This window comes from Bos indicus x Bos taurus, chromosome 14 (genome assembly GCF_003369695.1).
Source record: "Bos indicus x Bos taurus breed Angus x Brahman F1 hybrid chromosome 14, Bos_hybrid_MaternalHap_v2.0, whole genome shotgun sequence".
Classification (NCBI taxonomy): Eukaryota; Metazoa; Chordata; class Mammalia; order Artiodactyla; family Bovidae; genus Bos; species Bos indicus x Bos taurus.
The window spans coordinates 23602533-23746711 of NC_040089.1; the positions used below are offsets into that span (position 1 = coordinate 23602533).

Here is a 144179-nt window from a genome sequence, read left to right on the forward strand (position 1 = left end):
GGTTGCCATTGCCTTCTCCAGGGGATCTTCCTGACCCAGGGATGGAAGCCGCATCTCCTGCATTGACAAGCAGATTCTTTACCACTGAGCCACCAGGGAAATCCACGATAGCAGGAAATTCAGAAATAATTGTGGAAAGAAACATTCCGGGAGACAGTGAGTGATGGTCACGTGATCTACCCAGAGTAGACCAGTGTGACCCTTGTCATGACATTCACTTGAGAAATAGGGGAGAAAACAGGTTATTTTTTCTGTCTTTAAAAAAGATTCTTATTCTCCATCTTGCGTCAGAATTGGAATTTCTTAAGGACTTCACAATTACTCACTGTTTGACAAATATTTGGTCAGACGGACAGTACAGTGTGTTCTAATATGATTTACCGTTCCGAAAAGGGGCAAGGTCTACTTCCAGTTCTGAAGCCAGGGAGATTCTGTAACTCGACTCCTCTGTAAGACGACTGGCTTCTGGCATTGGCTGCCATTATTCTGTCAAGGCTTTTTTCTTTCTCCTTTCCCTTTAAATTTCTTCTGGCTGCACTCTATTATTCCATAGACCTTTAGGTTTTCCCTTTTTGTAATCTGATGCCCTATCCAGCAGTGTTCAGGAAGCTGTCTTGCTTTAGTTCAGTCCTTCTCAGCTGCTTCTGCTTTCCTTAGCTGAATGGGTGGCTTATGTTTTTCTTTTAGTCTTTTGGGGGAGACTGTACAGTTTTATTACTCTATTATAAAGAAAGTATGGATTACTCATAGTGAGTTGATACACATGTATCAGCATAATCAAAAAATATTTAGTTCAATCACTTTGATATTGTTTGTTTCTTAAAATTCTTTTTATAGAAAAACCACATTAAAATATGTCCCTATCATGCTTACCTGGCAGGAGAGATACCATGATCAGGAAGGTGGTTTTCCCAGAGCGAGGCTCATCCATTGCACTCCTGATGTGCTGACCTCTGTGACTTTCCCAAATGTGGGAATCTCGACCACATAATTTGTGGTAGTAGGGGACTGTGTTGGTGCTATCCCCTAAAAATATATATATATATATCCCTATTGTCCATCTTCTCCTAAGACCTAGCCACACACTCAATTTTTTTATTTTTCAATTTAGTCTTGATTTTCATCAGTTATACATGCACATCAAAGAGTCAAATAGTTGCACTAGAATTATTACCACCCCCCCCCCTCCGCCGAATCCCTCTAGGATGTCACACAAAGTCTTAGAGTCTCCCAGCCACTTTTAACTTTTTGCTATCAATTTTGTTGTCTAAGTCTGCACCTCTAAATAGTGTGCTTATGTAGATTCTTCTTGATTTGTTTAGTTTCAGTTATTGTTTAGTGACTTCTGTCTTTGGAAAATTAAGATCACTCCTGTTCCTGTTCTCTATAGTCATAATATATATATATATATATGTCTATATATATATATAGTCATAATTCTTTCTCTACTCCTTTCATCATTTTTATGTTATAGCTCTGATTAGATCAACATACTATATTACATCATTAGAACTCTACAAGGCTATTTTGAACTGAATCATTTCTTATGAAAATTGGCTTTTCTTGTGCTGCCCAGTATTTCATGACCCCTAAAGGCTAATAAACTTTCTGTTTTATTTGCTTTGTTTTCTCTGTACTCATCATTAAGTTAAATCCAGACTCTCTTCAAATTATGGAAGTATTCTTTCAGTCCATTCAAACACAGATATTCATTTACTTTATTGTCTTTGGATCTTCAGAGCTGCTCCAGTCTGCTTGTGATCTTTACTCCCCATCAGCTTTGCCCTTTGTCTCTGTATTGTACTGATTTCCTGGATCCTGTGTTTTCTTTTTCTTCTTCTTTGGTTTATATACTCGCTTTTGGTGGAGTAAACCCTCAAGTAGTTCCCTGAGAAAAGGTGCACAGAAGTAAAATTGTGAGACCTTGCATGTGTGGAGAGGTCTTTAGTCAGCTTGCTCATTCAGCTGATAGTTTGGCTGGGTATAGAATTCTATGTTGGAAATGATTTTCCCTCAGAATTTTGTAAGTAGTAGCCTCCATTATCTTTCAGGATTCTTATCTTTGGTAAGTGATCTGGATTTTTAATAAAATTCCAGAGGTTTTCAGGACTTTCTCATTGTCCCTACTGTTCCAAAATCTTATGGCGATATGCCTTCTGGTAGTGTGTTTTCATTCATTGTCTGGGAAATCATCTTTTCAATCTGGAAGATTTTGGTTTCTAAATTGTTGATACTTTTGTCCTATTTTCCATGTTTTTCTCTTCCTAGAACTTCTAAAATTTGGATATTAGTCTTCCCAGACTGAGCCTCCCATTGCCTTGTCTTGCTATTTTCAATGCATTTTGCTTTTCTCCTGGTTTCTGAGAAATTCATTTATCTTTATGTATCAATTTTCCTAATGAATTTTAATTTATATTATTACCATAGCTTTAACTTCAAAGCTCTCTATACTGTTTTCTAGATTAAAAAAAAATAAACCTTGTTTTTTTCAAGTAACCAATAGTGCCTTTTATATAGGTCTCTAAGGATAAATTTTTTTTATTTTCCTTTTTCATATTAAAGGATTTTTTATAAAAGAAATAAACTGAGCTGTCTGCTCCCATTTAATGCATGCATGCTCAGTTGCTAAGTTGTGTTCAACTCTTTGCAACCCCATGAACTGTAGCCCACCAGGCTCCTCTAACTGTAGAATTTTCCAGGCAAGAATACTGGAGTGGGTTGCCATTTCCTTCTCCAGGGTATCTTCCCAACTCAAGGAGTGAACCTGCATCTCCTGCACTGGCAGGTGGATTCTTCACCACTGAGCCACCAGGGAAGCCCCAAGTATACTCTATATCTATCGCCTTCTATCAGCATTGGGCACCATACTATTTTTGTCAGATACCTTTCTGTTTCCCTTTAAAAACCATCCCCAATGACACTATCCTAATGTTGTAGCAAGTAATGCCTCCAACAGCAATTTTCTTGGTTGACTTTTGTGAATTAGATAAAATACATTTAAACGTTTGAAATCATGAAGCTAAGAGTAGGGTATTCCCTGACATCACCACCATTCTGGGTGGTGAAGTAGAATGGTTAAGGACATGGGTTCTGGCCCAATCACTTAGCTGTGTGACCCTGGGAAAGTTTTTCATTTCTCTGTGTTTATCAGGGGGCTTCTGTGGCTGTCTTGTGTTTCCGGACCACATACCCAGTGACCCTCTCAGTTAACTGCTTTCCGAGCTCAGCAGTGGGTAGACCCTCCTCAACACTCTGTTCTCTTTTGCTCCCTCATAACTCTTGTAAGCTTAGCTCTGTATGATCTCAGCCCTGTTCTCAGGAGTTTCATCCTCAACTTGTGCCCTCTACTCGGCCACCTGCTCTTCAGAGCGTGTATTTTTGCAAAGTCTTTCTGGTATCTGCCATGACAAGGTCCTCCCCTGAGCCACCTGCCACGGCTCCCTGCTTTCTTTCCCGGCAAGCTCTTCCAGTCATTAGGCATCACTGCTGATATTTGGAGTCTGTACATTTTCTGTCTCTTAGTGTTCCTGACCGTGGGGTTTACAAGGTCCCTAGCCCCTTTTCTCTGTGTCACTCTATGCAGTTCCCAGGAGCAGGGAAGATGTTTGGATCTGAGCTGTGGCCATGTTCGTTTGGGGAACTGAATTCCAGAATTTATTTAAGAATGCTTTTAACAGGTATCTTTACATGGCTTGTCTGTCTGAAATAAGGTATCTCAGCATAGTTCAAATCTTGTTTTAACGCATCTGGTGTAACAAACTGATCCTCTGTAATTTCTTCAATCCATTTTATTTTAAACATGCCAACCATGAACTCCTGTTGCTACCATGCACAGAGGGAAGCTTTTGTTGGTATGGGTCTGTGGCTGGTTTGTCCCCAGCTTTGTAGACAGAGCCCAGAGCACTGGACCAATACCATGCAGTCATAGACAGCTCCCTTTTGCTTCCCTGGAGAATGGTTCTAACCCATCACCTCACACTGTGGACCCCCTACTCTCAATCTCTCTTAACAGAAGAAAGTGGAAATCCAAAGATGCGAACCTCCCCAGTCCCTCTTCCTCCTGCTTAAAGTCTCATCTGTGGTGGCAGTTGTCCTGCCCTCTGCCCACATCCAAAAAGAGACATTCTTCCTCTCCAAGGCCACAGTCTATTTCCTCTGGCATTCCTTTTCATTTCTTACACAAGTTCTTAAAACCTCACCGGTCATCACTGTCTCCTCTTGCTTCTTTCACAGATAAACTCACTTCTTTTATCCTAAAAGTAAAGTCAACCAAACCAGCAATCGCAAAACACTTCTGTGCATCTCACCCCCTCTTAAGGTTTCTGCTTCTCCCTTCTGCCTCAACAATCCAAGCATAGCTTCTGTATCAAGCTGTTGCTTAAAGTGGTGTTGTTAAAGGCAAGTCAACTTTGTCCTAATGACCTCATCCAGTCACTTCATTCTTTAAAGACCAAGCACAGCTCCTACATCATAGAGACATCACTTTGCCGACAAAGGTCCATATAGTTACAGCTATGGTTTTCCCATTAGTCATGTATGGGTGTAAGAGTTGGACCATAAAGAACACTAAGCGCCAAAGAATTGATGCTTTTGAACTGTGGTGTTGGAGAAGACTCTTGAGAGTCCTTTGGATTGCAAGGAGCTCAAACCAGGCAATCCTAAAGGAAATCAACTCTGAATATTCATTAGAAGGACTTATGCTGAAGCTCCAATACGTTGGCCATCTGATGCAAAGAGCCAACTCATTGGAAAAGACCCTGATGCTGGGAAAGACTGAGGGCAAGAGGAGAAGTGGGTGGCAAAGGATGAGATGGTTGGATAGCATCACTGACCCAATGGATATGAGTTTGAGTGAACTCTGGGAGACAGTGAAGGACAGGGAAGCCTGGCGTGCTGCAGTCCATGGGATCGCAAAGTGTTGAACCCAACTTAGCTACTGAACAGCAGTAGCTCCTACCTAAAGCCCTTGCTGAAAGTGTTGTTGCTGAACAGAAGTCAACTTTGCCCTAAAAACCGGGTTCAGTCACCTCATTGTTCTAAATCCATCTACCAGCAACCATGGCCTTGATTTCTAGGATGGGAATCTGGTTCTCCTTGTCTGCTTTCCTCCATCCCAATGTTAAATTTTACTATTTCTCAAGGTTATTATTTCTTCTCACATCGTGTAATCTTTCCTTGTTGTCTCATGCAGATAACTGGAAAAGGGACCCAGTTCAGAAGTATTTTAGCAAAATTATACAAGTTCAAAATATCACAAGAAATCATTTAACATATTATTCCTACAAAACTAAATTTATCTCAGTTTGAGAGTTGTATGTGTGAAGGTCATTAGAAACAAGTAAGTTTTTGGAGGAGGAAGGAAAATTAATCTTTTTAAAAAAAAATGTGTTCACTTATGTAGTATGGGAACAAAATTAACTATTAGTAGTTTAAATTTAGGTGGTGGGTATGGAGCATGTTATTTGAGTATCAAAAATTTTGGCATTTTCTAATTCAGTTCTGTTTTGGAAAACCTGGTTTTACAAATAACAAATCTGAAAAAGTGCAGTACCATGGAACTGTTACAGTAAGCACAGTAGCTGTGAAAGCAAAACATAACCCTGTAAAGAGATAAGGTAGGTCCTAGAACCACCAGGGGGCTTCTCTGGTGGCTCAGCCATAAAGAATCTGGCTGCCAATGCAGGAGACCCTGATTCCATCCCTGGGTCCAGAAGATTAGGAAGATCCCCTAGAGGAGGAAATGACTACCCACTCCAGTATTCTTGCCTAGGAAATCCCATGGATAGGGGAGCCTGGTGGCCTACAGTCCATGGGGTCAGCAAAGAGTCAGACACTACTTAGGGACTCAACAACAACAACAAATACAAAGAATAGCCATTTAAATGAAAACAAGAGTTATGAGCTGCTGTCCTCTTTGTTGGGGTTGCAGACAACTATTTTTCTTTCTTTTTTTTTTTTTTTACAATTTATTCAGGAATACCTGTTACTGCCTGGAGGAGGGCATGGCAACCCACTCCAGTATTCTTGCCTGGAGAAGCCCATGGACAGAGGAGCCTGGCCGGCTGTAGTCCATGAGGTAGCAAAAGAGTCGGACACGACTTCGCGACTAAATAACGACAAAGAGCACCACGACCACTCTACGGTTTGTCTTAGAAAAAGCATTCGAGATAAAGGGAGTTTTTTAGGGACTTTATTTTCTAAAAATCCATCCTACCTATATGATTTTTTCCCCCGCTAAATCTTCACTTCGTTAAAAACGATCAGAAACAAAGACAGACGCTTATCTGGATCCAGTCTCGAGTCCTCCCAGCTCCTCTTTCAAAGCGTGGAGGTCCCCCAAGAGAAGTTCTGCGCTCGGCCTCTCGGGAGCAAGGGCCGCCCAGCAGCGCTGGACAATGCCCGCCAGCGTCTTCCTGGGGACCGAGTCGGTGAAGATGGGTGCCCGGAGGGCGGGCCGGAGGTGGTAGGCCACCACGGCGTAGAGCACGTGCTGCCGCTCCCCCGAGAAGGGCGCCTCCCGCGTGCTCATCTGCCAGAGGGTGATGGCGAAGGAGTAGATGTCGGCCTTGGGTGTAACAGGCTCTCCTTTGAGGAGCTCCGGGGCTCGGTGAGTGTAGGTGCCACCCAGGTGGTGAGGCGTTCGCGGGCTCCGCAGGTCATCCAGCCTCGCGGAGCAGCCGAAGTCCCCGATCTTGCAGACGTCCTGCTCACTGATGAGGATGTTGGCCGGCTTGAGGTCCAAGTGCACAATGCTTTGCGCGTGGAGGAACAGCAGGCCGCTGACCACGTCTAGGGAGTACTTTAGACACCTCTCCAAGCCCAGCTGCATGCCTGAGTCCCCGGGGCAGCCGGTGGGGCCGTAGATGACCTGGTGCAAGGTGATATTGCCCCCGAACTCCATGATGACAGTCCCCAGGCTGTCAAAACCCGGGGGCGGGTGCGTGCTGGCCGCCAGCACGCGCACGATGTTAGCATGGCACAGCCGGGCCGCGTTGAGCTCGGCCCAGAAGCTGCGCCTTGACGCCCGCGGGTTCTTGGAGCACCGGCTCACCTGCTTGACGGCCACGCGCACGCCGTGGTAGGTGGCCTCGTACACCGAGCCAAAGCCACCCGCGCCCAGCCTCCGTAGCAGACACACCTGCTCCCAGTCGATGGAACACCAGGCCAGCCGGCGCCGGAGGCGCCGGGCCCGCGGCGGGATGCGACCCAAGAGTTCGCAGGGGCTGCTGCAGGGCCGCGAGTCCCCCGACGACGGCGAGAGGTCGCCGGGCAGGTGAGGGCGCCGCGGGAGGGGCGAGGGCATCTCTCCTGCAGCGCGGACCCCGCGGGGGCGCAGGTGAGCCGGCCTGGAACAGGGGACCCCGCCGGCCTGCAGGCATCACTGGAGGCTGCCCCTGCGCTCCACCCCGTTGTTTGTCTCCTCTGCCTTCATCTTCCCCAAAGGAGCCACATCTGTGCGATTCCTTAGCGAGGACTTTTATCAGCTGGGGAAACCATCTGAACGCAGGCAGCACCACAACCCCATTCAGATGAAGGCATTTCCCTTGGGCACTTACAGTGAATTCTTATAAAACAAGCCCTGGAAGAGGGTTCACCGGATAAACAGTTGGACTTGCCCCAGGAATCACCCCTCTTCTACAAGTTCTTTAATTATTATAAAGTAGGCTTCCCCCCACCCCTCCCCCTCCAAGTCTCATCCACTGGGCGTCATCGGTCCTCAGATCACAATAGTGCAATGAAATTTTTTTCACACTTTGCAGGCTATAATGATTGTCAGTTTATTCTCCAGCTGCATTAAATCACTTCCAGCAGTTATTGGCAGAAAGAGTTGAAACATGAACAGCTGACACTTGTTGAACCGATTACAGGGAAAATTAGGTGCAACGTTCACAGAGGGATGAAAAATGGTAAGCTGAAAGTGATCGATCCAAACAGAATCGCTGATACAGGTCACAGCACAAATACTCTGAGTTCACAAGGGAAAAGAAAATTCTCTGACACCCCATTCAGCTGATAGAGCAGATTAGCAAGACTGCTTAGCAACATACGGAGTCCTTAGCAGTCCTTGGGGTCCATGGCTGTCTGGCGCACCCAGTAAGCTCACTTGCAGAAGAGATTCTAGACTTCACAGCAAATAAGTTACAGAAGTTCTGAAGCAGAGTTAGAGGAGGAAAAAGAATGAAAATGATTCAGAGCCACAACCAGAGTGTCAAATAATAACAAATAGGAGAGAATCCTAGGAGAGGAAAAATCTGAAGAAATAAAGAGAGTCACAGTCATATACTGTTCCTCCATATATTGTGGAAAATCAGATGTTGAAATTAAATCCAGGGTCTTGCTGTTCAGCCGTGAGTTCTTCTGTTCTAATTTTTATTTTTAAAAAAAGACAGTTTTCATTTCATACCTTTGGGGAAAAAACCAACATTAACACCCTGTTCATGAAAAAACACAGGAAGATGTTAGGATCTACCTTTTGAAAAGTCAAATGGTAAAGTTCTATCTTGACTTTATTTCTGCACTTAGAGCACATAGGTGATGTGTAAACACATTTTTCTGATGATGGGTCTATGCTTCTGAAGTATATTTGTTCCAAGAAGATATGTTAATAAACAGTCCATTTACATAAGCTATTGGAAGTCTTCTGAACCCTAGAATAAGATTTCTATTCTATATTACCCCTGTGACTTACCATGTGATATCATGTGTAATATTTGACCTGTTTGAGCCTCAGTCTTTTTATTTAAGAAATCAGGATAATCATTAAAATAAACTTCTAAATTTTGGAACAAAATTTGGGGAGCCCTATCTGGAGTAATGGAGCTTCCCTGGTGGCTGAGACAATAAAGAATCTACCTACAATGCCAGAGACCTGGATTTGATCCCTGGGTAGGGAAGATCCCCTGCAGAAGGGAATGGCAACCCACTCCAGTATTCTTGCCTGGAGAATTTATGGACAGAGGAGCCTGGTGGGCTACAGTCTATGGGGTCACAAAGAGTCAGAAAAGACTGAGCAACTAACACTATCTGGAGTAATAACAACAAAAATCTAAAAACTGTAAACTATTAAATATTATAGTAAAAATGCAGATATGTCAAACCTGAAATATAAAGAGGATAACAGTGAATAGAGTAAGAAAGTACAATTATATTCTATAATAAGTATATATTGCAGAATCTATTTCATTGCTGTCACATAGTAGGAATTACACTCTAGGGCTCTGAAACTGTTATATGATATCAGAAATGCTGTGGAGATTGGCCAAATGAGAGCAGTAGAGTGCCTTAACTTGAGCATTACACATAATGCAAAATGATGTGACTTTCTATAATGTAATCTTTATTATTTTAAAGATAATAAATAGCATAAGCTACTTATTCTTCACAATTTGACTGTATTATTTACATAAAATATAAGGTAATAATAAAAATATGGTACTCTACCCATTCACAAACCCTGAGTTCATTAGATCCATCATCTGCCAATCTGCCCAAGAGTATTTAACTGGATATTCAGTCCCTCAGGCCAGATGGCCTGGATTTCTTGCCCCTAAGTTCCCTCATCTGCAAAGTGAAGAACATATGCCTATCTCAGGATCATATAGCTATCTCTTATGTGAAGATTAAGAGAGTTCCAATTACTTAGATCAGGGCCTGCTAATTATTATTTATGAAACTCATAAAATGTATTATGGGATTATACCAATAAGATCTATTACACAGTATTGGTCTGGGGGGGGTTTGTGTTTGTTTTTTAAAAAATGATACCACAGTGTGGATTTTATTTGATTGTTTTTTTTTTTTTTTTTTTAGTATTTATTTACTCGGGTGCTCATGATCTTTTGTTGTGGCACACAGACTCTCTACTTGCCCCACGTGGGCTTAGTTGCCCCACAGCATGTGGGATCTTAGTTCCCAAACTAGGGATCAAACCCATGCCCCCACCAATCCTCCAGTCTGGAGGAGGACCCCAATTATTAGAAGGTCTTTAGGGCTTGTTGAGATGGGGAAGCTGGGATACAGTCTCAATGGGCCATGTTTAGGCAGGAAATGGAGAAAGAACCTTCTGGAGGGCTTCCTCTCAATATTTCCCTCCCTGTGTTTACTGAGGTTTGGGCCACTTTCTCAGTAGCTTATATCAGAGCTTTCTCTCCCTTTTCCTAGCATCAGGATCTTTTCCAATGAGTCGGCTCTTCACATCAGGTGGCCAAAGTATTGTATCTTCAGCTTCAGTATTAGTCCTTCCAATGAATATTCAGGGTTGATTTCCCTTGGGACTGACTGGTTTGATCTCCTTGCAGTCCAAAGGACTCTCAAGAGTCTTCTCCAGCACCACAATTCGAAAATATCAATGGATATGTGGGTTTTTTTCAGTATGTACGTTCTACAATACTATACAAGTCACGGTTGAATCTGAGGATGTGAAACCTCAGTTATGGAGGGACAACTGTAAAGTTATATGTGGATTTTGAACTGCTTGGGGGTCAGTGTCCCTGACCCCATGTGGTCCAAGGGTTAAATGTCTATGTTGCCTTATTCACAGAAACATTTGATTTCAGGCTTTTGTATGTCTCAGATCACTATTGTATAATTTTTAAAAATTATTTATGTGTCTTTTTTATTTTTGGCTGCAGTGGGTCTTAGTTGCTATGAGTGGGCTTTCTCTAGTTGCTGTGCATGGGCTCATTGTGGTGGCTTCTCTTGTTTCAGTGCACAGGCTCCAGGGCAGACAGGCTTCAGTAGTTGCAGCACCAGGCTAGTGGAATAGTTGCTCCACAGTGGAACCTTCCCAAACCAGGGATTGAACCCATGTCCCCTGCATTGGCAGGTGGGTTCTAACTACTGTACCACCAGGGGAGTACAGTATTATATTATATAAACTGTGTCAGGGGACCAATCGACTGGAGGCTGATTTGGGATTTATATGTCCCAATTAATATCACCACGTTCCAAAGACCATTAATTTACAGATTACCAGAAAAGAATAGCACGGTCTCTTCCACTATTGAGTGTAATCCCATGTGACCTCGCTCTCGCCTGCAGGCGATAATGTCCAATTATATGACCAGATGTTATTAATAACTGGCCTTGGTATTGGTCCCCACATTCAGCCCAACCCAAGGAAGGAGGTGGCCACACAGTAATCTGCCCCAGATGACCCCATAGGAGATAGCAGGCATCCTGTACCTTGTGTCATTTTCCACAATGGTGTTGAGCTGGCACATTAGCAAGCTTGTTCGTCCAGATGAAGTGGAATCGTGGCTCCAACTTTGAACAACACAGCTAAAGTCAGAAGAAGCAGGGTCCAGGAAGCATGGTAGAAGATATGAAATTACTATAAACCTTCATTTTGAATGGCTTCAGGTTTGAGGTAGTCCTCTGTTCAGTTCTATGTTTCCAGTACTTTTAACTTATACTTTCTTATTATTTGGTTTGTTTCTTGCATAATTAACCTACACTCTGTTTTCCATGTATGTTCAACCCCATGGTGGTGCTAGTGGTAAAGAATCCTCCTGCCAATGCAGGAGATGGGGATTCAGTCCCTGAGTTGGGGACTATCCCCTGGAGAAGGAAATGGCAACCCACTCCAGTATTCTTGCCTGGGAAATCCCATGGACAGAGGAGCCTGGTGGGCTCCAGTCCATGGGGTCGCAAAAGAGTTGGACACCCCTGAGCACAGATGAGCACGTCAATATATTATCAATGTGATGGCTCATTATAATACTTGGATCTACTGTAGGACATAAGCTTAAATTCCATGGCACCATGTTATGACATAAACTAGGGAGTGAATACATCAGATTATCATTGCTTTCAGTGGTGCTCAGGGAGAGAAGTTGCATTAGCTGGATTCATAAAAGCTTATAAAAATTAGGGGGATTTAGGGTAATCTTTCAATACAGAAACAAAATGAGGCATAGCATTGACACAGCAGGGACAGCCTCATTCAATTTACTATAATCCATGGTTAACCACTGTATTAGTTAGGCTTCTTAGGTTCCCCCAAAGTAGTGGAAACCAACTTAAGCAAGGAGAAGTTTATTGGAGAGATTTTGCAGGATCACAGACTTGGGAACCTGAAGAAATACACTCAGAAGTGGGCAAGACCTGAGCAGGCATGCATGTTAAGTTACTTCAGTTATGTCCAACTCTTTGCGACCCCATGGACTGCAGCCCACCAGGCTCTTCTGTCCAGGGAATTTTCCAGGCAAGAATACTGGAGTGGAATGCCATTTCTTCCTCCAGGGGATCTCCCTGAGCCAGTGATCAAACCCATGTCACTTATGTCTCTTGCATTGGCAGGTGGATTCTTTACCACTAGTGCTACCTGAGAACTGAGACGTTTCTACAAAACCAGAAAACAGGAACCACTGAACCAATCCAGACAGAAAAGTATGGCCAGGACTGAGTGTCCCACGGTCATTATTTTTGTCTCAGGATGGAGTGACCCACAGGTCTATTTCGTCCACTGTTCTCCTTTCCTGGTGGCACAGCATGGGGAAAGGCAGTATGTGAAGCTTTGGTTCCCCTTGTGGAAAGTGGGCACCTGGATATACTATCTCAACCAGACCACGAAACATTGTAGGGAGAAATAATTTCTGAAAAGAAAACCAAGGCGTTGTTAGGAAGCGCTAGATATTATGCAGCCAGAGAGAGACTGTTGTCCTCTACACTCACCAGGGGACCAGCCTCTGACAAAGCCAGGGCAGTAAGGGGGACTTGGAATATAAACTTCCCTAATGTGTCTACATCCTGAGTCCAGCTGTGATGATGTCCTGTCCCCTGCACCCTCATGATGTTTCATTATCGTTTGGGCTGTGGGCTTGTGCTTGTCATGTGTGTTCAGTCATGTCCAACTCTTTGTGGCTCCATGAACTGTCGCCCGCCAGGGTCTTCTGTCTATGGGATTTCCCAGGCAAGAATACTGGAGTGGGTTGCCATTGCCTCCTCCAGGGATCTTCCTGACCCAGAGATCAAACCCACGTCTCCTGTATTGTCAGGTGGATTCTTTACTACTGAGCCACCAAGGAAGACTTTGGGTTGTGGAAGAGGATTCTGAAGACACTGCTCTGGATGTCCCGAAAACAGCCCTTCCCAATTGTGCTCTGCACTCATTCAGATGTTTCCACGGTACTTTCCTTCTTCTTCAGGACTGTGATGACTCAATTCTTGTGGCCCTCTTGGGAAGGGGAAAACCATCACAGGGTAATCACTGGCATGTCTGAGCCACTTGGGGTGTTAGCACAGTTTAATTATTTTGGACACTAACTTCTCCATAAGTTCCAGTGGTTAAGGGGATATTTTTACTGATTACGTTCTCCAGGTCTATCTAATCATCATATTTTCCTTCTCTTGGCCATAATGATTGGTTCAATAAGCCTCAGTTTAGGGAATTTTCTAGTTCAGTGAAGAAGCAGCACCTTTAGGAGACTGCTTACCTGAGAGAGAAGTTAGTGCAGAATAAAGCAGAGCAAAGATCTGGTAAAAGAGAGATGGGGAGCTGTTAACAATGTGTGGGGACTTCCCTGCTGGTCCAGTGGCTAAGACTCCGAGTTTTCACTGTAGGGGGCCTGGTTCAATCCCTGGTCAGGGAACTAGATCCCACATGCTCCAACTAAAGATCCCATCCAAGTGTAGCCAAATAAATAAAATAAACTTTTTTTTTTTTTTTTTTAAAGACCCCAGTGTTTGGACTCTTAGGACTAATTCTGCATGAAGTAAGAACTTCTCATGAACTTTGACTTCCCTGCTGGCTCAGACAACAAAGAATCTGCCCACAAAGAAGGAGACCCAGGTTCAATCCCTGGGTCAGAAATATCCCCTGGAGAAGGAAATGGCAACCCACTCCAGTATTCTTGCCTGGGAAATCCCATGGACAGAGGAGCCTGGTGGGCTACAGTCCACAGGGTTGCAAAGGATTCGGACATGACTGAGCATGCATGCCTGCATTCACAGTGGCTGCTGATGACTCAATGGAGGTAGTGGGGAAAACAGAGGAAATTTGAAACTCGGCGGTTACAGAGGGTGTTCTTAAGAGCCCAGCATTCATTTTGTAAGAAGCATCCCAGCATCTCTCATGATGGAGATTGGAAGTGTTGGGTCTCAGTGGCTTAAGTGCTGGATTATATATTTAGATTGGAATTTCCTGAAGGGATCATGCACACCACTGAGGAGCTGATGCCATAATTGCTCACCCAGCGGAAGAGACATCCCAACAGTGCTGGCACCCAGTGGAACAATTCTCAACTCTTGAAGATTGGTGACCCGGTAATGGGGCCAGTGGACAGTGCTAGAGGTCTGGCTGTCCAGCCTCTTCCTGTTCTGGAAGCAAATACCCATGGGGCCTTAGAGGCTGAGCAGGAGTCCAGAGTCAGGACTCTGACTTCAGAAAACCTCTGGTTCTGAGGAATGGAAGGAGACTGTAAAGGAAACGCTTTTATTTATTTATTGACTGCACTGGGTCTTCCTTGCTGCACGTGGGCTTTCTCTAGCTGTGGTTAGCAGGTGCTACACTCTAGTTGCAGTGTGTGAGCTTCTCACTGTGGTGGCTTCTCTTGTTGCTGAGCACAGGCTCTAGGGCTTGCAGTCTTCAGGAGCTGCAGCATGTGGGCTCAGTAGCTGTGGCTCCCGGCCTCTAGAGCACAGGCTCAGTGGTTGTAGCATGAGCTTAGTTTCTTCACAGCATGTGGGATCTTCCCAGAGCCTGAATTTGGCAATAAGGAATTCATGATCTGAGCCACAGTCAGCTCCCAGTCTTGTTTTCACTGACTGTATAGAGCTTCTCCATCTTTGGCTGCAAAGAATATAATCAATCTGATTTTGGTGTTGACCATCTGGTGATGTCCATGTGTAGAGTCATCTCTTGTGTTGTTGAAAGAGTGTGTTTGCTATGACCAGTGTGTTCTCTTGGCAAAAGTCTGTTAGCCTTTGCCCTGCTTCATTCTGTACTCCAAGGCCAAATTTGCCTGTTATTCCAGGTATCTCTTGATTTCCTACTTTTGCATTCCAATCCTCTATGATGAAAAGGACATCTTTTTTTGGTTTTAGTTCTAGAAGGTCTTGTAGGTCTTCATAGAACCGTTCAACTTCAGCTTCTTCAGTACTATAGTTGGGGCATAGACTTAGAATACTGTAATATTGAATGATTTGCCTTGGAAACAAACAGAGATCATTCTGTTTTTGAGACTGCACCCAAGTACTGCATTTCAGACTCTTTTGTTGACTATGAGTGTTACTCCATTTCTTCTAAGGGATTCTTGCCCACAGTAGTAGATATGATAGTCATCTGAATTAAAATCACCCATTCAAGTCCATTTTATTTCATTGATTCCTAAAATGTTGATGTTCACTCTTGCCATCTCCTGTTTGACCACTTACAATTTACCTTGATTCATGGACCTAACATTCCAGGTTCCTATGCAATATTGTTCTTTACAGCATTGAACTTTACTTTCATCACCAGTCATATCCACATTCTTTCTGGAGTTATTTCTCCACTCTTCTCCAGTAGCATATTGGGCACCTACCAAGGAATGATGCTAAAGCTGAAACTCCAGTACTTTGGCCACCTCATGTGAAGACTTGACTCATTGGAAAAGACCCTGATGCTGGGAGGGATTAGGGGCAGGAGGAGAAGGGGACAACAGAGGATGAGATGGCTGGATGGCATCACCGACTCGATGGACATGAGTCTGAGTGAACTCCGGGAGTTGGTGATGGACAAGGAGGCCTGGTGTGCTGTGATTCATGGGGTCACAAAGAGTCGAACACGACTGAGCAACTGAACTGACTGACTGACTGACCAACCTGGGGAGCTGGTCATCTTTCAGTGTCCTATCTTTTTGCCTTTTCATACTGTTCATGGGGTTCTCAAGGCAAGAATACTGAAGTGGTTTGCCATTCCCTTCTCCAGTGGACCATGTTTTGTTGAACTCTCCACCATGACCCGTCCATCTTGGGTGGCCCTATATGGCATGACTCATAGTTTCTTTGAGTTAAACAAGGCTGTGGTCTATGTGATCAGTTTGATTAGTTTTCTGTGATTGTGGTTTTCATTCTGTCTGCCATCTGACAGATAAGGATAAGAGGCTTATGGAAGCTTCCTGATGGGAGAGACTGACTGTGGGGGAAACTGGGTCTTGTTCTCATCTGACTAGTTCAATATAAATACTCTTTTCAATAGCCCTTTATCCCTGGATCCGAAAACAATGCAGTCAACTTCAAAATTTGGTCTTTTAAGTTATAATTTTAAAAAACAACACATTTTTAAAAACATTAAGTGAATGCAAATGAACCTTTAAATATCAATATATAAATCCATTTATCAAGTCTCCAGCACACACAGAGAGGTACTCGGTGGTCAAAAGTTCCTCTATGATCAATGCAAAGAAATACAGGAAAACAATAGAATGGGAAAGACTGGAGATCTCTTCAAGAAAATTAGAGATACCAAGGGGAAAATTCATGCAAAGATGGTACAATAAAGGACAAATGGTATGGACTAACAGAAGCATAAGATATTAAGAAGAGGTGGCAAGAATACACAGAAAATCTATACAGAAAAGATCTTCATGACCCAGATAGCCGCGATGGTGTGATCACTCACCTAGAGCTAGACATCCTGGAATGTGAAGTCAAATGGGCCTTAGGAAGCATCACTACAAACAAAGCTAGTTGAGGTGATGGAATTCCAGCTGACCTATTTAAAATACTAATAGATGATGCTGTGATAGTGCTGCACTCAATATGCCAGCAAATTTGGAAAACTCAGTAGTGGCCATAGTACTGGAAAAGGTCAGTTTTCATTCCAATCCCAAAGAAGGGCAATGCCAAAGAATGTTCAAACTACTGCATAATTGCACTCATTTCACACTCTAGCAAAGTAATGCTCAAGATTCTCCAAGCCAGGCTTCAACAGTACATGAACTTCCAGATGTTCAAGCTGGATTTAGAAAAGGCAGAGGAACCAGAGATCAAATTGCCAACATCCGTTGGATCATGGAAAAAGCAAGAGAATTCCAGAAAAACATCTACTTCTGCTTTACTGACTACGCCAAAGTCTTTGACTGTGTGGATCACAACAAACTGTGGAAAATTCTGAAAGAGATATGAATACTAGACCACCTTACCTGCCTCCTGAGAAATCTGTATGCAGATCAAGAAGCAAGAGTTAGAACTGGACATAGAACAACAGACTGGTTCCAAATTGGGAAAGGAGTATGTCAAGGCTGTATATTGTCACCCTGCTTATTTAACTTATATGCAGAGGACATCATGAGAAATGCTGGGCTGGATGAAGCACAAACTGGAATCAAGATTGCTGGGAGAAATATCAGTAACCTCAGATACACAGATGACTCCACCCTTATGGCAGAAAGTGAAGAAGAACTAAGGAGCCTCTTGATGAAAGTGAAAGAGGATAGTGAAAAACCTGGCTTAAAAATCAACATTCAGAAAACTAAGATCATGGCATCTGGTCCCATCACTTCATGGCAAATAGATGGGGAAACAATGGAAACAGTGACAGACTTTATTTTCTTGGGCTCCCAAATCACTGCAGATGGTGACTGCAGCCATTAAATTAAAAGATGCTTGTTTCTTGGAAGAAAAGCTATGACCAATCTAGACAGCATATTAAAAAGCAGAGACATTACTTTGCCAACAAAGACATTAATTTGCCTTCTAGTCAAAACTACGGCTTTTCCAGTAGTCATGTATGGATGTGAGAGTTGGACCATAAAGAAAATTGAGTGCCAAAGAATTGATGCTTTTGAACTGTGGTGTTGGAGAAGACTCTTGAGAGTCCCTTGGACTGCAAGGAGATCCAACCAGTCAATACTAAAGGAAATCAGTCCTGAATATTCACTGGAAAGACTGATGCTGAAGCTGAAGCTCCAGTACTTTGGCCACCTGATGCAAAGAGCTGACTCATTGGAAAAGACTCTGATGCTGGGAAAGATTGAAGGCAGGAGGCGAAGGGGATGACAGAGCATGCAATGGTTGAATGGCATCACTGACTTGATGGACATGAGTATGAGCAAGCTCCAGTAGTTGTTGATGGACAGGGAAGCCTGGTGTGCTGCAGTCATGGAGTCACAAACAGTCAGACAGAACTGAGCAACTGAACTGACTTAGGGAAGATGATTAAGTCTAGGACTCATGAGATCTCATTAGAGAGTGATCAGTTGATGCTAGGAAGTGTTAAACTTAGAGACTTTATCCATCCCCCTTGGCCTGCATAGTGGTGATGAGGAAGGATCAGAAAGTGACAAGTGAATAGGAGCCTAGTTAGTTAGTTAGTTCAGTCGCTCAGTCGTGTCCAACTCTTTGCGACCCTATGAACCGCAGCATGCCAGGCCTCCATGTCCATCACCAACTCCGAGAGTCCACCCAAACCCATGTCCATTGAATTGGTGATGACATCCAACCATCTTATCCTCTGTCGTCCCCTTCTCCTCCTGCCCTCAATCTTTCCCAGAATCAGGGTCTTTTCAAATGAGTCAGCTCTTCGAATCAGGTGGCCAAAGTATTGGAGCTTCATCTTCAGCATCAGTCCTTCCAATGAATATTCAGGACTGATTTCCCTTAGGATGAGTCAGCTCTTCGCATCAGGTGACCAAAGTATTGGAGCTTCAGCTTCAGCATCAGTCCTTCCAATGAATATTCAGGACTGATTTCCCTTAGGATGGAGTGGTTGGATCTCCTTGCAGTCCACGGGACTCTCAAGAGTCTTCTCCAACACCACAGTTCAAAAGCATCTATTCTTCGGCACTCAGCCTTCTTCACAGTCCAACTCTCACATCCATACATGACCACAGGAAAAACCATAGCCTTGACTAGACAGACCTTTGTTGGCAAAGTAATGTCTCTGCTTTTTAATATGCTGTCTAGGTTGGTCATAACTTTCCTTCCAAGGAGTACAATAGGTGAATCCATTGTACCTCGTTGTTAGTCCTCAGTATTAGACTTGATGACTAGGTAGTAACTAACACGTAAGGCTGAGGAGGGCAACACCAGGATGCCTTCGGTGTCCTCTGTGGTTTGGAAACATTTTTTTTAAGAAAAAAAGTTTATTTCTCATTTAGGGAAAGTCCAGGAGGCTCTCAAAGGTAGCTTTCCTCCTTCCAGGATGTTTCAATATTATGGCATTAAAAAAATTGAAGTATAGTTAATGTTTAATATTATAATCATTTCAAGCATACAGCAGTGTGATACAGTATTTTTATTGCACATACTCCATTAAAAGTTATTAAGGGACAATGACTATAATTCCCTGTGCTGTACCGTGTATCCTTGTTTCTTATCTATCTTATATGTAATAGTTTATATGTCTTAATCCTATGCCCTTAATGTGCCGCTCTCTGCTTCCCTCCCCCCTTTGGTAACCACTGGTTTGTGTTCTGTATCTGTGAGTCTGTTTCTATTTTGCATATATGTTTGTTTTCTTTTTTAGCTTCCATAAATAAGTGATATCATAGAGTATTTGTCTTTCTCTGTCTGCCATATCCCTAAGCATAATATTCTCTAGGTCCATCCATGTTGTTACCAATGCAGAATTTCACTGTTCCTTTTTTAATGCTAAGTAATATATAATATATATATATATTATATGGCTAATACTAGATACATACATATATATAGTTTATATTAATAGTAATACTCAATATGTACATGTTTATATTAGTATACATTACTAGTAATGCTAATATAAATATGTATGTATGTAGTATAAACTATATATATATGTATCTAATATTACTCATACTTGGTGTGTGTGTGTGTGTATATATATATATATATATATATATATATATAGTTTTAAATTTTGAATGAAGTCCCAAGGTATTTCTGGGGTATCTGCCAACATTTAGAAGTTAATGGAAAAGTAATTGGGGCTATCCATTATCTAGAGCTGCTGTTTTAGCACAAGAAGCACAAAGATTGAGGAGCTAGGTTCCTGAGGGTGGGTGCAGCAGGTATGAGGCTGTCCCTGGACAAACGCCGATTCTGTCACACACCAAGTGATGCATGAGGTGTGAGTGCTACTCTACTGACTAACCCTGAAAAAACGCCACCACCATCAACTGGTCCTTAGTCCTATTGATTACAGGAAATTAATAGGACTTAATAGCAATTATAAGTGGTTTAAAAAGGATTATTCCCCAACTTTTAAACCACTCAGAACTTCACTGAGCCAATGCAGGAAGGAGGTGACATTGCACACACAGCGGTGCACACCTCACCTCTGCTCTTGGACCTGCGGCCGGGGGGACAGTGGGGGCAGAATGTACAGGACATTCAGGGCCCTGTTCTGTTGCAAATCCTGAATTTAGCTTTCCTGACACTGTAAGTCCTTATCACCCCCACGGCCATCGCTTTGAGGGGTCTTAAGATGAGGAAGGAGAAGGAAGAGAAATGGAGTTCGAAAGAACTCCTGTCCTTTCCAGAGAGAGGAATAACGCGTGACAAAATAACTGGGAATCTCCGTAAAGGTTATATGTATCTTCACTGTACTTGGAAACTTTCTGTAGGTCTGTAATTTTTCAAAATAAAAGCTAAGAGAAATAAATTTAGATCTACCAAAAAACAAAAGAATTCCTGTCCTTTGGAGGATTGTGACCTCCCTGTTCCCAGATGTGTGAGGTCACGTATCAGTGTGGAATGGTTTCTATCACAGGTCACAGAATAGCTAATTAAGATCGGTTTAAGTGATGAAGGGTTATTCCATGTAACATGAAATATAGAAGGAAATGGTCGGAGCTGTCACAGGACTTAAGGTTGAGTTGGTGTGCCAGCTTCAGCATCACAGCTACATCCCAGGCAAGATGCTGGAAGAGCCAGCCATGTCTGTGCACTTCACTAGGGACAGAGGAGTTTTCCTAGAAGGAGCTCAGCCATTATCCTTGCACTCCTCTCAATATGCCCCAACAGTAGTGCCTGACTACCGTTACATGCAAGGAGACATCCGCCCCTCAAAAAAAATAAATAAGTAAACAACCCCCTCCCTCCTGCCACCATGGATCCATAGTTGTTGTTTTTTTTGCCTCTACTCCAGGAATAGAGCCTTTATTTGTTTCATAAAAAACCAAATCTTTTGCAAAGAAAAACAGTTTAGTGAGAAGAGTGAGACTGTTTAACATTTTTGCAAGTACTTTTAACTATAGGTTGGGGCTTAATGGAAAACAACCAGCTCCTCACACCTGTTTGAGTCTGCTGTGATATGTTGTTGTAGATGAAATATCTGAAGGAAACTAGTGTCGCAGAGATAGGCACAGCTGCATTTTTTTTTATTAGTGTTTTCAAATAATTGTGGCTATTCTACTTTGAAACTATAACCAAACTTGGCAAGTGGTAGTTTCTTAAATGTTAGTTGCCATGTAGAATTTGAAACTGTAACAATGTACTTTTTGTACTCCATAACATTAAAATCCAATGGTCTCTCTTGAACACTGAATGGGTCTTTTACAGAGGTATGAATTTGTAACATTGGTCATTTGAAGAAAAAATAATTCCCTGAGTTAAGCAAACCTTCCAGATGTTGACACATTTCATTACACAATACCAAAAAATTACATTCGTTGATATTACCACTCATCTCATCAGAAAGTAATGAGAAGTCACCACATCAAGGTGTGGATAAAAGTTTCCAAGATTTCACTTTTCTCTGGAAAGCAAGATTTTTATCAGAAGCAACAAACGCTGTCAGTGGTTTCTTTCTGGACGTGACAGGCTTGATTCATTCAGCTTTTGAGACCAATGTCTGCCCAACACGCAGGATCCCTCATAGGACAGACACAGTGCACGTTGTCACGCTCTCAGGCTCCTCTTGCCTAGGGCAGATCCTCAGACTGTCCTTATTTTTGATGACCTGGACGGTTCTGAGGAGTCCGGGTTAAGTATTTTATAAAGTGTCTTCCATTCGGGGTTTGTCTGATGTTTTTCTCCTACTTACCCGGGGACGATGGTTTTCTGGAAGGAAGACAGCAAGAGTTGACTGCTGTTCTCATCACATCATGTGGCGGGTGTGTAACATCAACACAGCTTACCCTCATTCATGCTGCACTTGCTCACCTGGTTAAGGCTGTGTTTGTCAGGTTTCTCTACTATAAAATCTCTATTTTTACCCCCTTTCCATACTGTCCTCATTAGAAAAGGGTCCTTATGTGCAGTCCTAACTTAAGGGGTAGGGAATTATGTGGTTGTATGGATACACAGATTATTTGGATTTTTCTGCCCAGGAGATATGTCTATTTCTCCTCCATTTATTTATATCAATATGTAGTCATGCATATTATACTTCGGGTTGTACTTTATCTTCTTGCTAAAATTATATCCAGCTTTGGCCATGGAAATTCATTCAATTGGCTGCTGTTTCCCTTTGACATACCTCAATGTTATGGGGCTTTTATTTCCATTTTAAACACTTCTGTACTTTCTGACACAAAAAGATGTTCTAGGCTCCTTTTATATATTTCCCGTTCCAGTCCTAGAATCGGCCATTTAGCCAGTGCAAAATTTTTTTAATCTTTTTAACTTTAAAATATTCAAAAAATAAATGTACAGTGGAGTAAATTATTATAAGGAACACACCCTTCCAGTGTTGCGCTGGTGCTGGCTCACACAGCCCCTAAGAGCTGTTTGTGTAATCTCTTCCCAGCTCCACAATGACATCATGTTGGTAGCCTGAAATTGGCCACTGTAGTAGTATTTACATGATGGAGATCAGGAACCTCTACAAGTCAGGGCTTTCTTTCCCCCTTGGAGAGTCAGCTGTTACACACCAGCCTACTGCTTCTTGTAACTGCCACCCAAGGGAAGAAAGAAAACCACAAGCTAATAAATAAAACCTTTCCAGCCACCTCGGTAACCCCTCCATATTTTCTACCCCAGTCCTCTCTCTCCAGAAGTCACTGCTACCCTGACTTGACAGTAATCACTTCCTTGTGTGTGTTTTAGTGTTTTTTATCACCCATGTGTCCATCCCTGGACACTATGGTTAATATCATACATTATTTATGCTGTTGTATATTTTAAGCCTTTATTCTACAGGCTGACTTTCCATCCCTTCTTTGTCTTTACAATTTATCTGTTGACACATGTGGACCATTTTGTCTGTAGACGTTCCCCCATCTGGATTTTTACTGATTGTATACTTACAGGAATCCTAAAGGAAATCAATCCTGAATATTCATTGGAAGGACTGATGCTAAAGCTGAAGCTCCAATACTTTGACCACCTGATGCAAAGAGCTGACTCATTGGAAAAGACCCTGATGCTGGGAAAGATTGAGAGCAGGAGGAGAAGAGGGCAACAGAGGATGAGATGGTTGGATGGCATCACTGACTCAATGGACATGAGTTTAAGCAAATTCCAGGAGACAGTGAAGGACAGGGAAGGCTGGTGTGCATCAGTCCATGGGCTTGCAAAGAGTCGGACACGACTGAGCAACTGAACAACAACAAATACTTACAGGTGTATTTCAGCATGTTTCCTTGTTCTCCATTATTTACCATATCAAATTGACATTGACAGAATATTCCACCTAACACATTCTCTTCAATTGTCCATGAAACGTTATCAAGACAACCTGCATAAATTTCGACCCCATGAAGTGTAGCCCACCAGGCTCCTCTGTTCATGAAATTCTCCAGGCAAGAATACTGGAGTGAGTAGCGATTCCCCTTTCCAGGGGATCTTCCCAACTCATGGATCGAAACTGGGTTTCCTATGTTGTAGGCAGATTCTTTACCATCTAAGCCACCAGGGAAGCCCCTCCATTAAAAAAACAAAAAACAAAAAACCAGCAAATGTAAAAGAATTGAAACCAAACAGAGTGTGTTCTCTGATCACAATGGGATTAAACTAGAAATGAATAACAGAAAGATAACAGGAAAAATCTCCAAATACTTGGAAGCTAAATTACACTTTTCAAAATATTCCATGTGTCAAATAGGAAATCTCAAAGGAAATTAAAAACAACAACATAGAACTGATATGCAAATAGCATATGAAAATTTGTGAGACACAGCTAGCGCAGTGCTAAGAAGGCAAATTTTAACCCCAAACTGTCATGTTAGGAAAAAAGAAAAGTCTCAGATCAATAGTCTATACCCTCACCTCAAGAACTTAGAAAAAGAAGGGCAAATAAATTCAAAAGAAGCTTAAGGAAGGAAATAATAGAGATAAAAAACAATGTGATTGTAAGCAAGGGAGAGTATCAATGGAACAAAATCTAGGTCTTTGAAAAGATCAACAACATTGACAAACCTCTAGCAACATTGTCATTTATCAAGAGAAAAGACAAGTTCACAATATTGAGACTGAAATGAGGAGTGTTACTACAGACTCTGCAAACATAAAAAAATATTACAAACAACTCTATTAATATATGTATAAATTTGGAAAACTAGATGAAATAGATCAATTCCTCAAAAAATATAAATGACCATAATTCACTCAATAAAAAGTACATAATTTGAATTGCTCTTTAAGTATTAAGAAAATTGAATTTAAATTTAAAAACTCTCCCAAAAGAAATCTTGAGGCCCAGATAGTTTCACTGGAGAATTCTCCCAAAGGCTTAAAGAAAAATTAGCACACACACACAAAACACAGATTCTACAAAATCTATTCCAGAAAATAGAAGAGGAGAGAACACCTTCCAGCTCATTTTATGAAGTTAGTATTACTTTGATATGAAAACCAAAGACACCACAAGAAAAGCAAACTATAAGACCAATATTCCTCACAAGAGTTAATGGAAAAAAATCCTTCACAAAATAGTAATAAATAGAATTCAGCTACATATCAAAAAACTGTACATTAAGACCAAAGTGATGTTGATTCAAGGCATGCAGATATAGTTCAGTATTTGAAAATCTAACAATGTAATCCACCATACTGGTCTGAATAGGAAGTCACATCAGCATATTTAAGGACATTTAAATTCTTTGTTGTTGTTTTAGTCCCTAAGTCCTGTCCAACTCTTCACGACCCCATGGACTGTAACCCACCAGGCTCCTCTGTCCAAGGGAATTCCCAGGCAAGAATACTGGAGTGGGTTGCCATTTCCTCCTCAGGGGATCTTCCCCACCCAGGGATTGAACCTGCGTCTCCTGCACTGGCAGGCGGGTTCTTTACCACTGAGCATCCTGGGAAGCCATAGAAGTCCTTACATGAGGGATAACTCTGCCTGCTGCCTGCTTCTGTAATACAGTTTAACTGCAGCACAACAATGCTGATTGGTTTACACTTTGTCTATGACTGCGTTTGAGTGGCAGTAGCCGCAATGAGTCGTTATGACAGCAATCAGTTGACCCACAAAACCTAAATTATTTCCTCTCTGACCTTTTTCAGAAAGTGTGTTGACAGAGCTCTAAAGCAATGTTCTATGTGCTTCTTTAAAACTGGGTCACTTCCCTGCCTTCATCCCAGCTGGTGGGAGGGGATAGGAAATGTGATGTCGGTCCCCTGCAGCATGTAACACTGTCACTTATGTTTTATTGGTGACAATGTAGTTCCACGGCCAATTGAGCTGCAAGGGGGTCTTTGGGGTGCAATGTAATTGGCCCCACTTCACTTTCCCTTTCCACTTTCATGCACTGGAGAAGGAAGTAGCAACCCACTCCAGTGTTCTTGCCTGGAGAATCCCAGGGACGGAGAAGCCTGGTGGGCTGCCGTCTATGGGGTCGCCCAGAGTCGGACACGACTGAAGCGATGCAGCAACAGCAGCAGCAGACATGCCATGAGCCCAGCTACTGTTCTTTCACAGTGGTAAAGGAGTGGATTTGGAGGCTAGCTACCAGTCTCCCCATAGCTAAAGAGAGCATTCTTTTATCTTCTGTCTTTCTCTTTCAATAATGAAGAATTTTCAAGTCCTAATATTTTCCCAGTATAACTTAAACATTGACTTCGGAGGTTTATTATGACACATTTTTCTTTTCATGGCCTTTTTTTCCATGTAATTTCAGTTTGGAATTTTTTTGTTCATCCAAGGAATATTTAGGATGATGTTTCTTAGTTTCCCAGTAGTTACCTATTTTTTAAAGTCATAGCCTTAAAAAAATAATATATATAAATATTTATATAAATAATATAAATTTATATAATATATACTTTATTATATTTATTATATATTATTATAATTTATATATTATATATATAATAATATATATATATTATATTTTTGGCTGTGCCAGGTAGGTCTTAGTTTCAGGATCTTAGTTGTGGCCCATGGGATCTAGTTCCCTGACCAGGGATCGAACCCACGCCTCTTGCAGTAGAAGCACAGTCTTAACCACTGGACCACCAGGGAAGTCCCTGGAGTTGGTGCTTCTGTAATATATATATGTATGTATTTTATTTGCTTACTTATTTGGCTGCACTAGGTTTTAGTTTCGGCATTCAAAGTCTTTAGTTGTGGCATGTAAGCTCTTAGTTGCAGCATGTGGGATCTACTTCCCTGACCAAGGATTGAACCCAGGTCCCCTGCACTGGGAGAGCAGAGTCTTAGCCACTGGACCACCAGGGAAGTTCCTGAAGTCATATAAGAATATGACTAAGTGATTTCTAATTTTATTAATAGGACATGGCCTTAACACTTACCCTTTTGAAAATGTGTTTACCTTATTTATGATCACACACATAAAAGATTTTGTAATACCTGGACATAAATATGAGTGTTGATATATTCCTTCAAATGACAAAGTTTTATTTACTACATGCATCAAGTTTGATTGTATTATTTAATTTTATGTCCTTTCTTATTTTTTTCCATCTCAATCTGAAAGGATTACCAATCTCTCTCATTTCCAGGTAGCCCAGTGGTAAAGAATCTGCCCGCCAATGCAGGAGACACAGGAGACACAGGTTCAGTTTCTGGGTCAGGAAGATCGCCTGGAGTAGGAAATGGCAATTCACTCTAGTATTCTTGCCTGGAGAATCCCATGGACATAGGAGCCTGGTGGGCTACAGTCCATGGGGTCGCAAAAAGTCAGACACAACTGAACACAAATTGACTCTGTGTGTAGAATAAGCAAACAAAAAGGCTCTCCTTCAGTGGTTTTTTACTCACTGGCCTAACTGCTGAGGGTAAATGCAAACTAAAATTTGAATAAGATCTAAGGAGATTTCCAAATGATAATTTCTGTTATGAGAACTTATCATAGTACTTGGTGAAATAACATCTTAAGAACCCTACCTACTTATCTCTAGATAGTCACTCAACTTCCAGAAAGTTTAAACAGAGCTAACAATTCCACAGAGCTTTTGAAGTACAGTTATAAGAATTGGAATCATCAAAGGTTCTTCCCTAATTTTGGTCCATTGCAGTGAACGTGTTTAGAGTGGTTTATTTCTGAAGAAAGGATACACTATTACAGAATTTGCTTATTTCAATGTAGGAGGGCAGAACAAAATGTGAGGTTTAAGTATGATCACACAGTCTTCAGTGTATCAAATAAGCCTTTCTATAGAACAAAGATAACCCGAGCATTACAACTGTCATATAAAATTTTTTCTAGGGTCAACTTTTAAAAGAGTACTTCTGTTAAGCTAGGGACTTAAAGGAATAAAAAAAAAAAACAGACACAGCCCTCAGAAGATCTAATAAAATTTCATAGGGAAAATAAGATACTTTTCAGTGGGTCAAAGCTGAAAAGGTATTGTGAATGGAAGAGTGATCATCAAGAAACAGCTAGAAGGAGGGCTTCCCTAGTGGCCCAGTGGTTAAGACTCTGTGCTTTCAGTGCAGGGGACGTGGGTTCGATCTCTGGTCGAGGAACTAAGATCCCATATGCTTCATGGTGCTGTCAAAAAAAAAAAAAAGAAGAAGAAAGGGCTCAGTTCAGTTGAGATGCTCAGTCATGTCCCACTTTTTGCGACTCCATGGACTGCAACACACCAGGCTTCCCTGTCCATCACCAACTCTCAGAGCTTGCTCAAACTCATGTCCATTGAGTCGGTGATGCCATCCAACCATATCATCCTCTGTCATCTCGTTCTCCTCCTTCCTTCAATCTTTCTGAGCATTAGAGTCTTTTCTAAGGAGTCAGTTCTTCGCAGCAGGTGGCCAAAGTATTGGAGCTTCAGCCTTAGCATCAGTCCTTCCAATGAATATTTCGGACTGATTTCCTTTAGGATGGACTGGTTGGATCTCCTTGCAGTCCAAAGGACTCTCAAGAGTCTTCTTCAACACCACGGTTCAAAAGCATCAGTTCTTTGGTGCTCAGTTTTCTTTATGGTCCAACTCTCACATCCATACATGACTACTGGAAAAACCATAGCTTTGACTTTGTTGGCAAAGTAATGTCTCTGCTTTTCAATATACTGTCTAGGTTTGTCATAGTTTTCTTGTCACAGCCAAGTCCTTTTCTTCCAAGGAGCAGGCATCTTTTAATTGCATGGCTGCAGTCCCCATCTGCAGAGGATGGTGAGATTTTGACATGTGGAATTCACAGGCATGCTCATGCTCAGTCGTGTCCCACTCTTTGTGACCCCATGGACTGTAGCCTGCCAGGCTCCTCTGTCTCTGACATTCCCTGGGCAAGAATACTGGAGTGAGTTGCCATTTCCTCCTCCAGGGGATCTTCCTGACCCGGGGAAGGAACCTGGATCTCCCGCATTGCAGGCAGATTCTTTACCAACTGCGCCACCTGGGAAGCCCTGGAATTCAGAGGCAGGAGCAGGGAAAGCAGGCATGCAAGGGAGGGATAAGCACAAGAACGGTGAGTGACTTCACATGAAAATGACAGAAAAAGTAAGAGGAGGAAACAGGAGGACCGCTGTCAAGAGTGGGGAAGAATTTCAGGGTCCCTTAAAGCACTGACTGGTAATAACCTGAAGCTCTTTTAGTAAATGTTGAGGTTAGGAATAACTACAGAAATAGCGTATGAAAGGATTCAGGACAGAAAATACAAAAGCAGGTGCACTTCACTCCTGTGAAAGTTAATGTAACTTAGGAAACTGGGAATAGTTGAACCGGTCTGTCTGCATTTTGTAAACAAAATGGTCTTGAAGATGTTTCTAAGGGTGTGTATTTATTACAGCCACTGATCACCACTATGTAATTCTGGGGTGGGAGAAGCTGACATAGCTTAAAATCTGAAATAGGGCATGGTTTAGGCTGTTAACCTACTTACATAACGCACATTCCTAGGACATGAAAATCTGGTTACAGGAGCGATCTTAGAAATGTCACCAGGTGTGTGTAGATACAAATAGCAGATCAATTATGTGTTTTTAGAAACAGCATGAACAACACATTGAAAGGGGCTCCAAGAAAAAGATGAGAGTTCACTAATTACAGACTAAACCAAAAGTTAAACCTTTGCAAAAATGCTGCTGCCTTCAAACAGGAAACTTCTGCAACTTATGTGAGGCACCATTACATTTCCAACTCTCATCTCTCCCAGAATCTCAAGACCTTGACTGAGGTATTACTAGAAATGGACCATGTTTTCAAAAGGATTCAATTTATGAACATTTCCATGTGTGCATTAGGATAAACATTGGTTTACATGTCAAGTATGTCTCTACAGGGTAAAGCAAGATTAGCCTGCTGACATGCTTTTTAAAAGAAAACTGGTTCATTAGGAGAAAACCATTTTCATCTGCAATAACTGCAGTTATTAATAATGCAGTCCTACTGTAGAGCACAGGGAGCTATACTCAGTACCCTGTGATAAGCCATAATGGAAAAGAATATGAAGAATGTATATGTATGTGTGTGTATCTGAGTCATTTTGCTACACAGCAGAAATGAGCACATTGTCAAATCAACTGTACTTCAATAAATAAAGTTTTAAAAAATCACGGCAGTCAAAATACTAGTATGCAAAAGGAGAGCCCAAGGACTCCTTTATAGGTACAATCTCCATTAGGCACTGTGCTGTTTATCTCTTTTCTAAAGCAGTCAGAACTTGGGAACTTTTTTTAACCAGTTTTTTTTTTCTTTCTTAGTGTAATTGCCTTACAATGTTGTGTTAGTTTCTGCTGTACAGCAAAGGGCATCGGCTGTAAGTATATATCTGTCCCCTCCCTCTTGGACCTCCTTCCATCCCACCCAGCCCCCCCCCCCCCACCCCTTCTAGCTCCATGTGGTATATAGCGGCTTCCCACTCACTGTTTTACACGTGTATATATGTCAATCCAATCTCTCAGTTCATCCCACCCTCCCCTTCCCGCTGTGTCCATGTCTGTTCTTTATGTCTGCGTCTCTGTTCCCACCTTGCAAATAGGTTCATCTGTACCATTTTTCTAGATTCCACCTATATGCATTAATATACAATACTTTTCTCTGAGAACCTGGGAATTTGCATTCTTTGCTATTACAGTGTATCAGACAGAAAGATGTTGCCACTTCTTATAACCAGAACCTCTGAAGAACAGCAGCTGAACTAGTGTTTTCCAGAGAAACTGAAGCCACAGGATACTGCATATAATAGATTTACTATAAGAAATTGACTCACACGACTGTGGAGGCTGACAAGTCTGAAATCTGCAGGGCAAGCCAGCAGGTTGGAGACTCAGGGAGGCTGGGGACCCATGGAGAGCTGATGCTGCAGGTTGAATCTGAAGCCATCTGAAGGCAGACCTCCCTTTTCCTGGGAGAATGGGTTTTTTCTCTTATGGCCTCCAACTGATGAGATGAGGCCCACCCACATTATGGAGGGCAGTCTGTTTTATTTAAAGTCAGCTGACTATAAATGTTAATCACGTCTAACAAAGAACCTCCACAGCAACAGCTAGACCAGTGCTTGACTAGACCAGGCATCCAGTCTGGGCACCACAGCCAAGCCGAGTGGACACAGAAAATTAACCATCACGCTAGTCAGGAGTCAAACATCTTCAGTAGACAGATTTATTATTGACCTCTGTGTTGAATAGAAAGCAGGTGAAGTTGAGACATTCTGGGCTTGGTGGTTTTTAGTTTTAGTCTGAAACCGCCAATATTTGATCATTTTTGATCTACAAAAAAGGGTAACTGGGTACAACTCAATACAGCATTTACACCTTCCCACTGTTGTAATGATGGTGTCATCTTCATTGCAACGGTTCATCAGGAAACCAGCCTCTTTCTGTAAAGCTGACTCCTTGGGAACAGCCCAGGACTTCGCATGAAAAGGTGCCTTCTGCTTAAGAAATGCTCATTTAAGGAAAAGTGGCAGCAAAAACTCAGGCTGTCTTTAGTCAGACTGAAGTTTTCCTCCCCTTAATGATAAATCATCAGTACTAACTTTTCATCTAACAAAAACCTGCATGAAGAAGTCTTTTAGCCCCACTGGATCTATGGTGCAATGCTTATGCTTAATGCTTTGCTTAAACTGCACTTCTAATTGCTTTTCCATAAGGGAGAATACACCTTAAGTGAATTAACCCCAAACATCCTTTTTCAGAGTATTCTGACTATAAAAAGCAATAGCATTTTCCCTTCTATAAATAGTCCTTAAAATATTTCATATGCGTGAATTTAAATAAAAATGTATGTAGTGTTAATGCTAAGAATCAACAAAGAAATGCTTTTAGATTTGCTGGAATTAGGTATGTGAAAAGAGGAACTGCCAAATGGGGAGTCACTGTGCATTTTCTTTACCTTTCTGAAGGTAGAGAACCTTAGGACAGGAAAGTCAAAGGTTAAGAAGCAATTTTTCCTATCATAATGAAAGAGGTGCTATGAGAAATCCAAAAAAAATTTTTTTTCCTGCCACTGGTTCCTGGCCAGATTATTAACTGGATTTTCAGAATTAATCTCTTTCTTTCAAAGATGCATCACTGTTTAACTGATGAATTTGAGACAAAATGACATCTGTGAGCTCATTACTCTGGTCCAGGTAAATGGTCAAGGGAGGATTTTCAGCCAAGTTTTAGACAAATAGCCCAAAGAGAACGTCTAAAAAGATAATTTACAGGACTGATGGACAGTAAGTGCCAAAGAAATACTTAATGCCCATTTTATCTCATATGAATAAAAACATGATTGCTCTATACATTCTAACAGCCTTTGGGAGATTCTTTGTTTGAATTTTCACCTGGATTAAAGTTTTGATGCACAACATTTTGACTTTTTTATTTACAATTTCTATCCTTCCTTTCAAGGTACAAAAGTTAAGACAAAACAAAAGAAACCCTAGAACTTTACATTTCAACAACCAAGTATTGTCCTAGAGGCAGCTATTAGAATCTTATATTTATCAAATGAGAAAATATTTCAAATTCAAAGGGAAAAAAATGTTATACCAAATAGAAATTTATCATCTGTTATAATTTCAGGAAGATCTACATTATCTAAAGCCATTCTATAATTTTTATTCATATATTTTTGTGGAGTTCACATATCTTTTTCTTACAGCAAACATAACACTGTAGGCCATGAGAAGCTGCAGTACTATTGTTTAATTAGCAGCAAATGAATATTTTATAACTGGGTAACTGGACAATAAATAGCCTGCTTCTTTGGATGTGGATGTTTAAAATGTAGTCTTGCTGCAGCTTCATAATGTGATTGCTATTTTACAGAGCTTATACACACACAGAAAATATGATCTTTGTCTATATTTTATACAAACACAACAGTAGTTTGTGAATACATTTTAAGTACATGATATACAGGATAAGCCACTTGATTTCCCGGTATCACAGAAGAGCGAATTTTAAATGCAATAAAAATATACAAAATGCAGCCTGGAATGCAGTTTCTCTTTTCTATTTTGACTCAAAACTTTATCATCAGAACATTTTTAGAGTACTAGTCCAAACACTTTTTCGTCAGCTAAAAATACAATTTCAGCAGTCCAGCTTATGTTCAGGCATGATGCAATCCATTTCCGAATGGATGCCCAGTTTTTGTTAAATTCAAAGGGCTGTTAGTAACGTACAGCATGTTCTTCACTCCACACCATATTATAAAGCCCATGTTTCTTTCCGAGTCACGGTCACCTTTGTGGACAAAGCTGGGTTTGTTCTGGTATAACATTTGCACGTCCAAGGTTTCCTTTTGCAAGTGCACATGAATACATTGTGGTGGGTGGTGTAAAAGTCTTGTTAAAGACAAATGAAGTCACAGTATAAAAATATATTGTACACCTTTACACCTAATGTAGTCCTTTTTTTTCCTATGGATAAAAAAAAAATACGACTGAACGAGACAGAGAAGTCTGTAGCACCATGAAGAGTTGTATCCCAAGTTACATTAGCAGCATGATCCGACAGAATATTGAAGGAGTGTTTCTGAGAAGATACACATTCATTCTGGGTCATCTGTACCACTGAAGCTTATACAATGAAGTGTTTTACACATTAGCAATAGTTCTGTCCTTTCTAAGCTAGGTAACTTATCAAAAGACACTGCCTTCCAACCTCAGAGGTTGACAATATTGCAGAAGGGCCGGGGGGTGATAGGAACGTGCCTTGCCCGTTGTGGGTCGTATCATTTGGATGTGTAAGAAAGGATCCATTTGGATGGATCAGAAGGGAGCTCTGCATGGGTTCTCAGCACAGAGCTACACAACACAGCCTAACGTGGATCTATGGGATCACCACAGACCATCTGTGTGATTGATGTGGCTGCTGACACAGCGTGAGAAAAATAAGACAAGGGCTCAACGTAGGCACTCACTTCTCAGAGGTAACAGTCTGCCATTGCTAATGAAGAATACATGACGTCTAAAAGATCTCCTCCAATGTCGCCTGGATCTCAGTAGGCTGGAAGCAACTTGGGTGAATATTTTTTTTTGTATTTTAACTTACATACTGGGAAGACAGTGTGTTTTGAGACACGTAAACCTTGTAAAAAAAATAAACCATTGTAAAACCTTATGAAAAGACACACTGATTCTGTGCAATATAGCAAATTGATAAGAAAACACTGTAAAACTGTACCTGTTTAAAATACCGTCTACCATTCTTGAACACAAAGCATTATACATCAAAGGCCTATATATCTATCCTCTAATGGCACTTGAAACAAATTATAATAAGTCTTAAAATAAAAGGCATAACCTATAAGAAAGTTTTTCTGTAAAGGTTTAGATTCGTTTTGAAAGTGCTATATCTTGTAATATGTGTAGTATAGAGGTTGACCAAGCTCTATTTTTTAAAAAAATATTGGCCTATATATGTGTATTGCTTACTAGATGAATAATCCTGAAAATATGTACTCTTTAACATTCATTATTAGCTTAATAAAGCAGTCAGCTCTGGCTCATGTTTTCAGTCAGTATATGGTTTTTAAAAACCGCTACTGTCCAAATCAACACAATATATCACTATGTTGCACAAGTGACTAAGAAGAATGAAACACAAGCAACACATCGGCAAAAATACATAGTTTGGAAGAAACACCTACATGAAATTAACAAGCTGCACAAGGAGTAGCGCATATCAGTCAGGACATGAACAACGGAACTCGGTAACAGGGGTTTAAGATGCACGTTGTAGCAGTGACCAGTAGCTATCAAGGTGATGTTTGGGTCCATCCGCGGAGAATATTGCTTATAGTGTCAGTATCCTTCCGTGCTCGTGCTTCGGTATCTGGTGACCTTAATTTGTACAAACACATGGAAGGTCAAACCGAATGAGGTTCAGTATCTTGTCTGAGGTCCAAATTCTAAACTGAAATATTTTTAACTTAGTAACAATCCCTTTATGAAAAAAAAAAAAAAAAAAACCCCAAGCAAAGGCACTACTAGAAATTTCGAGGATGATGATTCTGGCCACTGGAGAATGAAAACAGAATTGGCAATCATTATTTTTAATCACATCCAGTTGACATCAAAAGTGTCAATTTTCTTTTTAAGGAAAAAAAAAAAAAAGAGCCAGTTCGGTGTTACAGCCTTGTCAGACCATTGTGCAATTAAAATAAAATGAGTCTACCTCATGTTTAATAGAGATTCTCTCAAAGGGGGTTTAGTGACCACTATAGTCAGTTTAAAAAATGAATGAGCAGAATTCCCTCTTACTTGGAAGTGTGATTTCAAGTCTGTGGGAAAGCAACAGGCAAAGGGGTGTGTACACGTGAAAATAGAGTCCACAATTTCAGCCCTGGTGCCCTGGAAGGTATGCTGGGCGAGAATTAGGCTAAAAATATATATATACACCTACATGGCGCCATTCCCCATTTCCAAAATGCTTTATTTAATAAATCCTGGTACTCCCTTTTTACTTTTTTATTAGCAGTGAAATACAGCCCACGAAAAGGCCAACATCTCAGTTCGTTCATCTGACTTCTCTTTAAGCAAATTTTAGACAAAAATAAAGTAGTGCTTCCACACTTGTGATTTGTGATTTCTATTTAAAAACAGGTTTTCTATTTATTTGTGCTCTGTCACCAAAATTTTTTTTCTTTTTTCTTTTCCTCTCGACGGTGATTAAAGCAATATTGAACACTAATCATTCAACTAATGATTTAAGTAAGCAATCTGTTTCATAGAAACTAAAGCGGGCAGCAACACAGCAGAGCTAAAAGCCTACTTTGAGAGCAAACAGTCTCCTAGGCAAACGCTCAGGAGCAGTTTGAAAAATTTTTAAATGTATTTCCTTATTAACATATATAATTTTAATGCCTTTGGAACACACTTTTTTAATAAAATGTAACTTTTAATAATAAAATTTAAATACATACGTATAAAAACTACTGCTCCTGGGATTTAAAAAAACAAAAACAAATAGGAGCATGATAAAAATACTGGAGCCAAAGCTCCGTACGAGAGCAACTCTGATTCTATGAAGTGCGATACACGTGTGTGTACATATATATAATATATAGTGAAACCCCATTTACATTATTACAATTTACATCTCTCCACAAATTATACTACTCCCCAATAGTTTAAATAATGTATTATATTCAGTAATCTGCACTCATCTTTAGAACTTCTTGGTAAACATGGAAATCCGCAGTGATAGCTGGCCCTGTCAAAGGGAAGAGAACCTTCCACACAGGGCTCATGAGTGCTCAGAAATATTTTTTTTTTTTTTAAAGAGATATATACTCTTCTATAAACCCTCCCTCCTCAAACCCACCCCGACAGACAGGGTCCCCAAATAAGGTGTTAACAAGTGCTTAATAAGATATGTTTCTTAGGTTGACGCCCCAACCGATTATTAGAAAAATAGAATAATAGTTTGACCTTTGAGAAAATGTGCTGGTTGTCTAAAGTGAGGAAAGCCTGTAATAACTACTGTATTCACTGAACACCACGCTCTTGTTATTTTTCACATCACCTAAGACAGTGCTTGTTTTACTATGCTCTTCTCCCTCCGTCTGCAAATTCAGCTTCTTTGTGACGTCCCTCCCACTTTCCCAGGGACTTGTAAAAGTGGGGTTTACTGTATATACTTTTAGTCACTTAAATTTTGTGATCTTTCCTCAAATAGTTTTTGAATGCATTTAACTTTAAAGTCTCTGTCCAAAAACAGCAGGGAAAAATGAATTAACACTGAATGGAAAAAAAAAAAAACACTGAATGAGAAAGATACCACAGTGCGGGGGGTGGTGGTGGTTGGCGAGCCGGGTTGTTCTGTTTTCTGCTTTTGGTGCTCAGGGAGAGAAAACTGAATCAAAGGGAGCAAGAGTGATGTAAGTGATATGCTGTGACTTGACCCCTCATTTCCACCCTGGCAACAGGGGACGTGGTCCCCAGACAAGTCCCTAGCAGAGTGGCAGGTCTCGCACTGGTCTCTCTACTTGGGGTCTCTCACCCTACAAGATGGGACAGCCCCACCCCTGGGATAAGCACACCTGTGTTCCCCAACAGCTGTGGACTCTGGACCAATTGTGCAGTGAGAAGCCAAGGGAAGTGGCTGGCTGTCCTCGACCTACCCTCTGGCCATGAAAGATGGAGAAGATGAAAGAGATGCACCTAAAGACTGACGCTGAATACTCTTGACGCCATAAACTATTAGCATGAATGCAAGAAAGACAGCAACAAGGATAAAACGTGGCAAACATCCTGTGTACTAATTTAAGGCCAACTCTTAAGTAACATGGACTGCCGTGTCACCTTCCTAGGGGGTGTGTTTGCTACAAATACTGGTGCGCTTTGTGTCTAGACTTGTTTTTCTTATATGTGCATAAAAAAGACAGCAAACATTTGAGCCAGACAATAGCAAGTCTTCAAAATATACTGACCTGAAATTATGGTTATATCTAAGAAACATATGCTATGTCCCCAGACTGGATTCTAAATTCATTTGAAGCATTTCCTTATTAATCCATTTAGAGGCTAGTAAAATTTTTTTAAACTCTCAGGTCGTTCATGTACGTTTTAGAAAACTTACATTCTGTAGCAAAAATTTTTAAGGAGCCAAATGTCAAAAGGTAGAGCCATTGATCTCGGACAAAAATGCAAAGTTTAAGATCTAACAGTAAGTCAGAACATGGGATTTGTAAGACTTGACTGCTAATAATGGCTTTCCTATGTGAGAAATCGTCTTAAAATATGACAGTTGGCAGTGAATCAGGACAAAATACCCAGGTAAACATAGCTGAACACAAATGGTTCTGTAGCTCATTTAAAAAGCTAGTTTCTATTTTATACTGGCTTAATGAAAATTGGTACTATACAGAAGCAGAAACTGTGATACTGTCTTAAAGTAGGCACTACAACCAGAACGGTCAGCTAAGGCAGGGCTGCACGTACGTTTCGGCCATCGATGCGCACGGTGGGACTCTACTGGAAAGCCTGGTGGAAACGGGGCAGGGTTGTGCTCGTGCTCAGACTACTGGTGAAGGCTGCAGACAGCGAGTGCAGAGAGCCCAGCCCTATGGTGCTGGCAGGATCCGGCAGGTCCTGGCTCTGCGGGGGGAGCTGAGACACCGAAGAGTGTGCCTCCTCCTGGGAGTAGCTCATCCCCAGGCTCCCCACCGAGATCGGGTTATAGGGAGGGCCGTTTAATGGTATGAAATTGAACAGCTGAGAGAAATCCAATGCTGGTGTGTTCAGGGGGTCACTGATGGAGATGGAGCTTTTGGACAGGGAGAGGTCCCCCGTGCTGTCCTCCAGGGACCCGAGCTGCGGCTCCAACCCCAGTTTGGACGAGGATGCTGGAGAGTCCTGGGAGGAGGAGGGCACGCCGCCCTGCAGCTCCATCAGGTAGCTCTCAATCTCCCCCTTTAAGGGCTGTTCTTTTTCGGGAATAGAGATGGCGTATGAGGTAGAACTGAACGGGTACTTGAAGGAAAGGTGGTGGGAGGGGTGGACAGCATCCATGTCTATGGGGCACGTCATGCCCAAAGGCAGGGTGGTGATCATCTGGTGGGCAGAGCCCGAGCTCTGCACAGACTGGAACGGAGTGTTGTAGAGATTCAGCTGCAGCGTGCTGGGGAACGGCTTGGACAGCAGCTCGCTGGAGGGCAGCGACATCACCGGGAGGAGTTCGTCCTTGATGGGCACCGACACGTTGCAGGTGAAGGGATCCAGGAAGTCCACGGGCTCCGTCTTGACCTTCAGGAGCTCCTGGTTGTGGCTCTTCTTCATGTGCCGCGTCAGGTGGTCCTTGCGCCCAAACCTCTGAGCGCAATACTGGCAGAGGAAGTCCTTCCTTCCCGTGTGCACCACCATGTGTCGGCGGACGTCCTTGCGCGTGTAGAAGCGGCGGTCGCAGTGCTCACATGGGTGCTTCTTCTCCTTCACGCCGCCTGCCGACTTGCCCGCGTGTGACTTCAGGTGCTCTAGCAGCACGCCGGTGCTCTCGAACGTCTGCAGGCACACTTTGCAGGTGAGGTCGCCGCTCGTGGCCGCGTGCAGGGCCAGGTGCCGCTTGAAGCCCAGCTTGGTGTTGTAGCTCTTGCCGCACTCTTCGCACTTGAACGTCTCTTTGTTGGGGTCGTGTGTGTGCAGGTGGTTCTTCAGGTGGTCCTTCCGGTGAAACATTTTCTCGCAATAGTTACACTTGTGGGTTTTCTCGGGAGAGTGCGTAGCCATGTGCCTTGAACACAGACATATTCTGTCAGCATCATGGTAAGAACGGCCTGGCCTCCCTGTTCAAACGGAAGCTAAGCTGCTAGCCTAACACAGACCTGCCCTACTCACCGACACTCTCTAACTCACTACGCATCTGCTACAAAGGGTACACACCTAAACACCGCAGACCTGGAACCATCTAAGTCGCCACTTTAGTTCTCTCTGGTTTTTAGTGACTGCAAATGCAACTGAGCAAGACAGAATATACTCACGTTAACGTCCATACCCTTCTCTTGCAATTTCTTTGTACAAACGGACATTCTACGCTCGTTTAAGCATTGCATTAAAAAAGATCCAAAAGCACTAACACATAAAAGTCTGTGACTTAGAATGCTAAAACGTCTAATCTACTTAAACATTTCTCTCTGCAAGTCAGCGGAAAGAGGTGGATACAAATATATACGTTAACAATGGCTTCAAATAGCCAACATAATAGAAAATAGAATCTGAAAGACAAATAGAGTTTAATACCTTTGTAATTTGTACTTAGAAACAAAGGCTTTCGTGCAGTCTTGTTGTATGCACTTGTAGGGCCTCTCTCCTGTGTGAGAGTAGGAGTGCACCTTTAATTTCTCAACACTGTTAAAGGCCTTGTCACACAGTTGGCAAGGAAAGTTTTTTCTTGGTTTGGTTTCACCACGCTTACGTTTCCCTGAAGGGACTTTCTGGGTATCTCTTACTTCTGACAAATCACCAGGAATGACAGTGGCCATCGCAGCCTAAAGCAGGCCTTCTTGTTGGACACTTGGGAACTGCCCAACTCCACTAAATGATTTAGCTTTAGGTGGCTTCTCAAGTTTCATGTGGTCGTAAAAGAAAGCAAAAAGGGACTGGAAAAAAAAATAAGAAACAACTAGTTTGTAACTAGATTTAATTTTTAAAAGTTTTACTTGCTATGTGACGCTTTTGAATTAAAAAAGAAAGAAGAAACCATAAAATGGATTCAGCTGGTCTAATGTAATATCTTTAGGCTTCTTTTATATTTGTCAAAATACATATTAAGGCATTGCTCAGAATGAACAGTTCACAGATCCCCTGAGATCCCACCTGACAAACGTCGTACTCAGGGAGAGCAGCAGGGAACCCTTGGGAATCACCAAGACTTGACACTGAAAGTAGCATCATTAAAGCTTCACTTTTTACAAGGACCCAGAGAACATAAATCTCGCTGAGAACATAAAAATGTTTCCACGTATGTTTTAATGTCTAAAAATCCTCTTAATTTGTGCGAGGCAGCTCTAGCCACAATTTGTGTTGTAGAAGAATATAGATAATCAGCCAAAAACTCTTTTAGGCACCTTGTGAACCATTCAGTCCAGGGAAGGAGTTCTTAAGACAAGAGACACCAGAGGCCTGAAAGAGTTGAACTCATTGCCCAAGGTGAAAATCAATTCTTTACATCAGTGTCATCACACGAAGAGGGGTTTCTGACTCAAGAGTAGAAATGACTTGTCTTCAGGACAAATATGCATTCTTGAGGTGGTGAAACGTTTTGGTGTTATGTTAGGTGAGGGTCACGGCTCCCTGTCTCTTGGGTGGAAGCAATGATTTGGCTGAAGTAATTTTCCCCACTGTCTTTCACATCATAGAAGATGCTGTTCATGGGGCACCCAGGGAGAGCGGATGACCAGATATAGGGGGCTAGTCTCTGACACACCTGTGACCTGTGAGAGTGGTAAGCACAATACTTGTGCAGGGGTACATCAGTGTGGAGGAGTCAGTTTGAAAAAGGTGGGTCAGAGTTTCAACTCATTATCAGTGCTTTGAGAAAGAAAGAATGAAATGTATATTGTGTATGGCAAAGAGCATGTCTACTTAAAAACTTACATTGATTGAAAACTTTGAAAACTTGTGGACAAGAGATAGTAAATATTATCAACTGTATTTCTCAGAGGAAGAAACCAGCTCCTCAAAGATCCATTTGATATTAAAAAGGTAAACGATTCCTCAAGTTCATGAATGCTAGTTTTTAGCAGGGTACTATATTTCTAAGAGACACAGAACTGATAATACCGGCAACCTCTTTCAAAAAGATCTGACTTTAAATTGAAAATTGGCAGGTGGCTAAATGTTATCAACTACTGATCAATTGGATTTCTCATCCTATTATATATTCAAAAAGCAATGAAAACCAGTTTCTATCACTTGTGTTTTGGCATCAGACTGACACTTGCCCTCACGAAAAGTGGATGGATTTAACCTATATTTTTGTAAAATTAAGTGTACATTGCAATTGACCCTGTTGTATTTTTAATGTAAAGACTGTCCCTAAACAGGCAAAATACAGCAATCATCTGCTCGTGTGACTAAAGAGTAAAGCATGGACGTTGAGTTAATCGGTGTCAGAGTCACACAGCCTTTCTTCTTCAGTAGGTAGGCACATCAAGGCTTTCTTTCACGCCTAAGTTTCCTCTGCAGTTTAAAAGTGACATTAACACTTTTTTTTCACACAACAGCAGGGTACAAATTCAAGTCCTCACATACTGTGGAATTATGTGAGAAATAAATATCAAAAGATATTGGAAAATAACCCACATATTTTCAAGTACAATGTGACCGTTACCAAGAAAGACCTTAGACTTGGTCATCAAAAGCCTCAAGAAGGTAAAAAGACTGAAAAAACACAGAGGGTTACTGCAGAGAAGAGAGCATTTGTACCCAGCTATTATGTGAAAACTGGATAAATCTTAATTACATTGAATTAGTGCACAGTACTTTTTGGGTAGACTATATCCTTCTACTTTTCTATGTATTAATTCTATTAATTTTTAAGAGTTTGCTATTTTGAGAAACTTCAACTAAAAATTATCTTAATTTATCTACTTAAAAATTGTAATATGTATTAGAACTACATGTAACTCTGTTCTGTATTTTCCAAGTCTCCTGTATATGTGTTATCATACTTTTCATAATTTAAAAAATAAAAAAAATTTTTTTTAAGTGACATTAACACAATTAATGCAACTGACATCACTATTGCTAACACAATGTGTTCCCTCTGGTTTTAGATTTTTCTGAATCTCAACGGCTTGTTCTTTCCCTGTTATATTTTCATTCAAGACACAGCTTCTCTGCCTCTCTCAGAAATATCTAAACAGCTATTCTGCTGTAACCAGTAAAGACAATGTAAGTTGGTATAAAGCATTCTGCCAAAGCAGGAAAAAAGAGTAATGTTGACTTTCTAACATGATGCTTTTGTGCATCTATTTAGAATGGTGTGGGAAACAAGCTGTTAAATTTTGCAACTGTTAAGTCAACATGGAATACAAAGTATCTAAACCCCCATGTATAAGTAATATCTGAAAATATTTCATAGACTGGTCATATTTTGCCATTATCATGTTAGAAGAACCCAACTATAATTGGGCCGAGAATTCCAGTTGAGAAAAACAGTTTTTAAGTTATTGAAAAGAATGTACTAAAACTGCATGATGATGCAGCAAACAATTGATCCTATGAAAATTGGCGACACTCAATATGGAGTAACACAAGAATTCTGTTATCTTTGGATGTACAGACTGAGCAATGAAGAATTGCATATTTCAAATATTACACTTTTCTAAGACCAGCTGAAATTTTTTCATGGCTAACAATATCATTTAACTCAATATACTGCAAAATTTAAATTACTTACAGTGCATTTAAAAACTATAGGATAAAGTTGTGACTCAACATTGTATAAAAACCCAAATTTATAATATGCATATCAACCAAATACTTCAAAGATACATGCATAGAACTGTAGTGATTTTTGTTCAATGCATACCTGATGATGGATGGACGAAGCCTCAGACCTTGATCTTAGCCAGTCCCATTGACTCTTCGTGGAAGAGAGCGGAATCCAGTCCTTCCCATTTTGGCCAACCTATGAAACAAAAAATAAGCATGGACTACACTCTAAACGGAACCAGTCCGTAAGTGATGGAAAACACGGGATCAGAGAATGGCGATTTCATGACACATGCTTTTTCATTCAGTACTCGGCTGAAGAGTCATGCATTAATTTTTACCAGTTGCAAATCTTTATTAGTTCTGAGCACATTTACATGACCAAATTAAGGCAGAAATGAAAAGTAAGACAGTATTACCTAGATAAATGGCATCTCGTGATGCTGAATGACCCCACACTTTTCCCCAAATTCAATTTTTTAATCCTAACTCGCCTATTCAGAGAAATGCCTGTTAGGGTGACTGTAAACCAAATGGATCAAATTTTCACGAAGCTAAACACTACTCAAGAACAGACAAGCTCGGTTCTCTCTTGGGGACAGCGCACCAGCAGCCTGAGCTCAGAACAGCGGGCTCCCTGAGGAGAGCACCTCCCAAGCTCACACTGCCCATGCTTGTGCAACACAGGCTTCTACGCTATATGTGTGTTACCTGCAATAGCCCCCACTTTATTTCCCAGGATGCTGCAAGCGCTGCTGACATGTGGCAATAACCTTGCACTCCTTAGATTTCAAAAGCATGCAAGGGAAGTTAAATATAGGTTTCCTACAGGAGAAGGGGTATTTTAAGAGATCGATGTTGAAAAACCTTAAAATATCTTAAAAATGCCTATTAGTAGCAAGATCCTTAGTAGACTAAGAAGACACATTAAAAAAAATCTGCTAATAATTCCTGATTGTACAAGTAAATGTGAAAAGAACAAATAGCAGAAATGGTCAAAGAGAAGGGGAAAAAAGTAGAGAGTACAGGGCACAGAGAAATAAGTAAATCCTAAATGGTTTAAAGATAACAATTCAGGAATCATGATTATGAGAATCTGAGAAGAATATAAATCCAATACTTGAAACAAAATAAGCTTCTCCGATGACAGGTTAAATGACAATAACTTTACTTAACATTTGAAGTGAAGTGAAGTGAAAGTCACTCAGTTGTGTCCAACTCTGCGACCCCACTGACTGTAGCCTGACAGGTTCCTCTGTCCATGGGATTCTCCAGGCAAGAATACTGGAGTGGGTTGCCATTTCCTTCTCCAGGGGATCTTCCCGACCCAGGAATTGAACCTGAGTCTCCTGCATTGCAGGCAGATTCTTTACCGACTGAGTTATGAGGGAAGCCCTAAGATTCTAAACACACATTTAATTAATTTCCCCTGAAATCAAATTTTCACATACTTTAAGAATTTGATGATCTGTAGATACAATATTTAACAGAGGGCATTCAAGCATCAATACAAAAATACTACAGGTCTATGTGAAAGCATTATTCTCATAGTTTAAAAGACAAGAGAAAACAAAAATTTAGACTAATAAAGGATGCTCAACAAAGTTAAAGCAAAGGCTCCATTTTTTGGTAAAGCACAGAACATGCATAAATGGAAGAACTGAATTCTGCACTTCAAAACTGCAAAATGATAAATAAACTTGGTGAATACTTACTTGCCCAGGGCACATACTGGGTTTTTGGTAGGGCAATTAAGAATATGAAAGCCTGTGTTGCACGTTATGCTAGTTCATAATATAAATACCTTACACAGTGGAGGGTGTTTTCATCTCTATTACCTCCCTGGAACTCAATGGGTCTGAGAAGCAGATGCTTTTATCACTATGTCCATTTTAAAGTGAGAGGCCCAGAGAAGCTGAACATCTTGACAGCATGTATGTGGTCAAGAAGGGGCCAGTGTCCTATGTCGGTCTTATTCTACTGCTTTGTAGACGGGCAGGCTGGCAAACCAATGTGCAAGTGGATAAATCCTCTCATTACACTTAAAAGGCATGAAGAAATAGGAGATGGTCCTCTTTTCTCTATCAGAGCTGCCAATATGACCCCCAAACAGACACACCTTTAAGATTTAAAAAGCTTGTTTTAAATAATGACAGTTTGTAAATTTAAGGTAATTTAAATAGCAGTTAAAGTAACAAGTAGCATATCTGTCTCAGTGGATAATGATTTATAGGTAGAAACAAAAATCTAAAACCAAAGTAGCCTAGTGAAAAACAATTTTTCTTCCTTTTTTCCCCAACCAATATAAATTTTACTGCATCTCAAATACATCCATAAAATTTTTATTTATGCTTACTGTTCAATGGCATTTGTAATAAAGAAAAAATCCTTTAGAGTCAAAATAATTCAGTACAGTTTAAAATTACATCTATTTTGATTTGAAATGTTACAATAGTCTACAAATTACTCCACTTACATATTTTACACCCTGAAATAAAATAACAGACATCATTTTCATTCATTTTATCACAAAACATAATTCCAAAGTCATGGTTAATTTCCCTGAATTCAGCCTAATTATTTTGAGTTCTTATGACAGGCTAATTATTTCCTCAAACAAAGGAAACCAGAAGCTGTTTAGAGTTTATAACTATTTGGCTTGGCATAATAAACATAAATATATAGTTTCCATTCATGGATTCCTAACTAAAATGTCAACTAAAATTACCTGTGTATTCTCTTTTATACTGTTAAGAAAGTCTTTAAAAAAGCATTATGACTGAAAAGTCTGCAATGAAATTCGCACTCCAGTTTTTCTTTTTTACATATCAAAGATAGGTTACCATGCTTTTCCAAATAATTACAAAGTTCTTTGTCTTGATCTAAAGAATCATAGAGCAAGGTAGAAAACATACATATACCTATTTTAAATTACCCTAAGATGAAGTAACACTCTTCAGAATCCCTGCCCAGTTTTTGCTGGTACCAGAACAGATGTTATTTTTCCTAGGGCGACTTTGCATACACAAAAACAATAATTAAAGAGAATATAGTGTGTGCGTGCACACACACAGGTTTATTATCTCCCTGTGTTTTACATTCTGAAATGGTGACTCATGCAGAAAAATAACAAGCGAAATGAATCATACATCAGAGGGTCTACTAAAATGAATTCCTATGAGGATGCTGACAAAAGAAAAAGCTTGAATTAAAACTATTTCTGTACTTTGTACTTTAAGTTTCACAGTTCTGACAGTTGTTTCTCTGAGAGCTGTGAATTTTGACAATACTTACCTGCATCGATAACTCTTTCATATTTAAGCTAGAAGTCAAGCATATACTTTGCTAATTAAGGGCAAAAGCTATCATAATCAAAGTTTCAGTCTCCTTTATGCTAATCATAAAACTCATTAGTAAACAATTAAGAAAATGTCAACATTTGCTTAAAACATGTTTTTTATGTATAGTAAACAGGTGGGTTGGAAAAGGAAATTTACTACTAATAATTTATATGTATAAAACACGATAAAGCTTTGAATGTGAAAGAAATTACTAACATGATAACATAATTGAAGTCAATTCTGAGGGGCAACAGCATACTTAGAACACTTCTTTGATACGGTATGATAATGTGCAAATTTTTACAGCATTTGGTTTTTGGAGGTCTGTAAAATCCCTTATTAAGAATAACAACTTATCTTGTATGTATAAAAACCTAAAACAGAAGTAAAAATAGACTGTAGGCAGCATTGGGGCAGGAGCTGTATTAGTTGTATTCAGTGTTGTTTCCCATAAAAGGAAGTAAAATTTTTGCTGAGTGAATGAAAATAATTAAAGCAAGACAAGTGCTTTCCAGCAAGGAAGTGAACTTACAGGCTCAACCCCCATAGTAGACACAGGACAGAATGCATGTATCTAAATTCAAGTAAAAAATAATACAGTGTGGATATAATTTGGTCCAATAAACTAAACGTAAGCCACTAGAAAGGGACTTCTTAAACAGCTATTTGTAAGGTCTTAGATTAAAACAACAGTGAAGTGAAGTGAAAGTTGCTCAGTTGTGTCTGACTCTTTGCGGAATTCTCCAGGCCAGAATACTGGAGTGGGTAGCCTTTCCCTTTTCCAGGGGATCTTCCCAACCCAGGGATTGAACCCAGTAACTGCAGTTAAAACCTGTCTGAAATACAAATTTTGTTTCATAGAACAAGCATTCTCTGACTGACTTTACTGTTAAGGAGTCTATTAGTATGAGTGTATAATATCAGTTTGGTCCCCATTCATTCCTAAAGCAAATTTTTAAAGTGAAGACATGCCTGGAGCCTGTGTCCATGCCTAGCATGGAGCAGGAAGGATGGCTACATGGTTAGGCAGTTAGAGAATCTGCGATGCCACAGGACAGGATGGAGCAGGGCACATGCCCAGAAGCAGGAGACACAGCAGTGAGCAGGGCTGCGCCTGACCTGGCCTGCCAAGTTGTAACCAGGTACCCAAATGTCTCATTTTACACCCGGAATACTGATAATCACAGAACTAATCTTCCTATCTTTGATGTCGTTAATGAAAATCCTTCAACTATGAGGACGCCTTTTTGGAACTGCTTTATGTGGTATTTTCATCTTTTGAGCAATTCATTAAAAAACGGTTCTAGGACAGCCCTTCTGAAATTTACCACACGATGTAGCCCTACAGTATTTTGAAAGACTTTAACATTTAATATACAAATACTGAAAGCCGACAGAGAAGTGAAAGGAATTGCAGACCTATTTGTGCTTAAGAACCAAGAGGAAAAAGTCAATGGATTCCAAAGTGGCATCAACAAACTCCGATGTCAGTTCTCTCCTCTGCACAATGAGGATGTTCCTTTTGGGGCCACCTTGAACTTGGGTGTGGGATATTTCATTTTCTAGAGTCCCCAGAAGAAAGAATAGATGGCTGGATGAATAAAGCAAACTTATCCAAATAAATTTTATCTTTCAATTCAGAAATGTCTTCCTCGGTTAATTTATTTGGTTGTTGTGTGTATGTGTGCTTAGTTGCTCAGTCGTGTCCGACTCTTTGCGACCCCTATGGACTGTAGCCCACCAGGCTCCTCTATCCATGGGCTTTCCCAGGCAAGAATACTGGAGTGGGTGGCCGTTCCCTCCTCCAGGAGATCTTCCCCACTCAGGGATTGAACTTGGGTCTCCTGCACTGCAGGCAGATTCTTCACCATTTGGCCACCAGGGAAGCCCTTTTTTTTAACGGTTGTATATTCACATAAAAAAAAAAAAAAACAACTAAAAACTACAGATGGGTGCTATGTTAGAGCATTTTCACTTTCTTCATCTAGACAATTAGTATTTGCAAACAGGAAATGAGCACAGTATGATGCAAAAGAGAAGCAAAGATGCCAGAGAAAGAGCGAGAGAGAGCAAAAAATCTCAAGTACACCTGAATACAGAGTTAAGATTGCTTAATCACAATTTTATTTCTAGAGGTTTTCTTTTTTTTTTTTTTGCATAAAGCATTCCCAAAATAGTGGTGCTCAGGCTAGGATTATAAAGAAGGTGTCACAGGTCAGCTCAATCTGAAAACTGCACGTGTCTCAAATTGGGATGACTTGTTTCTCTGTTTTTCTTACCACTGACCCCTTAAATTCCTAGGGCAACAAGAAAAATGCTGGACACCAACTATAAAAATGTTCACACTGAAGGACCCTGAACATTTGGAGGGCTGCCTCCGTGCATAGATGGTTAACAGCCAATGCTATTAAAATGACAAATACAGCATCACCCAAGCTTCGAGTCTGACCTCCCCAAGCACGCACACTGAATCTGTCTATATGTTCAGAAAGAGTACACATTAGAACAAAAGGGGTGAGGAAACACAGTTTCACCAAGTTACAAAAGCTCATGCAGAGCATTAGTTTTAAGCCATCTCAAAGTCGGGTGCGCTGTGGATGTCAGCTTATGTTGTGGTACACAGTAAGGCACAGATGTTGTGAAGTGTGACCAAACAGCAAAAACACAAAGGAACCCACACCCAGGAAGTTTCCACCTGTGCCCTCACCCTGTCCTCCCTGTGTCTGTGTGACTGTCTGGGGGCAAAAACACTTCGATTGATTCCTACCAAGTTGAAGGTGAATGGGATTTGTTCCAGGCAAGCCTGTTAAGCCAGGGGCGGCCACTGCCCCCGCCACCAGAGGACCCCTGCCCTCCCCCAGCTGTCACAATTAGAAGAGACCTGATAATTCGATTCCTCGACCAGTTTTACTTGAGACAGGGTGAACTTTTTTCAGAATGAAGCTTTTCAGAACACTATGTCTCTGAGATTCTTATGTCTAACATGGAGGGTCAAGTCCTTGTTGAAGTGACCTGTTTCTCCCCTGGGACTGTAAATTCATCTGCAGGGAGAGACCACAGGTCACCCCCTCCACGTCCCTGGCACAATGCCAGATGCTGGATGAACATGCATGGACCACACTTGAGTCCCTTTGAGGAACTTCAGGAATCAAAGCAAGCAGGTGAACTTGTTGTGGGGCTCCTGAAATTTCAAGTGAGTTTCAAAGCAAGCTGAGAAGACAAGCCCCACAGGAGGACGATGTTAGTTCCGCGCTGGGGTGGAGACCTAGTGAGCATTTGCAGCCATTGGGAAGCCATGGATGTGGAAAGCTGTGGAGATGTGGGCACATCCCCTCGAGGTCACCCTGTGGGTGACCCAACGGGCAGGGAGGCACCCCTGGGCGGCACTTGGTTGGCCTGGACTTTTAGAACATTTCTGCTGTTGAATGTTCAGCTCCATAGCTCTGTGAGCACATGCAACCTGTCTCCACTGTGATTTACTGTTGGGAAATGAATGGTTTTATGGGAAAGAAAAAGGAACCAGGTAAAATTTAAAAACCTTAACAGAGGATGTTCTTCATGTGATCTTCAACGGGGGGGATGATGTTGAAAATGTCATAGGTAATTTTTGACCAGTTACAGATTAAAAGAAATGAGAAGGGAGAGAATCTGTGTGAACAGAGTTGGCTAAGTAAATGAAAAAAATTTTCTTTTTCTAATTGCTCCAAAACAGCTTCATTCAAAGCAAGTGTAAAAGTTACAATGAAATAGAGGAAAAAAAAAAATCCATAACCCGTAACACTAGAAAACCATTAACATCTTTATATATAACTAAAAATATTTACAACATAGGAACAGCTATAAGTTTATTCTGACTTGATTTTTGTGCTGAGATTGGGGCATTTCAGCCAGATCAGTTTGTGGGCCTTTCATCTGATCAGAGCTCCTTCCCTGTGAACTGTGAGACCCTGCCTGGCCCTCGGCCTCTGGCCGTGTCCCCCTTTCCCAGGCATGGCCCGCCTGCTGTTGGTGCAGTTCGGGTGACTCGAGCCCATCCTCTGGCACTCGGCATGGCCATCCATGTCCTTCCCATCCCAGGACTGAGGGTCCAGGCCCCTAAACCTCCATCCTGTATTCAAGGTCTTGCTGACAAGACTTACCTGGTACCAAATCCACATGTGCCTGGATTTCCAAGTATGGCTATACTGTGATCTGAGCCACTGAGCTGCCCCTACAGGCTGCAGACTCTAGCAGCCTGACTGTGTCCTCTTTCCAAGGTCAGCGAACTGTTGCTGTTCCACCAGGATCCTTATTCTAGCATCTGCCGCATCCCACCTGGCAGGGCCAGCCCTCTCCCCACCTGCTCGGAGGTACCCGGACCCTTCCCAGTGGATAGAAAGAGATACAGTGGAAACTCTGGGTAAGACTTGGAGGAGGAAGAGTTCATCTGCGGGCTGTTTGGGGAATGTGGACAAATAAGCTTTTACAGCAGCTCTGCGTTTCGTGCACGAGACAGGGGAAAAATTGCTCGTTGCCAGGATTCCGATCCTTCTGTGAGACCGTAACTATTAATGAGGTCCTGATGAGCACGATACATTTTGATGGACCTAAGAATAGTAAGTGGCATGCTTATTATGTGGCAGGCTTTCCAAAGCTTTTAATGTCGTATCTTCTATTATGAAGAAACTGGAATAAGTAATCACTTGGAAAGCCGTGCCATATAATGATAAAAGCCACCTACCGGGGGCTCTGCTCCCAAGTCTAGCAAGGCAACCTTATTAATAGACCGTCACAGAGTGAGGCATTCTGGGTGCCAGATACGGCCAACACACCACCAAGAGGCGACCTAAAAAGAAAAGAAGAGTTAGTCTCAAGTTCCAAAAGTCACACCAGCTTGGCTAATGGCACATGAACCACAGTGCTGTTCTTATTCATTACCACTTATTCATATCTTGATACTTTAGTGGGAAATCTAGCTCAGAATCTGTTAGGAACAAATGTGAATCAAAGAAAAATATTTACAGTACATGGAAAACTGAAAAGTAAACCAATCAATATGCCTTGACTCATGCACTTTCCCCTTGAACCACCATGAAATTATCTAGGTTGTTCATGTTTTTAATTCAGTAAAAGAGTCCGCGTTTACTGCTGTTTCTCAGAATTGCTGCTTGTTTTCTTCATTTACATTTTAAACACATGCACTATTTTTGCTGTAACACGTTTTTGAGAAAAACCTTTAGGGTTGTGTATTTTGTTCCGAACAACAGGTGAGGGAGAAATCCCGACAGATGAGTGTTTCCTTGTGGGCTGTGTGTTCTCGGGGAGGGGAGGTGTGTGGGTTGAGGATGGTGTGCAAACCTAGAGCACCCCTGAAGTGGAGGCGGAACAAGGACAACTGGTACCCAGCCGCTGAGCTGGTCTTCAGATAAGGCCGTCACTGGTTCTAAGGTGAATTCGCAGGTGGAGAGTTCATCGTCAGCAAAAAGAAAACCCCAAGTGAACTCTGAAGCCTCTACTGTGAATCTTGTCCTCAGCTTCGTTATACCGTGCAGGTGATGGAGACCTATGTCTGTGGTGCTGACTACCGGGAAAGAGGCACCACGAGCTCCATGCAGAAACCATCTGCTTCACTCCCCTGGACCAGGGGTCAGCGCGCAACCATACATAAGGCCATATTAGCATGACAGATCGACAGCAGAGACATTATATGGTGTAAACTAGGAACACAGAGGGTCAGAAAAGGAGAAGACTACTACAGGCTTGTGCTTGAAGAATGTACAATAAAGAAGAAGAAAAGGGGTGTGGGGAGCACACTGATAAGCCAGGACTCAGAGCACCAGTGCAGGTTACATGCAGGCCAAGGTGACCCCTGGCTGCAGTGGGGTGTAGTCATGGACATCATAAGGGTCCAGATGAGAAAAGTGCAGTGATGTCCGAGGCTGGGGGCTCTTACACCCATGTACTGTGACGAGAACAAAGTGTGAGACAGGTAAGGGATCCACGGCTCTGAGAACAAGTACTGGGGAGATGGGGTGGATGTGGGGAGCAAAAGCAGTGGGGGGAGGACAAGGGGCATGGAGTGCTTGTCCCATGGGCTGTGGAGGACTGTGCTGGACGAGCACAGAGCTGAAAACCAGCAAGAAGAAGCCTTTCCAGAGAGAGGCCACCGGTGTGCCCGACAGTATCCACACAGGAGGTGAAGGGAAGGTGGACAGACAGCCTCCTGACACAATGATAGGATGAAACCGGCCTTCTGTGGTGGGTGGGGGCGATCACGCAGAGCTTCGAGAAGGAAAAGGTGGCAAAACCCACAAAAAGACAGGACTGCGAGGAGTTCCAGAACCACCCTGCACTCGTGTGCAGAGTTCACCACTTAGGAATGATGGCATCAAGCTTCAGCAAGAAAGAGGGTGGACCAGGGAGTGAGGAGACTGGGGCCAGGAGTGGGATCCCCTCAATCTGAGTGCCAGCAGAGGGACAGGAAGTGACCTCCAGAGAAGACAGACTTCTTTTCAGAGCTTTGTACTGGAAGAGGAGAAAAATGGTAGGGCGGTGGCTGGTGGCAGTCAGGTGCCTGGCAGGAGAGAAGGAGCGAGCTGGGGTACTGAGGATAGAGAGGCGGGAGGGCAGGGGCAGAAGACAAGGTAAAACTGTGCCCAAGAAAACAGAGAGGTTTTCATCTACGGTGATTACAGATGTGGGAGAGACACACACTAGTCCTGCAAGTTGTTGGTAAAAGGGGTAAGGGGTGTGAGGAGCTGGCTTAACTTGGTCAGTGTCAGCAGAGCCAAGCAAGAGGGTGGTGTGGATGTTTAGGATGGGGGAGGAGCAGGGTGCCCAGCCTGGGGACAGTGGCCAAGGTTAGAGTGATGCTGTGGCGGACAAGAAGGGGGTGTCTAGAGGCATCCCTGAGGCTTTTATATAAACAAACAAAACCTGCCATAAAAATTAAAAATTTCTTAAATAAGATATAAGGACGTGATGGACAGCATAGGCAGTATAACCAATATTTTATAATAATCTGAAATGGATTATAATCTATAAAAGTATTGAATCACAAATTGTATTCCTTAACATAACATTGTAAATCAACTATACTTCAAAAAAGAATTTAAAGATCAATTTAAAAAATTAAGTTTCTTAGCTATTGCTGTTGGGAGTGTAAATTGTTGAAGCTTTTCTGGAATATGTTGTAGAAATAGGTACTCAGAGCCTTTTAAGTGTCCATTTATGCTGATCTGATAAATAATTTCTAAAAATGTAAGGAGAAAAACCAAGAAATAAAGATTTAAATATAAGCATGTTCGAAGCATATTTTAAGAATAAAAGTTTAAAAAAAGAATAAATTGATAATGTCTAATAAAAGGGGTGAAATAGGATATGTCTATGCGATAAAATAGTCAGCCATTAAAAACAATGAATCACATGATTAAGCACCAATATAATGCTAATAATTTTTAAAAGCAGGACACAGAATACACTGTGATTCCAATTTTCTAAAGTACACACTTGGAACTACTCCTCCCCACTCACCTCACAATACCCTTAAATGTCCCTTGCTAAGTTATTTTAAAAAATTAGCAAGATATAGACTTTATATTCTTCTGTATTTTACAAATGTCTTACTTTTACAATTAGGAAAAAATAATTTTAACTCCCCACCATAAAAAGCTTTTTCAGATAATGATGCTGGGAAAAAAAAGAACTTGTATCCATACCTCATTCCATATACAAGTAGACCATGGACACAAACGTAAAACCTAAACCTATAAAAATTCTGTGAGCAAACAGGATAAAGATTTTGTGACATTCAGTAAGTCAAAAATTTTTTGGCTACAACACAAGAAGCACAACCCATAAAGCAACAAATTTATCAATTAGACTCAAACTTTAAAGCTGCTCTTCCAAAAGACAATGTAAAGAGAATGAAAAGACAGGCCACAAGAAGACTGGAAGAACTCTGCAAAGAATGTCTGTGATAAAGAACCTGTATTCAGGATATACAGAGAACTTCTGAAACTCAACAATAACAAAAGCCAATAAAAAAACGGGCAATGTTTGAACAGACGTTTTAGCAATGAAGACATATGGATGACAAATAGGCACATTAAAACATGCACACCATCACTGGATCATGCTGCTAAGTCACTTTCAGTCGTGTCCGACTCTGTGCGACCCCCAGACCCCCAGACGGCAGCCCACCAGGCTCCGCCGTCCCTGGGATCCTCCAGGCAAGAACACTGGAGTGGGTTGCCATTTCCTTCTCCAATGCATGAAAGTGAAAAGTGAAAGTGAAGTCGCTCAGTCCAACTCCTAGCAACCCCATGGACTGCAGCCTACCAGGCTCCTCCGTCCATGGGATTTTCCAGGCAAGAGTACTGGAGTGGGGTGCCATCGCCTTCTCCGACTGGATCATAAGGGAAATGCAAATCACACCACAAGGACACACTGCTGTCTACACACTAGAATGACTACAATTAAAAAAAAAAACAACTGACCATCTGACTGCATCAAGTGCTGGTAGGACTCACACCACTGGCCGGAAGTAGAAATGTACAATCACTTTTAACAAGTTTGGCAGTTTCTTAAAAAGTTAAATATGTGCCCATCATGTGACACAGCCATTTCACACCTATGTGTATACCCAAGAGACAAGAAAACATATGTCTGTATGAAAATTTGAAAGTGGATATTCAGAGCAGTCCTGTTTGTCAAAGTGAAAAACTAGATAAAACCCAAATGCCCATCAGTGTGTGAATGGGTAAACAAGCTGTAGTAGGTTCAAACAATGAACTAATCACCAGCAATGAGAAGGAATAGAGTACTGATATACACAATAACAGGATGAACCACAACATAATCAGGCTGAGTCAAAGAAGTCAGGCAGAAAAACGGGGGCATGTTACATGATTCCATTTACACACCATTCTAGGAAATGCAAGGCCATCTACAGTGACAGGAAACAGCTCGGCGGTTACTGGGACGGGATGGGGCAGCAGCATTCAGAAAAGGACATGAGCAAAGCTTTGGGAATGACAGGCGTTCTCACTGCGGTGTCTGCGCTGCTGGTTTCATGGCCGCATCCCCGATGTCCCTGCCTGGCAAACCGTGCACCTTCAGTGCGTGCTGTTACTAGACACCGATTATGCTTCAGCGCTGCTGCTGCTGCTCAGTCACTCAGTCATGTCCGACTTTGTGACCCCGTGGACTACAGCCCACCAGGCTCCTCTGTCCATGGGATTCTCCAAGCAAGAATACTGGAGTGGGTTGCCAATTCCTCCTCCAGGGGATCTTCCCGACCCAGGGATGGAACCTATGTCTCTTGCATCTCCTGCATCAGCAGGTAGATTCTTTACCACTACTGCCATCTAAAGCTAATAAAAGAAGGTAAGTTTTCATACTGAGAGAAACTTAAAATTGATGAGTCTCAGAAACAAATCATCATATGAATTTGCTGGAGTCTGCACAAAAAAACCCCTCTACTTTTCTGTGAAATGATAAACTCATCAACTAAATTCTTCATAAGGGTTATGACTCAAAATGACTAAAATCCTTCCTTCCCATTCAGAGAGGGTAAAAGAAAAAAAAAAAGATGAGCGGGATCCTGGGCTAACTGTTAGAGTCACATTCAGTCCTTACTAGAAAGGATAAGATGTCCGGGCCGTTTTCAGAGCAACATTCTCAGCTGTCGCCCTTGGAGGAAGCCAGCGAGGTTCACCTGTTTCTTGCATACTGGCTGGCACATCATACTCGGTGATTTAGAGGCTCCGGGAATACACTCTGCCTGGAACTGAGACCGACACACAATAAATAGTCTGGGGCAGGTTCTATTTATCAAATACCAAACAAGCACTCAGTGGAGAGCCACGATTCAGCCTGGGGACAGACCTTCTAAATATATTAATTAGCAGTAACCTTAAAAAGAAAGAAGTGTCATGCTGACTGGGAGGCCTGCCTTTGATTAACTAAAAAAATAATAAAGTTAACACTTGAGCCAAGACAATCAAAGAACGAGTAAGTTATCAGTCAAGCACGGGCAGGTAGGGGGTCAGGAACTGCATGGTAGGTCTGGGTGACTTCAGGCAATTTGTTTTTCGTAGCCAAGAGAGAAAGACAGGAGGAAGCTGGAGATGGTGGAGGAGTCCTGTACGAGGGCTGGACATTTTAAATTATTCTCCTAATTTAAAATTATCCTAAATGTGGGTGTCTGTATAACATGATCCCTCCCATCCCACTTCCATCCCCACACACAGTTTTAAATCATTCAACAAACAGCCGACCTCTGTGTGCTTGTCTAAAACAGAATTTTCCTATCAGTTGTTTTAGGTTAGCATGTTTTCTTTTAAAGAAATGTGATCTTCCTTACTTAGAAACTCAGGCCATTGCAGTGTTTGCTGATAGGTATCAATAATTAACAAAAAGGGGTTTACACCCATCAGTATGAAGCCTGAGGGTCCTCTCCCCTGAAGCCCCAGTCAGGACTTGGGGGGCTCCTTCCACACACCCGGCCCCCCACACTCTGATAAGGACTGAGTGACCAGGGCTGTGTGTTTCCATCACCGTGACCAGTGCAGTCTGACGATCCATCGTCTTCACGATGCTCCTTCGGAACTCTGACTTGGAGAGGGCCTCAAAACACAGACTCTTACCCGGGTTCAGGGCCAAGAGAGTGGGGACCAGAGGCACAGGCCCCAATTTCTGAGAGTCAGAACCGGGCCTGATCCTGCTGGACCCTTTTCTAAGGGCAGGAAGGGACCATGCAGGTCTGTGAGCATTATCTGGGGACATACCTAGATCTCTAGTGGGATTTCTCAGGGCTCAAGGTCCCAAAGTCCCCTATTCGGTGGGTGACTCAGGATTAAGTGCTGACCCCAAATGGCTGGATGTGCGCTTAAAGAAAAGGGTTCATTTTTTTTCTCCCTCTTTACTGGCACAGGCTCCTATATAGAATCAGAGCTAACAGAATCTCTGAAGGACAGGTAGGGCAGAACTGTGTGTGAAGAAGTGTTTGGTCACATGTGGTGTGAGATGCATATGAAAACTGATACCTGTTGAAACAGCTTACTTTTGATCGTCTCTTCTAACTGTGGTAAAAGATTATAACACACCTGTGAAAACAGTAAGATTACTACAAACCAGAGAAAACACCTACTTTATCCAGGTACACACTAAACCCAAATTCCTCACTGTGAATGCTGTGACATGGAAACGCCTTGTTCACACAGCATCTTGAATTTGTCCCCTCCCCACAGTCTCCTGAAACTGAAGCGGGCTTGGCAAGGGTTTGTGAACTGAATGGCATCTTGCACAGCCAGGCTGGTGGAGGGATTAGGGACAGAGGGAAGGAGATAGCATTCCTATATGTCCTCGGCTAAGTCTGACACAATGAAGATGGCTGCAGTCTTGGACAGTAACTTCCCATGGTCTCAAACAAACAACGTGTGTTTTCTGAGGTTTCTACATGATATTTGCATTATTCTCACACTCCTGCTCACCCTTTGCAGAGGAAATGTTTCTAAACATCTTTGCGACTCCATGGACAATAGCCCACCGGGCTCTTCTGTTCATGGGATTCTCTGGGTGAGAATATTGGAGTGGGTTGCCATTCTCTTCTCCAGGGGATCTTCCCCACCTGGGGATTGAACCCAGGTCTCCTGCACTGCAGGCAGATTCTTTACTGTCTGAGTCACCAGGGAAGCCCTGGTGTTTAGATGTAATTTTAACTAAATGTATTTACATTGGGCTGACCTTGTCAAACAGCTCTCTCCAGCAAACGCAGCGTTTGCCAAATTTATCTACAGGCACCTGCCACAATCCTGGACTTGCTTGTTTTTTTTTTCAAAAACTTTACTGGTATTGATGAATTGGGAGTTTGGGATTAGCAGATGCAAACTATTATATACAGGATGGACAAACAACCAGGCCCCACCGCAGAGCACAGGGAACTCGTCAACATTCTAGGATAAGACATAATGGAAAAGAATGTGAAAAAGAATATATATACACATAAATAATGGAATCACTTTGCTGTACAGCAGAAACTAACACAACACTGTAAATCAACTATACTTCAATAAAATAAATTTTAAAAATAAGTTATGAAAAAACTTTACTGGCACTGATTATATCATTAATGGACTGATGACCCAGAGACCTGAGCATGGATTTCTCCGTGTATTACGCCATATTAACATGCCTCATGGCCTTTCTAGACCTAAATATCCTTAACTGTAAAGAGAGCACAGTCAGTTCCAGATTAAGTGGGCTAACCAGGACGTAAGGTGAAAGTGGCCACAGAAAATCATGGTGAAGACAAAACGTGTCACAGCAGTGCATTGATGGGTGACCCTTCTGCTTTCTAAACTGAAGCCCACTTAGATAACAAAAAGTCAATCCATGCTGGGGGCGAGGGGGAAAGGAGCCTTCGGGGGTGACAAAAGACAGCAGAGAGACTCTTGGGTCTGCCTCCAGTGGGGTCCCTGGCGAGGCCGCAGAGAAAGTTCCCTCAGAGCCAAGATCTTGCCTTTTCTCATTTGTTTCCGCATCCCCGCTACCTAGAATGGGGGGGTGCATCGAGGTGCTCACACATGTGCTGATGGCACAGGAGGAGGAAGAGAAGGGGGCGGGGGGAAGCTGTCCTCCTGTTGGCCACGTGGACCTGTGGAGGGGTACAGCTGCCCACCCTACTTATTTCCCTTTGTGAGCAATGAGAAACTGGCTGAGCATTTAAATGAAACTCCCTTGGGTTCCCTTGGGGCCCAGCAGTCAGGAGCACCTTGCCGTGGTTCCTGGCTGGGCCCACCCTCACCAGACACTGGGACGCTGCAGTCACTGTGCCACCTGGTGGCCATGCCGAGAACGTTCGTCCTCCTCAACTGAGGAGAGCCGCCCCCACCTGCACAGGACCTGGAAGGTGCTGTCCAAACACACTTCCGGATAAACACACCCGACTACATCTGCAACAGATCACTAGTAAGGACCCCCTGGATGGCACAGGGAACTCCACTCAGTACTCTGCAGTGACCTTTATGGGGAAAGAATCTAAAAAAGAGTGGATACATGTATATGTGTAACTGAGTCCCTTTGCTGTATAGCAGAAACAACATGGGGCTTCCTAGGTGCTGGTGGTAAAGAACCCGTCTGCCAATGCAGGAGACATAAGAGATGTGGGCTTGATCCCTGGGTCGGGAAGATCTCTTGGAGGATGAAATGGCAACCCACTCCAGTATTCTTGCCTGGATAATTTCATAGACAGAGAAGCCTGGAGGGCTACAGTCCACTGGGTCGCAAAGAGTCAGAGGTAACTGAGTCCGCATGCACACATGTAGCTTATTTTATACATGACAGTTTGTACCCCTTAATCCCCTACCCCTGTATGGCCCCTCCTGCTTCCTTTTCCCTATGGGTACCCTGGAGCAGTGAGGCCAGCACAGGTTGTGAGGAGGGGCGGACACTGGTCACACGGGCAGAGGGGAGAATATCCCCGAGGAGGACGTGGCATCTCACATCATTGCAGCGCGGGTTTTGTTAAATGTTGTGGTTATGCCTGGCCCTCAGTCTTCCCCGTGTAGTTCTGCCTCAGGGTGGAAGGACCTCTCTCCACCGATCAAGTCTTCTGCCAGGGAAGCTGCTGTTGTTGTTCAGTCACTAAGTCGTGTCCGACTCTTAGTGAGCCCGTGGACTGCAGCACGCCAGGCTCCCCTGTCCTTCATGATCTCCCAGAATTTGCTCAGATTCATTTCCAGAAGATCTCCACATAACTCGCATCAGCCTCAACCTGACCGATTCCTTTAGGGCAGTGAGAAAAACCTGCCAACCTGAGAATGGGCACAGGAGACCAGACGGCTGTGCCTGGGGAATTTCAGCAGTTTAGGGCTGTGAGGGGACCCAGGAGGGAGGAACATGGCCAAGGCAGGGCCAGGAGCGGCCACACCATGTCACCAAGTCATGGTGGGGGCAGGCCTGGGGCTCAGCTGTTACTTTAACACTACATATGTGGCCACGGAGTCACCTGGTCGCAGAGGCGAGCAGTTCAAGGAATGATGACACGTGGCAAAGCATTATGCAAATAGGAGGTATTTTCAGGATGTATTGTGATTTCAGAGTATCCTGATTATGATGTTTGAATATTTCTAATACTTGAGATTTCTAACTGACATCCCTTCCATAGTTATAATGCAAGACACCAAAAGAGGTGCCCATCTGAATCCTTATTTTTTTAAAAAAGGAATTTGGGGTAATGTGAGTAATTACTCCCTTAATTTATGTGCTTTGCAAATTCTAATTCAGAATTTGGCAGGTGAGTTTCTCCCACCTCATCCTACCATGAGCTTGAAGTATTAATACACAGTGATCTTTTATTTAAACCAAAACATCAATGATCTAAAACAAAGGGAGAGGACAGAAAGGAGGAACACAAGTCCTGAACAGCCCAACAAAGTGTCCCACACCCACGCACATCACACACCACACTGTGGAGGCGGGTGCTGTGCCTTCCCATACTCAGGGCCAACCTCTCAGGCAAAACCCCAACAGGTTGGGTTGCTGCGATTTTTGGTGCAGAGAAGACTAGAAGCCTCGGGTGTCAAAGACAAATTAATGACGGCTGCAGTGGGGGGACTGCTAAGCAGGGGCAAGATATGAAACTTAAATATACACGACGGAAATAAAAAGCATAGACTATGGTCATGGCCACACTGGGGAGAGCTAAGGAAATGACCACTCACAGGTACTACAGGCAACTTGCAGAAGTCAAACTGGCCACACAATGGCCAAGTAAAAGAAGGCATTTACCATTTTCTCCACTCATTTCACACCTGAGAGTTTACCTGAAGAAAACAACATGAGACACACATAACGATTTAAGCACAAGACCACCCCTCACTAGCATCAAGTGAAGACTAGACATAAGCTACCTGGCCGACCACAGGGAAGGCTAAGTACACGTGGTGCCCATTCAAAGGATGCTCTGAATTCAAAGATGCTCCTTCAAAGGAGCCTAGCTTCTGAGATGTATGTAGAAGTAACACAAAAGTATGCAGGAAATAACCTTTAAACGGGGTTAGCATACACGATGAAGAAGGTCCCAATTTACAAAAGTATTGCACAGGTTCAAAGAAAAATTATACTAGAAGGAAATACCTGTTAGTGCTGAACATCATTTTTGATGATGTGAATATCAACATTCCACCAGAAATAAGATATCACATATCTAGATTTATTATATGTATATCAATGTCATTCTTATTGCTTATAGCACTTCACTCAAAATTTACTTCTTCCACATTCCACCTTTTCCACTTTTCTTTCTAGGAGACTTTAACGTGTTTGGAGGCAGAAAGCAGAACCTGATTCTCACATATAATGAGGCAAGTAAAGTAATATCCAACAGAGATGCAGTTAACAAATTACAGACTTGTGGGAAACTCTACAGGACAAAATCAAACCCCAAAAAACCCCAAAAAATCAATTCTTCAAGAAAATTTTAAGGGGAAAAAAAAGAAGAGGTAACCTACAGATCAAAATAGACTTGAGAGATATGTCAACTGACTATATCAGTCAGTCAGTCAGTTCAGTGGCTCAGTCATGTCCAACTCTTTGCAACCCCATGAATCGCAGCACGCCGGGCCTCCCTGTCCATCACCAACTCCCAAAGTTCACCCCGACTCACGTCCATCGAGTCAGTGATACCATCCAGCCATCTCATCCTCTGTCATCCCCTTCTCCTCCTGCCCCCAATCCCTCCCAGCCTCAGAGTCTTTTCCAATGAGTTAACTCTTCGCATGAGGTGGCCAAAGTACTGGAGTTTCAGCTTTAGCATCATTCCTTCCAAAGAACACCCAGGGCTGATCTCCTTTAGAATGGACTGGTTGGATCTCCTTGCAGTCCAAGGGACTCTCAAGAGTCTTCTCCAACACCACAGTTCAAAAGCATCAATTAGGTCTTATTGGATTTGAATCATGCAAATTGTTTTTTTTTTAAAAAAAAAAAAAAAACGAGAACTGGGAAGAATGAAACACTATATTTGATGACATTAAGGCATTACTGTTCTTTTGGGGTGTGACAGTTGTATTGTGACTATATCTTTAAAAAGAGTGTACGTTTTGGAAATACTTACCAAAACTATATGAGTGATGGGAAATAATTCTGTATTAAATTAGTGGGCAGGAGAAAGGGTGGTCGTGGGTAGGAGGACCACGCTGTCCCCCACAGAGGTGGTTACTGCTGAAACTGGTCATGGGTAGATAAGGATGCATTCTACTGTTCTCTCCACTTTTGATTTTTCAGCATTTTTGACATACTCAATAATAAGTTTTACAAAACGTCTCTAGATGCAGCGCTAAACTTAACCTCCACAATAAATCTGTATGGGATGTACTATAAATTCCACGTGCTGTGTGTGTGCTCAGTCGTTTCAGTCATGCCTGACTCTTTGTGACCCCATGGACTTCAGCCTACCAGGCTCCTCTGTCCCTGGGATTCTCCAGGCAAGAACACTGGAGCGGGTTGCCATGTCCTTCTCCAGGGGATCTTCATGACCCGGGGATCAAACCAGCATCTCTTGTGTACAAACTCCCATGGATGCTCAATAAAACCTAGGTGACAATGATGAAGTCAGAAAAGATAATATACATGTGCAGTTTCTGACTCACAACTTCTGTGAAGGAAGGAATTCACAGGATCGTATCTGAAACCCTGACACAGAGTCACAGGCCAACCAGTCACTCTACATGCTCTGCTGAAGCCAGGCAATTACCACTTGAAGCTTGAGAGGATGTAAAAGTAATAGAAACAAATACCTTTATTAGTCACGGCCTTTGAACTGTGTACATTATTTTCCACAAATAAATATTCTGAGAGAGGGTTTTCATGATTCAGGCTTTCAAACAATCATTTAGCATACAATGGCTGGGTCATTTTTAACTGTAATAAGACTGAAGGCTAAATCAGTCTAGCAAGATCAGAGAACCGTGTCTGGCTGGGAAGGGGCTGAACACAGAGGGATGGAGGTGGTGGGCACCCCACAGGAGATGGGCCCCGAATTGCGGAGCGAGTTGATGGACCAGCACCCAGGGGAGCATCACACAGGGGAGGGGGGTGATGAGCACCTGCCAGGCTTGGCAGTGGGGTGGGCCTGTGTGCGGGGCGTATGCACGCACTTGCTCACACACATGGGAGCCTGAAGTGGTGAGGTTTGAGAAAGGAGGTGAGGCCAGGAAGGTCTGAAGGGAAAAAGGACAGTTGGATGGAAGGAGGTGGCAGAGTCCAGCTTCCAACAGCCTGGCTTGGAGAGTCCTGAACATCTCCACTGTCAGAGAAACAGAACCAGTCGGGTAAACATATATCCATCTTCAGTGGGGCAGGGAAAGAGATGGTGAGCCTTGGGCAGGAGAGCAGAGCTGCCCAGCAGCCAAGAGAAGAAGGGATTTGGGGGCAGATAATGTTGGGGGATTCTTTATCACTAGCGCCACCTGGGAAGCCCATACCATAAGGTTGCATGCTGGCTAAGTTTCTTCAGTTGTGTCTGACTCCTTGCGACTACAGACTATGGCCCACCTATGGACTGTAGCCCGCCAGGCTCCTCTGTCCATGGGATTCTCCAGGCAAGAATACTGCAGAGGGTTGCTGTGCCCTCCCTCCAGGGAATCTTCCCAACCCAGGGATCAAACCCAAGGCTCTTACGTCCCCTGCTTTGGGAGGCAGGTTCTTTACCACTAGCGTCACCTGGAAAGCCCCATACTATAAGGTTGGTGGTAGGGGAACAGGGCAAGCCTGACAGACCAGTCTTCCCAGTGATCTTCGGGTAAAGTTACCTAATGTCTACTATAAGTTCTAATAGGAATCTCTATTAGAGTATGAGCTACTAATAGATTAGTATTAATTAGAACATAAAATAGATATTCCTACTCTATCAAATATTGAGTATAAATAAAAAGAAAATATTAATCAGTTAATAAATTAGCATCAGTCTATTAATAGACTACTAGACTCTTAGAAGTAGGTGGCACTAGTGGTGAGAACCTGCCTGCCAATTTAGGAGACACAAGAGACACAGCTTCAATCCCTGGGTCAGGAAGACCCTCTGAAGGAGCAAATGGCAAGCCACTCCAGTAGTCTTGCCTGGAAAATCCCAAGGACAGAAGAGCCTGGTGGGCTAGAGTCTACGGGGTCGCAAAGAGTTGGACAAAACTGAAGCGACTTAGCAGCAGCAGACTCTCTGAGGTCCTGGTTCTATGATAGAACCATTAACACCATCACCAGTGCCAGGGAGAATTCCACAGACCAGAGTCCACAGGGCTGTCAGACAATGAGAGCCACTGGAGCATGTGTGTGAACTAGGTGCCACGTGGAGACTTTTTCAGGCACTGTCTCATTTAATCCTTGGTTACTTAACTTCTAGCCTCCTCCTCCTCTCCCACCTGGAACTCAGATGAGCTCAGAAACCATCTACAGGGCTGTGATGAGGCTTAAAGGAGTTGCCAGGTGGGAGCGTGCCAGCAGGGAGAGCGCAGTGAGCGCCTGGTAAAAGTAACAGCAGGTGATGTGCTCCCCACGAACCTTCCCACCCCCGGACCACGTGGTGAGGAGGGAGCAGTGCAGGCAGGTGCTCCGGGTGTAGGAGGTCCCTCGACCTGACACCAGGAAGTGAGGGGGTCTGGCTTGTGGTGGGGGCAGGCATCCAGCTGGGAGGGGAGACCCCGGAGGAGTACTGGATGGGTGGGAAGCTGGACCAAGACCCAGCTTTGATGGTTTCAGCTCAGGTGTGCTCATCTTCCGAGAGCTACACTGGGCAAGGGTGAGGGTAGATTTCATGACAAATAAGACCCAGGTCCACGAATGGGTGACATGGATGCCCCCATTCAAGTCCAAGCCCACTGTGTGCTGGGGCCAGGAGGAGAGGCCGAGACTCATGGGTTAGAGTCTAGGCACACCCAAGACTCTGTATTCTACTCTCAAGACCCGGGAGATGGGTATGATGACATGGACATTATGCTCAGAGAAAAACAATTTGGATGGGGCTATACGGCGGTTTGATCCTTTAATGAGAATAACAGGACTGAGGTCTGGCCTTCTGCGTGGAGCTGTGACCTGAGGGTGGCCTGGAGGGTCAGGTCCCCTGAGCAGTTGAGATAACTTCCGATTCTCTCTGGACAAACCCATGGGGCATCAGGACACATCACCCCAACCCTGGAGGGGGGCACAGACAGAGAAGGTGCAGGTGAGCTCTGTGTGCATGGTTCGGGAGGCTGTGTGTGCCCCTGCTCATGTCTGCCTCTCCCCTTCTGGTGTGCGCACACGTCTCCCCACCACACCTCTGCACGTGCACGCAGTGTGTGGACATGTGTGTCCTGTGCCAACTCCCTTCTCCGTTGCTTGTCTTCCTCTCCCAGTCGGGGGTGCAGCCACCTGTCTCCCACTCCTGGTGTGTGTGTGTTCCTCTCCCCGCTCTGGGTGTCCGTCGCCTGCAGTGCACGTCTCTCCCGGGCTCTGGATGCCTGGGCAGGCGTCCAGCTTCTCCTGGGTGCGGAGGGGCCTCTCTGTCCCCATGCCCCAGTGTGGGTGTCTCCTTCACACCCTGCCGCGGGTGTGACTCCCCCACCTCCTGTGTGGGTCTCCTTCTGTCCCCACAAGTGAGTGACCCATGCCATCCTGGTCTGTACCCCACCATTTCTGGGTGTCTGTCTCTGTCCCCCACACCTGTCTTCTGGACGTGTCACTATGTCACCCACCCCCACCCCGTGGGAGCGTGTATCTCTCTCTGGCCTGAGCCGGGTGCGCTCTCATCCCTCTGCCTCTCCCCTGCTGTCTGTAGAACTACAGACGATAGTAGGGTATGTGTAGACACACACCCAGGGTACGTGTCTCCCCTGGCCCGCTGTGGGGGTCTGTCTCCCTGGGACTCTGGGTTCCCCCGGTTCCGGGTGTGTATGTACATCCTCCCCAAGCCTGTCATCTGTGCCAGTCCTTCTCTGGGGTGCGTGCGCTTGTCTCTGCAGCCTGGCTACAAGGCTGGCCTGCTGGCGGCGGGCAGCCGTCTGTCTGCACACGATAGGAGGGCCCAGGCATGAGGCGGGGGGGCGGGGTGCCCAAAGGGGAGATGGCTGCTTACCATCTCCTGCCTCCCACCCAGCTGAGTCTGGCAGGATCCCTGGCCTATGGCGGACCCTCTATCAATCTGCGAACTGAACAGGAGACAATTGTCCTGTACAAGGATGTGGACGTGGAGATGGCTGAGGCCTGGAGTCCCGGGTGGGCAGGAGACTTGAGGCCGTCCCCACCAGGCTGCAGGGCAGGCCCTGGGCAGGGAGCTTCTCTGTGACCTGGGGAGAGGATGGAGGAAGGGGGCTCGGAGCAGGCCAGATGCTGGGGGTTCACGATGAGAGGATGGAGCAGAGGGGTGAGAAGGAGACCCAGGGAAGGGGGGCATCACGCCACTGCAGTCCCAGCTCTGAACCATGGGGTTGCTCCATAACGGTGAGGACCGGTCCCATCCTGAGTCTTCCCTCCCAGCCTCACCGACCAGTGTTCCGCTCACTCACCACGCCCTAGGCCCCAGTTCCAGGACAGCACCCAGTGGGCACTGCAGGACGAGGCCCTTATCATTCCCTTGTTCTTGGCTGGATGCACTCCCCGCCCCACCCCCCAAAAAAAAACTCCCTGCTCCAGGACCACTTGAATCCTCCTACTCCCCTTATGTTTCCACTTGGTTTGGTATCTCTACAACAGAAGTCCTAAAACTTACACCCGAAATTCCAACTCAACGCAGAAAAGACAGTTTCCTGACCAGGGGCCTGAAAGAACAGTGGGGCCGTAAATAAGATGACTGAGGTCTGAGTTGCTAGTTATACAGATGCTGAGTCTGAGATGCCTGGTGGCTACATCCAAGCGGCCCTGAGAATGAAGGTCTGGAACTTGCTAGTGAGAATGGGCTTGGTGATGGAGATCTGAGCAGCAGTGGATCACCACTCCAAATCTGGGTCATATTAACATTTTTGTGACTCTAGTCTCATACCTGTAGGCTCAGTTCATTCTGGATTCTGAATGAACTTCGTTTTCCGAATACCCTCCATTGCTCAAGAACCTGCAGTGCCATCTACAGCGCAGACTGCAGGTTCCTCAGGCTGCGGGTGAGGTGGTTCACCGCAGGCCCCAGCACCCCGCTGCAGTTCCACCTGGCCCTGCTCCCAACCACGGCACCTCCTCCAGGCGGACTGGTCCTCTTGGAGACTGCTGACAACAAGCACACTTCTGCCTCCTCCTAAAGCCTGCTGAAACCATCCGCTGCACCGTAATGCTCTCCCTCCTTCTGTCTAGTCCCAGATCACACCTTGTGCAAAGCCCACCTCCAGAGCCACCTCTGCCTTCCCTTGAAGATCTAGCTTTTACTGTCCATCATTCACTTGGTATTTTAAAATATTCTGCTTGGTAGCATCTCTTTCATATATCAACCTATTATCTGAAAGGTACTTAAAAAAAAAAAGACAAGGAAAAAGGAAAGGCCAACATCAGTACCCTAAGAGGGGCAGGAGCTACTGTCCCCACTTCTTGCTCTCATTTGGAGAAAGAATAAAGAAACTTCAAAAAAAAAAAAAAAAACAAAACAGATGGTCTGAGATGGGACTTAACATCAGGACAGCTAAGAGGTAGACAGGTATATGAGAAAAACATTGTTGCATGGAGACTGGACAAAGTCAAGAAATGGCCACCATCAAAGTTGGCGTGTGTCTCGAATTCCCTAAACTTGCGGAGATAAGCACATGCTAACAGGATCTGGAATTTGGAATTAACAGACATAGACTACCGTATGTAAGATGGGTAAACAGCAAGGACTGAGTGTACAGCACAGGGAACTATACTCAGTATCCTGTAATAACCTATAATGAACGAGAACTGGAAAGAGAATGTATATAACTGAATCACTTTGCTGCACACCTGAATCACTGAATCACACTGTTAATCAACTAAATTTCAACCGGTTTTGTGCCCCCATGGACTGCAGGACGCAAGGCTTCCCTGTCCTTCACTATCTCCCGGAATTTGCTCAATTCATGTCCACTAAGTCAGTGATGCCATCCAACCAACTCGTCCTCTGTCACCCCCTTCTCTCTTTGCCCTCAATCTTTCCCAGCAAAAATTAAAAAAAGATTTTGAACTTGACTTGGAATTTTGCAGTAGTTGGAATGACACCACATGTTGCATAACGTTTTTTCAATTCTCCTGAGTGGTAAAATCGTCAGTGACGTTTCTATGAAGGAAGCTTAACATCTGAAATTAACCAAACTAAACAGTATGTTCAATTATGATATATGATTACATTATTTACTGAACTAAAACTAGACAAACATTTAAAAAGAGATGTTCATTATTCTGATATCAGAAGGCTTTGTTATAAATGTGATTTGAAGCAAAGATTAGTAAAACTGTACCAATTTAAGGTCATTAAAAAGCAAAGTTTAGGCGTACATCTTTAAAAATCTCCTTTAACTTAGTAAATTCATAAAAAAATTTCCCCCTTATCTATAACTTTTAAAAATACCTAGACAAGCAGTACTTTCTAACTGGAGTTACTATCAACTTCATGACTGAAAATTTTAGCTTTAAGACAAATTGATTTTTAAAATAAATCCTCAATATGGAGATAATTCAGGTTTACTCTCTAGCAAATTAATGTATTGAGCTTCTATGACCTGTACAGTCTAGAGACTTGTTCATAAAAAGTAACATAATTTGTTTCTGAAGTCATTACTGTTCCTTGCATACATATTACGCTTGCACTTCCTATCTCACAAGACTGCAGTAAAAATTAAATGAGATAATATAGGTGAAAACAGAGATTGCTATCCAGGAGAACTACTTTATCACTGATGCAAAGCATTAATACTCAAAATATTTGGGGTGATATAATTTAAAAGTCATGTTGGCTAATGATTCAGGGAATAATTTAACCAATCAAATTTAGTTTCTTTTTCTTTTAAACAGAAACAGTCTCTTTTGTGCTCATTTTTGGTTTTGCTTTTACTAGGAAGAACTTTTAACTAAAACTTGGCTAAAACAAAAAACATCTTATAATATTTCTCAACTTTATAAAGGATCAAACCCTCTGCTTTCATATTTCACTATTTCAAGCTATTTTGAATAGCTTGTTTAGTGAAGTGACGGATGAAACAGATAAAGGTATTTGTCTTTTTAAAAATCCCCCAAATTTCATTTTTGGCAACTGAATACCATATTTCTAAATTGTGTAACCTTTAAAAGTCTAGATTTAGTACAGCCACTGAACACAGGGCAGAGTATACGAAAATATCTTTTAAATTTATTGTAATATGCATGTTCATTCTCCCGAAGTAGTTTTGGACACTATTGCTTCATAAAACACACACACACACACACACACACACAGAAAATTAGTGCAGACAGGACAGAGGCACTGCCATACACAGGGTGGCAGCACTGAGAGCAAATACGTGCAAACAGCAGAACACTTGGAAGGGCCAGTGCAGGCACACAAGTGTGCCTGAAACCTGATTATGAAAACACTTCTTAGACACACGGGCATTATGGTTTTAATTAAGAAATTCCTTTTAATTCTGGCAGAGGTATCATGCCTTTTAGAAAAGCTCTTATGAGTCAGCCCCTGAATATGATCAACTGCCCTTCTCTGAAAAGAAATTGCTTTCTCTTCCTCTTCCTGCACTGGCTGATGGTAGGTGAGATGAGTATGATGAAACTGAAGCACCACGTCAGGACCAACGCTTAAGCACACCGATTCGATCTCTAGTATATATTTTTTGCTGTTTTTGCTTCCCATTTATTTAAACTAAATATCAAAACCAAAAGCAGTTCATCCATTTCTCCTATCTCCCACTCCTTGCGTCTGGTAACCACCAATCTGCTCTATGTATCTGTGAGTGTGGGTTTTTTAAAAATTAGTTTATTTATTAGATCCCACATAGGAGAGATCATATGGTGTGCACCTATCTCTGACTTATTTCACACAGACCTCTGAGGTCCATCCATTTTGTCATCAATGGCAAGATTTCATTCTCTTTTATGGATGAATTAATATATATCTCACGCATGCACATGTATGCCACATCTTCCTTATCCCTTCATTCACTGATGGACATTTAAATTGTTTCCATATCCTGCCAATCACAAATAATGCTGCAATGAACATGGGGATCCATATACCTTTTCAAGTCACTGTTTTTGTTTTCTTTGGATAAATACCCAGAAGTAGAATTGTTGGATCATACAATATTTCTATTTTTAATATTTTGAGGAAACTCTATACTGTTTTTTCTATAGCGGCTGCACCAGTTTACACCACCAACAGTTCACAAGGGTTCCCTTTTCTCCATATCCTCACCAACACTTGTTATTTCTAGCTTTTTTTTTTTTAAACAGCCATCCTAACAGCTGTGAGGTATTATCTCACTGTGGTTTTGATTTGCATTTCCCTAACGATTAATTATGTTGAGTGTCTTTTCATGAACCTGTTTGCCATCTGCATGTTTTCTTGGGAAAAATGTTTACTCAGATCTGTCCATTTTTAATTGGATTTTTTTTTCTTTGCTCTTGAGTTATATGACTTCCTTATATACTTTGAATATTAGTCCCTAATCAGATATATGATGTGCAAATATTTTCTCCCATTCAGTAGGTTGTCTGTTAATTTTGTTGATGATTTCCTTTGCCACGGAGAAAGTTTTAGTTTGATGTAATGTCACTTTTCGATTTTTGCCTTTATTGCTTTTGCTTTTGGTGTCAGATTAAAAATAATTATTGCCAAGACATGTGTCAAGGAGCTTATTGCCTATGTTTGCTTCTAGGAGTTTTATGTTTTCAGGTCTTATGTTCAAGTCTTTAATCCATTTTGAGTTAACTTTTGTGTATAGTTTAAGATTGTGGTCTAGTTCCATTCTCTTGCATATGGCTTCCAGTTTTCTCAACATGAATTATTGAAGAGACTGTCCTTTCCCCACTGTATACTCTTGGCTCCCTTGTCATGCATTAATTGACCGAAAATGCATAGGTTTATTTCTGAGTTCTCTATTCTGGCCCATTGATCTGTGTGTTTGTTTTTATTCTGATACCATACTATTCTCTTACTATAGCTTTGTATAGTTTGAAACTAAGGAAGTGTGAAGCCTCCAGCTTGGTTTTCTTTCACAAGATTCCTTTGGGTACTCCAAGTCTTTTATGGTTTCATATAAATTTTAAGATTGTTTGTTCTCTTTCTCTGAGAAATGCCTTTGGAATTTTGATAGTGATTGCAATGAATCTGTAGATTGCTTTGGGAAATATGGACATTTAAACAACGTTAACTCTTCTAATCCATGAGCACAGGATATCTTTCAATTTATTTGTGACTTCTTTAATTTCTTTCATGAATGTCTTAACAATTTTCAGAATACGGTCTTCAACAATTTTAAGTGGGATGGTTTCCTTAATTTCTCTTTTGGATAGTTTATTATTAACATATAGAAATGTAACGTATAGATTTTTTTATATTGATTTTGTATCTTGCAACTTTACTGAATTCATTTACTAGTTCTAACAGGTGTTTTTTTTGGGGGGGGGTCAGGGGAGTCTTTAGGGTTTTCTATATAAAGTATCATGCCATCTGCAAATAGTGACAATTTCATTTCTTCCTTTCCCGTTTGGATGTCTTCTATTTCTTTTTGTTGCCTAACTGGGCTGGCCAGGACTTCCAATTCTGTGTTGAATAAAAGTGGTCAAAGTAGGTATCCCTCTTTCCTCCTGACTATCAAGGAAAAGGTTCTCACCTTTGAGTGAGAAAAGGTTCTCACCACTGAGTATGATGTTAGCTCTGAGCTTCCCCATACGGTCATAACTATGTTCAGGTACATTCCCTCTTTACTTGATTTGTTGAAAGTTTTCTTTTTATCATAAATATTAAATCTTGTTAAATGCCTATTCTATATCTATTGAAATGATCATATAATTTTTATCCTTCAATCTGTTAACGTGACATATCACACTGATTTGTGGATGTTGAACCATCCTTGCATCCCTGGAATAAATACCATTTAATCATGGTGTACAGTCCTTTTAATGTATTATTGAATTCGGTTGGCTAATGCTTTTTTGAGCATTTTTGCATCTATGTTCATGAAAGAGGCATGCCTGCTTATTCAGTTGCTCAGTTGTGTCTGACTCTTTTGTGACCCCATGTACTGTAGCCCACCAGGCTCCTCTCTCCATGGAATTTTCCAGGCAAGAATACTGGAGTGGGTTGCTGTTTCCTACTCCAGGGGATCTTCCCAACCCAGGGATCAAACACATGTCTCCTGAGTCTCCCACATCGGTAGGTGGATTCTTTACCGCTGAGCCACCTGGGAAGCCCATTCATCAAAGATACTGGCCTATGAGGTTCTTTACTTGCGGCATCCTGTCTGGTTCTGGTATCAGGGTAATGCTGGCCTTGTAAAATAAGTTTGGAAGAGTTCCCTCCTCTTCTATTTTTTGGAAGAGTTTGAGAAGGATTGAAATTGCAAGCATACCTCAAAGATATTGCAGGATTGGTTCCAGACCACTGCAATATAGCAAATATTGCAAAAAGCAAGTCATATGATTTTTTTTTGTTTTCCCAGTACATATAAAATTTACGTTCACACTATCCTGTAGTCTATTAAGTGTGCAACAGAATGTCTTAAAAAACAATGTAATTAAAAAATACTTTATTGCTAAACAATACTGATCATTATCTAAGCCTTCAATGAGTTGTAATTTTTTTTGCAATAGTAACATCAAAGATCATTGATGACAGATCACCGTAACAAATACAGTAATGATGAAAAAGTTTGAAATATTCTGAGAACTACCAAAATGTGACACGGAAGTGAACACAATGCTGTTGGAAAAAATGGCAACAACAGACTTGCCTGATTCAGGATTGTCACAAACCTTTAATTTGTGAGAAACACAATACCTATAGAGCGCAACAAGATGAGGCATGCCTGTAAGTCTTTAATGTTTGGTAGCATTCACCAGTGAAGGCATCTGGTTGATCCCAGACTTTTGATTGTTGGGAAGTCTTGATTACTGATTCAATCTCCTTACCAGTAACTCATTTGTTCCGATCTTCTATTTTGTCATGATTCGGTCTTGGTAGGTTGCTATGTTTCTAGAAATTTGTCCATTTTTAGGTTGCCAATTTGTCAGTGTGTAGCTGCTCATAGCTGTCTCTTAGGATGCTTTGTATTTTTGTGGTATTAGCTGTACTATCTCTTTCATTTCTTATTTTATTTTAGTCCTCTTTTTTGGAGGGATGAGTCTAGCTTAAGGTTGTCAATTTATTTACCTTTTCAAAGAACCAGCTTCACTGATTTTTTCTATGATCTTTTTAGTCTCTATTTCATTTTTTTCTCTAATCTTTCATGTTCCCTTCCTTTCTTTTTCTAGTTCCTTGAGCTCTTTTTCTAATTCCTAAAATATCTCTAAAAGTTAGGTTGTTTCTTTGAACATGAAGATATAACATCTATGAATATTCATGTACCCAACATAGGAGCCCCTAAATATATAAGGCAAACACAGGGAGAAATACACAGCAATACAATAATAGAACAGAACTTTAAAACCCAACTTACACCAATGGTTAGATAATCCAGAAAGAAAATAAGGAAATATCAGCCTTAAATGACACATTAGATCAGGTACACTTAATGCATATTTGCAGAACATTCTACCCAAAAGCAACAGAATACACATTCTTCTCAAGTGCACATGAAGCATTTTTCCAAGACAGACCATATGTTAGGTCACAAAACAAGTCCCAGTAAATTTAAGAGAACTGAAATCACATCAAGTATCTTTCCTGAACCACAAAGGTATGAAACTAGCAGACAATTACATGAAGAAAACCAGAAAACTTCCAAACATGTGGAGATAAAACAAAATGCTACTGAACAACCACAGGGTCAAAGAAGACATCCAAAGAGAAATTAAAAAACAAAAACCCTTGAGATAAATGAAAATGAAAATGGAACATACCAAAATTGATGGGATGCAGCAAAAGCAGTTCTGAGAGGTAAGTTCATAGCGATAAAGCCTAACTCCAAAAAGAAGAAAAGTTTCTAGCATATATTTAAAAAGATAACCTTTTAGCTATGATTAAGAGTATTTCATGATAGGAACTTCTTTTAAGAATAACATGATCTAGGGAACAGAAATTCTTATTAAATAGAAGCAGCTAAAGTTTTAAAATAACTATCTTAAATAGATTATAATGTCCAAAAAAAAAGGGGTTTTAAGGAAAACACTGTTATACTAATAAAAAAAAATAAAAAAGCCTAAAATATCCCTAAAGTATCAAATGCTTTAATGAGTAAAATTTCAAATGCAATGAATATGCAACTGATAAGAGATATAAGCAACACTAAACCATTCATCTCCACTTTTCTTTGAAAAATAAGTATAATAATTGAATGTTATAATTATTGAAATAATTTTGCCCACATATTTAAAAAATACATTTTCATTACTATCAAAGGATAGATGTTTAGGAACGTCTGTAAACTACCAGACTTTCACATGTGTTCACTTTTACTCACAAACTTTTGAGGCATACAGAAACAGATTCGGGTACAATAACAACTTTCAATTAAAATTCCCTATATTTCAGCAGTACATCAAATTATCTAGTTAAATATTTAAAACCATCATTCTATGTCTAATTAAAACAATTACTTGATAGTTTATTTTCATTTTGATTTGGGTAAGTGATTATGATAATATATTTTACCTGTAATATCTTTTAAGATGTGATGTCCACCAAATTATAACTAAGGGATACCTGTCTTATTCAGTTTTCTTATAAGAAAGCTAAAGCAACTTATATTAAAAACTAAACCTGATATGTGTACTCTACACAGGGCATAGTTAAATCAGTTATTTATTGCATGACAGTAGCTCTGAGAATGCTCAAACTTTATGAAGCAGAAAAAGAAAACTATAAAATATCACTAACTGCTGTTAGAGGTATGCCTTATACCCATGGGCAGTTTGTTTGAGCCATTTTAAACTATTCCAAATAAGAACTACTAAGACTGCTTCTACCACTCATAGTATAATTAACTTTTTATTATATATCTAGTTCTATTTTACTGCTGAGACACTGTGTATTTGAATAGTAATTTTAGGCAAAATTCTATTAATATTAGAAGAGGAATATAATTGACATTGAAAACTTACCCAATTAAATTACTTTAGACAATAACAAATGAGAAAAACACATGAAAAATATTTTCTCAGTTTTATTCAGAAAACAATTTTAGAAGAAGGGGAGCAAATTCATGTTTGAGATATAGTTTATAATCAGATATGATAATCATATTAACATTTACATTTAAGGTTATAATAGATCTTATCTAAACATATAAAGTGACAACTCTCCCATAAACTGCAAATTTAGAGCAAATTTAGTTTTAAAGTAAAGGAGCTAGTTTCTCTTCCTTGGAATGGAACAGTTAAAGAAATTAAATTTAGGAAATGCACATAATAGTTTTAAAAAGGTAATGTACCCTTATATAAAATAGTATTTTCATTTCATTGTCTAAAGTTGATAAAAATAAGACCTATTAGTGTAACTGTTTTAGAATATGATGAAAACTGATGTGGGCTCTATGTAATTCCAGCATTAAGGCAATACAAGGAAATAAAATCAAGTTATTGAGAAAATCTACTAGTCTAAAATTCAACTGATGCCATTTTGAACCTGTACATTTGAACTACCTCAAACTTTCAGGTTCAATTTCTTAAAATTCTTCTGATTAAGAACAATTCAGTCAACTTTTTACTAAAATATCTTCAAGTAGAAAAAAACTGATTAAAACATTTTTCTAATTCTGCCTATTAGTCAAAGGGACTAAATTCCTCATTCTCCGACTTCTAGCTGAACAGTCTCCAAAAATATATCTCAAAACTCAAGGCTCTAATGTCAAACTATTGATTTAAAAGATAAAATTTTTCAAAAAATCAGATGGCAGCCTTGTAGTTGTAGCATTTCATCTGACAATTAACATTTCCATATTCAGAAATAAAAGATAGGATACCATAAATAATCAATAAACAATGTGCAATTCCAACATTGGTTTGACACAATAACTCAAATATTTAATATCTGAAAGCCTAAAATGAGTCTCTGATTCTCAAAAAAAGGTAGGGCTCAAGGCTCTGCAATAACAGATAACCACAGTCTGCTGAGACCCTTGAAGAAACGATGCCTCCTTTACCCTCAAAATATTTTCTAATATTAAAAGAAAATTCCACTCTTGAACACAATACTGTAATAGATCTAGATTCTCCTTCAGAAAATCAATTGCTAATTAATAAATGGGGAAGAAAATTTCTTTAACTGTCAGCTTACCCCTAAAAACACTTCAGAAGTCAAAAAGTTTGTGAGTGTTCTTATCTTTACCTTGTGAAAAGCTTTTAAAATGTTACTGAGTCTGGAAGAAATGACTTAAATTGTCCTAAAAAAAAGTCCACAAAGTACACTGTTCTTAAACCAAGGTTTTAAATTTTATTTCATTAACTTAATGGGAAATTTTAAAGTTTCTGATGAAGAATTAAGAAAATAATTTTCAACAGTTTCTAAAATTTTTCAGAACACTTCACTTAGGTACACATTTGAAATAATCTTTACTCTTTTAAAAAAATAACAAAAAATCATTTTTCCTTATTTAAAAATAGAGTATTCCAAATAATCTCTACACATTATTCTTAGAGATTAATTTAGTTTACTACAAGTCTAAAGATATGGAGGAAAAATTGGGGAGGAATCTATTTTTAAAAGGTTACCATAAACCAGCAGTTTGTATTAAAAATACTCTCTTACAGATTTCCCCAGTTATCACTCTCATTTTGGGGGAGTAAATTTACTATTATTTGCTTTATAGTTAGTTATTCTGTATTCACAGAAGTCAAAATTTTAAATTTACCACGATTACATCTGATATTCTCATATACCTAGTTCTTTCCCCATTAATTTTGGACATTTCCCCATTAAATTTGGACACTTAGGTTCTTATAATACACTTTTCCTTACAATTTTTTTTTAAGAAAAAAAAAAACATCTAAAAGAACATTTTTACTTTCTAACACATTCATATTTCTAGGTTTTCTATGTATTTAGATTAGGAAAAAGTTTTCACTTAAAAAAAACACAGGGAAACACTTCAAGCAAATTGCTCCTCCTATTAACCTAGGATACAACTGCCTAAATTCATTCCTTCTACATAGGCATACCCATTTCTTGGGTTGCCATCTCAAATTCCCCCCACACACTGTGGTTAGTTTTAATGCCATGTCCCTGCAGTAACTCTGTTTACAAGACATCCAGGGACTTTTCAATACCAACAATTTTAATGCAGTATCACGCCACTTCACTTTTTAAAAATGAGATATTGTTTTCTAAAACTGGGATTTTGTTCTCTGATAAGCATTTAAAAAAAAAAGAACAAAAACCTTAACACTTGAACAACACACACCAGTGCACACACAAAATCATAAAGCAAAAATACCAAAGCACCCTTGGTAGTTCCTCATCACCATATCCTTGTCAATACCACCCTGGAGGGAGGAGGCAGAGACAGGTGGACACCCAGGGTAGAATGTAAGCTACTGGGCACTAGGCCAAGCGACTCAAAACTAAAAATCAAATTATGCCCCTGCAATAACGGCTACTAGGCTTTCATACATGAGTATTTCTCACAACTCCAAATGTTAATAACTACACATCAACACTTCCAGAAAATGTTACAATGTAAAATTGTGCATTTAATTTCTCAAATTAAATTTGCTAATGAGATATAAAAGTTGCCCTGTTATAAAAGAAATGTAACACAGTAGATGTCAGGTTCAGGCTTTTTCAAAAAAAGAAAAAAATTAGGTACTGAAATACACACAAAAGTAAAAATTAGTTACCTCCAAGTGGTCTTATTATAAAATGGAAAAGACTTCCCCTGCATGAATTCTAAAATCATAGTTAACTTTCAGTTCATCAATTCACTGTACCCTGCCCTCACATTTAACTTATTTGTAAATACTTTTCCAAGGCTACCTAAACACTTACTAATTGGTTAAATATGCTGCCTACATTAATTCCTGTTACAATTAAAGAAATTAAGGGTCAATTTTTGCTCCTCTGCAGTGTCTGATATATTTTCAAAGTATTTGATGTTTCAGATAAGGTGTTCATCAGGTTTTTAAAACAGTTAAAAAATGGCTCAAGGGACAACTGTTAGCCTTTTTACCTTGAACACATTCACTATCCTGGACTTTGTTGAACACATTCAGTTGTTCTTGCCTTCTTCTGAAACTCTTCCTTTACTCAAATAACTTATCTAAAGAATCTAAGATGTTATCAATATAAAGAGGAAAATTTCTATTTATTTCCTATACATTTGGAAACACATCAAAAAGAACAAGTATTCCAGATTGTGTAAGTAAAGTTACTCAGTAAAACTTTTTTCTTGGGTGTGTGTCTGTGTGTATATATGTGTAACAGGTAACTTTTCAGACATTAATTTTCCAAAGAACAAGATTCTAAATAAAAAACATTAAAACATTCCTGGAAGGAACCAATATTTTGATTACACAGCTCAAGGGGCAAATGATTATCAAAACAAATCTTCAAAGACAGCTATAGATACACGTTTTAGTTCTCAAGCTTTTCAAATCTCAAAGACAGCAGCATTATATTTCATTCAGCAAATAACAATTTAATCCTTAGAAAGGAAAATTTCCAGAATACCAAACCAAAATGTATATAGTGACAACCAGTATTATATTAAAAACAAAGGAAAAAAAAGAACACCTTTGGATGATTTTAAAACACCAAGAGTACACTTACAACTTTGAAAATATACTGATAAAAACATATTCACTAATTTATTTAGCTATAAGATGTCTGTTTATTAAAATATTTAGATTGTAATAAATATGCAGATGTTGAATTTTATCAGAATTAGCCCATATTTATAAATCATCTTCCACAGCAGCTAAATTCCTTATAGAATGTCCAATAGCAAAATTAGACATATAAATTTCAAATAAGCATCTCCAGCTATGAGGCTTCTCTAATTCTACCTGAAATAAAGATTATGAGTATACAACAGCCTTAACTTATTTCTGTTAATTGGTACAATTTAACAGAAGCTTCAGGAAAAGGATGTTCAATAGGTAGTATTTCTTAGGCATTACAAAAGCTCAGTACAATCAATTCAAATGAGTAATTATGCTATGTCCCAGCTAAGTAAGACTCTCCAAGGAATTACAGGTTTTATACTTGTGTGCTCTGAGTGTATTTTCTGATTCAGACAAGTAGCCAGGTGTGTAAAACCCAAACATGAAGAAGGTTTCATACCACCTTTTGTGATATAGAAAAAAAAAATCACAATACCAGCACTTTTATTTAGGATGACAATAAATTAATCATAATGTGAAGTGTCCAAGCAAACTGAATAACTCCATGGTCACATGTAACTGGAAGAAATACTTCTCCTTCACATTTACAGAAACTGAATTTATTGATGTTAGTAACGGGTTTGTCAAAGTGGCAACTATTCAAGATCTAAAAGTCTCACTTATTTTAAATCCATACTGAATTTGACTACTTATAGTCAATGTAACTTCCTCCAGCCAAACTACAATGAACATGTAAGATAAATTTCAAAGGTTTTATAAGTATTAATGGCACCATGAAATCTCTGCGAAGATTATTTGGGGGGGGGGAGTTTCCCTTCTCCACTGACAGTTTAATCACTTTCTAATCAATTTTGATTTAACAGTGGTTCATGGGATTAATTTTTTTAATGAGTTCTTAGAAAGTTGCAATTGCTTCCAAAATCAGAAACCACACTACACTGATGTAACTGCTACTATGGAGGTCTTTACAGAAAGGTGCAGGTAAGAGTTCAGATGTGAACACAGGTTAACGTACACCAGACTTCAAAATAATAATTTGTACAGTATGGCCAGAAAAAATATTCTATATAAGAAGTCTAAAAATCCAGTCCTTATATTAATCCATTTCTATAAATCATAAAAACAAAGGAAAATAGGCATCTATTCCAGAAACTTCATATACCTGTGGAAAACGGAACATAAGTAAATTCTATTCAAGGTGAACCTTAATGTCCAACAGAGTACAGCACACAACTTACATATTTTCAATTTTGAAAATATTGTGAAAATCTAAGCCATCAGAGTCAACAGTAGTTTATGATCAGTAAACATTTCCTGTTAAATAACACAAATAAATTCAACTTAAAAGATGCAAACCGGTAGGTCACAGGACTTTAAAACCTTTTCATTTCAGAGGCACAGAGTTACTGCACATGTATAGGATGGGGCTTTAAAATGGGTATGTGTAAACTTTTCCATGGTGTTGGTGTATGTGCTTTTTTTTTTCCCTTAAAGAAATGCCTACTGCTTACAGAGTAAAAGAATCTCCACCACTCTGTCTGCAGTTTTCAACCAGAAGTCCTCAGTGTACCTTAAGCCAAATTGAATATTAGGTATTTTACAGCTTTTACAAAATGGCTGTAAAATCATGTTATGGGCATACACAGCTCTTTGATCTCACTGCACAGAATTCATAACTGTTCAATAATGCTATACCATTACACCACACACCTTAAACTATTTTCATTTTTCCACAATTCCTTCCAAAATCAGCTTCCAGAGCACAGCAATGTAACATGCAAAGTTCCTGGGAGGGCTTGTTACACAAAAGAACAGCTTGGAAACAAACTGATCTACACAATATCCATCTTCTGTTGAGCCTGCTTTAGCCCTCCTTTCCCTCCATCACTGCTAAAGGTGGGTGCGTTTGAGTCATGGAAAGAGGAGGCTCTTCCATCACCACACCCTCCCAGCACCTCTGCTGCTGGTCCTCACGCAGGGCTTCTGTGTAGGTGATGAAAAATCATAAGAAAAGAGAAGCTGTCCCTTTAAAATGCCCTGCTCTGTCCCACATCCCACGTGGAAACCAACATCAGCAGCACTTTCCCATTAACTTCACTGTGATGCAAGAGGCACCATCCTTTTCTATACATAAAACCAGAAAACCTCGGCTGGACATTCTATCCTGAGGATGAGCAGGTGAAGCAAACGTGTCAGGAGGCGAGTAGCTCAGTAACTCCGCACCCCACCCCAAAAGGTGCTCCAGTCTTGCACACCAGCCTCTGTGTGCACCACCACCTCTCTACCCCTCCTCTGTAGAGCCTAGTTTAAAGAAAGGAGGGAGCCACCAACAAAACCTGAAGCATAAATGCGACGAAAATGCAATTCAAAGCCGAAAGGGTTTATTCTTCCAATCACACATATTAACTCTATTAAGAAAATGGCATCACTTTTTTTTTTCCACCGGGGGGGGAGAAAAAAAAACCCGCAACGATCATTAAAACAGAGTTATAAAATAGCAAATATAGTGTTTATCTTATGTCAGATCAGCCCACATTACCAATAAGTTTAGCAGTTTCTGCACTACCACCTCCCCCCCCCTCCCCCTCCTTCTCGAGCATCGGATTTTCACGTTTTCTCATTGTCGGTTGAGTTATAAAAGGCTTTTGCCCTTCGAAAGTTTTGAAAAAATAAATAAATATTAACTCCTTGGTCCCTGCAAAGTCAAAATGGACTTCAGGGGAAAGGCGGTTCATCCTTTTACCTTGAGCGAGAAAAGGGGGAGCATCCCGGATTTTTTGGGATTTTTTTGCGATTTTTAAAAAATTTTTATTTGGTTATATGCCTGAGTTCTCCCTCCATTTTGGTTGTTTATGATACTGACAACAAGCTGTCCCTGGTCTGTGCAGATCTCCTGCTTTCATTTAGCACCCCCCTCCCCCCCCGCAGCCACACACCCGGGGCTCACACCTCCTCGCAGACCCCGCACCCCGACCCCGACTCGCCCACCTGAGGAAAGGGCGAAAACAAATGCATTTCTCCAAAAAAGAAAAACCTCTTTTGAAAAAAGGGGCAAAGTTCCCCCCAAGTCACTCCAAGTGCCCCCCAAATATTGCCGACTGCGGGTTTCCGCCAGGCCCTTTGGGGACCCACCTTCCCCCGGGATGTTTTGGTAGAAAATGCGGAGAGTTTACTCTCAAAACCGAATTTATATTAATTTTTCCCTTATTTTTCGGGTCTCTAATGTCTTCCGCTCTCGCTGCTGCCGCTGCCGCTGTCACAATATTCGCAGCACCAGAGAGGAGGCGGAGGAGGAGGAAAACTTTTCAAACTTTCCAGACCCTGAATAAAGGGGTTTTTTTTTTTCCCACCGACCTCACCTTCGGGTCTCCAGCCGCATCGCCCCCTGCCCTGTCAGAAGCGACTTCGGGAGTCCCCGCACCCCCGCCCGATTATTTTTATTTTATTTTTTATTATTATTTTTCTCTCTGGGGTCCTGAGCAGGGGCTGAGAGCAGCACAAACTTTTTCCTCCTCCTTTCGCCGCCGCGGCTCCTCTGCCCCCTCAGCGAGTCCCATAATTTAAATAACCCTGATATTTCTCCCGCTAAACGCCTCTCCGCCGCCCCGGACCCCGGGAGAACTCACCGCGGGGCTTTAACATCCTCCCTCCGGCCCGTCCGCCGCCTTTACACCGCCCGCGGAATTTCTAATAATTTTTTTCTCATATTTCGGGCTGGACGCGGCGGGCCTGGAAATTGTTTCCTTACGCCTCTTTCCAGCAGCCATTGTAGTGTATGCGCTGCCCCTGCAGCCCAACTTGCAGCTGCCGCCGCCGCCGCCGCCGCCGCCGCCGACGTCGCGCCCACCGCCGCCTCCCCCGGCCCGCTCGGCCACCGCCCCCGCCTCCCGCCGGCCCGCCCCCTGCCCCCGCCCGCCGCTGCGCCCGCCCTCCCCGCCCTTCCCCGCGCGCTCCTCCCCGGGGCCGGCCACTGGGTGCCACCGCCGCCGCAGCCTCGCGCTCCGATTGGCCTGCCGCGCCGCCCGTCAAGCCGAAGTGTTAAGAGGCGGGCCGCGGCGCGGGGGGCGCGGCGGGGCGGGGGCGGAGGCGGGGTCGCGAGCACCGCCCCGCCCACTCCTCTCGTCTCGGCCCTCCTCCCGCCGGCTGGGGGCGGGGCGAGGCCCGCCCGCCCCCACCGAGCCGGGCCCCGTTCGGCTGTCAGTCAGGCGGCGGGGCGCGCTCATTGGGTCGGCGGCCGCCGCGGAGCGGGGGCAGCACGTTGGGATGCGCGCTACTTAAGGCCCAGCTGCGTGAGCCATTGACGTGTTTGGAGCTGGAGACGGCCTGGACGCTGGCGGAGCGGCCGCCCGAGGTGAGTGGTTTCCCCGCCCCCCCCCCCCCCACTCCCCCCCCCCCGCCCCTCCGCCTTGCCCTCCGCCGCGGCTGCAGAGCTGCGGGAAGAGACTGGCGCGTCCCGGCCGCCGCGGGACCCGCAGTCGCGTCTCCGGCGTGAAGCCGCCTCCACCAGGCCTCGCCTAAGCGCGGGCCTCTTGCCGTTGCGCTTCCTCGTGGCAACGCGGGTCTCCTCGGGCCGGGGGTGAGGGAGGTGCCCCCTGCCTGGGCACCCCCAGCCCTTCCTTCACCCTTACTTCTCAGCCTTTGGAGCGTAATCGCCCTCCCAACCCCCTGCCCGCGCCCCCAGTTCCCTGCGTTTTCTTCGCCCCCTGCCTTCTTGGGTGCCGTCGAAAGTGAGAGCAAGGTGTGTTCACCTGCGCCCACCGCTCACGAGGTTGGACGGGCAGCTGTCGGGAGGCCGCGGGCCTAGGGCTGGCCTCGCTCCGGGATCTCCTCTCGCCTTCCCCGCCCCCTCCGCAAGGCCACCCCGACTTCCTGATCCGCCGCTTGCTCCTAGACATATGTTGAAGGCTCGAATGCCTCGCGGGACGCGTTGCGGATTCCCGACGGCTGCTCCTGCGGTGGGGAGGCCCGCAGCCCTGCCTGGGCTCGGATAGCCTGGAGCGCGGGCGGTGGCGGCGGCAGGGGGCCTTGGACGGGTCAGGAGCTTGCAAAGCTGCTCCGAGTGGGGACGTGGAACCACTGGATGGAAAGTCGAGAAATACTTTTTAAAGCATTTTGCCCTTTGCAAAAAGAGTTGAGCGCTCTTCCTCAAACGTGCTGTGCTTTTTTGCGCCCCCTCCCTCAAATCGTTGGTTTCTCTCCCACTATCCTCTGCGGACAGAGCTTAGGCACGTTTGTTTGTTACCTTTGGAGAGCAAGTAGATAAGGCCTCCCTAGCGGAACACCCGCTTTCAGCTCGGGTCCTCACTGTAAACTGACATTTCCTCTTCATTTCCAGTTATTACATGTGGATTCGTGCAGAGCAGGTGACAGTCGGAAATCCAAACTTAGATTGACTGGTATTTAGAACCCGGAAGGGAAAGGAAAGGAAAGGTGAATATACTCCTACAGCAAACTTGATTCAGTATATGTGATGTTACCTAGGTGGTGTGGTTTTTAAAGAATTTCTAACCGACGATGGTGATAAAAAGTAGAACACTTTCACGGAAGGGGGGCAACCTTAGTTCAGTCTGCGTCAGATCATTGTTGAGATTACATCCAAGGAGTGTGAACAGTGGAGCAGAGCTCTGTGCTCAGAACACAGGACACATGCAGACAAGAAAACCGTGAGTTCATTTTGTGGCCTCTGTGCGGGAGAGGAAGAAGCTTCTAGGTACAGTTGAACAGCATCTTGAAATTTTCTTCCTGTCAAGAGATTTCTGTTAGCTAGGTGTACTCATGTATTGTACAATACAATGAAGATCATAAAATAGAAGGATTGCTTACTGAAAGGACCCGGAATGATTAGACTTTTTTCTATCCTTCTTTGCAAAGTTTATCCCCTTTAGCTTGGACATACTGAGCTTGTAAAAGAGAAAGGGAACTAGTTGACTCATGATCCTAGAATACCTCCACTTTTCAGGAGCTTATGGGAGTCTGATTGTTTTTCCTGAATGTACTTTTATTTCTTTTAACATGGCTCATATTTTTTGATGGTCCCATCTTGGGGAGGGAAAGTAGAAACCACTTTGTGCAAAAGTTCAGAGCTCTGTCTAGTTATAACTGACTCAGTTTTTTATTCATTGGTGTTTCAGGTAGGTAATCCTACATTATTTGCTGTCTTCTTTGATCTTTAGGTAAAAGACAGTTAAGCTAGAGCAGGATTCAGGAGTAAGTTCCATAAAGTTAGCGCAGAGCATTTAAAAATATTTGTGGGTGGCTCGTTGATAATATGCCAACGTGTTGAAATAAAGAATTGCGTTTAATTAACAAGTAATTGAGTTTTTTAAAAAAATTCTCTTTTAGTTCATTTCTATGATGGTGTCTTTGAAGATAACAGGCATACCAACTTCAGTTAGATTCATTAGAGAGGGCATTTGTCCTGGGAGTATGGGTGACGTACTTGTTATAAGAGTATATGATTTGACTTGGAATCCCTAATTGGCTCTTAAGAACTGTGATCATCTTTAATTGATAAAGGCTCCTCCAAGCTGTATGCCTATAGGGCTTTAGCCAGAAGATGAATGTGCCGCAGTGGTGTTCCCTCACTTCCTTTATCCCTGGAAGTATCAGTTAAATAGAAGATGCTTTTGGGAAGTTAAATTTCAGATTTCTTTTTTTTTAAACTTTTCAAAATGTCCACTGAGCAATAACTTTGGTGTGTGGTTTTTTTTGTTTGTTTTTTTTTGGTACATTGGTCAACACAGGACAGGCCACAGAGTAGACATTCAGATACTTTATAGTTGACTTGCTAAAGTTGGGTTGTACTAAATTATTCCACCCTTATTTTGTGTGCTAATCAGTATATAATAAGGAAGTAATCATTAGAGTGCATGCTGTATTTTTGTCTTGTTAATACATTTAATTGCTTAGTCTATAGATATTGTTGTCTTTTAGTCCCTGAAAGTCAGTCTGACTCTGCGACCTCATAGACTATAATCTGCCAGGCTCCTCTGTCCATGGAATTCTCCAGGCAAGAATACTGGAGTGGGTTGTCAGTACCACCTCCAGGGGATCTTCCCAGCCCAGGGATAGAACTCTCGTCTACTGCATTGGCAGGCGGATTCTTCACCACTTTAGAAATAGGAGTAAACTAAAACTGAATTTTAGCAGAACTGTATTTTTCTCTGAACATTGTAGTTAGATTTCAGTAGAGGCACTTAAACAGTTTAAACAAGGTGTTTGTGCTGAGGCATGAGTCAGTGTAGAGGAGAATCACATCCAAGTCTTCATTCTGAAAATACAGAGAGCACGTGAGTTCCTCACTAGAAAATCTTTAGGCCAGAGTTAACTTTTCAGGTACTGTACTTGTGGAGTTGATGAGGCTTAACTGACTCCTGCATCATCCCCCGTCCCCCGTGTTCCCCTTCCCAACCTCTGCCTGCAGGGAGAAGACACTTAGGATGCCCATGGTGACACGGAGGCTGAGGGATCCTGACGTAAACCCTTGCTTGTCGGTAAGCTGGTTGGCTTTGAATTGTCACAAGTATTACGTTGGAAAAAGAAGCATCTTCTGATTTTGTGGGCATCAGTTTTCTTCAATTCTTGAATAAAGTTATTCCTATACAAGAAACATTCATGGCCTGTGTATCCTTATTTCACCAGAGCATTTTTAGATATTCATCATTTAGCTGACAAAGACTCATCTCTTTTAAGTTTCCCTAATTGGTAGAGCATACAAGATTTTAGTTGTCACTCTTAACCCTAGACAAGCATGTGCAACACTGAGGAAATTCTTGAGTCCGAACTTGCAAAGTTGGAAAAAGTAGGTATTTTTAAATGGTTACTGAAATTTGTTTTGATAACAATGATTTCATCATGTCCCTGAGACCACCTCGCTGAGAGTGAAGGGCTGATAACTGAATTAGAGTATTTAAAGCCTGAAGGTTTTCACAAGGGTATCATGTAAACAAAATGTTTTGTTGTTATAATAAGCTTTTGTTGGCATTTATTTGGTACAATTAGCAGTTCTTGTGGCATTGTCATCCTTCAATAAGGCAGCCATCGGACTGGTGCTATGAAAATTGTATTTCCTGACTCATATGCATTTTCCAAATATACACACTTGTTAAATATTTGGCGTGGAGTATTGGCTTTGTTCTCTACTTGAAATCTGTTTTCAGCAGCTTTCCTAAGTTGCTTTAGATGAACCAAGTTTCTCAGATCTGTGAAGCAAATTACTTGCCCTTAATTTAAAGTTTTCCTTCAGATGACTTCTCAGAATCATGCCTTTTACTCTGAAGTTTGTTATCCAGTCTGCTTCCAGTTCAGACAGCTAAACTTTAATTCCCAAATGGCAGCTACCCTCCTTTGAACTTGTAGCCCTGTGTAGCTTACTTCAGTTTTGAAGTGATATTAATGATACCTATTAAAATTACTGACATAATAGTGTATTTACTTGCGTAATGGAGTGAATGATAGCCAAACATACGTTGAGACGAATGTCATTAATTTACTTGTTGTAGACCAGTCATTAGCTATTTACTTAGGGTCTGGAAACCACCTTAACATCAAACGTTCAAGTCCAGGTGAGAACTTGGAGGAGTGGAGAGCTGCCCTCTGAGTCAGGAGATGGCATTTGGCTTCTGCTGTGCAGCAGTGAATTTCTTTTTTCTTTTGGCCCTGCTGTGCAGTCTTAGTTCCCCAACCAGGGATTAAATCCAGGCCCCTGGGAGTGAAAGTGCTGAGCCCTAACCCTGGACCCACAGAAAGCTCCCTGCAGTCATGACTGAGCACATCGAAGTTGCCTTAGCCGCCTCGATAAATGGTTACTGACTGATCTCATTCAGTGCTTTGACTCAAATTCCTGTGAATCAGATACAGAAAAAACTGACCCCAACTATGAAGAGGCAGGTGTTGGCCTTGAGCATAACGGATGCTGGGATAGTTGGAAAGCTAAGTCCGTTTTGAAACTATCTCCAGTTATCTGCTCGGGGGATGCAGCTTCAGAAGTGTGTGTACCTTGTTTTTTAGATGCCACTCTGCCTCCTAAATGCTGCCTGTCTTACATGTTTAAGGAATCGGATGCGTCTACCAGATGCATGGCTGAAAACAACTATGACAAGGAGAGCTGTTCTTCTCACTTCTTGAAGTACAAGAACTGCCGGAAGTTCTGGGTAAGCTTGGCTTGGTCACCTCTGTCAGAACTCATCTGTTATGCATGAGTCTGAAGCCTGAGGTTTGTCAGAACCCACCACCCTTCCTTAGTGATGGCTGTGGGAAGCCCATCTTTCTGACCACATCCCCCGTGTGCCCTCAGGACCCTTGGGCACTCTCGTTGGGTGCCTCAACCCTTCCCACGTGTGAGGATTCAGCTCCAACTGAGGTGGGTCTTCCTACGTGGATCAGTATCTCACCATCATGTTAGTTTTCTAGAGGTGGATGGAATGGCGGGCTTGCCCTGTCACCACGCGTATCCAACTTCTTTTTCTGCCTCCTCCCCCACTGCTGCCCATGGTCCCCATTTTCTCATATATATTGTAATTTCTGCTTCTCTGAGCACCGGCTCCAATGGCTTCCTTTCCCTCTGCTCACTCACTTGTTGTGGTCACCTGTTGGCTCCTTTGGGCAGTTGTTCTGAATTGGTGGGCTGTGCTCCTGGGCTGGTAGTTCAACACTGTATCCCCATCCTAGTAACAGGGGTCATATTATTCCTGTGGGAATAATGGGGCTTCCCTGGGTCAGGAACATACCCTAGAGAAGGAAATGACAACCCACTCCAGTATTCTTGCCTAGGAAATCCCATGGACAGAGGAGCTTGGAGGGCTACAATCCATGGGGTTGCAAAGCAGTCAGACAGGACTTGGCATCTAAACTACCACCACCACCATGGGAATAATCACTTCTTTTTAATGGATGATAATCTCAAAACATTATCTGGAGTCCTAGAATTTATTTTCTGTTTTTTTTTTAACCTGCTCTTTTATGTTTCCTTTTAGAAGACGCAATACCCGATTACTTGCAGTTGATTGGCATTTAGTATATGACTGATTCTGGTTTCTTCTTTTTTGTACATACACACAGAACTCTGTCATGATCCAGAGAAGACAAAACGGAGTGAAGCCGCCCATGCCCACGGCAGCAGAGAGAGACGAGATCTTGGGAGGATTGGGGAAGATGCCCTATTGAGTGTTTGCATTAAAATTATTTATTTAACTTAGGAACAGATAAATATTTTTAATAAGTGGTTACTGCGTCTTCATAAGACTTTTCAGGCCTTACCCAGACAGATCTCGGATTCCTCAGGGAAAGCCCCGTGTCCTCCACTTCTGCTGTCAGTGCCGCAATGAGAGCGGGCCACCCCGGCTCTGCCACATCCCCGACTTCAGAAGACTTGCTGAATGCAAGGGGGCCTTAGGAACAGCTCAGTGGAGAGTTGAGCTTTTCTGCCGGGTCTCGAGAGAAAGAAGAAAGATGCGAACAAGGGAGGGATTAAGGCGGTGAAAGGGAGGCAGTGTCTCCAAGGAAGAAGTGATGTGCGTGACAGCACGACGAGGGCAGGCTGGAGCCACATGTGGAGAGCAGTGTGTGGACTGTCCTGGAGGGGAGGTGGGGACTGAGTGGTGGGGAGAAGACTGGACAGCAAGTCCAGGGTGGATACCCGATGGGCCTCAGTCTCAGGCATGTTACTAAGGTCTCTGCCCTGATCTCACTCCTTTACCTTGGTTTAAAAAGCCTTGGGGAGGCACGGGTGTCTTTAAATGACATACAGAGAACTGGTTTTCTTTATGTTTCCTTAATGATGGGCTTAGTCAAAGGATTCTGAGACTGAAGTCTGTGGTTACTGGACAGCCTTCTAAAGAAAAGGTGGTGCTTTCAGAGGTGGGGTTTCACCTGCAGGAGGAGATGGACAGGAGGGGCTGGGGTTCATCAGGTGATGGCAACACAGGATGAGGCTGGAGCTGAGCTTCATTTTATGATATAAAAGAATATTCAGTATCATGACTGGGGTGGGGTTGTAAAGCAGCTCTCAAACCCACGCCTTTTAAAATCCAGGGTCTTTCATTTACAGGATTGCTTTGTAAAAGACACATTATTTGATCAAATTTCATGTGTATAGAAAGTGAAAACAGATAGTTTGTGTCCCTTCTCTTCATCTGGTCCTGGTGCAGGAGTATTACGACGGCTGCTGACACAAACTGTCCAGCTCGTTGGTCCTAGTCCAAAACCCAGGTCAGAGGTTTTTAAATTATGCAACCTTTATTTTCAAATGTGATTCTATTTGAATAAAAGGTAGAACTGTTTCAGAAATTCTTTGATTTGTATTGATTGCTGTAAAAATGATGGATTTAGATAGGAGCTGACAAGCAATGAATATTGTGTAAGAAACATTTCAGTACTTCTAGGCTTATTTAAAAGTGGAATTTTAATGTCACCTTTTTAAATGTACATACCAATATCCACATTTATTTGTCCTGGCCTAGCTCTTTTTATTTTCAAATAGCAGGTTTATCAACATGCAGTCTGTATACCATGTAAACCATTTGTTCAAAGTGTACAATGCAGTGGTTGTTATTAATAGTATACTGACAAAGTTGTCATCCATCCCCACAACTGACTTTAGGAGCCGTCACCCCAGAAAGCAAGCCTGTGCCGGTAGCACTCTTGGCCTGCTCCTAACACACACCACCCTTCGTCTCCACTTGACACCCCCAACACTCAGCAGCTACTCACCTACTTTCTGTCTCTAGAATTGCCTGCTCTGGACATTTCCATAAATGGAATCATGTACCTTGTGATCTTTGGTGACTGGTTTCCTTCACTCACCATCATGTTCTCAAGGTTCAGTCCCATTGCTTGGATCAGTGCTTCGTTGCTTTTGTTGCTGACAAAGCTTCCATTGTGTGAATACACCACATTTTATTTATACATTCATCAGTTGACAGGTATTTGGTTGTTTGTGGTGTTGGCTATTTTATGAGGTGTGTTGCTTCTTGAAACTTGTGTGTACAAGCTTTTGCATAGACAGCATCTTTTTGGATATATGCCCAGCAGTTGAACTGGTGTGACCATACTGGGTCATATGGTGAGTACATTTAGTCTTTTGAGGAGCCAACATGTTTTCCAGAGTGGCAGCACCACTTTACAGTGTATGAGTTCCAATTTGTTCACATGCTCATTAACATTTATTGTAATACCTGCCTTTGATGACAGCCATCCTAGAGGTATCCTAGTTGGTATCTCATTGTGATTTTGATTTGAATTTCCCTGATGGCTGATGATGCTGAGCATCTTTTCACATGCATATTGGCCACTTAGAGATCTTCTTTGGAGAAATGTTTGCTCAGATCCTTTGCCCATTTTTAAATTGGGTTGTATATTTATCACTGCCAGAGTCCTTTACATACACTAGATACATGTCCCTGATAAAATACATGGTTTCTGAATTTTATCTTCCATTCTGAATATGTTGTGTTTGCACTTCATGGTGTCTTGTGAAACACAGAAGCTTTTCATTTTGATGTAGTCCATTTTGTGGTGGTGGTTGTAGCTTTTGGTGTCATGTCTACAAAAAAGTCCAAAGGTTAACATCTGTGTTTCTTCTGCTGCTAAGTCGCTTCAGTCGTGTCCGACTCTGCGACCCCATAGATGGCAGCCCACCAGGCTTCGCCATCCCTGGGATTCTCCAGGCAAGAACACTGGAGTGGGTTGCCATTTCCTTCTCCATGCATGAAAGTGAAAGTGAAGTTGCTCAGTCGTGTCCGACTCTTAGCAACTCCATGGACTGCAGCCCACCAGGCTCCTCCATCCATGGGATTTTCCAGGCAAGAGTACTGGAGTGGGGTGCCATTGCCTTTGTGCGTTTCTTCTAAGAGCTGCATATTTGTAGTTATCCAGAAGCTCTTGAAGGATGGAAGCAGTGTCATCCACTATAATGGACATAGCAATGTCAACTACTCCAAGAAGCAGCTCTGTCCATAACACTTCCTTAGGAAGCTTCTAGTATATAATAAATGATCAACAGCTGTGTATGTGATTGGAGAGAGCAGGAGAGCAGGCTTTTAAAATTGAACACATTGGAAAACACGGCTGATTCAAACGATGCGAACAGGTATACAGTGTAGATTAATCTGCCCAGAAGCAGCCAATGTTAGGGGTTTTCAAGGTCTTGCATGCAAGTACAGGCACATCCGGTGCTTCCCAGGTGACTCAGTGGAACAGGTTCGATCCCTGCGTCAGGAAGATCCCCTGGAGAAGGAAATGGCAACCCACTCCAGTATTCTTGCCTGGGAAGTCCCATGGACAGAGGAACCTGGCAGGCCTACAGTCTGTGGGGTCGCAAAAGAGTTGAACACAACTTAGCGACTAAACAGCAGATGTAGCTGTATATTTGGTTTGCAAAAAAGGAGCGTGGTAGTGCGTGAGTGGAGGCGCTTGGCCTTTTCCGCTGAGAAGTGTAGTTTGGAATAGTTCTGCATGGCCGGTTACAGGTCCACTGTAGGTCTTTCCCTGTGAGATACTAGGTCATGGACCCATTTCCCACAGATGGATTCCTTCCCTCTTAGAAATAATGTCAGCTGTGGTGCTTTGCTTGTTCTATCTTTATCTATATGCTGCATTTCTAAGAATGTAATTTCTAGGCTGAAGTTTTCAGTAGTGTGAATTTTGTTGTTACTCCTTCCCCCAGGAAGCACACCTTCACAGTCCTGGATGAAAAGCCTGCGAGTCCTTCCTTGTTCCTCAGGCCCTCATTCCCGCTGGGCACTTTAAAACTTCCATCCTTATCATTGATGAGTGAAAAATGGAATGGGTGTATTTATTTCCCTTGCCCCCCGCCCCCTTTTTTTTTTCTTCTTAAGATTGTTGCTGTGAACCAGTTGGGGAATGCTTGGTTTGGTAAGTTTAATACCTCTTCATCATATGTATTCTATGTATTTTTCCCAGTTTGTCTTTTAACTTTGTATTTTCATTTCGGAGCAGTATTTTATATTTTAAGGTAATTAAATGAATCAGTCTTTTTGCTTATGGTTTCTGCTGCTCAGTAAGTATTAAATGAATCCGGCTGCAAGCACTGCAGTTTGATTCTACTCCACAAGCCTTAGCAAAGTGCCGACAGTGTGCAGAGTGCTGGGGTAACCATCAGGAGGAGCAAGGCACCACTGGCCTCAGGAGACTTTGAGATGCTCCCTGGAGGATGGGCTCCTGGGAGGGGCAGAAGCAAGCTTCCCAGAGGGTAAGTGGCCTTGACAGACACATCCTCTTATTGGCTGAAAGAGTAGATGAAGGCAGTGGCAGGGGCTGTGGACACGTGGCTTAGGATCACATTGTGTGTGGCCTTGAAGGCTGTTACAAGGACTTAAACTTGACTCTGTACAGAAAGGGAAGCTCTGCAGGGTTCTGAGATAAAGAAGGTCAAGTCAACACACTTGACTTGTGTGTTGAGAAGGGTAATTGTGGAGATGCTGAGTCAGAGGTTATGGAGATGGTCCGGGATCCCTTCTACCATCTACACTGTCTCCCGCTGGAATCCTGGTCCGCTTCAGGCCCTCCTTGGTACTGTAGCCCAGAGAACCTTCCCCAAACAGAAACCCAGCGACCCACCTCCTTGAATTTCCCGAGACCTGCCGTCACCTTAGGATAAACATCCACATTCCCTCCTCTTGTTTACACGGTCCTGGCCATCCAGCGCCATGTAAAGGGTGCAGGCTAGAGCAGAGTGGGGAGGGTGTGTTTTTGGACACACAAGACCCAGGCTCTGTCCTCAAGGGCCCTAGTCTTCAGGGAGGGAGACAGACAGGTACACGGCTGCCTCCTTCCAGACACGGGGTCTCCTGCACCCACGCAGCTCCCTGAGCAACCTAGTCCTTCAAGCTGAGCGCCCCGGCCTCCTGGGCTGCAATCAGATCTCCCCTGACCTTCAGCCCCTGGCTGGCTGTGCAGTCTCCGTACCACCTCATCAGAGCCCATCTCCCTCCCCACCCCCCAACTCCATGGTGGCTCTCGCTTTGTGAGTTCACATAGTCAGATGTGGTAGAACCTGGAAAATAAAGTCACCTGTGCATGCTCAGTTGTGTCTGACCCTTTGCAGCCCCATGGACTGAAGCCTACCAGGCTCCTCTGCCCATGGAAATTTTCAGACAAGAATACTGGAGTGGGTTGCCATTTCCTTCTCCAGGGGATCTTCCTGATCTAGGGATCAAACCCAAGTCCCTTGCATCTCCTGCTTTGGCAGGGAGATTCTTTACCACCAGTGCCACCTGAACCAACTTTTTAACTTCACCTTTTTGGTTTTGTATTTTGTAGAAGTGTGAAATGCTCTATTCTGAAAAGGAGATTGAATGAGGTGAACTGGTTCTGGTCTGCAGTTATAACCCCAGAAACAGCTTTCATGGACAGGCACCTGCATCAGAAGCGAGTGTGCCTGATGCCTGAGATGGCAGGGTGGCCGGTGCTGCCCCCTGGCCCCAGGCAGGTGACTCTCTCAGGGCCACCAGGCTCTGCCTCTGCCCTGGATGGAGCTGTTGCACAACCAAATGTAAATCCACGTCGGAACACCTGCTTGCTTCTAGGAGGCCTCCTGGCTTACATTCTGCAAACCTGCTGGCCTATAGGACCAGCCCCACTCACAAACATTCCCTTGGGCTGTGTGCTCAGATTCACTGTGTTTCCTCACTGTTTATTTTTTCTCTTCTCAAAATTTTATTTTGGCCACACCATGCAGCATGTGGGATCTTAAGTTGTGGCATGTGAGATCTAGTTCCCCAACCAGAGATTGAACCTGGGTCCCCCTACTTTAGGAGGTAGATTCTTAACCACTGGACCACCAGGGAAGTCCCCTTATTACTGTGTTTAGAGACCACAGATTAGCTTGATACCAACTCAGACTTCTCTACCAGTCCTGATCGTCGTCCTGGAGAAAGAAGAGAATTGGTGGGCTCTACCTGTCTTCAGGGTGGGTGGGGTGAAGGAGGGGCAAGTACAGGGTGTTGAGACGGGAGTGGGGGGGTGGGGATTGTGGGGGAGGAGAGGGTGACCTGCCCAGTGTGGTGAACACTGAGGAAAAAGGTCGTTCACAGTGAAAATAAAGCTTCCAACAGCAGAAATCCACGTAATACCCAGAAGCCAGACCCAAACTTGGTGTGAAACGGCACTGCATTTGGAGTCGGTTCCCAGGATTGAGTTCAGGCTCTGCCACTTGCTGCCATTACAACCTGAGCGAACCACTGACTCAAAGCCTTTCGCCCCTGGGAATACGTCTTTAAAAAATGCCATAACTTCCTGTAGGTTGTCCCACAGCAGGTTTCGTGTGTGGCATGCAAATATGTATTATTAATATTTCAAATGCATTGATAAAAAGATAGTGGATTTATAGGTAATCCGTGAAAGCCTGGCTAATTCTTGGTCTACTCTGAAAACTATGATACAAACTACGACAATCTTCTTACTTGACCCCCTAAAAACATCTCTGCTGGAGAAGATTACAAAAAGTCAAACTGTTTGTTTCATTTACTCCTTTACTTTTATAGTTTTATTATATAATTTGGCCCAGAATGTTGTCCTTATAGATTTCTTCTCACACTCTGTTCAGTCACTCAGTCGTGTCCAACTCTGACACCATGGACTGCAGCACGCCAGTCTTCCCTGTCCTTCAGCATTTCCTGGTGTTTGCTCAGATTCACGTCCTTCGAGTTAGTGATGCCATCCAACCATCTCAGCCTCTGCTGTCCCCTTCTCCTCCTGCCCTCCATCTTTCCCAGCATGAGGGTCTTCTCCAGTGAGTCAGAGTGGTCGGAGTACTGGAGCTTCAACTCTGCACTCTACGCCCCCATCCTAGTTGCTTCATGTATACCCGAAACCTCTGATAAGCAAGAACAAGTAAACTTCATTTTGGGGTGGGGGCAGATTATAAGAACAAGCTATTTACCACATCAGTCAGAAGTTTACTGTGCCTCGGTGCTTAGGGCCTGAGCTGCATAAACCGAGCTGACTGGTCCTGCCCACGGCTGGGAGCATTCTCCTGCTCCTTTTACAAAGCCATCCTCTGCTCCGTTGAGGAGCAGACTCGTGGTGGCTCAGCTCTATGTCACACCAGTCCTTGCCCTGTTCCAGAAGTAACCGTGTGCCATCTGTACCCTCCCAGTGCCTGAGCTCCCCATGCAGCACTGGCCCACTCTAACTAGATGCGTGTTCTGTCATGTTGTGCCCAGCTGTAGACCTAGGTTGTCCCCATTACATCTTGTGCAAAACTGCAGAAGCAGAGGCTGTTCTGACACTTCTGTTTGTGTGGCACCTTGCAGTTTTTAAGGCAGTGCCAGAAACGTCCTATTAATCTCACAGCCCACCCCGTGGGAAGCCAGGCGTCTTCCTGGGTCACAGATACAGAAGCAAAACTTGGGCCCTATAAGCTGTGATCCACACAGATGCTGTGGGCCTCTGACCCTCACATTCCTCACCCCGCATAGACATGGCCTCACAGCATTTTCCATTTTCTTCGCAGCTCCTGACTCTGCCTAGTGTTCCCAGTTACTAGTTATTTCATCATTTAATACTTACTGAGTCTACACAAATAAAAGGCTTCCATATGGGATGTAAACATGAATATGGATTTATATGAGTAAATTTACAAGTTAATTAGTGTGTGTGACCGTGTGACTGACTCTTCACTAAACCTCTAAGAAATCTCCCCCAAATGCTCGGTCCTGGGTGCCCCGTCACCATGCCTGTGTCTTCTGCTCCAGAGATGCCAGAGGAACATGACATTGATGTGATGACCATGCTCTTTGCCGTGAAGAGCAAGGAAGAGGAAGGCCGAGGTCTGGGTCATCTGCAGGGAGAGGAGGCTCTCCTGGATAAAAAGGTGGACTTTGTCAATCTGGTGTGCTGAAGTGCTTCCTGACACACACCCAGGCTTCTTGGAGACTTGGGAACTCATGGCCAGGATGGGGGTGTTTCCACTTTGCGGTTCATGGGCTTGGCAGCTGGAGCTGTCATCTTGTCGCCCTTGAAACATGGATGATATCCTGTAGAACCGCATTCCAGACCCTTGATAGCTTCTGTATGTAATTCCCACTTTTGAAGAATGTCTTTCACAAGCTCTGTGGACTACATTTCTTGGGAAAACAAGACCCAACAACAATGCAAACAGCAGCACACCCTACATGGTCACCGCTCCTGAGTTTTGTTCCTGGTGGGGGCATGACTCCAGCCCCTCATGACACGAGGGCTCAGAGCAGTGTCTGGGTCACTTACCTGTATCTCTTCAGAAGCCCCTTTATCCTTTCGGGATGGGTATGGGGAGAAGATGTGGAAAACGGAGGAAATGAGGGACAGGACGGGAGAGGTGTGGCTGGTGATGGAGGGTAGGGGCAGCCCTACTTCCTAGCTGTCCCAGCAGTGGGCTCTGGATAATTGCTTCAATGTAGAAGTCTCAGTTCTGCAACTTTGAAATGCCAACATTTTACAGTTAACGTGGGCCAGGAATCAGATGATGGCTACCAAAAGCTTAGCGCGGTAACTGGACCATAAGAAGCACTGATAAATCTCACTTGTTTTTATTCTGTGTCCCTCCCTTTTGAGGAGAAGGAAAAGCAAAACATACCCATGAACTCTCCATTCCAGGAGATGACATTTTGAAAATCAGAGATCTTAGACTTTGTTTTTTCTTCACTAGACTAGGCTTTAGATCAGTACCACTTCCTTCCATGTTGTTGAACTTATCATCTCAAAAACAGTATCCCGATCTTGAGTAAGAGTTGCTTGGTGCTGAGTGATTGCAAAACTAATTATAGTAATTCTACTATCTGGGTATCTCTAAGGGAGAGGGCCAGCTGCGCAAGATTGTATGATTTGGCACTAGCAATCCTCCAGAAGACAGTAGCATATTTGCAAAGATAGACAATTATATTAACTTGAAGAGTTCTTTTTTCCAGAAATGTTTATGATTCTGAAATTTTGAGTACTTCTCTGAACAATAAAACAAATAATGGGATGGATTTAATTAGAAGAGGATGAGCAACTGAGAGAGAATGCATTTCTTACTGAAGCATGGGGTTCTTTGGAGAATAGAGTCAGACTTGACCAAGGAATTGGTTGTGTTTAGATTAAATAAAATTTCTAGTTTACAGTTGTGAGAGGAGGTAAAGAGAGTAGAAGAAAGAATGGCCAAGTTTTAAAATTTTGCTGAAGCTTTGTATGTAGAGATGAGGAAATTAAGCAAGGAAAAGATTTAGCACTCTGAAGGGTATGCTTTATGATCTGAGCATCAGAGAGGTATCTATCTTTTGGCATTCATTCATTTGTACAGCAAATATTTCTTTTTTATTTTCCAGTAACTATTTAGTATTTACTATGCCTTATACTGTCCTTGGAACTTAAGATTGATTACTGAACAAGATAGGCAAACACCTGCGCCCTCATGGGACTTATATGATTGGAAAGAGAATGAGTAAGCAATAAACACAATAAATAAACTATTATTAGATAGCTTGTTAGAAAGTTGTAAGTGTTGTGAATAAAAGGACCATAAAGGCAAGAGAAGAGGGGCGAGGAGTAGTGGATGTGGGATGGGAAAGGGGTATGGATGTACTGATTCAGGGGAAACAGCTCATTTCTCTGACAGCAGTTGGGGCCACCACCCAAATGGATGACTTTCCTTCTTGCTGTTCTGACCTCGTTTTTCTAGTGATCATCTCCTGGTTTAGGATGTGGGAGTAAAATAGGTCATATGAATGTCCCAGGGAGAGCAGGAATAAGCATTTAAGAACCTGGAAATCATAGGTAATGGAGGTGATGGAAACACACAGGGAAAAGCAGTGTCGAAGCTCCCCAGGGCCCAGGCAGCCAAAGCCCACAGGGCACCATGAACTTGTAAACCATGGGCAGTGAGGAGTGAGTGCCCTTGTGGAATACACAGAGGCTCTGCAGGAAGGTTTAGGATTCAGAAACACTTCTGATTGGGCTAACGCCTTTGAAGAGATCTCTCCCCACAGCGGGGATTCTAAGACCAAAGTGAGGAATGCAGTTAACTGCCCGCTGACGTGAGACCCCCCCCCCCCCCCGCCCCCAGCACCTGCATGACTGCCTTAGTTTCTCTCTTTCCTCCAGGACGTGGCCCTGTACACCTGTGGTCAAGCTTGGAGGTGTGGCCAAGAGCTGGTGAAGGATGAGCAGGACACTCACTTGAGGTCGGAGGAATGTCACCCATAGATGGAAGGTAGAGGGAAGAAAGGCTTCCTTCCTTTGGAGGAAACAGGCTGTCTTGGCCACTGATGTGCATACTCAGTCGCTCAGTCATGTCTGACTCTGTGACTTCATGAATTGTAGCCTGCCAGGCTCCTCTGTCCATGGGATTCTTCAGACTAGAATACTGGAGAGGGTTGCCATTTCCTCCTCCAGAGGATCTTCCAGGCCCGGGGATAGAACCTGTGTCTCCTATGTCTCCTGCATCGCAGGTAGATTGTTTACCTGCTGCTGGGAGTGAGCTAACTATTTATTGGAACTTCACCTCTGACACAGGCAGGCAAACCTGATAAGTCTCTCTTAATTACGGAGGGCCCCTCTAGGCCAAAGGGAGAATCAACCGCCTCTGACCTACTGCTCTACATTTGTGTTGGAGAGTGGGGTCCTGCTCCCCAATTCCCACCCCTGGGATGCAGAACCAGGTCAGAAGTGGAGGAGCGAGGCCCCTGTGGCAAATTCCGAGACCTTTCCAGGGCCACCCCCTTACCTCTCCTGTCACTACGTGATGGCCGAGTGTCTGCATATCTGAGGACGTGACAGGACCAAGAGTGCTCTGACCACCTGCCTGGTTCAACAGGGTTTTTCCCCTTATGCTTCAAGCTGGCGCTTGGAATCTCACCAAATAATGAAATAACCTATCACTTCTTAGAATATGCTAGAGGCAGTGGTGTCTCCCTAAATGAGCCAAGTGAATGAGACAAACTCATCTCCGTGCTTCAGAACCCTTGGCTATCCCACCCACACAAGATGTCACTCAAGACAAAATATTTCACAGTGTAACACCTGAATTGAAGCAGTGGAGACAACCTGGAAGGGTCACAGGAGCTGTGCATTACCAGAGGAAGAGAGAGCAGTTTGTGTGCCCTCAGAATGCGAGTGCGTGCTCAGTCGTGTCTGATTTTGCGACCCCATGACTGTAGCCCTCCAGGCTCCTCTGTCCCTGGGATTCCCCAGGCAAGAATACTGGAGTGGGTTGCCATTCCCTCCTCCAGGGGATCTTCCTGACTCGGATGGAACCCTCTTCTCCTGCGTTTCCTGCATGGGCAGGTGAGGTCTTTACTGCTGAGCCACCTGGGACACAGCCCCCAGGCACATCAGGGCAAAAGAGGCGGCCGACATTTTTGCAGTTTTTTCCCAAATCGGGAGATTCTTTTGCAGCAAAGTTTCTGCCCATCAAAAAGAGGGCTACAGGAAGCGTAAGGGACGTGTGTGAAGTGTTAGAAAGAAGGACACGGAGCAGGGTAATAGAAGCACACTTATCTGAAGCTAAACGTTGTTTTACAGAGGGCAGCAGGATTTGCTGGCCTTGTGATACAATCTGCCACCAGCGGCAGTTATCCCATAATGCAGAAATGTGAAAGTGGTCCATGGAACTGTGCTTCTCCCCTTTGATTGTCCTTGGCCCCGTGCAAAAAAAAGTTAACAAAAAGAATGTGTGTGTGTTAGTCACTCAATCATGTTCGACTCTGTGACCCCATGGACTGTAGCCTGTCAGGCTCCTCTGTCCATGGGATTCTCCAGGCAAAAATACGGGAGTGGGTTGCCATTTCCTTCTCCAGGGAATCTTCTCGACCCAGGGATCGAACCTGGGTCTCCTGCATTGCAGGAAGATTCTTCATCTGAGCCACTGTATACTCCGTGGTTTATTCTAAACAAATTTGCTCCGGCACCCAGGTATTGCTCAAGCAGCCAACTCAAGCACTTATTTTTAAAAGTGTATTTTTGACTTTAAACACTTAAATCCATTGTGGTCTATCATGTCAATATATATTCTGGCTTGCACACAGCTCGGAGACAGCCTGGTTACATTCCTTCAAGCAGTCTGGGAAAGGCTCCTGCTGTCGTGGCCTCCCTGTCTGCAGCACAGATAGGTGAGCATCCAAACACTTTCCAGCAAGTTCTGAGTCGGCCCGTCTCCCTTCCCGAGAGTCAACTTCAGGCCCCAATGGTGGGGCAGATGTACCAACCACGGAATTTGTTTTTCAGTTAGCACAAATAGAATCTGAGAACCAGTGTTTGTGTAGGGCAGTGAGCTCACATTTTGAAATACGAACAACTTTTAAATTTGTACCACTTCAATTGCAATTATTGGATCCAAGTTTTTCCTCATCTCATCTCCAATAACAACCTTGGAAGACCAGCAGGGCAGCCACTAAGGCTCCTATTTTCATGGATGAGGAGACGGATGAAGAAATGAAGAAATAATAAGGGATGGCCCAGGGTCATGATATTCTATCCAAGCCAGTAGATGGAGGAGTATTTTGCATATAACATGTTTGGTTTTGTTTCAACTTGGGCTTCTGTGGTGGCTCAGACAATTAAGAATCTGCCTGCCAATGCAGGGGACCCAGGTTCGATTCCTGGGTCTGGAAGATCCCCTGGAGAACAAAACAGCAACCCACGCCAGTATTCTTGCCTGGAGAATTCCATGGACAGAGGGGCCTGGCAGGTTACAGTCGATGGGGTTGCAAAGAGTCGGATACCACTGAGCAACCAAGCACAAGCACATAAAATCCAGTGTACATCTCTTATATAATGGTACCTCAAGAGAATAAATTGACTTCAGGTAAATGCTTAAGATGCCCCAAATATGAGGCCAGTGAATATTTTTATATTATAAATATTGGCAGGAATTTTTATTGTTTTTATTAGTATCCCAACGATTAAAGCAGCTGAAGAAAGGTTTTTTAATAAGTCCAGTGGAACAGTTCAGGAGGGAAAAAAATATTTCTCTGTCTACACATTACTGGATGGTGTGCCTTCCTAATTCATCCAGGACATTCTTTCAAAGGTTCTTGCTCTGTTCAGAGAAGATGGTAATTTGTAATGAGCTCCAGTCAAAGATGGAAACATGAATTCTGCCAAGAACATTTTTCAGAGATATTCCGCTGTTATTAATTACAAGTGGTCTCCCAAATAAAGCGATATTGCTGCTACTCCTGCCATGTTGCTGCCACTGCATTTCCACTAATAGCAATAACTAATATTTTAAAAATGCTTACTATGCACCAAGTGCTGTGCCGGGTACTTTTGTGAATATCTTGCATTTTCTCCTCATTTATTCTTTTCTTTTCTACACCGTTGGTCAGATTTATTTATTTACTTGCTTCCCTGGTGGCTCATATGGTAAAGAATCTGCCTGCAATGAAGGAGGCAGGTTCAATCCCTGGGTTGGGAAGATCCCCTGGAGAAGAGAATGGCAACCCACTCCAGTATTCTAGCCTGGAGAATCCCATGGACAGAGGAGCCTGGTGGGCTACAGTCCATAGGGTCGCAAAGAGTTGGACATGACTGAGCGACTAACACATTTTTTCTTTAGCAACTGAACCATTAAGCAATTACAGTTTTAACTCTCAACTTTTAATAATAGTATTATTCATTACATTTGAGTTTGGCTTTCTCATGGAGAAAAAAAAAACTCAAGCATAAACCTTTATACTATCTACCTCCTAGTCCAACAGCACAATTTCAGTAAGAAAGTCTTGCTGATAATTGAACAATATGTATGATGATGGCAGAGAGATATCAAGAGTGATTGTAAAATAGCATTCTTGTTAAGTCAAGAACTAGAAACTTTGACTCACTGCTCAATCCATTTCAGTATATGATTGGTATTACCCTCTAGATCTTCTGGTTTATTTCTTGGCAGCTAATGCATTATTTCTTCCTTGTAGGATGCTAAGGCTTCTTTATCAAGGACTAGAAAACTTTCTCACTGAATATTGTCTCTTAGCTTCTTCTCATTATAACCCCTAGTTTCAAGTCTCTTGTACAAAACACTTGTCTGTTTTCAGGACAAATACTATATGTAACCAGAGTTCAGAGAAGAAATCACAACCGTAGTAGTCAACAAGACCTCCACCTTCACTCATTTGGTTTTCTAACTTATCAACTGTTCTCTCTTCATCTAAAACGGGACAGTCAAACTCTTCAATATAGTCATCGTATAACTGCCTGGTGAGCAGGAAGCAGCATGGTCCTCCCCATGTTCTTTACTCATTCATTCTTCATAGCAGCCTTCATCCACAGAGAAGAAAACCTTTGACTTGAGTGGTTAAATAATGTGCAAGCATGCTAGTCATTTTAGTCGTGTCTGACTCTTTGCAATCCTGTGGACCATTGCCCACCAGGCTCCTTGGTCTATGAGATTCTCCAGGCAAGAATACTGGATTGGGTTTCCATTCCATTCTCCAGGAGATCTTCCTGACCCAGGGATTGAACCTGGGTCTCCCGCATTGCAGGCAGATTTTTCTTTTTTTTTTTGATGGGACCTTTTTTAAAAGTCTTTATTGGCTTTGTTAGAATATTGCTTCTGTTTTATATATATATATATATATATTTTGGCCAGAAGGCATGTGAGACCTTAGCTCCCTGACCCAGGGTTGAACCTGCAACCCCTGCAATGGAAGGCAAAGTCTTAACCACTGGACCACCAGGGAAGTCCCTTGCAGACGAATTCTTTACCGTCTGAGCCACCAGGGAAGCTCATGTACTGGGCTTTCAAGTTTTGCAGATTTCTAGACGGCACGCTGATGGATATATACACCCTTGGAGCCAAGTGGAGCCCTTTACCTACTGCTGTTGCAAGAGTTGGAAACACCTGGATGGTTGCCAGAGGGACCCACAGCAGGGAGGTAGAAGGTGTGCATCTTGGACTCCATCCCAGAGGGCTGGAATGACTCCCAACACTACAAAAGGTCTCCTTGTACACAGCCTACCTAAGCTGACAGCCTTAGGGGTGAAGTGTGTACAGGGGGTGAAGCGTGTAAATCAGTGTCAAAGGTGACGGTTTCAGTAAGAGCCCAGAGACCAGCACAATACTAGCTGGTGAGAAGTGTCTGATGGACGAGGATGCCTAGTGGTGGGGTACCTGCCCAGCAGACATTTTGGGGGTGAACCTCTATGCTGTGTGACCTTCGACAAAGTCCCTCAACCAGCCTGGTCTTTACTTGCCCTGTGCACTGACTGAACGTTGGGCTTGTTGTCATCGATCCTTCCCTTCTCGTCTGAAATGCTCTTATCTCTGGTCTAAACTTGTAGAACCATGGATTTAATAACCTAAAAAACTGACTCTACTTTTCTTCCCAAGCTGCTGAAAGTATAAAGGAAGAAAAGCTTACTCATAGCTAGAATTCAGTTTCCAATCTATTTAATTACGGCATTGGAGATGTGTCATTCATCCATAGTGGTAAGTCATGGTCAACTGTTTTGTTAAGTCATTAACTGTCTCACTGTGAAACCCCCAGTCTCTAATTAGCTAATTCTGTTCCACCAGTATGTGTGAGGAGAGTCTGATTCTTCTATCCTCTGCATCTAAGTCCTAGAACAAACCCACATTGTTCATAATCATCTTTTATTATGCTGTTTCAAAATTTTTCCACTTCTGATTTTCTGATTATTTCTACATTTCCAGGCTATCGAATCATGGATCATAGTCTTTCAGAACTAGAAGTGATTTTTAGAAATTATTTAATCCTGCCTTCGGTTGACTTAGTTGAAAATTGAAAACAGGAAAGATTATAGTTTGCCAAAGGCCTTACAGCTGGCTAGTGGCAGATGCCTAACATTTGACCTGCTGATTTTGGTGAGACTGGGGAGGCTCTGGCTCACTTGGAGGGCAGAGCTCAGTCTGATCTCAACTGAGAGGTGTGAACATCACCGCCTGGCCTCAGCAATGCCTTGGTGGAGAGTCATGCATGTAAGTGTGTGTGCTCAGTCACTAAGCCATACGTATCTCACTCCTTGCCATACCCTGCCCTGCTCCCCCCCTCCGCCCCCTTCACCCCAGGCTCCTCTTTCCATGGGATTTCCCAGGCAAGAATACTGGAGTGGGTTGCCATTGCTTCTCCAGGGGATCTTCCTGACCCAGGGATCAAACCCACACCTCCTGCACTGGCAGGCAGGTTCTTTACCATCAAGCACCTGGAAAGCTCATGCTTGCATGCATATAGTGTGAGATAAAGACAGCGGGGAGGAAGAACAAAAGTGGAGTTGGGGGTGTTTGGTCTCCTTTTCAACTGGGTAGAAGATGAACTCTGGGGATGAGTGAGAGGAGAAGGGATTTTACTAGGATTAAACAACGCTCAAATGTCTTCAAATGCAAACATATTTAGCCACTCGCCTCATTATGTGCCCTAATACATAATGTATTTTGGCTTTTGGTGAATGTGCACAACTTTGTGGAAAGTACCAAACACAAAAGGACACACCTTAGCTGCTCCGGTAAGATTAGGTGGGGAGGGGCCAGGTAGAGGCGGGGGTCCAACCTCCAAGGGGAAGTTGTAAACAGGTGATGGGAACAGAGAGGGGACAAGAGGTGTAGGTGGTAAGGACAGGAGGAAATCTGTAGTCATGGGGACACCTTCAGGTTAGGGAGGTGGATTTAGGGTGATTTTACTTTCTTTGTAAATATTCTATTTTCTCACCTTGGTATATGTTATTCATTAAAAAATAATAAAGTAAAAATTGTCTTGGGCTTCCCTGGTGACTTAGTGGTAAAGTATCCACCTGCAATGCAAGAGACACAGGAGATGTGGGTTCCATCCCTGGGTTGGGAAGATCCCCTGGAGAAGGAAATAGCTACCCACTTCAGTATTCTTGCCTGGGAAATCCCATGGACAGAGGAAGCTGGCGGGCTACAGTCCATGGGGTCTGCAAAGAGTCAGACACAACTTAGCAACTAAATAGCAGCAACAAAAATTGCCTTGCTGGATCTTAGTCTGGAACGACTTTCCAGCTGTCATGTTTTTCTAAACGAGTTACTTTTAATTTTGAAAAATTTCAAACTAATAGAAAAATTTCAAGAATGGTCCAAACGATTCTGACCTATTCTTCACTCAGACCCACCGGTTGTTAACATTTTCTGTGTTTGCACACTCTTTCCCCTACACATGAGAATTATGTGTTCTCTCTGAGTCTCTTGAGAGTACATTGCCCTTTATCCCTAACACGTTAAGTGCATATTCCTAAGAACAAGGACATCCACTGACTCAAACGTGCACAATGATTAAAATCAGGAAACTTCACATCGTTGTATCATTATCTAATCTATGTGCTGTGCTGTGCTCAGTCGCTCAGTCCTGTCTGACTCTTTTGCCATCTCATGGGCTGTTGCCCGCCAGGTTCCTCTGTCCATGGGATTTTCCAGGCAAGAATACCGGAGTGGGTAGCCACTTCCTTCTTCAGAGGATCTTCCCGACCCAGGGATTGAACCCTCATCCCTTGCATTGGTAGCAGATTCTTTACTACTGAGTCACCTGAGAAGCCCATCTAATCTATGCTGCTGCTTAGTCACTTCAGTCGTGTCTGACTCTGTGCGACCCCATAGACAGCAGCCCACCAGGCTCCGCCGTCCCTGGGATTCTCCAGGCAAGAACACTGGAGTGGGTTGCCATTTCCTTCTCCAATGCATGAAAGTGAAAAGTGAAAGTGAAGTCACTCAGTCATGTCCGACTCTTAGCGACCCCATGGATTGCAGCCCACCAGGCTCCTCCGTCCATGGGATTTTCCAGGCAAGAGTACTGGAGTGGGGTGCCATTGCCTTCTCCATCTAATCTATAGACCTTATGCAAATTTCACCAATTTTCCCAGTAATGTCTTAATTAGCAATTCCCCCCCCCCCGCCCCCCCAGTTCAAGCTGGATTCCTGGATTACACATTGCATTGGGTTTTCACATCTCTTCCATTTTCTTTAATTGGGATCAGTTTCTCCTTTTGTCTTTCATGACTGACATTTTCAAAGAGTACAAGCCATTTGTTTGTAGAATGTTCCCCAGTTTGGCTGATGTTCGATCTCCTCATGATTAGGTTCAAGTTGTAGGTTTTTTGGGATGGAGTCCTATCTAAGAGCTATTGTGGCTTTTCCAGTGCCTGATACTAGGAGACACATGATATGATTTGTTACTGTCACCGATAAGGTTAATTACTGGTAATATTAACTCTAGGTTAAGCCTACATATTTCAAAGAGTCGATGTTTTAGTTACCTTCAGCTCAATGTACTGTCATTATTAATAGATAGTTTTGGAAATATGCTAAAAATTAATGTAGACTTACAATTAATCCACATTAAGTTTAGGCTCAAAGCTTCCCCGGTGGCTCAGTGGTAAAGAATCTGCCTGCCAATGCAGCAGACACAGGTTCGATCCCTGGGATGGGCAGATCCAGTGGAGAAGGAAACAGCAACCTAATCTCGTGTTCTGGTCTGGGATATTCCATCGACAGAGGAGTCTGGTGGGCTACAGTCCATGGGGTCGCAAAGAGTGGGACACGACTTACTGGACAAGAACAACAGCACAGAAACAAGGGATGAGAGCATGACTACGATACCAGGCCAGGTTCTATCACAACAGAAAGGCAAATGAGAGGAAACTTTCGAGTAAAAGTAAACATTGACATAAGCAAGAATAATGTGTCTTCAACTTCTGTATAATGTGTAGTTCCTAGAGAACCATTTGGATACCTATTTATGTCACATCTGCTGACAAAAATCTAAGCACCAAATGTAAATTATAGCATTTGGGGGACATCATGTTTATGTGTGAAATTCTCCTTGAATGACTTGGCCCGAATTTAAAATGAATGGGTTGACTGATGGTCCTAACAGTATTTTAATCTTGGATAGATCACTGCAATGCTATTCCTATTGGTGGCTATAAAGGAAAATGATTTGTTTGCATAGTTCAACAATGAAAATTCATAAATACCTTGGGTTTGAGGATGCAATATACTTTATTTGTATGAATCCATTTAGAAGCAGAAGTAAGAGACTCGTGTTCAATCCCTGGGTGGGAAAGATGCCCTGGAGTAGGAAACGGCAACCCATTCAATATTCTTACCTGGAAAATTTCATGGACAGAGGAGCCTGGTGGGCTGCAGTCCATGGGGTGACAAAGAGTTGGACATGACTGAACACATTTAGAAGCTATTAAGTGTGGGGAAATTAATCTTAGAGGATGTTGATGGCAGAAAGCTTTACTTTTCTGCAGAAAAGCAATTGGATTTCTGTGGCGTCTTTATTTTTGAACTACTCTTGTTAAAATGTGGTTTGCCTCTTACTGTTGATACTGTTAAACATGGCAAATGGTGTTTTGTGTTAATAAAAGTTTTAGCTATAGCTGAACCACTGGGGGTTTAGAAAGAATAGCAAAAATGCTTTATGCAGAATGGACTCAGCAATTCTTTAATTTGGAAGTAGAATGATTCTTTTTTGGGGATAGATCAGATTTACTAGTTATTCTACATTGCCAGTGACAGCAAGAAGAAAGGGGGGGAATGAGGGAAAGTGAACAGAAGTGGGATTCAGGAGCATCAGTGCTCAGGTCTTGGGTAGTGAAATAAAAGGAGTCTGGCTAGAATAATTCATATTTCCATAGCTGTGAGTCCAGTCCTTCTTTGAAACGTTGTATATAGTTCAGTGGGTCTTCCCTGGTGGCTCAGTGGTAAAGAATCCACCTGCAGTGCAGGAGAGAGGGGAGAGGGTGTGTGGGGGGACGGCACTCCAGTATTCTTGATTGGGAAATCCCATGGACAGAGGAGCCTTGCGGGCTACAGTCCATGGGGTCTCAAAGAGTTGGACTCGACTGAACAACTAAAAAACAAAAAATAAAGTTCAATATCATGAAGCGGCAATGCGGGCCAAGGGTGAAAATGGCAGTGGCTCTATGCTGCCATCTGGTGGTGAACCGCTGCACTGCCTCCCCAGTGAGTGACTCACCCACCCTCAGCGGGCTCACTAGATAACCAGATAACTCTGCACCATAGGAATTCCTTAGTTCTTTTAGTTTTCTTTTATTCTCTGTGGACAACATCTCGCCTCTCCTCAGATAACTTGGTGCCCTTCTTACTGTCTCCTCTTTTCCATCAGTGTACTGGAAAAGACCCTGAGGCTGGTTAAGATTGAAGGCAAAAGGGGAGGGTGGCCGAGGATGAGATGGTTAAATGGCATCACCAACTCCATGAACATGCATTTGAGCAAACTCTAGGAGATAGTGAAGGACAAGGAAGCCTGGTGGGCTGCAGTCATGGGGTCTCAAGAGAGTTGGTCACGACTTAGTGGATAAACAACAACACTGTAATAATGGTCATGTTCACACATGACCGAAGGGGTGAATACTCATTTTGTGATTCATTTGCATCAACTACAATTTTTTAACTTGGAGAATAAAAACTCTGACTGATTTTAATGCAGTATTTAATAAATATTATATTTGATTTTTTTTATCATAAACCAAAAATAATAACCAACCAACCAACTGTTCATCCAACCATCCAAATAAAGATTCTTATTAAACTTAATGACCCTGATGCTGTACTAGTTACCATATTTTCAAGAATTTCTTTCTGGTCTGGTTTTTAAATAGACAAATGTTTAAAATTAAAATATAGACTTTAATATTTTATTGAATGTATTTAATATCATATAATTAAAATATGGACTTTGTTTGTGGCAAGTGGTGGTGGTTTAGTCACTAAGTCATGTCTGACTGTTGCAACGCCTTGGACTGTAGCCTGCCAGGCTCCTCTGTCCATGGGATTCTCTAGGCAAGAGTACTGGAATGGGTTGCCATTCCTTCTCCAGGCGACCTTCCTGATCCAGGAATTGAACCCAGATCTCCTGCATTGCAGGCAGATTCTTTACTGACTGAGCTACAAGGGGAACCCTGTGGCAAGTGTTAGGTATTCAATAAATCCTCTGTCTGTAGCACTATGTTCCTGAAACCCTGTTTCCATCCACCGTCTGGCTCTGCCCTTTTGATTTACGAGGATCCCAGATTGGATCCTGAGCTGTACCCACGTGGAGGTTCAGGCATGTCTGGAGGTTTCTGGAAGGACCCCCAGAGAGCAGCTCTCCTGAGATGCTGGAGAGGACATTGGATAGAGTTTCTGGAAGAAGCCTGCTTCTTTTCAAGCTTCAGAGTAAGAATGAAAGGGACCATGGGAAGCTCAGTGGAGAGAGGTGGTGTCGCTGGCTGTTCCACAGTGTATCGTCTCCAGGGTTACTGTGAGTGCAGGTTCATGTGCCTGATGCACCGTGAATCCAAACACGATGAAACACTGGAGTGTGGAGCAGAGACAGGTTTGTTGCAGGGCCCTTCAAGGACACAGGTGATTCATGCCCTAAAAAGCTCCGAGGTCCCTGGAGGATTTCAGCAAAGCATTTTTAAAAGCCAGGTGGGGCGAGGGTGTGGTTGCAGAGTTTGTGATCAGCTTGAGCACAACTCTCTGCTTGGCTGATGGTGAGTTCACTCTATTGGTCCTTAGGCTCCAGGAGGCCTGGGGTTGTGTGTTCATGGTCCTCAAATAGTTAACATCTTCCATTTGATGGAGGGTTTCCACATCTGCAAAGCAACTCGGGAAATGTGTGTCCAGTACTGTTCTCTTCATTCTTCAGGGAAGAGCTGCAACAGAGGATATGGGGGAAGGCTTGTTCCGGGAAGAATCCATGGGGTCCTGCTCCGTTACATTTTGAGCAAGGAAGTTGTGACACACACACCGAGCAAGGCCAAAGGGGCCTGTGGAGACACTTCCAGGTGGGCACCAGCAAGATGGTGGCATTGTTTTCACCCAGACAGATCATGGAGAGAGCGCTTTGGGGAGTGAGTGGGGCACAGCCTCTGGGTCGGATACTGCAGTTCGGCTGTTCCCAATACCACTCCCAGGTGGCGTTAGTGGTGAAGAACCTGCCTGCCGGTGCAGGAGACTTAAAAGATGTGGGTTCAGTCCCTGGGTCAGGAAGATTCCCTGGAGAAGGAAATGGCTACCCACTCCAGTATTCTTGCCTGGAGAATCCCATGGACAGAGGAGCCTGGTGGGCTACAGTCCGTGGGGTCACAAAGAGTCGGACACGACAAAAATGACTTCACTTACTTAATGCCATTCCCAGATTCTTTCCCTTCCTCTACACAGGCTGTGGCTCACCTACTCCTCTTTCCAGGTTATTTCACAGGAATGGTGGCCCTGCTATTCATTTCAACAGTAAAATGCATTTGTCTCCATAACAATTTTCTCAGGATTTTCCACGCAGAAGTTGGCTGATGTTGAGCAGATTCTCCGGGCCAGTTCTTTTCTAACACATGGCACTCCACATGGCAACATTTCTGAAAGCAAGTCCTGCAGGCCACCAGTTCTTTTGGAAATCTCCAAGGGGGAAAAAAGAAAAACAGCGTTAGGGGTAAATACATTTAGAACGCACTGAATTTAAAAAGTTAAGCCAGTTTCTCTGTCTCTTTATCCAGTTACCCAAACAACTAGAAATCTGCAGATTGATAATCTGCAGTTGTCGTGTCTGACTCCTTGAGACCCGATGGACTGCAGCACACCAGCCCTCCCTGTCCTTCACCATCTCCCGAAGTTTGCCCAACTTCATGTCCATTGAATTGGTGATGCTATCCAATTACCTCATCCTCTGTCACCCTCTTCTCCTTCTGCTTTAATCTTTCCCAGCATCAGGGTCTTTTCCAGAGAGTCAGCTCTTTGCATCAGGTGGCCAAAGGACTGGAGCTTCAGCTTCAGCATCAGTCCTTCCAATGAATATTTAGGGTTGATTTCCTTTAGGATTGACTGGTTTGATCTCCTTGCTGTCCAAGGGACTCTTAAGAATCTTCTCCAGCACCACAGTTCGAAAACATCATGTAATAATTATTTAATATTGGAATAAATAATGTATTATTATCATTTATTTCCCTTTGGTGTCTAATACATCTTCAAGTCCTATTCATTTTACTTCCTAAATATTTCTCCATTTTTGTCTTTCTCTCTCCATCCTAATTCCCCTACCAAATATCCTATTTCAGGTTTTGGCTGCATTTCCTAATCAGCCTCTTCCAACCCCACTGCCAGATCCTATTTAAAAACATAAATGTCACACATCATGCCCTGCTTACAACCAGGCCATTCCTCACTGGTGCTTTCTAACTGGTTTTCACTGGGATGTTCGAAGAGGTGCAAGAAAAATTCATCAGGAAGCCTTGGATAAGCCAGTTTAAACAGAGTTCTTTACCTCCTAGAGCTCTTAAATTTTGACTGGGGGGATTTTTGCTGAAACCAATGCCTGTGGGTGGTGATGTTTATTTTGGTTGGCCGAAATTTAGTTCTGTTATTTCACTAATACTTTGATGGTTATTATAGTCTATGGTTACACCTGACATACCTGTAAAGTCTTCACATTTTCGTGTAATGTTGTCTTCCATACACTCTTCTGTAGATGCAAAGGAGCATTCTCCAGCACTGTGGGTTTCATTTTAACTTTTCAAGTCATAATCAGTCTCTAAGGTTTTTTGCCATTTTGTTGGTCTAATATTCACATCCTTTGAATCAACACTATACTCTGAAGAACTATCATCCTCTGAGACACTGGTATACATGTCACTTGGACCATCAGAGAAAGTATCTGCATAAATTTCACTGTAAAGTTCTTCACTCAAAATTTCATGATGTGTCATTAAAAAAATTTTTATGTATATAATATACACAGGGCAGGAAGGGAAGGGGACAATAGAGGATGAGATGGTTGGATGGCATCACTGACTCAATGGCCATGAGTTTGAGCAAGCTCCAGGAGATGGTGAAGGACAGGGAAGCCTGGGGTGCTGCAGTCCATGGGGTCGCAAGGAGTCGGACATGACTCAGGGACTGAAAACAACAAAGGTTGGAACAAAAGCCTAACCAGGAGAATGTGAATGATAATGACAATCGGAAGTTGGCTAATGAACCCTTGGTCAATTTTAGGCCCTAGCGAGTTTACCTGTTGATGTTAATTGCTGTTGTCGTTCAGTTGCTGAGTCTTGTTGGACTCTTTGCAAGCCCATGGACTGTGGCATGCCATAGTCATATTAATACATAATGTTCATTGTATCACTCTCTAAAACATTGATATGTCTCTGGGCAACAACATTCTGGTAACAAAAGAGGTATCTCCAGTCAGTAACGTGTTGCAGACTACTGACATTCGTGACCCTTGTCAGAGAAGATGCGAGATAGAGCCTTTCCTAAATCTAGCCGGATGGGCCCCACACTTTCTCCAGGGAAGCACAACAGCGATTAGGATTACAAAGTAAGTCTTTTGAGAAACACTTCCTATAGCAACTGTGAGAATTCAGACCAGTGGGGATTCACTCCACTCTGCCTCCCCCGTGTACGAATTAGTGTCCTTTTTGATGTTGCCCCTAACCATTTTTCTTGGCTACATTGTCTTCCTCACAGCCCTGGTGAGAGAAAACGAAATAGATTTGAGGGTCAAAGAGATTGGCCTTGCAATTTCAACCACTTACTAGACCTACCAGCTGGTGTAAGCTTCTGTTTCTTTAGTCTCTTTCCTCCATCATTAAATTCTGTATAAAATCTACCTCACAGGAATGTTTTGATTAAACAACCAAAGTGTTAGTCATTTAGTTGTGTCCGACTCTTTGTGACCCCACGGACAGTAGCCCACCAGGTTTGTCTGGCCATGGGATTCTCCAGGCCAAGGAAACTGGGGTAGGTAGCCTTTCCCTTCTCCAGGGGATCTTTCCAACCCAGGGATCAAATCCACATTTCCTGTATTGGCACATGTGCTCAGTCACTCAGTCCTGTCTGACTCTTTGCGACACCATGGACTGTAACCCACCAGGTTCCTTTGCCCATGAAATTTTCCAGGCAAGAATACTGGAGTGGGTTGCCATTTCCTACTCCAGGTATCAAAACCACATATTGACCCAGGGATCAAACCCACATCTCCTGTATTGGCAGGTGGATTCTTTACTGTCTGAGCCACCAGGGGACCAACTGATTAAACAATACACCATCTATAAGGTAAAAAGCTCAGTGACTGGCATATAGAAACAGCTCAATAAATGCTATTTCTACCTATGTTTGAAGGGCTTCACTGGTGGATTAGTGATAAAGAAGTCCCCTGCCAGTGCAGGAGATGTGGGTTTGATCCCTGGGTTGGGAAGATCCCCTGGAGAAGAGAATGGCAACCCACTCCAGTATCCTTGCCTTGGACATTCGATGGACAGACGAGCCTGGTGGACTACCATGGGGTTGCAAAAGAGTCAGACATGACTGAGCAACTAAACAGCAGCAATAACCACTTACATTTGAACTTTCAGGGGATCTGAGCAGGAAGATCGTGAAACAGGCTCACTATTTGGTTCTGCCTCCACTCTGAATAATAAGTATGTCTCCTGTGTACGAGGAAGGCTCTTGAGAAAATACCTTATGTGATGTACAGAATATTATCCATACAATGGGTACAGGACCTAAAGAGTGGGTATCAGGCGACCGTCTCTCCACTGTCTGTGTGAACTCATCAGCTTCATGATGCGTGGTGCACGGTGAGGACTGCAGTGCCAGGCCAGGGATGCCTTCTTGCAGAGGTGCCAGTGATGCATTTAACTGCACATTGTTTGCATTTGTATTAAATAAGGTGAACACATCTGGCCCTTGCCTTGTGTCAAAAATTCTTTTTCCCCTGGAATTTTGGAACAAAATCAGTGGTGTCTTTTGTTTGTTTGTTAAAGATAAATAACTGTCCAGACTTTGCAGCTGTGCTATCCACTAATTTCTATTTTAAAAATTTTGATTAAGGACATTAGGAAAAAAAATACACACACTAAAATTTTAAGGAAGATGTGAACAATATTTAAAAATAGTCATGGGGTATGTATGGAGGTAATGTTTTCCTAAATAGTGATGTGCTGAAAATAATCTAGAAAAAGACTTGATTAAATATTCAGTGGACAGAGTATGAAATTAGGTGAGACAATTCCTAGGAGCAATGTAAAAATAAGAAATCACTGAAGCTGTCAAGTCGCTGTTATTCTTCATTTTATCGGTAGATGGCACCCTTCTCCTATCTTCAAAGCTTTTATTTACACTAAGGTGTAAAGGACTGACAAGTCCATTACAACAGTAACTAAGTCCTCTTTGGGTCTCAGCTAAATACATACATACAATCTTATAACACTTAACAATACTTGCACATAGAATGAATTGCATGGCTAAACCAATATTTTAAGAACAATAAAGAATTCTATCCTGTATTTTACTTGAATATATATGCAAATTCACTTTTCCCATTCATCTCTTGGTGATTCACCAGCATAGTCCCAAATATCCTCCTCTTTCCAATACTCTAAATTCACCCTGAGCCTGGTGGGCTATATACTCTATAGGGTCGCAAAGAGTCAGACATGACAGGGCAACTTCACCCCAGGCCTCTCAGTCTAGACAGATGACTCACCTACTACTTTATCAAAAAGATCAATCCCTTCATTTTTTCCATTCATTTATTTATTCAATCCACAATCATTCATTCAGTACCTACTATATGATAGAAGGGGCTTTCCTGGTGGCTCACCTGTAAAGAATCTGCCTGTCAATACAGAAGATGACACAGGTGTGATCCCTGGGTTGGGAAGATCCCCTGGAGAAGGAAATGGCAACCCACTCCAGTATTCTTGCTAGGAAATTCCATCGCTAGAGGAGCCCGGTGGGCTACAGTCTATGGTATCGAAAAAGAGTCGGATATGACTTAGTGATTAAACAAAACAACAAAGATATGCCAGATACTGCTAAGCTCAGAAGGATGCAAGATGTATGGCTTATGGGCTTTGTCTTTAGCTCAAAACTTGTTTGGACTTCCTAGGTAACACTAGTGATAAAGAACCCACCTGCCAATTCAGGAGACATAAGAGACGCAGGTTTGATCCCTGGGTTGGGAAGATTCTCTGGAGGAAGAAATGAAAACCCACTCCAGTATTCTTGCCTGGAGAATCCCATGGATAGAGGAACCTAGGAGGCTGCAGTCCATGGGCTCGCAGAGTCGGACACGATTGAGTGACAGCACCAAGACTTATTTGGAGGATACAGAGAGAATTATTATAATATTATGTACTACATAACTTACTACAATAGTAGAGATATGTACTGGAGAAGGCAATGGCACCCCATTCCAGTACTCTTGCCTGGAAAATCCCATGGACGGAGGAGCCGGGTAGGCTGCAGTCCATGGGGTCGCTAAGAGTCGGACATGACTGATCGACTTCACTTTCACTTTTCACTTTCATGCATTGGAGAAGGAAATGGCAACCCACTCCAGTGTTCTTACCTGGAGAATCCCAGGGACCGGGGAGCCTGGTGGGCTGTCATCTCTGGGGTCGCACAGAGTCAGACATGACTAAAGCGACTTAGCAGCAGCAGCAGAGATTGGAGCCCAGAGAGAATGGACCAAATCCATCCTGTGGGAGGGAGTGTGGGGACGCTGCCTGGGATTGTCAGCAGTACCTACAGCTAGTCCTGAGGGATAAAGAGGAATTGGTTCAGCAGACATCTGGGCACAGGTCCATCTAGGGGAGGAGGGTTGTGGGTAGAGGAATGGAGATGAGACCCATCATAGATGTGAGGGTACTTTTCCTAACAGCTCAACCCTAAATGCTACCAGTGGTTCTTGGTCCTGGGTCCATATCAGATTACTTGGGGACTTTCTGAAAAATAACAATCCCTGGACTTCATTCCCAGATATTGTTCTTTCAGTTCAGTTCAGTTCAGTCGCTCAGTCGTGTCTGACTCTTTGTGACCCCATGAATCGCAGCATGCCAGGCCTCCCTGTCCATCACCAACTCCCGGAGTTCACTGAGACCCACATCCATCGAGTCAGTGATGCCATCCAGCCATCTCATCCTCTGTCGTCCCCTTCTCCTCCTGCCCCCAATCCCTCCCAGCATCAGAGTCTTTTCCAATGAGTCAGCTCTTCACATGAGGTGGCCACAAGTACTGGAGTCTCAGCTTTAGCCTCATTCCTTCCAAAGAAATTCCAGGGCTGATCTCCTTCAGAATGGACTGGTTGGATCTCCTTGCAGTCCAAGGGACTCTTCAAGAGTCTTCTCCAACATCACAGTTCAAAAGCATCAATTCTTCAGCGCTCAGCCTTCTTCACAGTCCAACTCTCACATCCATACATGACCACAGGAAAGACCATAGCCTTGACTAGACAAACCTTTGTTGGCAAAGTAATGTCTCTGCTTTTGAATATGCTATCTAGGTTGGTCTTTAGTAGAAACTAAAGTCATGTTTGACTCCTTGCGACCCTATGGACGTAGCCCGCCAGGCTCTTCTGTCCATAGGATTTTCCAGGCAAGAATACTGGGGTGGGTTGCCATTTCCTTCTCCAGGGGATCTTCCCAACCCAGGGATTGAACCTGTGTCTCCTGCATTGGCAGGTGGATTCTTTACCACTGAGCCACCAGGGAAGCCCCTGGGAATTAATTCTTTAATTCATCTGGGGATGCCTAGGTGCTGGTATTTAACAAAATAACTCCCCTAGGTGATTTTAACAAGCATCCAGGGCTGGGAAACACTGTTTTTGCTGCAGAGTGTGATGGAAAATGACTCAAGAGGGTTCCCACTTTACATCTGGGAAGCTCGTTAAATGTGGAGATCCCAAATCCCTGCCCAGGAAACTTAACAGGTTTCAGATGAATGTGCTAAAAGTGGTCAGAGGTCGTATCTGAGAAATGCCAAAATATATCAGGAAAACCTTGAGTGTCTGATTAAGGCATGTGAACTTTCACTGTTGTCACTGTGGTACCATTTGAGAGGTTTATTTTGTTCTGTTTGTTTTTTGAGTTTGTTTTTGCAAGGGACTGAGATGGTTTTGAAACTGCTTTTTCAAGGAGCCAGCATGGTGGTCTTGAGGGAAGGATGGTATTTAAGGAGACAGGGAGATAGTGCAAAAAGCTCTTATAGAACTTCAGCTGGGAGGATAAGAGCCTGCCCAAGGGTGGTGGCAGTTAAGGATAAAGGTCTGGATGGAGGAAGGGGTAGATATAGAGATACCTGGGGCACCAAACTGCCAGGACTTGGTGATGAGTAGCAACAATATGGAATCAAGATTCCCCAGAGAAATAGCAACAACCTCAGATATGCAGATGATACCACCCTAATGGCAGAAAGTGAAGAAGAACTAAAGAGACTCTTGATGAAGATGAGAGAAGAGTGGAAAAGGTGACTTAAAACTCAACATTCCAAAAACTAAGATCATGGGATCTGGTCCCATCACTTTATGTCAAATAGATGGGGAAAAAATGGAAACAGTGGCAGGTTTTATTTTCTTGGGCTCCAAAATCACTGTAGATGGTGACTGCAGCCATGAAATTAAAAGATGCTTGCCCTTAGAAGAAGAGCAATGACAACCTCAACAGCATATTAAAAAGCAGAAACATTATTTTGCCGACAAAGGTCCACTTAGTCAAAGCTATGGTTTTTCCAGTAGTTATGTATAGATGTGAGAGCTGGACCATGAAGAAGGCAGAGTTTTGAAGAATTGGTGTTTTTGAGCTGTAGTACTGGAGAAGACTCTTGAGAGTCCCTAGGACAGCAAGTTCAAACCAGTCAATCCTAAAGGAAATGAACCCTGAATATTCATTAGAAGGACTGATGTTGAAGCTGAAGCGCCAATACTTTGGGCACCTGATGTGAAGAGCGGACTCATTGGAAAAGATTCTGATGCTGGGAAAGACTGAGGGCTGGAGAAGAAGAGGATGAGATGGTTGGACGGCATCACCGACTCAATGGACATGAGTTTGAGCAAACTCAGGGAGATGGTGAAGGACAGGGAAGCCTGGCGGGTTGCAGTTCATGGGATCACAGAGTCAGACACCACTTAGCGACTAACACTAAATATTATCAGTTATCTACATACTGCAGATGAAGATGTAAAAGATTAGTAGAAACCTTAGTGAAATAGCGCCAGGAGACCAGCAGGCGGAGCACTCACGCCCCGTGACAGGAGCGGAGCCAGACAGGAAGGGCTCAGCCAAAGACAAGCCATGTGCTTACTGAATCCCTCCCCACTTCTTTCCCCCTCTAAAAAATATCCCCTTGCCTGCAGGGACTTGCTATGGTTGCCGACCCCAAGTTGCAAGGCTCTGCGGGTCCCGAATAACACCCTCTTTGCTTGAGAAGCATCGAGCAGTCTTTCCACTTCAAGTCTTCATCCTGGTGGCCTACGAGGGGTCCAGAGAAGACCCCCGAGGGTGCCGGGCTGGTGAGCAAGAAGGTCCGGGAGCCACGTGGAGCCCATCAAGCTCTCGGCTTCTCTCAAGGACCCTGGAGCTTGAAGGTTAAGTCTCCTTCATCGCAGCCTCCACCCTCTTTGCGTTTGAAGCTCTCTGGGCTTAATTTGAGATAGCTAAGGTTCTGGTTTTTCTTCCCTGCTCCGCCCCCACCCCCACCACCCCGCCTTTTTTTTTTTTTTTCCGGGTGAAATCCTTCTTCTGTATGAGTGTACTTGTTTGGTACTTTGGTCTGATTTTTTTTCTTTTATTATTTATTTTTGGCTGTGCTGGGTCTTCACTGCTGCACGTGGGCTTTCTGTAGTTGTGGTCAGCAGGCTTCTCATTGCCGCGGCTCCTCTTGTTCTGGAGCGTTTGCTCTAGGCTACTCCAGCTTCAGCCGTCTTGGGGCAAGAGCTTAGTTGCTCCGAGTCATGTGGGATCATCCTGGACCAGGGATCTAACCTATGTCCCCTGCATTGGCAGGCGGATTCTTAACCATTTAACCACCAGGGAAGCCCCTGGTCTGATTTTTGCAGTATACTGCTGCTGCTAAGTCATTTCAGTCATGTCCGACTCTGTGTGACCCCAGAGAGGGCAGCTTACCAGGCTTCTCTGTCCCTGGGATTCTCCAGGCAAGAACACTGGAGTGGGTTGCCGTTTCCTTCTCCAGTGCATGAGAGTGAAAAGTGAAAGTGAAGTCAGTCAGTCGTGTCCAACTCTTCGCCACCCCATGGACTGCAGCCCACCACACTCCTCCGTCCTTGGGATTTTTCCAGGCAAGAGTGCTGGAGTGGGGTGCCATTGCCTTCTATATGTTTCACTAAAACCATTCCCATTCAGCTGTTCAGCTGTTCCTTTGGAAGAGGAGCTGACCTATAGGAACTGCCTGAAAAGCCCAACTCGGCTCCTCTGGGACCTAGCTCTTCCTTTAGAACTGGCTGTTATTAGCCCTGAAGTTTGTTTGGGATGTTTGAACTGTTTGAGTTGTCTGAGCTGTAAACTGAGCTGTTTAGATTGTTTCAAAAGTATTCTTTTACTCTAGGGGTGGGGTGGGGGGGGATGAGAAATTGGATACTAGTTATCTAAAGAATTTAAGAGTGTACCCTCTGCAGGGATTCCAGCTGATTTTATGTTTACAAACCATTGTCCTGCCTTGTGCCCTTTTCTAACTAAGCAGACCCACCTGACCAAAGGAGGTTAGCACATCAGTGGCCATGATGGGGACCTTGGAAATCCCCAAAGCTAATTTTCTTAAAACCAGATTGGACCTCTAAAAGAAGGTCAACCTTGAATATTCAATTGGAAGGACTGATGCTGAAGTTCCAATACTTTGGCCACCTGATGCAAAGAGCCGACTCATTGGAAAAGACCCTGATGCTGGGAAAGATTGAGGGCAGGGGGAGAAGGGGGAGACAGAGGATGAGATGGTTGGATAGCATCATTGACATAATGTATATAAGTTTGAGCAAACTCTGGGAGATGGTGAAGGACAAGAAAGCCTGATGTGTTGTAGTGCATGGGTTGCAAGGAGTCGGACGTGACTGAGCGACTAAACAACCACAGTTCCCACCAGAAGTAAATTCTCTATCGTCATTGATTGAGGCAGTGCATTCCTAGGTATCCAGTTGACAAACTACCTATTACCTTTTTGCCTTCACTTGGAAAGAAAAACATTTCTTTTGGGCAGTAATGCCTCAGAGTTTTGCTGAGAATCTTCCAATTTCTCACAAATCCTGGAGGGCAATCTGGATAATATAAAGTTCCCTGGACGTTCTACTTTGTGGCAATATGTATGTGATTTTGCTGCTTTGTTCTCCTTCTGCAACCACCTCACAGGGATACAGCATCTACTCATGACTTTTAGCCTTAAAGAAACCTTCTGTCCCCAAAGAAAAATAGCAGTTTGCTCACACCCAGGGTGACTTTTTGATGATAGCCATTCTGACAGGTATAAGGTGATATCTCACTGTGGTCCTGATTTGCATTTCTCTGATGGTTTGTGATGCTGAACACCTTTCCATGTGCCTCTTGGACATCTGTGTATCTTCTTTGGAAAGATGTCTACTTAGGTTTTCCAACCATTTCTTAAAATCAGATTTTTAAAAAAAATATTGAGTTGCATAAGTGGCTTATGTGTTTTGGGTATTAATCCCTTGGGCTTCCCTAGTGACTCAGCAGTAAAAAAAATCCTCATGCAATGCAAGAGATGGAAGATACTCGTTTAGGATCCCTGGTTGGGGAAGATTCCTTGGAGGAGGGCATGGCAACCCACTCCAGTATTATTGCCTGGAGAATCCCATGGACAGAGGAGCATGGTTGGCTTCTTTGGGGTCCATGGGGTCACAAAGTGTTGGACATTACTGAGTGATTAATCCCTTATGGATCATATCATTTGCAAATATTTTCTCCTATTCAGTAGGTTGACTTTTCGTTTTGTCAGTGGTTTCCTTTGCTGTGCAATGTTTTTAGGTTAATTAGGTCCCATTTGTTTTTCTTTTGTTTCTTTTGCCCTTAGGAGACCAGCCAGGGAGTGTGTGTCATGGTGAGAAAGGAGTTAAAGATGGGCTGCTGAGAACAGCAACATGTAGTGAGATAGTGTTTTAGGGACTGAGTGTGTCTCTCCTGGCTCCCAATTCATATGTTGAAATTCTGACTTCTCCCAAATGTGATGATGTTGGAAGTGGGGCCTTTGGGAGGTGACTAGGTCATGACGATGGTGCTCCCATGAATGAGATTAGTGCCCTTAAGAGAACAGACACAGGGAACCCCCCTACCCCACCCTCTCTTTCTATCTTCCTCTCCCACTCCAGGATTATTATTTTTCTTTAATAGTTGTAGAATGGTATCCCACTAGGTTTTTTTTTTTTTTAATTGTAGGGTAATTACTTTACAATATTGTGATAGTTTTTTGCCATACATCAACATGAAACAGCCATAGGTATACATAGGTCCCCTCCCTCTTATACCCCCCTCCCACCCCTCTAGGTTGTCACAGAGCACTGGGCTTGAGCTCTCTGTGTCATACATGAAACTTCCACTGCCTATCTATTTTGTATATGGTAATGTGTATGTTTCAATGCTATTCTCTCAAATCATCCTACCCTCTCCTTCCCCTACTGCGTCTAAAAGTTTGTTCTTTATTGTCTGTGTCTCCTTTGCTGCCTTGCACATAGGATTGTCAGTACCATCTTTCTAGATTCCATATATATACGTTAATATATGATATTTGTCTTTCTCTTTCTAACTTCAGTATGTATAATAGGCTCTAGGTTCATCCACCTCATTAGAACTGATTCAAACGTGTTCCTTTTTATAGCCCACTCCAGTACTCTTGCCTGAAAAATCCCATGGACAGAGGAGCCTGGTGGGCTACAGTCCATGGGGGTCATAAACAGTTGGATATGACTGAACGCGCACACACACATCACTCTTTCTACCCTGAATCAAACAAACCCAGGCCCTGAAGATGTGGATTGGCTCAGTCAGGCAGGAAGGAGCCTGGGCTGAAGATTCCAAGTATCAGCTGCTAGGAATCCCTTGCAACAGCTAGGGTGGGTATATCAGGGCAAAAGGGATCTGAGTGGACTCCACTAGCATGTATGATATCCTCATTACCATTTGAGAGACACAGGAGAGAGAAGTAAAAAAGCATCACTGCAGTCACATTACCTGTGAAGGCTTACGGACATAAGCTTTTCTCCATATGATTTTAAATTGTTTTAAGTTTCCCTTTATGTAGTTATGATTCTGAACAATTTGTTTCCATGCTTTTTAAAGCCCTGGATCAATTGTGAGAAGCACTTCTCAATCATCATAAGAGTTTTTAGAAACATAATTTTTAATGTAATACAAACATAACACTTCTCATCATGATGAAAAATTTAAGAGTAAGTAGTACATATCTGATTTCATGTGCTATTTAAAAAAATAAAAGTCTGGATAGGGCTTGAATGAGTATCCAGGTTGACAGCTGTCACTGGTCAGGGGTGAGCAGAGAGCAGTGGTGCTGGGTTGGTAGGTCCAGATCTGTGGGACATGGAGGGTTTGTGCAGAGAACCTTACATTCTTTGGTGATGCATCCATCAAGACATCAAAGTGACTATATTCACAGGCAATATGACTCAGATGGTAAAGAATTTGCCTGCAATGCAGGAAGCCGGGGTTCAACCCTTGGGTTGGGAAGATCCCCTGGAGAAGGGAATGGCAACCCACTCCAGTATTCTTGCCTGGGAAAATCCCATGGACAGAGGAGCCTTGTGGGCAACAGTCCAAGGAGTCACTAAGAGTCGGACATGACTGAGCGACTGACATACACGTATGCCATCAGAATCCAAATTTGCATGTTTATATGGGAAGGCAGGTAACACAAACAGATAAATATCAGGTGAAGGGAATGGGTCCATGCCCAAAAGGGGAATTGCCAAAGCATATTATCATGCAACACCTTCTTACTGCTTCAGCAAGAATCCAGAAGAGAGAGTCCGTGTGTGTTTAATCCTAGTAAAAGAAAGTTTTGGAAAATTAGGAATAAGAAGCTCTTTCTTTACCTTCTGGTATTCCAGTTATGCATATGATACACATTTGAAATTGCCCCACAGTTCTTTAATGTTCTGTTCTGTTTTCTCCCCTCATCTTTTCCTCTTTGCATTTCAATTTGGGAACTTTCCATTGAATTGTCTTTTAAAAATCAATTTATTTTTAATTGGAGGATAATTGCTTCACATATTGTGTTGGTTTCTGCCATACATCAACATGAATCATCCATAGGTGTACATATGTCCCCTCCCTCCCACCTCCCACCCCATCTTACTTCTCTAGGTTGTACTGATCCATCTTTAATTTCATTGATTCTTTCCTTGGCTATATCTAGTCTATTAATGAGCCCATCAAAGACATTCATTTCTGTTATGGTACTTTGAAGTTCTATCTTTTTTTTTTTTGATCGATTCTTTCTTAGAGTTTCCATCTTTCTGTCTGCATCACTCTGATGAGTGTTTTCCAACACCACCAACTGCGTTGGGAAGACTTCCACACTCATAACGCTTCCAACATCAGATGTGTGTGTGTGTGTGTGTGTGTTTTATCCCCACATAAAGCAGTTTTCCAGTTCTCAGTGGACACTGACCGAGTGTCTTATAAATAGACACAGTTCTGACACTATCTACCTGGAGCTAGCATCTGATTCTACAGGTTAGGGCTCAGTCCCATAAGACTGACCCCGCTTCAGATGCCAGTTGTAAGCACAGGTTGTCACCAGTGTTTCTGACCTACTGGCTTGAAATAAGAAGTTATTTGCTAGAATGGCTCACAGAAGTCAGAGAAACATTGACTTACATTTATGAGTTTATTATAAAGTGAAAGTGAAGTGAAAGTGTTAGTTGTTCAGCTGTGTTTGACTCTTTTCCGACCCCATGGACTGTAGCCCGCCAGACTCCTCTGTCCATGGGATTCTCCAGGCAAGAATATTGGAGTGGGTTGCCATTTTCTTCTCCAGAGGATCTTCCCAACCCAGGGACTGAACCTGGTTCTACTACATTGCAGGCAGATTCTTTACCATCTGAGCCACCAGGGAAGCCCTACAGAAGTCAGAGAAACACTTACACATTTAAGTTTATTATAAAGGATGTTATAAAGGTTACAGATGAAAAGCCAGAATAAGAGATGAATCGGGTAGAGGTGGGAAAGGTTCTGAGTGCAGGAGCTTCTGTGCCCTTGGGACTGGGGGTGCCCATCCTCCAGCCATGGGAAGCATTCACCAACAGGGACACTTTCTGGAGCCTGTCCTTCAGGTTTTACAGAAACTTCATTACATGGGCATGATTGATTGCATCATTGGCCATTGGTGACTGATTCAGCCTCCAGCCACTCTTCCCTTCCCAGAGGTTGAAAGTTCCAACCCTGTAATCATGACTGGCTCCCCTGGCAACCAGCCTGGACCCTCGGGGACTTTCCAAAACCCCCCCCATTAATCTAAACTCAGGTGTGAGTGAAAGGGACTTGTCAGGTGAGTACTAGGACATCCATTTTATCTTATCGCTCATCACTTAGGAGTTGCGAGAGTTTTGGGAACTCAGTGCCAGCACTGGGGAAGAGGAATGTGTATGTCTTAATACAAATCACAGTATCACAATTACCTGTCTATTTGTGCATGTTATCTACTATTTCCATGAGAGCCCTTAATATATTAATGTATTTATTGTAAATTTCTTGCCTGCTAATGTGAATATCTATGTCATATGTGAGTCTGGTTTCAATGATTACTATGTCTCTTCAGACTGTGTTTTTTCAAAAAGCATGCTTTGCAATTTTTGGTTGAAAGCCAAACATGTTTTATTGGGTTCTGGGAATGGGAATAAATAGGCTTTTGGTGTGAGGGTCTTTCCCAATGATCCCTCTTCCCAGAGCCAGGAAGGGATCTTTCTCAGACCTTTACTGTGAGAACCTACTGGGATTCCTGGAGAAAAAGCCCATTGAAGTGTGGGGGTCTTTAAAGATTTTAGTTTTCAAAAGTTTCTTGTTGTCATGCTAGTTCATCATCGTGGTTTAGTTGCTTGGTTGTGTCTTTCTCTTTGCAACTCCATGGACTATAGCCCACCAGGGTCCTCTGTCCATGGGATTCCCAGGCAAGAATACTGGAGCGGATTGCCATTTTCTCCTCCAGGAGACCTTCCTGAACCAGGCACCGAACCCACATCTCCTGCATTGCAGGCCGATTCTTTATTATCTGAGCCATCAGGGAGGCATATCTATAACCACCTATATCGTTCTTTTTTTTAGATTCTTTTCCTTTATAGGTATTACAAAATATTCAGTGTAGTGCCCTGTGCTGTACACTAGGTCCTTGTTGGCTATTTATTTTATATATGCTGCTAAGTCTCTTCAGTCGTGTCCGACTCTGGGCGACCCCAGAGACAGCAGCCCACCAGCATCCCCCATCCCTGGGATTCTCCAGGCAAGAATTCTGGAGTGGGTTGCCATTGCCTTCTCCATTTATTTTATATATAGTTGTGTGTATATGTTAAACTTCTAGGTTGTAGCAATGTGTCTGGTACCCTTGAAATTCTTTATAACCCATTTGCAATGACATTTTTAAAATATACATTTATTTATTTTAATTGGAGGCTAATTACTTTACAATATTGTATTGGTTTTGCCATACATCAACATGAATCCGCCACGGGTGTACACATGTTCGCCATCCTGAACCCCCCTCCCACCTCCATCCCCATCCCATCCCTCTGGGTCATCCCAGTGCACCAGCCCCGAGCATCCTGTATCATGCATCGAACCTGGACTGGTGATTCATTTCACATATGATATTACACATGTTTCAATGCCATTCTCCCAAATCATCCCACCTTCGCCCTCACCCGCAGAGTCTAAAAGACTGTTCTATACATCTGTGTCTCTTTTGCTGTTTCGCATACAGGGTTATCATTACCATCTTTCTAAATTCCATATATATGTGTTAGTATACTGTATTGGTGTTTTTCTTTCTGGCTTACTTCATTCTGTATAATAGGCTCCAGTTGCATCCACCTCATTAGAACTGAATCAAATGTATTCTTTTTAATGGCTCGGTAATACTCCATTGTGTATATGTACCACAGCTTTCTTATCCATTCATCTGCCGATGGACATCTAGGTTGCTTCCATGTCCTGGCTATTATAAACAGTGCTGTGATGAACACTGGGGTACACGTGTCTCTTTCAATTCTGGTTTCCTTGGTGTGTATGCCCAGCAGTGGGATTGCTGGGTCATATGGCAATTCTATTTCCAGTTTTTTAAGGAATCTCCACACTGTTCTCCGTAGTGGCTGTACTAGTTTGCATTCCCACCAACAGTGTAAGAGGGTTCCCTTTTCTCCACACCCTCTCCAGCATTTATTGCTTGTAGACTTTTGGATAGCAGCCAAAGAATTAATCTCAAAAATATACAAGCAACTCCTGCAGCTCAATTCCAGAAAAATAAACAACCCAATCAAAAAATGGACCAAAGAACTAAACAGACATTTCTCCAAAGAAGACATACAGATGGCTAACAAACACATGAAAAGATGCTCAACATCACTCATTACCAGAGAAATGCAAATCAAAACCACAATGAGGTACCATCTCATGCCAGTCAGAATGGCTGCAATGACATTTTAAAACTTATATGTAAAGGGTATCTTAGTGTTTCACTGCAGAAAGTAGAGTTATTTACAGATATGGATTTCTACAGAATATTCTTTTTCAAACTTTTAAGTTTTTACTTTGTATTGGAGTATAGCTGATTAACAATTTTGTGATAGTTTCAGGTGAACAGCAAGGGGACTCAGCCATACCTACACCTTTATCCACTCTCCCCCCAACCCCCATCTCATCCAGGCTGCCACATAATATTGAGTAGAGTTCCCTGTGCTGTACAGTAGGTCCTTGTTGGTTATCTATTTTGAATATAGCAGCATGTACCCAACCTTCCCCAAACTCCCTAACTCTCCCTTCCCCCCAGCAACCATTAGCTTGTTTTCTAAATCTATGAGACTCTTTCTGTTTTGTAAGTTTGTTTGTATCATTTCTGTTTAGATTCCACATATAAAGGATATAGTGTGATATTTCTCCTTCTCTGTCTGACTTACTTCCCTCAGTATAAAACTCTCTAGGTCCATCCATGATGCTGCAAATGGCATTATTTCATTCATTTTTATGGCTTAGTAATATTCCATGGTATATACATACCACATTTTTTTAATCCATTCCTCTTCTCAGTGGACATTTAGGTATAGAATGTTCTCTTAATTCTTTGTAATCTAAAAGAATTTGCTATCTTTTGGACTACACACACACACACAAAGAAAACATAATGTTCTACTTTGATGTTTTTACTCATGTTACTATTCACTATACTATATGTAGGCCACTTATATTGATATAATTTTGGATAAACTTTGGATCTTGACTATCTTATGGTTCCTATTTGTTCTCTCTTTCCTCCTTTCTCCTTTCTAACTTCTGTCTCTATCTCTTCCTGTCTTCCTTTCAAAAATATGTCCTGAATGTCCATTTTGTTTCACTTTGCAAAGTACTGTGTGTACAAAATGTATTAGGTGTGCAAATGTATGCTATAGGCTCTTTAAAAAAATTATTGATTTATTTATTTTTGGCTGTGCTGAGTCTTCTTTGCGGCACAGACCTTTCTTCAGTAGCGGCAGGCAGGGCTACTCTCTAATTGTGTTCTTTGGGCTTCTCATTGCAGTGGTTTCTCGTGTTGTGGAGCACAGGCTCTAGGGCCCATGGACTTCAGTAGTTGTGGCGTGTGGGCTCAGTAACAGGCTCAACAGTTGTGGCATATGGGCTTAGTTGCCCTACAACATGTGGGATCTTCCTGGATCAGGGATCAAACCAGTGTTTCCTGCACTGGCAGATAGATTCTTTACCAATGAACTGCCAGAGAAGCCCCAGTTACAGGCTCTCAAGTGGAACATTTTCTTGATACCTTGAACTTCTGGCAGAAGCCACGACGCTGAGGATGATAAGGATCTTTATATTCTGAAAAACCATGTTAAACTTAAGCATGCAGAACTAGCTGATAGATGCTAACTTCTGGTTTCAGATTTCATCTTCTAAACATCAGGTTTCATCTCTGACATAAAGTCATCATTCCAATCTTAAACAACAAAATCTAGATAAACCGAAAACAAATTACTTTTCTTTGACCCATCAGAAAACTGAAGGCAATAAATTAGGTGTTTGGGATTAACATAGGGGACACAGTAAAAATCTGGTGTGTATTGGGCATTGTGTGTGGGTGTTTTCATTGTGCAGTTGTGTCCGACTCTGCGATCCCGTGGACTGTAGCCTGCCAGGCTCCTCTGTCCATGGGATTCTGGAGTATTAAGCATTAGTAGGTACCAAACCATATGTTGGGCATTTAATAACTGTCAGCTCATTTACTCCTTATGAGGAATTCAGTTCAGTTCAGTCGCTCAGTCATGTCCGACTCCTTGTGACCCCCATGGACCATGGCACACCAGGCTTTCCTGTCTTTCACTATCTCCCAGAATTTACTCAAATTCATGTCCATTGAGTTGGTGATGCCATCCAACCATCTCATCCTCTGTTGTCCCCTTCTCCTCCCACCTTCAATCTTTCCCAGCATCCGGGTCTTTCCAATGAGTCAGTTCTTTGCATCAGGTGGCCAAAGTATTGAAGTTTCAGCTTCAGCATCAGTCCTTCCCATGAATATTCAGGACTGATTTCCTTTAGGATGGACTGGTTGGATCTCCTTGTAGTCCAAGGGACTCTTCAAGAGTCTTCTCCAACACCACAGTTCAAAAGCATCAATTCTTCAGTGCTCAGCTTTCTTTATTGTCCAACTCTCACATCCATACATGACTACTGGAAAAACCATAGCTTTGACTAGACGGACCTTCTTTGGTAAAGTAACATCTCTGCTTCTTACTAGGCTGTCTAGGTTGGTCGTAGCTTTTCTTCCAAGGAGCAAGCGTCTTTTAATTTCATGGCTGCAGTCACCATCTGCAGTAATTTTGGAGCCCCACCAAAATAAAGTCTCTCACTGTTTCCACGGTTTCCCCATCTATTTGCCATGAAGTGATGGGATAGGATGCTGTGATCTTAGTTTTCTGAATGTTGAGTTTTAAGCCAACTTTTTCACTCTCCTCTTTCACTTTTATCAAGAGGCTGTTTATGAGGAATTACACCTGAGTAATTACAGTCATTTGCAGCATTGCAAAAGGGTTTCAGAAAGCCCACATCACTTGACCTAAGTTGCATAACTCAACTGATTTGAATTCCCATCTATGATCTGAGATAGCCTGTGGCCAAGATCACTGAGGCCCAGTTTCCCATGTTTAGAAATCTCTGCAGTTATGAAATGGAATCATTGCTGCTATAGTAAAAGCAACAACCCTCAGTCTCACTTGCATCTGACTAATAATGTTTGAGGAGTGTGTTGTGTGGCTGTTTCTAGAAATATTCTTAAAAGGCAAACTGTGCCTGTGTCTTTTTCATCCTTATTCCTTCCTACATCTGCTGCCTGGAGGGCTCTATGACAGCTGCCATCTTGCTGGAGATGCTATTGCCACACTATGGGCATGACCAAGTGAGGAGCTGTCTGTGGCCCAGATCACTGGAACTTCATGGAGCAGAGCCCACATGGAAGGAAGGCATGCTCCACTTACCTTCGGACTTTCCCGTGACAGAATACACTTATAGTTCCTAACTCTCTGTTATTTACAGTCACTGTTACAGCTGAACCTTATTTTAATTTTTTTGTACTTTATTTGTTATACATAATCTTGTTTGAGTTATATTCATTGTCTTAATATCACCCCCCCCTTTTTTTTTTCTCATGAAGCATCTAGGAAATAAATGTGAAAGCTGAAGTCCTAAAAATTTAACAATTGACTTACAAAGAAGTTTTGTTTTCAAACTTTAGAATTATCTAAACCCACTGATAGGCTTCCCTGGTGGCTCAGATGATAAAGAATATGCCTGCAATGTAGGAGACCCGAGTTTGATCCCTGGTTTGGGAAGATCCCCTGGAGAAAGGAATGTCTACCCACTCCAGTGGGCTTCCCATGGGGTGCTAGTGGTAAAGAACCCACCTGCCAATGCAGGAGACATAGGAGATGTGGGTTGAATCACTGGGTCACTGAACCTTGTTTTTAAACTAATTTATAACTCAATACCTTGCTCCTTGGAGGAAAATCTATGACAAACCTAGACAGCATATCAAAAAGCAGAGACATCACTTTGCTGACAAATGTCCATCTAGTCAAAGCTGTGGTTTTTCTGGTAGTCATGTACAGATGTGAGAGTTGGACCATAAAGAAGACTGAGGGCCAAAGAACTGATGGCTTTTGAATTTTAGTGCTGGAGAAGACTCTTGAGAGTCTCCTGGACAGTAGGGAGATCAAACCAGTCAATCCTAAAGGAAGTAAACCCTGAATATCATTGGAAGGACTGATGCTGAAACTGAAGCTCTAATACTTTGTCCACGATGCAAACAGCCGACTCATTGGAAAAGACCCAACTCATTGAAAAAGACCCTGATGCTGGGAAAGATTGAGGGCAAGAAGAGAAGAGGACCACAGAGAATGAGATGGTTGGATAGCATCACCAACTCAATGGACATAAATTTGAGCAAACTCTGGGAGAGAGTGAAGGACAGGGAAGCCTGGTGTGCTGCAGTCCATGGGGTCACAAAGAGTTGGACATGACTTAGCAACTGAACAACAAACAATAACTCAATACCATGTTGAGCAATGCTTTGTATGGCAGAGATGAAAATATGTAAGTTCAAGTTCTCATGGGGGAGGTGGCAAGGGCTCATAATCATAGGGACTAGAAATCTGGGGATCCTTGTTTGGCATATGGGAACATTGGGTTCACATTGACCTTACTCTACCTTGAAAGTTCTGTCACCCACTAAGGGAGACTGCAGTGTGAGGAGGAAAGCTACTAAGACAAATTCATAACTTTGCTACAACTTGGATGTTTCTGCTGCTTTCAGCAATCTTCTGGAATTGAAGACTGGAGAACACCCATATGCAAGTGGAGGTTTAAGAGGATGAAAATCTGTTCCAGGAGGCCCTCTCTACATGCAGAGCAGAGCCTGGAATGGTTGAAGCAACCAGCACTCTCTGTGTCTGATGAGAAGTCCTGGGAAGTGTGGATTCAAGACAGTGGCCTTAGCAGAAATAAGACTGTGGTCCTAAGCCTTTCCCCAGCAGCTTCCATTAAAGCTTGTTTTCTAGACCATAGAATCCAGCATGGCAGCAAATATTACCTTTTACCTTCTTGGGCATCAGACTGAGAAGAGCCATTTCTGGACCTGATGCAGAGTGCTGCCCTGGTCCAGATGTCCTGGACTTTGCCTGAGATGCAGAGTGGGAAGGTCTTGAAGGCAGAGTGGGTCTGTGGTTTCCATCTGAGAAGAGGATACATAGCCATTTGGGGAAGCAGACTGTGACAGAGCTGTAAGTTGACATCAACAGGTGTCTTTATCTTTTTCCATAGTGCTATAACCCCTGATGTTTAGCTGGCTCATGCAGTGCAAGTCAGGGACCACACTCAGCCTCCATTGCAGGCTAGTTCAGTCATGTGACTAATTCTGGCTGATAGCAAGTGGTGTTGGAAACCCTAATTCCTAGTGTGATGATATGTGGAGATGGAGCCTTGGGGAGGTAAGTAGGGTCAATTAGGTTGTGAGGGTGGGGCCCTCGTGATAGCATTAGTGCCCTTATAGGAAGAGCATGGCCTCTCCCTCTCAGTGGTCACACACAGGGGAAGGCCATGTGAGGATGGGGAGAAGAGGGCTGACTGCATGCCAGGAAGAGCCTTCACCAGAAACTGAACCCACTGGCACCTTGGTCTTGGACTTTCAGCCTCCAGAACTGTGAGAAAATACACGTCTGATATTTAAGCCCTTCAGTCTCTGCTATTTTGTCATGGTGGGCCAGTCTGAGCTGACGAATACAGCTTCACAATATAAACACCAAGCCAGGGACTTCCCTGGTGGTCCATTGGCTAAGACTCCATGCTCCCAGTGCAGGGGGCTGGAGTTTGATTCTTGGTCAGGGAACTAGATCTCACATGTCCCAACTAAAGATCCACCACAGCCAAACAAATAAAAATAAATATTAAAATAATAATAATAAAAAAAACAAGCCAAAAAGCTGCCCCCAAACCATGGTGGTACGTATCTTCCCCAGCCAAACTCCTCCCAAGATCAAGAGGTCTTCCTCATTCTTGAGCGGTATGCTGACTACAGGATGTGAGGTGACGTAATCTGGAGGGCAGGATGCCCATTCCTGGGGACAACTCTTGTCTCTGGCCTTTTGAGTCTTGAGGCCTCTTTGGGTGTTGGGCTCTTGATCATGGCTTCATTAGGATTAAATTTCAGGTGGAAGCTTCCAGGAAACACTCTCTGAAGATGTTTGTTCCCCCATGGCGTTAATTCACCTTGGTATTTATCAACCTCTGGAATTCTCTAATTTACATGTGGTCTCTTCCCCTCTGAGTGCTTCGAGTAGATCCAAATTCATTTAGACAATTGTACAGGTACTGTAAAACCACAATTGAATTTCGGGCCTCTGTAGTCGTCCAGCCAAGATGCACTCCAATTAGAAATAATTGCTGTTAATGCTGTTATGAGGTGGTGGGTGTCCGCTATGCCCCAGACCCTTGTTCTACAAAATCCCCTTAGAGTCTCTTCTTTATTCTTCAGTTAAAAGACAGGCCCCTAGAATCTACGTGTTTGGAATCGTAATATGGGAGCAATATTGTGCCTCACTCTTAATTAACCTTGTTAGCCAAGGATTTGGCACAGGAGTTGGTCGATGTAAGTGGGTCTTTGATCCTCTGAATGCAGGTCCCTGGTTGAGGAGGATGTCACCCTTGTGAAATAAATGCCGTTTCTTCTTCAGCATCCATCAGATACCTTTATGATTCTCATTTAATGAAATCGTGTGTGTAAGTGGCAAGCTTTGTGCCAGGCACAACAAATATAAGCTATTGTTTTTATGATCATAAAATAAGTTTTTAAAAAATACATAATACCTATATTGTTCAGGCCTATATTTCTTCAAAATCCTTACTTTGTTGAAGAATTTTCTTCTTCTCCAAAAAAAAAAAAACAGTAAAAAACAAAATATTTTAGCCCAGCACTTTTGCAGTTTACATAATCACTGACATATGTGTGTGTGTGCTCAGTCGGGTCCAACTCTTTGCAATCCCATGGACTCTAGCCTGCCAGGCTCCTCTGTCCATGGGATTTCCCAGGCAAGAATACTGGAGTGGGTTGCCATTTCTTTCTCCAGGGGATCTTCCTGACCCAAGGATTGAATCCACGTCTCTTACATCTCCTGCATTGGCAGGTGGATTCTTTACCACTAGTGCCTCCTGGGAAGCCCAAACAAAGTATTTTAAATAAGGAAGATACAGTTGCTTTGGAATATTGAAAATAATCACCCATTTTTGCAAAAAGAAAACATATTTTCAAATGTCTTTGTGGGCTAATTTTATGAAAAACGAGTTTTTTAAAAAAAGGCTTTCTGAAGGGAAAGGAAATACAGGGGCAAAATTGTCAGAATCCTACAGGCAGCTCAGGAGAAATCAGTCCCTAATAGATTCTAGATGCCACATTTCCTGAGATGGCCGTCCCTCTAAGAGCATTTTACCCACAAAATGACTCTCACAGGGACCCCCAAGGTGCTCCTCCCCATTCCCCACTCTCCAGTGACAGAGACAGAAGACAAAGGCTGCTGTTTCTCTGGCAAGGCAGGTGCTTCCTCCCACCCGGGGAAGGACCTCTGGGGTTATGGTAATTAACATATTTCTTTTAATCTTGCTTTTGTAGTTAATCTCCAAAGCGTGAAAAGAGTTGGCCAGTCGATTAAACCCTAAGCATGCAATACAAATGAAATGAAGGCAGCCCTGATGAATATAAATGGATAAATTTGTTCCTTCTGTAAAAAAAAAGTACCTTATGAGAAACCCAGTTTGAACTACTAAATGAAACACTTGAAATTACCCACAGGAATGGTTTCTGGTTTAATAGGGAACAGTTCATCTAACTCTGGAGAAGGTCATTTCTTCAGGGTCATAAGCAACCGCTCTTTGGTATCTTCTAGGAAAGCAATGTGATCCTATTTAAAGTTTGGTCCAGGATCACTAAGCCTTCCCAGATGGTGCTAGTGGTAAAGAACTCACCTGCCAATGCAGGAGATGTAGGAGATGCAGGTTAGATCCCTGGGTCAGGAAGATCCCCTGGAGGAGGGCATGGCAATCCTGCTCCAGTATTCTTGCCTAGAGAATCCCATAGACAGAGGAGCCTGGTGGGCTACAGTCCATGGGGTCGCAAAAGAGTCAGACACAACTGAAGTAACTTAGCACGCACTCCAGTATCACTGGCCCTTGGTTATGCAGGAATGTGCAGGAAAGCTCCCTGACACTGTGCCCCTGGGGAACCTTCAGCAGGTCTGGCACTTGCTCTCTGAATACCCACGGCTGTAGAAACAAGCATCTTTGTGGGGAGGAGGACGAGCATCTGTGTGGGGAGAAGGATGCGGGAGGCTGACCTTTCCATGCCAGATGGCACAGTTTCAACAAGTCCAAGTCTGAGAACAAGGTGATGGGGAACGAGCTCTGTGTCCTCAGGACACCCCACCTCCACATGCTGGGTGCTTCTTCTCAGCCCTCACTTCCCCTGTCCAGTGTATGTTCAGCCACAGACCCCCAACCAAAATGATGGGCAATTCACAAGAGAGAGAGATGATCTTACTTCCATACATGGGGTCACAAAAGGTCGGATGTGATTTAGTAACTAAAACAACAGCAACAATCATTTCCACAGCAGTTGCAAGCAAACACCAAACATGGACTTTTTTTTTTAATTAAAAAAAACTCAACAGAAAAACAGAGCGCAACATTATTTTCAGAGGCACTGGTTGCAAATACTAGTCTAGACAGCAGACTGGTGCTTGTGGTCTCCAGGTACATTCTGTCAACAAAGACACTTCTTCATTGAAATAGATGTTGTGTAACTGTGGGTACCTGGGGATGTCAGCCACAGAATCGGTCTTCAGTTTTTCTTCTTGGCGCCAGTGAAGCCATCCATTAAATTAAAGGCCCCCAGGTACTCACCCAAAAGCAGCCCCAGCTTGAGGGGCAAGAAGCTAAAGAGAACACAAGAGGGAACATCTTAGTTATCACTCATGGAACATCTTTACGAGCTCCACTGAAAAGCAGGGCCGTTGACTTGCTGCAGAAGGCGTCAGTCACTCACGCCCACCTGAACGTCCCTGTCCTGTGGTCACTTGGGGCTCGTCCATCATGTGTGAGGACACCGGCCCAGGATCTCTGTGTTTCTCTTTGCTTTATTTACATTATTCACTCACTTCCGTGTCAGTCTCAAGGCCTGACTGCATTCTGTAATGATGGACAGGAAGCATGCAGCCTTGAGGAGTCTTGATCCTGCCTTGCAACCTCGCCCTGTTGCTCACAGTGCTACTGGGCTCTCAACACTCCGTTCCTCCCACTGTCCAAAGAGGTCATTGACCTTTCTTTCCTGGACAACAGAGAGAAGTCCATGCAATAGCCCCTCAGAGCTTTGGCAAGACCCAACTAAGACTGTCCATCTTCTCCATCCTGCTCGCCCCTCCTGACACTTTGATCCTGTCCATCATGACGTTCACACTGCAGGACGAGGAAGGGTACAGTCAGCCAACCGGAGACTTGTCCTAGGAGTGGGGACAAGAGAAGGGCCCTGGGCTCACGGTCCCTCTGGAGGCAGCCTGAGATATCCAGGGGGTTCCTGCCCTTCACAGGTTCAGGTCTCTGGTCAAACATTATCTTCTCCATGTGGCCATCCTGACGCTTAAATCAGGATGCATACTAGAGCCCTTGCTCCACAACAGGAAGAGCCACAGCAGTGGGAAGCCTGCTCACCCCAACTACAGAGTAGTCCCCACTCGCTGCAACTAGAGAAGCGCCCACGCAGCATGAAGACCCAGCACTGACAAAAACAAAGTAAATAAATAAACAAACATACAAAAAATGGTTATCTTCCCCACCCTGCCCCCAACACTGCCAGTTATCTTCTAAATGGCTCCTCTCATTCCACACGGTTCCTTCCTTCCTGTCTTTGTCCTGAAATCCCCACCCCAAGGCTGGGCAGAGTTCCCCATTCTATGTGGACCCCAGAGAGTGCTGCCTTCTAACCGAAGAAGGAAGTCCTACTGCATGGTCTTCCATAGGAAATGTTTGCCCCACTAGAGGTTTCAACAGACTATTTATTGAACATATTTCCCTAATAAAGAAACAGCTATCATTATTGGCCCTGGGAGTTCCAATCAGAAAACTTGCTCATGTTGAGGAACGCACACCTGTTTTTTCAAATATGAAGACACTGTTTAATTTGAAACCAACCTCTGTGCATTATTATATATAAAGTAAGTGCTCCCAACCAGATTTTATTAAAAAAAAAAAAAATGGCTCCTCTCTGTTGGCTGTGGAGTAAGCTGTTGACTGGACTGGCACGTTGAGAATTAATAGGAGCAGAAACATTACCTTTTTAAAAACATGATGAAGTATATAAACTTGGGCATATACAGGTACATGTTTTCTTGCAGGATAGCATCTACTATCTTCCTGACTGCATATTCTGGCTCCAGAATCGGTAAGAGAGAAGGACAGCTTGGGGAGGGGGAGGAGGGTTAAAAAAAAAAAAAGAAATTAGAGAAAGCAATTCTTAAAAAGGACAATAAAACAGTTGTGAGCTTCCCAGATGGAGCTAGTGGTATTGAACCTGCCTGCCAATGCAGGAGACATAAGAGACACAGGTTCCATCCCTGGGTCAGGAAGATCCCCTGGAGGAGGAAATGGCAACCCACTCTAGTATTCTTGCCTGGAGAATCCCACGGACAGAGGAGCCTGGCAGGCTATGGTCCATAGGGTCACAAAGAGTCGGACACGACTGAAATGACTTAGCAAGCATGCACACACAAGACATTATCGTTTATTGGCTTCTTTTCCTTCCAGATTTGATATTTTTCTGTACTTGCTGTCTTATTATCAATATGGTGAGTAATAACTAGAATTTGAAGTGGAAAACAGGGATTCTAATTAATACAATGATGTTATACTAGGCACATGTGGTGAAACCAAATTAAACAAATGGCCTAAATGTTGCAAAGCACATCTTTGAAAAGTAAATGCCTGTCATCTGATGAGTGCAGACTGGATATTTATGCCTCTTCAACAACTTCTCGTTCTTCTGTGGAATCGGGATGAGAGCAGGATGGAGTTGGTAGCAGAAAGGGGGTGTGTGACAGCAGCGCCAAGGAGATGGGGGAGCAGGTTGAGGCCACAGGGTGGCCTTGAAGACGTGGGTATAGCCTTGATGTTTGTGTGTGGTGCTCATGCTTGTTTGAGTCTGACTCTTTTCAACCCCATGGACTGCAGCCCACCAGGCTGCTCTGTCCATGACATTTCCCAGGCAAGAATACTGGAGTGGGTTGCCATTTCCTTCTCCAAGCCTTGATAAACCATCACTATTAAACCCAGTGTCTTAATCACTAACACATCTAAGGAAATAAATTCTAAAACTGTTTATAAAGCAGGCTGAATGCTGGAAAAGTCTTTTTAAATAACTTCAGCCAGAACAAAATAAAATCGATGGTCAATCATTTTTCAAAATACAGTTCCTTTTTAATCAAACGACATGCTTACCCAGTAGTACATCCATCAAACATTCCGGTTTTTATAAAAAATGGACACACGATAGTGGTTTTGATCCCGTTCTGTCCCTTGGTAAATGATTCTAAAAATATCGATTCAGCAAATCCATAGGCTGCAAATTTACTTGCACAGTAATCTGAAAAGACAAACGATACTATTATATAGTGCAAAGTTTTAAAATGGCTTTATAGGAAGATTTCCTCATAACACGAATACCGGCAGAGACAAGCCATTTCAGAGTTCTTGTTTTGCATGATCTTGGTCTTCTCTGCCTGGAAGAGGTGATGTGTGAGTGGGAAGGTCAGTGATCACGTCAAGGTCAGATGACAATGGCCATGTGGGCTTGAGGAAGAGCAGGGCTGCCGGGAGTCACACAGTCGAACTTTACTCCCATGGCAGTGATGGTAAGGCACTTGTGCCCTGACATGGGGCACCAGATGTGGGTTCTGTCCCAAAGAACTCTGGCCCAAATGGGCAGAAGGACACATAGAAGAAGAAATAAAATAATAAGTCAAGGGACTTCCCTGGTGGTCCAGTGGTCAAGAATCTGCTTTCCAATGCAGGGGATGCAGGTTGGATCCCTGGTCAGGGAACTAAGATCCTACATGTCTTGGAGGTACTAAGCCCACCAGCCACAACTATGGAGCCCATGCACTCTAGAGCCCTTACTCTGTGACAAGAGAAGCCCTTCCATGCCAAAACTAGAGAAAAGCTCAAGTACCACCATGAAGACCCAGGGCAGGCAAAAAAAAAAAAAAAATACACTAATAATAAGTCAAGTGGGAGTCTAGGCGGTAGAGATCAGTGTTGGTCATGATACCTGTCAGAGCAAGTTTTCTTCCAACTCAAATTCTTCCACTTCCAGAAGGAAAATAAAGTTTTTCTTATTTGGGCTTCCCTGGTGGCTTAGACAGTAAAGAATTCACCTGCAATGCAGGAGACTGGGGTTTGATCCCTGGGTTGGGAAGATCAGGGCATGGCAACCCACTCCAGTATTCTTGCCTGGAGAAACCCATGGACAGAGGAGCCTGGTGGGCTATATTCCATGGGGTTGCAAAGAACACACTGCCCCTTCAACCTCGACTGCTTGACTATCTTCAAATGCAGGGGAAGTGGTATCTGGGTCAGTTTTGAGCTTTCTGTCCTCCGTTACACTCACTTCAAGTCAAAACCTGGGCATTCGGTTTGCTGAATGGAAATGTCAGGAGAAGAAAAGGCATTTAGGTGACTTATCCTTCCCTCTGCCTCACACAGCAGAAGACATACACCTTGGTGCTCTGCTGGGAAGCAGCTACTCCAACCAGCAAGAACCAGGCTGCACGTGCCAGGCATAGGATATCAGGCAGTTGCTGCCCCAGACGCTGGGAAAGACACAGAAGAAGTGGCAAGGGGTGCAGGGAGGTGAGAGGAGGGGTCCTGAGCTGCCTCTGGGATCATATGAGTCGTCTGGTAGAACTATAGCTCACTGAGCTCCTCTACCCCCGAGACTGGCCAGGGAACCTGCATTCCAAGTAGCAGCTCCAGTGGTTCTGATTCTGGGGAGTTGCTGCCCATGCTGGGAATACTTGTTTCTAAGGGAGCCAGGGAGGAGAGACCTGCATTTGAAGACAGAGATGCTGTGTCTAACCAAAGGATTCACAGGCCCTGTAAATACACCTGTGGTATGTCAAGGACCTGTGACTTCTCAGATGTATGAGAGAGAGGGGTAATAATAATACCTGATGGATTCTAAGGAGGACAGAGGCAGGGAGACCCAGGCTATAGGGAGACATGTACAGACTGCTAATATTGGGGTGACAAGTGGTTCTGGAATCCTATCCGGCAGCTGAGAGGTACTTGCTGAGACCAGTGTTATGAAACTGGAACCAGCTATGAGTCAGCCAAGCTGGCTGGTCTGTTACCTGAGTGTTGCAATTAGGGTTCTGATGGATGAGCCTCTGGGGGGCACCCCAAGGGGAAGGGCAGGACTTCCTAGAGCCAGCTCCCCAGTGGGCCCTCTTCACTGAAGATCTTGTATGTCTTATCCTCTCCCCACTGCTAATGTCAAGTCGGTTGCAAGGGATATGGAAGTGACAACAAATTCCTGCCAGTCTCCAACCAATGGAACAGCAAAAGAAAGTTAATTTTAGGTTTCCTGGGGTGAAGATATTTTCTCCAAGCTGCCAGCCAGGGGAGACCACTTATGGAAAATTCATAGGGCAGAAGGGTCCTCTCTCTTTTTTGGGTACGCTGGATCTCATTGTAGTGTGCAGGCTTTCTCTACTTGCAGTGTGCCAGGGCTTCTCTAGTTGTGGAGCACAGGCTCTAGAGCGTGGGCTCCGTAGTTGTGGTGCATGGGCTTAGTTGCCCTGAAAAGACTCTTGATAGTCCCTTGGGCAGCAAGGAGATAAAACCAGTCAATACTAAAGGAAATCAACCCCGAATATGCATTGGAAGGACTGATGCTGAAGCTGAAACTCTAATACTTTGGGCACATGATGCGAAGAGCTGACTCACTGGAAAAGACCCTGATGCTGGGAAAGACGGAGGGGGTGACAGAGGATGAGATGGTTGGATGGCATCACTGAATCAGTGGCCATGAGTTTGAGTAAACTCTGGGAAATTGTGGAGGACAGGGAAGCCTGGTGTGCTGTGGTCCATGGGGTCACAAAGAGTCAGACACGACTGAGCAACTAAACAGCATATGAGATCTTAGTTCCCTGACCAGGGATGAACCTGCAGCCCCTGCATTGGAAGGCAGATTCTCATTCATTGGACCACAAGGAAGTCCCAGAAGGATCCTCCTTAACACCCTGATTACAGTGTCAGGTGAGTCTGGGGGAAGGTAACTATGCTAATCACTTATGTAAGGAATTTATAAGTAGGGTCTCTTTCTTTTTTTTTTTTTAAATTGGAGGATAATTGCTTTACAATGTTGTGTTAGTTTCTGCTGTACAACATGAATCAGCTATATGTATATATATACTCCCTCCCTCCTGAGCTTCTCTCCCACCTCCTTATCCCACCCATCTAGGTCTTTTATTAATTCCAAGTGATTGCATAAGACCTAATGATTCTAAAGTGCCCAGTTCAACTTCGTGTAAGTATAGCAGCTGGGCAATTTCGCTGGATGATAAAGTTCTCAACAACTTACCTTACTGAATATATGTCCTCATCTATTACCATTTATTGTTAATGCACCAAGTCAGTGCAGATTATTCAGAGCTGTTGCTCAAGCTGCGGTTGTGAAATACCATATTTCTCTTACCTGCCAGTCCATTCATTCCAATTAATCCAGCTGAACTTGAAATGCACACCAAATGTCCACGGTTATTAGCAATCATAGCAGGTAGAAAGGCTTTATAAGTCTAAGAAGATCAAGGTAAAATATTTAACATTTTATAGCACATTATATTTTTTTTCAGATGTTTATATAATCATCATGATTGAAAACAGTTGTTCAAGTTCAAAAAAATACCTGAAGGAAATGGGACATTCAAACTTAAATATCTGGCAAGTAACCATCTTAACTTGTTTAAACTGTGGATCAATATTTTGCTGGTGGTTATTCCAGTATTTTAATGGGAATTTAAATTATTAAAAATAATTTACTCAAACTTACATTTGCTCATATTTGACTTTTAAAAACACAACAAAAACAATAATTGAAACAGTACAGGAAAATCTTAATTGTGGTATCCACAGTCCACAAACCAGTAAGACCACTCAAAGATATGGTTATTTAGATTTATGGTGACTTTTTTCCTCCCTTGGCTTATATTTGAATTTCAAATTTTTCCTGAACTTTGTTCACAGGACATGTGGCTGTTGGTTTCAGTTTTAAAATATCAGTTTGTTTTGAAACTCATCTGGCCTGTCAGGGAGACGTGGTCATGAGCAAGAGCCAGGAGGGGCAGAACGAGGGTGTGTGCGTGGCTGGAGAGGCTAATGTGACTGGTCTGTGCAAAGGCCAGGACAATGCAACTTGAGTGTGGGCACCTCTCCTTGAGAGTCAGGACCATGCCTTTTAATGTTCAAGGCACGTAGTTATCAGGCTGCTGGTGGGCACGCTGTCCCTGGAAGAAAAGCTATGACAAACCTAGACAGTATATTGAAAGGCAGAGACATCACTTTGCTAACAAAGGTCCACATAGCCAAAGCTATGGATTTTCCAGTAGGCATGTATAGATGTAAGAGCTGGATCACAAAGAAGGCTGAGGGCTGAAGAATTGATGCTTTTGAACTCTGGTGCTGGAGAAGACTCTTGAGAGTCCTAAAGGATCTCTGTGCTGTCCTTGATCCATCCAATCAATCCTAAAGGACAAAAACCCTGAATATGAATTGGAAGGACTGATGCTGAAGCTGAAATTCCAATACTTTGGGGACCTGTTGTGAAGATCTGACTCACTGGAAAAAGACCCTGATGCTGGGAAAGATTGAAGGCAGGAGGAGAAGGGGGCAAGAGAAGATGAGATGGTTGCATGGAATCACTCAATCAATGGACATGAGTTCAAGCAAACTCTGGGAGATAATGAAGGACAGAAAAGCCTGGAGTGTTACAGTTCATGGGGTTGCAGAGTCAGACATGACTTAGCAAATGAACAGCAACAACAAAGTTGACTGTGCATCTTCGTGTGCCCCCAAACAGACCTGCTGGATGTTTGCTTGTTAATTATGCCTCCTTTCACTTCAAGGGAGTTCCTGCCTTAGGCAAATGATGAGGTCACCTGGTCATGTCTAAGCATGGTCACTTTTAACTTCTGTGAGCCCTTATCTCACTGGGCTGTTTGAAGGCTTATTCACAAGGTGCCTGGGATGGTACCAGACAGGACGCTGGCTGTCAGTACATGATTAGGACACAAGAGCAGCTGTGTCTTTGCAGGATTCCCTGAGCAGAGGTGTGGGGAGGTAGAGCTTAAGTTGGATCAGGAGAGGACAGCTTGAGCTACAACTGAGAAGTCTGTGGTTTAAGACCAGTACTGCTGTAAGAGTCCACTCTGCAGTGGATTCTATAAGAATCTGCCTGCAATGCAGGAGACCTGGGTTCAACCCCTGGGTCAGGAAGATCCCTTGGAGAAGAGAATGGCAACTCACTCCAGTATTCTTGCCTAGAGAATCCCACGGGCAGAGGAGCCTGGCAAAGAGTCAGACATGACTGAGTGACCAACACTTCCATTACTGTAAGAGAACAAGAGGAAGCCTAAGTCGCTTCAGTCGTGCCCAGCTCTTTGTGGCCCCATGGACTGTAGCCTGCCAGGCTCCTCTGTCCGTGGGATTCTCCAGGCAAGAGTACTGGAGTGGGTTGCTATTCCTTTTCCAGGGATCTTCCTGACCCAGGGATCTAACCCACATCTCTTATGTCTCCTGCACTGGCAGGTGAGTTCTTCACCACTGGCGCCACCTGGGAATGACATTTATAACGAGAAGAAAAAGTACTTACCCATATATGTGATTTGAAATTCACGTCAAGAGACTTTTCTATAAGCTCATCCGGGCAGTCCATGAACTTTCTGCCTGTTACGATTCCGGCATTGTTGATCAGGATGGAAGCATCACCAACTTCTTTCTTCACCTGAATTGAATAAGGAAATCAGCACCACCAGGGCAGCGCAGGCAGACCCTGGAGATACACAGGTTCAGTGCCAGACCCCCCTCGCAGTAAAGCTGACACTACAACATATTGAGTCATACAAATGTTTTGGTTTCCTGGTGCATATAAAAGGTATGTTTACACTATACTGTCATCTATTGAGCATGCAAGAGCTTTAGGTTTAAAAAACAAGTTGCCTTAATGAAAAATGTTTTTTTT

General features: G+C 43.0%; 4 protein-coding genes and 1 non-coding gene across 6 annotated transcripts in view; 2 read left to right on the top strand and 3 right to left on the bottom strand.

Moving 5' to 3' along the window:
- Window positions 1-865: 865 nt before the first annotated feature.
- LOC113904516 lies at window positions 866-1029 on the top strand. The gene has a single exon (XR_003514539.1). It is a non-coding gene; the product is annotated as a U1 spliceosomal RNA (small nuclear RNA).
- Window positions 1030-6174: 5145 nt separating this feature from the next.
- Window positions 6175-7500, bottom strand: MOS (MOS proto-oncogene, serine/threonine kinase). Its single transcript, XM_027560620.1, has one exon. It carries the CDS (start codon window positions 7301-7303, stop codon window positions 6281-6283), a length of 1023 nt encoding a protein of 340 aa, XP_027416421.1. The 5' UTR covers window positions 7304-7500; the 3' UTR covers window positions 6175-6280.
- Window positions 7501-30842: 23342 nt separating this feature from the next.
- PLAG1 (PLAG1 zinc finger) lies at window positions 30843-82746 on the bottom strand. Of its 2 annotated transcripts, XM_027561013.1 has the most exons (4): window positions 82525-82746; window positions 42724-42822; window positions 39429-39787; window positions 30843-38922 (listed from the first exon to the last, which is right to left on the bottom strand). In XM_027561013.1, the coding sequence occupies exons 3-4, from the start codon at window positions 39668-39670 to the stop codon at window positions 37665-37667; spliced, it is 1500 nt and encodes a 499-aa protein (XP_027416814.1). In that variant the 5' UTR covers window positions 39671-39787; window positions 42724-42822; window positions 82525-82746; the 3' UTR covers window positions 30843-37664. The 2 variants fall into 2 exon arrangements, with proteins under 2 accessions (XP_027416814.1, XP_027416815.1); XM_027561014.1 differs by lacking the exon at window positions 39429-39787 and having other exon boundaries at window positions 82525-82731.
- Window positions 82747-83146: 400 nt separating this feature from the next.
- Window positions 83147-90177, top strand: CHCHD7 (coiled-coil-helix-coiled-coil-helix domain containing 7). The gene is made up of 4 exons (XM_027561015.1): window positions 83147-83249; window positions 86322-86391; window positions 87952-88050; window positions 88958-90177. The coding sequence occupies exons 2-4, from the start codon at window positions 86338-86340 to the stop codon at window positions 89060-89062; spliced, it is 258 nt and encodes an 85-aa protein (XP_027416816.1). The 5' UTR covers window positions 83147-83249; window positions 86322-86337; the 3' UTR covers window positions 89063-90177.
- Window positions 90178-135509: 45332 nt separating this feature from the next.
- Window positions 135510-144179, bottom strand: part of SDR16C5 (short chain dehydrogenase/reductase family 16C member 5) — a 17085-nt gene continuing 8415 nt past the window's right edge. Inside the window, exons 3-7 of the mRNA XM_027561018.1 lie at window positions 143811-143942; window positions 141639-141738; window positions 138383-138527; window positions 137222-137347; window positions 135510-135828 (exon numbers count right to left, since the gene is read on the bottom strand). Of these exons, the coding sequence (XP_027416819.1) occupies window positions 135735-135828; window positions 137222-137347; window positions 138383-138527; window positions 141639-141738; window positions 143811-143942 (597 nt within the window). The 3' untranslated portion in view covers window positions 135510-135734. The remainder of the gene's footprint in view (window positions 135829-137221; window positions 137348-138382; window positions 138528-141638; window positions 141739-143810; window positions 143943-144179) is intronic.

Coding starts and splice junctions, on each gene's coding strand:
- PLAG1 (XM_027561013.1), bottom strand. CDS start 39,670: ATGGCCACTGTCATTCCTGGTGATTTGTCAGAAGTAAGAGATACCCAG. Junction 38,923..39,428: donor TCTAAGTACAAATTACAAAG/GTATTAAACTCT, acceptor TCTGTGTTCAAG/GCACATGGCTACGCACTCTC.
- CHCHD7 (XM_027561015.1), top strand. CDS start 86,338: ATGCCCATGGTGACACGGAGGCTGAGGGATCCTGACGTAAACCCTTGC. Junction 86,392..87,951: donor ACGTAAACCCTTGCTTGTCG/GTAAGCTGGTTG, acceptor TACATGTTTAAG/GAATCGGATGCGTCTACCAG. Junction 88,051..88,957: donor AGAACTGCCGGAAGTTCTGG/GTAAGCTTGGCT, acceptor ACATACACACAG/AACTCTGTCATGATCCAGAG.
- MOS (XM_027560620.1), bottom strand. CDS start 7,303: ATGCCCTCGCCCCTCCCGCGGCGCCCTCACCTGCCCGGCGACCTCTCG.